The sequence below is a fragment of the Nycticebus coucang genome, chromosome 5 (assembly GCF_027406575.1).
Source record: "Nycticebus coucang isolate mNycCou1 chromosome 5, mNycCou1.pri, whole genome shotgun sequence".
In the NCBI taxonomy this organism is placed as follows: domain Eukaryota; kingdom Metazoa; phylum Chordata; class Mammalia; order Primates; family Lorisidae; genus Nycticebus; species Nycticebus coucang.
Window position 1 is genome coordinate 25,769,268 of NC_069784.1, and position 112,306 is coordinate 25,881,573.

General features: G+C 41.4%; 1 protein-coding gene across 1 annotated transcript; it reads right to left on the reverse strand.

Annotated features, from left to right (window-relative positions):
• Positions 1-1,006: 1,006 nt before the first annotated feature.
• Positions 1,007-94,201, reverse strand: ALG14 (ALG14 UDP-N-acetylglucosaminyltransferase subunit). Its single transcript, XM_053591439.1, has 4 exons — positions 93,873-94,201; positions 87,736-87,887; positions 60,106-60,237; positions 1,007-1,479 (listed from the first exon to the last, which is right to left on the reverse strand). Exons 1-4 carry the CDS (start codon positions 94,006-94,008, stop codon positions 1,249-1,251), a joined length of 651 nt encoding a protein of 216 aa, XP_053447414.1. The 5' UTR covers positions 94,009-94,201; the 3' UTR covers positions 1,007-1,248.
• Between the last annotated feature and the right edge of the window lie 18,105 nt (positions 94,202-112,306).

The window sequence follows — 112,306 nt, forward strand, 5'->3', positions numbered from 1 at the left end:
TGCTAGAAGAATACCTGGCATACAGCACGTACTATGCAAATGTTTAGTAAATACAGTGTATACGGAATACTTGGCACACAGCAAGCCTAAACATCTCAAGATAGTAGAGACAACTACAGCCATGACATTATGTAGTCATTACCAAAATATTTTTTTAATGTTTTGAGAATTTGGATTCCTGATAAGTACAGTCATGTTTTCATTACTATGACAGTGGTCACCTTTTAATTTATTTTAACAATTAAACAAGAAATTTTAAAAGATACTCTGGATTGAAGCCAACTACTCATAAAGCAAGACTGAAGGACAAAAAAAGATACTGATTTATGCTCAAGGTTCTGGAAGCTTGTGGAGTGCAAATTGTCATGAAGCCAATTTAATATAACTGCTTCCTTTATGCTGAAAAGAATCACTGGGGACATCATTGTTTCCATGCAGGAAAGAAAGCCTATTGTATTTAAACAAAAACTAAAATATAACTTTCTTTTCTCTCTCTCTCTTTTTTTTTTCTTTTGAGACAGCATCTCTGTCACCTTGGATTAAGTATAGTGGCATCATCCTAGCTCATAGCAACCTCACACTACTGGGCTCAAGAGATCCTCCTGCCTCGGTCTCTGTAGTAGCTGGGACTACACGCACTAGCTATCCCACCTGGCTAATTTTTTTCTGTTTTCGGTAGATACAGGATCTTACTCTTGCTCAGGGGTGTCAAGCAATCCTCTCCCTATGGCCTCCCACAGTGCTAGGATTACAGGCATGAACCACCACATCCGGCCACATATCTTTCTTCTTTTTCTTTTCTTTTTACAATGCAGAATACTGGAAGAAAAACAAAGCTATAGAACAGGAAATGTTACTAATCATATAAACTCTATATTTAGTCCTAGGAAAAAAATACTACAAAACAGCCACAAGACAACCTACAAGTAGTGACATGCTTTTTAAACATATTTTGCTTAAAGATACAAGTAGTTTTTGGTTACAAGGATGTACAGTAGTAATAACTGGGAGTGACATACACTTTTATCTAGAAATCTGGTGTACAGAGGCATAAACATTTAATGGTTACTATTTATTAATGTTTGTTTTGTAAGAGAAGCCTCGGTTTCTTCACTGAGTTATTTTGATTCCTTACCATCAATAATTCTTAAGACTTCCAGAAGCTTTTACAAAACACATGTAGGTTTTTCTTTCACTTATAGTAAATACTACTTTTGACTGCAAAATTCTAAAGTAAATTGACATTTGTCAAACAATTCGCCCGAGGTACACAGATTTGGGATACTTCTCCTTCAGAGTCGGCCACTGAACAATGAAGTAATCCGAGAGATGAAACAGAATCTTTCCGGACATGGATAAAGTTTCCACACGGCAGATGCTTTCAACGTAGACAATGATCACTTTCTTTATTCCTAGGATCCCAAGAAGAAGGGCAGATAGACAGATAGGAACACATGTTCCTGGTCCGTTACACAACACCTTAAAAAAAAAAAATGTTGAAAGTCAGATTAAAATACAGGATATTAATCTAAGCGAGGCATTTTGCATCAAGAATAATCTGACCTTTGAGGGGATTTGTTTATAATTCTGTCTTTTTTTGCCAAGAACAAGGATGCAACCAACAGTGTGTTTAATCCGTGCACTTAGGAGCAAGCTGGGGCTGGGCTGTCTTAGTTGCTTTGCTTACCCGTGGTATGAGTTGGGCCAAATCACTTAACTTCTACTTTCTAGCACTGTGTCTGGTGTTCAGTCAGCACTCTCGGACAGGCATGAGGTGCTTTTCCTACAGCTTGGGGATCTTGGATGTCGTACATATAAATAGAAAACTGATCAAATCAACTAAGGTTCACTCAGGGCTCTTTCGGGTACCAACTTACTCCTGATGTAGTAAAAAATGTCTTCAAGTGAATAATTAGGTAGAATATTTCTGTAGGATGTGGCATCATTTTAGGGGTTCAATCCAACAAAGGAAATTTTTCAGGAGAAGACTACCACATGGCTGAGATTTTTCTGCAAGAGAGTTTAATCTCTGCTTGACAGACAGGAGAGTTTTAATGCTTTTGAATTCAGCTAATTTTTACAGAAAGACAATGGTTAAAAACAATTTAGTTGACTAATCAATAAGAGAAATAGTGCTAGGGCATCACAGCTCACAGCAACCTCCAACTCCTAGGCTCAAGCGATTCTCCTGCCTGTGCCTCCCAAGTAGCTGGGACTACAGGTGCCTGCCACAACTCCTGGCTATTTTTTGGTTGCAGCTGTCATTGTTGTTTGGCAGGCCCAGGCTGGATTTGAACCTGCCAGTTCAGGTGTATGTGGCTGGCGCCTTAGCTGCTTGAGCCACAGACGCTGAGCCTGTTTTACGCATCTTAATCATAGCTCATATACTGACCGAATTCACAAAACCTAACAGAGCATTTCATTCCACAAACTGTTAAATAAGAGGCTTGTGGCTGTCTACGCGTCCCTATTTGGCATGACCTTATCAGCCCAGAGTCCACAAAGCTGAGCAGATACCAGATAACCTTACAGATGGAAGTAGACTGAGACCAAATGACTTTCCCTTTCAGTACCAGGACTCTATAATTTTATGATTCTAATTTGCCTCTAGCTTTGTCTTAAGCCTAAATTACAAACTTGCTCTGAATTCTTTCAGGGTCTGGAATTCTAAAAATCCTATTAATACAAGGCATTATTGACATTTTGGACTCAGTAATTGTTAGCTGGGGGCCTGTGCTTGCATTGTTGCATTATCAAGTTTCCCTGGCCTCCACTCACAAGATTCCAGTAGTCAAGACAATCAAGAATGACTCCAGGCATTGCCAAACGTCTGTAGTTGACAACCACTGCATTAATGTAGTCTTTAATCCTGAGATAATTTGTGTTGCTTTTCTCCATCTTTTTTTGAATAATACAGAAAAAAGACAAAAACCATAGTTAAAAAAATAATGTAAGGATTGCTTGTTGGATCTCAAATGTCACAAAAATATTTTTGTATTTTTGCTCTTAAAAAAATGTACACATCCAGATGTATTCATTTCAACATCTGGTCAACCCTCTATTTACAAGCTATGTACACCCTGATAGAGATGTCTATATCAGAGGGGAAATAATTGGGCATTTGGTGGAAAATGTATCAACAACCTGCTATAGATGAGAAGTAGAGTCTATTAAGGTGAAAAGGGAAATTAAAGGTATTTTGTTTATCTCTGTTGTGTCCATATTTTGAGCCCCTTTGCTACAAAAGTCCCTAGTAAAATACAACCACAAAACCATAAATCAACCGTCAAGGAAAAAAAAATCAAACTAATCTTTAGGGAAACCTACACTAAGGAAAGCTACTTGTAATTGGGCATGGGTTTTAACTCTAAATTTTATAGTAGCCTAGACAAAAAAATTCTTTAAAACGTGGATTATGGAGCTTTCATTATCAAGGAAGCATATCAGAGAGACTTAGTCTAAGCACTGAAAAAAAACAGAATTCACCTAGACCAGAGGTTCTCAACCTTCCTAAGGTCTCCTAATGCCGTAACTCTTTAGTACAGTTCCTCATGTTGTGGTGATCCCCAACCATAAAATTATTTTCGTTGCTACTTCATAACTGTAATTATGCTAATGTTCAGTAATTTTGCTAATGTTATGAATCATAATGTAAATATCTGATATGCAGGATGTATTTTCATTGTTACAAAGGGGTCGTGACCCACAGGTTGAGAACCACTGACCTAGCCTATCTGAGTAAAGATGATGTCAACAATGTAATGGTTAGAGCCATCGCTTTAATTTTATAAAAAACATACATATTATTTATACTTCCATTATTCAAAATACAAACTCTTTTTTTTTTTATTTTAGACAGAGCCTCAGCCCTGGGTAGAGTGCTGTGGCATCACAGCTCACAGCAACCTCCAACTTCTGGGCTCAAGCGAGTCTCCTGCCTCCACCTCCCAAGTAGCTAGGACTACAGGTGCCCGCCACAACGCCTGGCTATTTTTTGGTTGCAGCTGTCATTGTTGTTTGGCGGGTCCAGGCTGGATTTGAACCCGCCAGCTCAGGTGTATGTGGCTGGTGCCTTAGCCACTTGAGCCACAGGCACTGAGCTGTATGCCTTCTTTTTAAATATTAATAATTTTTCAGTTCAGTTTGAAAATTACAGAGAAGCACAAAGAAGAAAGCAACCCTAATCTCACTAATCTGTTAATGTTTTGGTATATTCCCTTCTAATTTATGCCTTTACATATATTTATACTCTAATATATATTAATATATGCACATACATAATTGTAAGAAGCTGAACATATTATAAAGTTATTTTGTTATAAATTTTGTTTGTTTCAAAAATACTTCAAAAATTCATGATATTTAATGACTGCATATATTTTAAAACTATGGATATCTCATAATTCATTTAACATTCCCTTTAATGGTAATGGCTATTATTGGAAATCTAGGCTGACTCCTATTTTGTTTTACTAGTTTAAATCATACTGTTATGAACATCTTTGTATGTAAATCTTTTTATTTCATTTGCACTGAACTATGTCCCAGAGTTCACACAATGAGCTCTGAGTGACACAGTTAGAAGAAATAGCTTCAAGGATATAAAGATGTTGTAGAAAGTTTAATGAAGCAATCGTTATGGGGCAGGGGTACACCTGTGGCCTTTTGATTTGTTTTGTTCCTGGCTAGATGGTCCTCAAACTTTTTTTTTTTTTTTTTGTAGAGACAGAGTCTCACTGTACCGCCCTCGGGTAGAGTGCCGTGGTGTCACACGGCTCACAGCAACCTCTAACTCTTGGGCTTACACGATTCTCTTTCCTCAGCCTCCCGAACAGCTGGGACTACAGGCGCCCGCCACAACGCCCGGCTATTTTTTTTTTTTGGTTGCAGTTTGGCCGGGGCTGGGTTTGAACCCGCCACCCTCGGCATATGGGGCCAGCGCCTTACTCACTGAGCCACAGGCGCCGCCCGGTCCTCAAACTTTTTAAACAAGGGGCCAGTTCACTGTCCCCTCAGACTGTTGGAGGGCCGGACTATAGTTTAAAAAAAAAAAAAACTATGTACAAATTCCTATGCACACTGCACGTATCTTATTTTGAAGTAAAAAAACAAAACCTGAACAAATACGATCACACTGCCTCATGTGGCCCGCGGGCCACAGTTTGAGGACCCAGGAAGCAGTTGTGGTGGCAGGCACAGCCCTGCTCCCATGGGCCCTTACAGCAGTTAATAGGTCACTGACTTGGGCAGATGCCTCTGCCTGGATCTGACCAGAAGCTAGCAGCAGAGAAGCAAGGCTGGAGGAGAAGCTGTCCTGGTGGCAAAGGTGCCACCGGCGAGGTGCGGCGCCCAATGGTGCTAGTGGTGGCAGCAGCAGCACCCACTATCCAACAGTGGTAGTGGCAGTGTCCCTGGAAATAACTCTGTGGCCATGGAATTTTGGCCGTGGCTCTAGTTGCTCGGCTCCCATTTTGTCTCTCTGCGCAGTGTAAGCCTGCTTCATTAGTATTCCTGGTCATTCTGATAGTTCTTAATAGCCTTTCACTAAATTCTTTTTCTTTTTTAATCAGCCAGAGTGGATTTCTATGGTTTGCTACTAAGAGCCCTAACTAATAGGGGAGGAATGAAGGTTTCTGAAAGCAGCAAGTGCAGGGCCAGAGGAGGAATACTCTGCTTCAGAACCGTCACAGGACTCCTCAGGCGGGGAGAAGCACTGGACCTCAGGAAGCAGACAGGGTGAGACGTGGGTGAGGACTGCACACCAAAAAGAGACTGGGGCCAGGTATGGTGGCTCATGCCCATAATTCCATAATCCTAGCTCTTAGGGAGGCTGAGGTGGGAGGACTGCTTGAGGCCAGGAATTCAAAACCAGCTTGAGCAACATAGTGAGACTCCCATCTCTACAAAAAATTAAAACACACAACACACACACAGACTGGATGAGTGTTCCAGGGTATGGAACGGATAAGCAAAACTATAGTCCTCATTCAACAAAGGAGAAAGGCAAGAGCGGTGGGCTGAAAGCCTCAGAAAACTGGGCTTGGCGCCTATAGCTCAAGTGGCTAGGGTGCCAGCCACATACTTGGGAGCTGGTGGGTTCGAATTCAGCCCAGGTCCGCCAAACAACAATGGCAACTACAACCAAAAAAAAAAAAAAAAAAAATAGCTGGGTATCGTGGCGGGCACCTGTAGTCCTAGCTACTTGGGAGGCTGAGGCAAGAGATTTGCTTAAGCCCAAGAGTTTGGAGGTTGCTGTGAGCTGTGATGCCATGGGAATCTACCCAGGACCACAGCTTGAGACTCTATCTTAAAAAAAAAAAAAAAAAAAAAAAGAAAGCCTCAGAAAACTGGAGAAGCATTGGAAATAATCGAGGAAGTAAAGAAGAGAACGCAGGTGCAGTGCGTGTGGCGTAGAGCGTGGAGAGGCTATAGGCAGGGGAGCGGCCGGCCGGGGGTGAAGCAGTACTGGGTGTCAGCACCAGTGAGTGGACAGCGGGAAGGAAAGGGTGTGTAACAGAGGGGAAGGACATATCCGCTTGGCTCACATGATGGTACATTGTATTTCTTCTTTTTAATGAATATTTGAACACTGAAATAGTAACAATTACACAGAAATACCTAAATATCAAGACTAAAATAATCAGATAAATCCTCAACACTTGGATCACCAACAAGTTATGAACCTTGAGGTCTCTTAAAATTCTGTTGCTAATGCAGAATTTTCCTAGTGGCCATCCCTGTGTACACAGCATTGTGGGGTCTGTTTTTATGCTGATGTAGCCACTTCCATTCCATGTTTCTGCACAGGCACTATTTGCTCCACTGAATGAATATGTCACAGTCCTAGTAGCCACTTTTCTGTTTCTCTCTTTTTTAAAACTGTATTTTAGTTTTTTACTCATTGCTATACTAATGAGGATCCCACTTCTATTTGCCCAGGCACGGCTGTCATCCTACTTTAAATCACCTGAGAGGGTAACTGCGTTATCACTTGTTTGTATCTGGGCTAATGCTCTAATGTTTCTTTTTTTTTGGTTTGTTTGTTTTGTTTTTGGCTGGGGCCGGGTTCAAACCCACCACCTCCGGTATATGGGGCCAGCGCCCTACTCCTTTGAGCCACAGGGGCCTCCCTCTAATATTTTAAAGATACTGAATTTATTGCTGACTCCTCAAATATTAAGTTACTTGCATTTTGCTTGGTGACAACCATCCCCCCAAAAACTGTTCCCAGCTTTGTCAAATAAATAACTGAGAAGAACCATAAACTTTGGTCCTGTAAGTTCTTGCCCGGTTGGTAAGTTCCCTGTACTGACCCCTGGTCACTGATGTCAGTGTGGCCAGGATATTCCTGCTCATCATGCATGCACATAATCCACCAAGAGGCTGAATGACATGGTGGTTACGGGCCATGACTCTGCAATCATGAACCTGGGTTGGCTGCTTAATAGCAGTGTCGTCTGGGACAACTTACTTATCTGTTTCATACCTCAGTTTCCCCCATTCATGGATTCATTCATCCAAGAAATATTTTATTGAGCAAAGGAAATATGCCGGGTAATGTTCTAGGCATTAGGGTGTATCAGTCAACAAAAGTCTCTACCCTTATAAAGTTTATATTCCAGTGGGCAGAAAGAAAGTAAGAGATACATAGTCATGTGTCGCTTAATAACAGGGATACTTTCTAAGAATTGCATCATTAGGTGATTTCATTGTATGAACATCTAAGCGTCCTCACACAAACCTAGATGGTCATCCTATTACATGCTTGGACTATGCAATAGCAATATTGCTCCTGGGCTACAAACCTGTGCAGTATGTTATTGTACTGAATTCTAGAGGCATTTATAACACAATGGTTAAGTATCTGTGTATGTAAACACATTTGAACATAGAAAGGTGCTCAGCGCTTGTAGTTCAGTGGGTAGGGCGCCGGCCACATACACTGAGGCTGGTGGGTTCGAGCCTGGCCAAGACCTGCTAAACAACAATGACAACTGCAACCAAAAAATAGCCGGGCGTTGTGGTGGGCGCTTGTAGTCCCAGCTACTCGGAAGGCTGAGGTGAGAGAATCTCTTAAGCCCAAGAGTTTGAGGTTGCTGTAAGCTGTGACGCCACAGCACACTGCTGAGGGTGACAAAGTGAGACTCTGTCTCAAAAAAAAAAAAAAGAAAAAAAAGAACATAGAAAGGTACAGTAAAAAAAAAAAAAAGATACAAAAGAAAAGAGATACAAAAAGACACCTGCATGGGGCATCAGTTACCATGAAAGGAGCTTCAGGTCAGGTGAATCCCTGAGTGAGTGAATGTGAAGACCTAGGACATTACTATATACTACTGTGGGCTTTATCAGCACTGCACACTTAGGCTATACTCAAGTTATAAAAAGGTTTCTCTTGGCTGGGTGTGGTGGCTCCTGTAATCCTAGCACTCTGGGAGGTCAATGTGGGAGGATCCTTTGAGTTTAGGAGTTCGCGACCAGCCCGACCAAGTATGAGACCTCATCTATACCAAAAATAGAAAAATTAGGTGAAGGGCACCTGTAGTCCCAGTTACTTGGGAGGCTGAGGCAGGAGGATCCCTTGAACCCAGGAGTTTGAGGTTGCTTTGAGCTAGGCTGACACCATGGCACTCTAGCCTGGGCAACAGAGCAAGACTTTGTCTCAAAAAAAGAAAATAAGTTTTCTTTCCTCAGTAATAAACAATCTTAGTTTATTGTAACTTTTTCACTTTACAATTTTTTATATATTTTTTAACTTTAAAAATTATTTGTAGGATTGGCGCCTGTAGCTCAAGCAGCTAAGGTGCTAGCCACATACACCAGAGCTGACAGGTTTGAACCTCCCCCAGGTTGCCAAACAACAATGACGGCTGCAACCAAAAAATAGCCAGGTGTTGTGGAGGGCACCTGTAATTCCAGCTACTTAGGAGGCTGAGGCAAGAGAGTCGCTTAAGCCCAGGAGTTGGAGGTTGCTGTGAGCTGTGATGCCATGACACTCTACCCAGGGTGACAGCTTGAGGCTCTGTCTCAAAAATAAAATAAAATAAAATAAAATAAAAATTATTTGTAATAATACTTAGCTTAAAGCATAAACACACTGCAAAGCTGAACAAAAATATTTTCTTCCTTTATATCCTCTATAAGGTTTTTTTCTGTTTAAAAATCGTATCTATCTTTTAAAACTTTTTGTTTAAAACTAATACACACACATCAAGTTCATGACTATCACTGCCTTCTACCTCCACATCTTGTCCCACTGGAAGGTCTTCGGGGGCAGTCACACATATGAAGTTGTTGCCTATGATACCAATGCCTTCTTTTGGAACAACTCATAAAGGACTTGCCTTGTTTTATACACACACACACACACACACACACACACACACATATATTTATTGTTGGGGATTCATTGAGGGTACGAGAAACCAGGTCACACTGATTGCATTTGTTAGGTAAAGTCCCCCTAGGACTTGCCTTGTTTTAAAGTTGACATTTTTGTAAGTAGAAAGAGTATATTCTAAAATACTAATAAAAATATAGTGCAGGTAAATATATAACCACAAACACTTATCACCACCATGTACTATGTGCTGTACTTACATATGACTGGTTTACCAGTTCTACCTTAGGACAACTACAACATCACTAGGCAATCACAATTTTTAGCTCCTTTATAACCATATGAGACTACTGTTATGTATATGGTCTGCTGTTGACTAAAAGGTCTTTATGCAGTGCTGGCTGTAGTTAAGAATATAAAATATAAGGGAGGATGAGGAAACAGAGTGATATGGAGGACAAAGAAGATCTTTTCCAAGAAGATGATTTGTGAGCAATTATTTGCCGAAGTGGTACAGCATTTTGGGTAGGATCAGAAATTAATTAGAGCAAGAGGCAGCAAAGAGGATGTTCTAAATTTTGCAGACTGTGAATTCCTGAGGGCCAAGGAGAGGATGTGGGGAGTTGGTGAGGAATGGGAGCTTGAGACAGATGACAGGTATACAGAAATGTTCTGTCTACATGAAACTCTTATCTCAAGGGTTTGGACTTCTTTTAACCTTCTTTTTTTTGCAGTTTTTTGGCCAGGGCTGGGTTTGAACCCGCCACCTCTGGCATATGGGGCTGGCGCCCTACCCTTTGAGCCACAGGCGCCGCCAGGGTTTGGACTTCTTGTGGAATAACGTAAATAAAGATGTGAGGCAGGATGGGGTTGGTCCTGCTGGTTCTTAGAGGGAGTATAATAGGTTCTAAGGTAGCCTCTTGGGAGTCTGTAGTGGCAAAATGGAGAATGTTAGGGATGGGGAATGATAATCCAACCAGAAGCAAACACAATGCAGGGCAGACAGTATCTACTGTGGAGATTAAATAAGATAACACACGCAAAGCATTTAACACAGTGATCAACAAGTGGTAGTTATTACTGCTATCCATCTCAGAGTAAAGTAGTAGCATGCTCATAGTATCTTTCAAACTCTGAGAGTACTGTGTGGAACAAAGGCCACGCAGAGATAGAGACTCCGTGTGCTGCGTCAATCTTGTCCTCAGGGCCTGCCACTCTGACACAGGAATAGCATTAACCTAGCATGACTTATCCTACCCTTCAGAGAATACCTGATAAACTGTAACCTCATCATCAGCTTTTGTTTCTTTACCTTCCAATCATATTATTTTCCCTGCCCCATCTATTCCAAATAACACTTAAAAGAAAGAAAGACAGAAAGAGCCTAATTAGCAAGAGTGGTATTTTCTGGATTTCCACAGATAGTGGATGACTAAAGCATTCCTGAGCTTCTCTGTTCTGGATCTGCAGCGCTTGTAGTATATTTCTGAGCCTATGGCCAAATGGTCTGGAAGGTCTGTAGTCTTAATATGGTGAACAAAACTAAGCCTATCTATTTCAAAACAAAATTCAACTATTTTGCCCTTGTATAGGAAACTAGACTTCCCAACCTATGCAGGCTGGCTGTAGTTAAGAATATAAAATATAAGGGAGGATGAGGAAACAGAGTGATATGGAGTGCTGGCTGTAGTTAAGAATTGACTTTTGGGTTTGGGCTGAGCTGCAGGGGTGGCAGCTAGGTAAGTGGCCAGACATTCAGACCCCAGGCTCCAGTGTCCCTTGCCCAACTGTGGTTTGATGCATGTCAGTATAACCTCCTGCAGATCCAAGGCTCTACAGCCTGGACACTCCATACATGTTGATGGCTGCTTCCCGACTATAAGTGCAGGAAAGGCAAAAGAGCTCTGTGGTTGCCAGTATCCACACCAGGTTGGTATTTCATTTCCTTGCCCCAATATTCCGTCATTAGGAATAAATACACAAATGAAATAAAAACATAAAAGAAAATTGTGTTGGAATGGTCAGGCCACACCTGCTTAGCACCATCACTGAGCAGCATTGTCAGCTGATGAACAGCCAACTGAACATTGTTTTCCCAACCTTCCTGGCTGTTGCTACTACAGTCAGCTGAGGAAACTGAATTTTTTAGTTTTCCTGTTCTCTAGACCAAATCGTCAAGGTGACCATTTCCTGCCTTCTTGATCTTTTTTTGTTTTCATTGTATTTTAAACCCTCTAAAATGTTTTCATGGAGATCTTTGAACCCTACTAATCCAGTACTTTCCCCCCCACATCCTGTATTAAGTAGCTATCACAGAAGCACAGATAGAGCTTGATGTGGCCTCAGGGAATCATTTAGTTCATTCCATCCCTTCAGCCTAGGAGGAAGGGACAGAAACTGACATTCACTGGGCAGCTACCACTTGTTAGGCATAGACTTTCAGTGAGGCATATTGCATAACTGCCTGATGTAAACTTTTTTTAAATTTTTGTTTTCAATTTCAGCTGGCTTTCACTCTTCTTTTTTTGAAGTTTTTTTTTACTTATTTTCTTTCTTTTTTTTTTTTCTGTTCTTCCTTCAGCGATTCTCTTGCCCTTTGCCTCCCAAGTAGCTGGGATTACAGGTGCCTGGCCATAACGCCCGGCTTTTTTTTTTTTTTTTTGGTAGAGACAGGGTTTCACTCTGGCTCACTCCTGCTCATATTGGTCTCGAACCTCCAAGCTCAGGAAATCCACCCGCCTCGGCCTCTCACAGCGCTGGGACTACAGGCGTGAGACACCACGCCCGGCCTGATTTAAACTTTTAATAGCAACACCTGGGAGGTAGGTGTTGCTATCCTCATTTTTCAGACAAGGAGACTAAAACACAGAGAAATTAAGTGCCCTACACAAGGTCATAGAGCTAAGTTAGTGACCTAGTTGAAACTCAAACCTAAGTTTTGAAGACCAGACCAGGGTTCTCCGCTTCACCACACTGGCCCTGGCTTGGGCCTGCTAACGAAAGCCAGTGTAAATCAGAAGTGGGCTTAAGGCAAACAGCTCCCGGGGAGATTATGACACAGGGAATTTGTTATTATTCTTTTTTATCTCAAGTTAATGTAAGGGTACAAACAACTGGGCTATAATATTTGAATGTTAGGTAGTCCCTCTTGCGGTTGTGTCCTGCACCCGAGGTGTGCCCTAGACCTTTGTATAGTGCCCCTTACGTGGGAGCGCACCAATCCCTTCCCCTTCTTCCTTCTCTCTCTCCCCTCCCCTAGGTACTTTAATTAAAGTTAATTGTTATTAAACTTTTTTTTTTTTTTGCTACATAAACACATCATCCAATTCATTGTGATCAGGGCTCTACCTGATCGGAGGGTGGGGTCCAGAGTTAGGGGTGAGCTGGGTGGGGGAGCAAACTCTGGGAGAAATTCCCAGGTCTTGGGGATATGTGAGCTAAGCCTTCCGCATAAGCTGAGGGGCAGTCTTATCTGGGATTCATAGCATTTGATGCTGAAGTTCAAGGGGGTTGGCTCTGGTCACAGTTTTAGAAGGGAGGTTCTCAGCTCTGAAGTTGTAATCTGCTCTTCTTATTCATGGCCTTGTTCAGGTACTACAGCTATAGTACTCAAGGCTGATCATAGATGGAAAACAAAGCCTTTCTATTTTGGGCTCCTGTAAACAGACTGCAGCCTGCATTTCTGTGCTGAAAGCTCCTGTCCATATGGGATGGCAGAGTGATGGTGTCAAGTACAGAAGAGGCTGGACCCACATTACTGCTTAAGTGGCTGAGAGCAGATGCATCTTGGGATATGAACTTCCTTACTGCCCCATAGCAGCCCAGCCTTCTTCCTGAAGCTTTGGGAAGTCATCAGCAGTTGCCATACATGCACAGTGCTTCCTGGCAGGCTTAGATGGCTCTCATTCAACAGGAGTTTCACACCACTCAGAGACTGGCACTGGGGTGCCAGAGGGGAAGTGGGCGCTTTTCATCGAGCCTGCAAGGTGGTGCGGGTAGCCCGCTGGGTCGAGGAGTTAGGAACAGGCCCCTGTTTCCAGTCAAGACTCGATCGGATATAAGACGGGCGCGCAAGATGGTGGTCCAGGAGATTCTAAAGGCCGGCTACGCCTCTTTCTTGTTATTAAACTTTTATAGCTTTGGCTCAGCGCCTGTAGCACAGTGGTTATGGCGTTGGCCACATACATGGAGGCTGGTGGGTTGGAACCCAGCCTGGGCCAGCTAAGCAATATTGACAAGAGCAACAAAAGAGTAATTGGGTGTTGTGGTGAGTGCCTGTAGTCCCAGCTACTTGGGAGGCTGAGGCAAGAGAATTGCTTAAGCCCAAGAGTTTGAGGTTGCTGTGAGTTGTGACACCATGACACTCTACCTAGGGGGTGACATAGTGAGATTATGTCTCAAAAAAAAAAAAAAAGGGCAGCGCCTGTGGCTCAGTGAGTAGGACGCTGGCCCCATGTACCGAGGGTGGCGGGTTCAAATCTGGCCCAGGCAAAACTGCAACAAAAAAATAGCTGGGCGTTGTGGTGGGCACCTATAGTCCCAGCTACCCGGGAGGCTGAGGCAAGAGAATCTCCCAAGCCTGAGAGCTGGAGGTTGCTGTGAGCTGTGACGCCACAGCACTCTACCAAGGGCGACAGAGTGAGACTCTATCTAAAAAAACAAAATAAAACAAAAAAAAAACTTCTATAGTTTTAATAGAGGAATCAGTGGCACTGTAATATACTATTGACTGAGATGAGTTAAGAAAACTTTTTAGCAGATAAAACTGGTGAAATGGTTAGTATTTTCAAAATAAAAGGGAGCATCCTTTCTAAACAGGAAGAACTGGTGTGAATTCAAAGTATTATAATTATATAATTCCTAACTTTGATCAAGGTATTCTCTTAAGTAAAGTAGATAATCAGTATTTTCTTTGTGAGCCTTCACTAATTTTTGTACATGTACCTATGGATTAAATTTCTATCATGCTGAATTGAAAACTGGTCAGTAGTATTCCCTATTTTATGTGTAGACTATTTTTGTAGTATTAAAAAAGCTTAAGGATTTTTACAGAGAATCATCTGATTCCTTAATTTTGAGTCAAAATATATATAGGAATTTTTTTTTTTTGAGACAGAGTCGTTTCATGTCACCCTTGGTAGAGTGCGGTGGCATCACAGTTCACAGCAACCTCAAACTCTTGGGCTTAAGTGATTCTCTTGCCTCAGACTCCCAAGTAGCTGGAACTACAGGTACCTGCCACAATGCCTGGCTATTTTTTTTTTTTTTTTGTAGAGACAGAGTCTCACTTTGTCACCCTCAGTCGAGTGCCGTGGCATCACAGCTCACAGCAACCTCCAGCTCTTGGGCTTAGGTGATTCTCTTGCCTCAGCCTCCCCAGTAGCTGGGACCACAGGCATCCGCCACAACGCCCAGCTATTTTTTGTTGCAGTTTTGGCCAGGGCCGAGTTTGAACCCGCCGCCCTTGGTATATGGGGTCGGCGCCCTACTCACTGAGCCATAGGTGCTGCTATTTTTTGATGTAGTTGTCATTGTTGTTTAGCAGGCCTGGACTGGGTTCGAACCTGCCAGTCCTGGTGTTATGTGGCCAGCTCCCTGACCACATAGCTACGGGCACTGAGCCAGGAATATTGTATATGAGATTCTGGTCATATGTGTGTGTGTGAGAGAGAGAGATACAAAGATAGACACACATATATTTAAAGACGGTGAAACAGGTGGTGCATGGCGGCTCATGCCTGTAATCTAGCACTGTGGGAGGCTGAGGCAGGTGGATAGCTTGAGCTCACAAGTTCAAGAACAGCCTGAGCAAAACTGAGACCCTGGTCTCTACTAAAAACAGTAAATCTGAGGCAAGAGGATCGCTTGAGCCCAAGAGTTTGAGGTTGCTGTAAGCTATGATGCCACAGCACTTTACCCAGGGTGACAGCTTGAGACTCTGTCTTAAAAAAAAAAAAAAAAAGACAATGAGACAGAGGCAAGAAGACAGAATTTTAGATGCATTAAGTACCTGTACTCTTGGTGTGATTAAAGAACATGCTATTGTGGAGCCAAGTACGGATAACACACCTTGTATAAGCTGTCAAGGTCCTCCAAAGAACATGTGTGCTTCACTCGCTGCATTCTGGTGTTTAAGGTTGTTGTCCTTTAACTGTCTATTCCATATTTTCCCAAATCCTAGCAATGGTGCACCTGACCCCAATGACACTGCCTGTCAAAATCTGGAGTGTTTTTGAGGTTTTCTTTTTTTTTTTTTTTTTGTAGAGACAGAGTCTCACTGTACCGCCCTCGGGTAGAGTGCCGTGGCGTCACACGGCTCACAGCAACCTCCAACTCCTGGGCTTAAGCGATTCTCTTGCCTCAGCCTCCGGAGTAGCTGGGACTACAGGCGCCCGCCACAACGCCCGGCTATTTTTTGGTTGCAGTTTGGCCGGGGCTGGGTTTGAACCCGCCACCCTTGGCATATGGGGCCGGCGCCCTACTCACTGAGCCACAGGCGCCGCCCTTTTTGAGGTTTTCTTATTGACTTCAAGCTTACCTGAGTTATGTTAAGAATGTGTGGCTGCACTAATGATTCTCTTTTACAACAGACTCAAAAGACAGGAGCATTGGTAGGATCTGAGGGAAGCAAGGGATTTATCCCAGTTCTATTTAGAGAGGACCCTGCTGAAACTACCAAGTAGAGAAGTGATATGCCAGTGCTTCTCAGGCCTCCTCCATATCAAATTCACCCAGGAGTACTTATCAAAAATGTAGATTCTTTTTTTTTCGTAGATTTTTTAAAAATCAGAATCCCTGGGTCTAGGGCCCAGGAATAAGAATTTCAAAGATGCTCACAGATGGCTCTGGTGCACACTAGAGCTTGGAAACCTTTGCTCTACACTATGGGAAAGTGGCTGGCAATCTTCAGGGTTGTCACCCCTGTTTACTACAAAAGAGGTTGAGTGTGCTAAGGGGGAAAGCAGTGAGAAGAGATGTGGGTACTGGTGATCCGCCAAAAGCCATTCTCTTGTCCTGCTCAAAACCACTTTAGGGGCAAGCAGCATAGCTGAACTCATCTGGAGAGGCTTCTCAGTGAGCCTGAGGTTCCCAGTAGCAGAGAACTGCCAGATATGAGGGAACTCAGCCACAATGCCCCTCCATCTATGGGTTAGACTTAGAGTCATCTCCTAGAAAGCATCCCTGAGGAGTCTTATCTGAAGGACTAGATGTTAGCTCCCTAATTATCTATTAATGCTTTAATAAGCATTAGTTAACAGCATCGTGATAATATCCATAGCCTTGAGGGTGGGAGGACAAAAAGACATTAATATAGAGGTGGCAGGTGGCAAAGCACCTTATCCCCTGCCACCCAAAGTCATCTTGGCTGCCAAGGTGTCCCATCTCATCCCTGCTAAAAGAGCCCATGGGGTGGTTTGCTGCACATCCTTCTTATTATTGCCTGGGTCTTCCAGGAGGTGAGAGCTGGATAAGCAGGGACTCATTGCAGGAGCTTAGTCTGTCAGTAGCACCACAGTGAAGCCTTTCCCAAAGTAGTTTTTCTTTTCTTTTCTCTTTTGAGACAGGGCCTTGCTCTGTTGTCTGGGCTGGAGTGTAGTGGCATCATCATAGCTCACTGCAACCTCAAACCCTAGGCTCAAGCAATCCTCCTGCCTCAGCCTCCCAAGTAGCTGGGATTACAGGCTCACACCACCATGCCTGGCTAATTTTTTCTATTTTGGTAGAGATGGGGTTTCCCTGTTGCTCAGGCTGGTCTCGAACTCCTGATCTGAAGGGATCCTTTAATCTCAGCCCCTGAGAGTGCTGGGATTATAGGCCTGAGGTATATTTTCTTTTTTTTGAGACAGAGTCTCACTTTGTGGCCCTTGGTAGAGTGCACTGGCGTCATAGCTCACAGCAACCTCTAATTCTTGGGCTCAAGCAATTCTCTTGCCTCAGCCTCCCAGGTAGCTGGGACATATAGGTGTCCACCAAAATGCCTTGCTATTTTTAGAGACAAGGTCTCGCTCTGACTCAGTCTGGTCTCAAACCTGTGAACTCAGGCAATCTACCCGCTTTGGCCTCCTGGAATGCTGGGATTATAGGCATTAGCCACTATGCCTGGCCTGGCCTGAGCTGTCTTGTCCAGCCCCAAAGTAGTCTTAAGGGGACAGGCAGCAGGCTTTAATCCAGCAGTTAATCTGGGAAACATCCTGCCTGACCAAAAGCCAAATTTTGTCAAAGAAGAGATTCTTAGCCACTATGGTAAGAACACTACACTTCTAGGTTTTCTAATCCAGATATGGAGCCTCCTATTTCTTTTTTTTAAGATGTAATTTATTTTATTATTATTATTATTATTATTATTTTTTGCAGTTTTTTGCCGGGGCTGAGTTTGAACCCACCACCTCCGGCATATGGGACCAGCGCCTTACCCCTTTGAGCCACAGGAGCCACCCCCTCCTATTTTTGAAACAATAGCAGTTGCCTAATTCAAGCAAGATGGGGCATTTGAGGTATTGAAAATCCAGGGAAAAGACAGTGGTGAGAGCATGGACTCTGCAGTCACACTGCCTGGGACTGAATTCTGGCTCTACCATTTCCTACCTGTGTGTCCGTGGGTGGATGATCTCACCTCTCTGTACCTCAGTTTCCTCATGTGTAAAATGGGGATCTGAGCAGTGCTTCCCTCATGGGTTACAAAGTGGATTAAGTGAAGTACGGTCTGCTAAGCAGTCAGATTCCACATCTATTGTTGTCATTATACTGAGTTTCTCTGCCTATGGCTGCCTCACAACAAATACCCAAAGACAGGTCTGGGAGCTGAAAGGGAGGAAAATCTTTGTGGCATCTGTATGGATGATGTTCTTTCAAGATCGACAGCAGCTCTTTTGACTAAATGATAGTCTTAGCCCCTCACCCCACACCCCAACCTGCTGAGGGCACTGGGCTGCAGTCCAGGCACTCTCTCTTGGGGCAGCAGGTTCTCAGGTTCTCGTGAAGAACCTTTTAAGGGAAAAAGACGTGGGCATGGCAGGAGAATAACCACTATTTTGTGCAGTTCAACCAACAAGGCAAACAACATAACCAAGTTATTTACTACAGCACTTCTCAGGATAAGATTTAAAATAAAATTGAAGAATGCAGACAGTCCATTCGAGGGTGTGAAATGGAATTATCTTAGCTAGGATTGAATCACACTTCCTGAGTCTGACAGAGCGTTTCCAGGGAGAGGAGGCGCCACGCAGCCTTCTCCGCCACTCGGCTATTGTTGCCTAGGCCTCCCACCTCCACTGGCCAGCTAACCCCATTCAGCCTTTCCTGCCGGCCCACCATGAGGGAGTCTTTGAAATAGGCTGGGTCTGAAAGCAGAACCAGGCTCTCTTTGGGGAAAAGTGTTGGCAATGGGACGGTATAGAAAAGAGCAGGGACAAGGCACTCACGCATGTGACAGACACTAACTATAAATCTGATGTTAATTACAAGCAAATGTGTTACGATCCATGTTGTAATGCTAGTAATGACTACCAGCCCATCACTCTGTGTTGTCTCATCTCCATGGCTTTACTAAGAAATTCATTCAGGCTCAGTGTCTGTAGCTCTATAGCCTCTGTATGAGGCTAAGGTGTCAGCCACATACACCAGAGCTGGCAGGGTCGAATCCAGCCGGGGCCTGCCAAACAACAATGACAACTACAGCGAAAAAATAGCCGGGTGTTATGGAGAGAGCCTGTAGTCCCAGCTACTTGGGAGGCTGAGGCAAAAGAATCGCTTAAGCCCAGGAGTTTGAGGTTGCTGTGAGCTGTGATGCCACAGCACCCTACCCAGGGCAACAGCTTGAGGCTCTGTCTTCAAAAAAAAAAAAAAAAGAAATTCATTCATGAATTCAATCATTACACACTGAGCAGAAGGGCAGCACTATGTGATGGTTACAGAAGCTGTCATGTCAGCTATCTGAGTTTGAAACCTGTCTCTGCCACTTAGCCATCAGACTTTGGGCCAGCCAATTTTTATCTTATGCCCTAGTGTTTCATTCACAAAATGTAGATAAACTAACTCATAGGGTTGCTGTGAGGACTGAATATTTTTCTTGGCACTGGAGTTTGGGAAGATGAGCATGCCATCAGGGAGTTTACAATCTAGAAATGTGACATTGCCTTCAGCCCCGATCTCATGCTTTGCACAAAAGCAACACACAACAAAGTCTCACGAGAAGCCTGAAGAAATTGCTCATTCACTGTTGGTTGTCCAGAAATGCTGGCTACTTCAACATCACAAAGTACCTCAGAAAAACAGTAGTTTTATACAATGACTCTACAAATAGGTACAAAAACTCTCACTGTTTTATGTAATCACCTATAACACTTGCAGTGTATGTCACGGCCTTTTTAAAAAACTTTTTTATTTCTTATTTATTTTTTTCCTTTCTTTTTTTATTAAATCATAAATGCATAGATAAAGTATACATTAATGCATGTAATCGGGTATAATGTGCTAATTTCATATAGAATTAGGAGCATTTACATCACACTGGTTAATATAAACCTCATTTCCTTTACTTAATTATTGTGTTAAGACATTTATACTCTATACTTAATAAATCTGACAAGTACCCTTGCATTATGCACCATAGGTGTGATCCCACCATTCACCCTCCCTTGAGCTGACCTCCCCCCTCCTTTAAACTGGGCCATAGTTGTGTTGTGATCTAGTCTTCATATGAAAGTGTGAGTGATTGTAAATTGGTTTCATAATAGTACTGAGTACAACGGATATTTTCATATGTCATTGTTGATAATGCCCAATAATGCTCTGCTGTGAGGGGCAGAGAGTGCTAAGTCCATTTAATCAATAAATACACAGATTAAAAGAGGTAAAAAAAGAAAACGTGGACTGTTACAAAGCCATAAAACCTTTCTCCTTTACTTCCTTTTCCACCCTCTAAGAAAGAGTATTCACCAATCTTTTCTTGCTGTTTTTAGGCCTTGTTTTAAAATCTAAAAGTTTTTGAAACATCTTATAAAAACAGACTATAAGTAGAGAGGCCATTAGAAGGATCAAATTCCCTCCCTTCCAGGCAATTTGGGGCAAAAGAAGAACGCAATTTTTAAAAACCTAAAGAAAACAAAGACATGGCCCACACTATAACAAATCTCTAGCTAAGTATCCAATTAAGTAGTTTAGTTAGATCTGGTTTTTGGAAAACTCTGAAGTGAGGGTTCATGTGCTTTATGTAAATGGTTAGAAGTAATTATGCATTAAGCAGGAGAATCCACATCATCCTGGCATTCTTGAAAGCAAGTGGGCCCCCAAATGTAACCTGCCCTGGGATTCCCTCTCCAGCTCCCTCCTGGGGGACTGGTCCAGCTCCTCTTACTGGCCAAATCCATGTTTCCTTTGGCTCCAACTATCTTCTCAGGCTGGATTCCTCCTGGTTACCCTCTAGTCTTGCTGAGAAGGGGCTCTGGCAGCACTGTCATTTAGCATCTTACTATTTTAACTAAATTTAGGAAATAGTCCTTTCTTCTGACATATTTCTCTCTCTTCCTCTTCTCATCCAAACCCTGCCAATTCTACTCCAAAATCCTCTCAAATCTGTGCTTTGCTCTTGATCTCCCTGCCCCTACCTGGTGTGGGGCATCTCCCCCCCATCTGGTTCACGGAGCGTCCCTAGCCTCAGCCCCTCCTGTCCATTTCACTCTCCACAGCGCTAGTATGTGACTTCTCCCTGCCACACAAATCTGGCCATCTGCAAAAGTTACTTCCTGCTTTCAAAATAAAGTCCAAATACCCCAGATTAAAGTTCTTTTCCAAAACTCACTATCTATCCTATTGTACTTCTTTATTGTTGTTTCAAGGCTCACCTAAATGACTTTCTATGGTAGTAGAGAAACTATGTAAGTATTGTGCCAGCTAGTCTAACAACAAATGTGAGAAATCGAGAAATGTTTTTCCCAAGTAATAATACCTATTTGTAGCCATGTATTACACTTTGGTGACCATTCAGGTACAACCAGTTGTGCAGTGCTAAGGCAGACTTAATTGTTCCAAATGCTTTCTTTGTCCAAATTAATAAGTTTTGTAATACATAAACCAGGATTAGCAAAGATTTGGCCAGTGTGAATAAATTCAACCTATGGTTACTGGAAATTAAAAACTTTAGGAACAGCAGCTTCACTTTTTAAAGAAGGGGGAAATGACCAAATTCAGCAGCCAGAAAGAGAAGGAGAAGAGAGGGCAACAAAAATACATCATGCCGTACCGAGGACCAATTCCACCTCTGGTAGTCCTGATCAAAACTGGCCGTTAACACAGTCACATTCTTTATAAATAGTGTCTCATTTCATTTTAGTCTCCACAACCACAACAGGGGATAGCTATGATCATTCACATTTAACAGGTGAGAAAACTAGTAATATTTATGCTGTTTACTATAGTGATTACTCGTTAAGTATAATGCTCAGAGTTATGGGGGAATACTCAACGTTCTGTTTCTCAGAGGAAAGGGAGTTTCCAGGTCCCAGCAGGGAAAAGTAAGATCTCTTCTTTTCAGCCTCACTCTATTCTTCCCTAGGGACAAAGTGTGGCCTGCTTGATTGATGAGTTTAGGTGAACAGATTAAGGATGCTCAGCTCAGCAAGCCCCCGTGGGTTTTTTCACTCTTTATTTTTAGCTCATCTATTGCCCGTGTGTGACCATCCTCCCAGAAGGTCCTCAAACTTTTTAAACAGGGGGCCAGTTCACTGTCCCTCAGACTGTTGGAGGGCCAGACTATAGTTTAAAAAAAAAAAAAATTATGAACAAATTCCTATGCACACTGCACATATCTTATTTTGAAGTAAAAAAACAAAACGGGAACAAACACAATCACACCATCGGGTGTGGCCCGCGGGCCGTAGTTTGAGAACCCCTGAAATTTATTACCACCCTGACTGTGCTGACCAGAACAGCACAGAGGCAACCCTGCAGTCTGAGGAGAGAAGTAGCAGAAAGCCCATGGTGGCTGCATATATACGCTGCATCCTCCACTCTGGCTGCTTTTATCAGTTGATAAAGCTAACAATAATAATAATTTGATTTCTATGTCTTTTTTCTCAACTGGTTATGAATATAAGCAAGGTAGACAGAGGCTATTAATAGGTGGCTCCCTAAATGCCAAACATAAAGCACAAGTATAGGTATTCAATAAATATTTGTTAAATGAAGACATTAATTTGTCCAAGGTGACATAGGTAATAAGCAAGAGATGTTCTAGTTCTAGGCTTCAGTCCATGCTTCAATATGGCTTCCAGGAAATTGGAAGTGCTGGTTGGTGAAGGCACTGCCTACCTTACAAATGTATGTCTGCTTAAGAATGTTGATACTCTACTTTTCTATAACAGCATGAGTGATGTTTTTTTTTTTTTGTTTTTTTTTTGCAGTTTCTGGCTGGGGCTGGGTTTGAGTAGGCCGGCGTCCTACTCCTTTGAGCCACAGGCTCTGCCCAGCATGAGTGATAAGTTTAGTGTGTCTGCCTGTTGTCAGCTACATCATGGACCAACACTGACTGAGCCCTGCAGGTACACCAGGGGGGACAGGGAAGGTCTGGAGAAGCAGTGGAGTGGTCCCACAGCAGCATGTGCCAGACAGGGAGGAGAAAGGCAGGCAGCCAGGCATGAGGCTGGTTGACCACTAAAGGGGCGAGCAAGAGACTGGGGATCAAGAAAGGGACTTGAGGGCTGGGAAGAAGGCAGGGGAATGAGGGTGAACATAAAAATCCCAGGAGAACAAAAGCTGCAGAGAAGAATATGTCCATACAACAAATATAAAGGGGAGAGAGACAGATCAATGAACAGGAGTAAATCATACGCTACAAAAACAGCCACAAACTGATTTTCCATTTCATGTCAAAATGATGAAAAGTGAGAGCTGGCCTATGTGCCAGTAGCCTTCAGAAACTCAGACATAAAACACCCTGGTTGAAAACAGTTTGGGGAGCCAGAAGCTGACAAGATTCCTCCTGCAGGCAAAAGTGAAATTAAAGTAATGATAGCATCTACTACCCTTTCCCACCCCAGTCACAAAGGAGGGGGACGCAGTTTGGCTGGCAACCATGTATGAGCTCAGCAGGACCCTGTTCCTACTGAGCTAATCCAGTTGCTTTTTATGAGTGTCTGGTAGAAGTCAGGATTGTGTGTTCACAAACACCACATAAAAACAGCGTCATCTTTGCCTTCCACACAGTGTTTTCACTCTGTTTAAAGGCTGGGGGCTTAGTCTTTTTTTCCTCCTCACTAGGGTAGCACACAAAGAATTCTCTGACACACTGCACCCACTGCAGATGAAAGCGCTTAAGTGCGAGTGAAAGCAACAATGCTTGCAGTGACATTTACTAGCTGAAAACAGTGAAATCAGAGCGTTCCAGTCATAGAGATTAAATGTCAGCCTTTAAACATTTAGCTGAGTATTAACTATGGAAGTTTTTAAAATTTAGGGTTCAATTTTGTACTACAAACAGCACTTAAGACATTTTAAAGAAGGACTTTTTAAAGCAATGAAACAACTGATCCATAGGTTGAATAAGAATAGAAATGTTCAATTGAAAGGGAATGAACTCCAGGGTAGTTACTGAGTTTAGCTGGTACCAGAGAGGGCGCCCTGTCTTTCACCAGCCCAGACTAATAAGAGAGGGTGATGTTCTGCACACTTCACATTGGGAAGATACAAGCCAAAATCTACTTTTCTTTTTTTTTTTTTTTTGGATTTTGGCCGGGGCTGGGTTTGAACTCGCCACCTCCGGTATATGGGGCCGGTGCCCTACTCCTTTGAGCCACAGGCGCTGCCCAGTTCCAAGGCTTTTACATTATTGTTTTAGAATCAATGCATTTTAATGGACCAAAAAATTAGAGGGGAAAACAGATCACTTTTTTAAAGAGTATTTTTCATGAATAAATTTATTTATAACCAAAACTGGCTATAATTTCCAAATATAACCTCCATTTTTGTGACTAAATCATAAAATCTCAGAATTTAACAATATCAGCATTCCTTTCTTTTAAAACCGGCTGTCAGTACCTTATCTATTATGCTTACTATGAGGTGTTGGACAGATACAAAGCTAATGATGATGAATAACATTTCAAGCTTTGTTTTAAATACCTTATAAGCATTGTATTTATTTATTTAGAGATAAAATCTCACTTTGTCACCCTTGGTAGAGTGCATGGCATCACAGCTCACAGCAACCTCCAGCTCTTGGGCTTAGGCGATTCTCTTGCCTCAGGCTCCCCAGTAGCAGGGACTACAGGCACCTGCCACAATGCCCAGCTATTTTTTTGTTGCAGTTTGGCCGGGGCTGGGTTTGAACCCGCCACCCTTGGTATGTGGGGCCGGTGCCCTACCCACTGAGCCACAGACACTGCGGGATAAGCATTGTATTTAATTCTCAGTATCTTTGTGAGACAGTTGCTATAAGAAAACTGAGGCTTCAAGAGATTAAGGACTTTACCCCAAACCACAGGGGTACTGTATTATATGGGATTCAAACTCTGGCCATTGACTCCAAAGCCTGGGTAAACTTCTACTCAAGGGACTCTCGGTATAGCAGACACTACATGATGTGAACAAATAAAGTTTAACTCAAGAAATGTCACAAGGCTGGGTGAACTGGCTCACGCCTGTAATCCCAACACTCTGGGAGGCCAAGGTGGGTGGAATACTTGAGCTCACGAGTTTGAGCAAGAGCAGGACCCTGTCTCTACTAAAAATAGAAAAACTGGCCCAGGCATCATCATGGGCACCTGTAGTCTAAGCTACCTGAGAGGCTGAGGCAGAAGGATAACTTGAGCCCAAAAGTTTGAGGCTGCTGTGAACTGTATGATGCCATAGCACTCTAGTCTGGGCAACAGAGGGAGACTGTCTCAAAAAAGAAAAAAAAAAAAAAAAAAAGAAAAGAAAAGAAAAAGAAATACCACAACAAGAATATTAACAGAAACACTGAGTAATTCAGGTCTCGGGAAGACTTCACAGAGGAAAGGACATTTGAGTTGATGCATGAGGAAGAATCTTTACAGGGGAAAAAGCAACAGTTACTCTAGTAACCAGTGTTTAGAGGGCCTGGAATGTCCAGGGAATGTTTAGAGTTCAGTGTGTATTTCAAAGGGGAGAGCCTAGAAGCAGGAAAACAAAGCTGTGATAACAGCCCAAATGAAGAGTAAAAGGAAGGCTGGAGCAGGGTAATGGAGGAGGCCAGAGTCAAGAAGGGTTTCCAAGCCAGAAGCAAAATTACCTACTGGACACAGGTGGTGAGGCAGATGAACTCATAGCTTTTTTAGACTATGGCAAAACAGATTGAGAGTCAGGGTAGGGAATGGAAGATGATACCTTGGTTCACTTTTAGTTTGAAATACATGAGGAACATCTAGGCATCCTCTCTGTTGCATTCACTAACAAACATAGAATGTCTCTTGTAGTAGGCATTAAGGAAATTAATAGAGAAACAAAACTGCTCTCCTGTATCTCACATACTGGCTCAAGTCATGGTCTGGTTTTCCATGAGTGGCAACATATAGGGGAACTCAGAGGGGCACTTGTACTAGTAGACAGGTGCCAGGGATACTGACATTCTGCAATTCTTGGGACTAATACAATGAAGTACAGTCCTACATCCATCTTGATTTTTTTTCTTTCTTTTTATTTTTAGTGAAGAATGTATTAATTTTATTGAGGTAATCATTATACAATGTACATATATAGCAAACCATCACACTGTACACCTTGAACAAATACAATTTTTATTTCTTACATATTTTAAAAGAAAAAAAGAAAAAAGAAATGTCATTGAAAGAGAATGGCTTCACTTTTTTTACTACAAAACCATTTTCTTTCTTCCAGCAAGAAGGTCTCTCCTCTAATGTAAGATCACTTCCTCTGCTTGCCCCCGACTCTCATCCCCTACTGCCTTCTTAGGAAGTTTATATAATTGACTATCTTTCTCTTCCATTTTTATTCCCAATCTACCCTACTCTACTGGAGCCTTTCTGAAATTCTCTCTTGATCTTATTTCTTCCTGCAGATTTTGCCTCATTTCTCAACTTTCCTTTACAACAAAATTTCTCAGAAGAATGTATACATACACTGTCTCCCTTTCCTTATCTCCCACCTACTCTTCAACTCATTCAATCTAGATTTTCTTTTTCTTTATTAGAGACAGAGTCTCATCTATTGCCTGAGGTAAAAGTGCAGTGGCGTCATCATAGCTCACTACACCCTCAAACTCCTGGGGCTCTAGTGATCCTCCTGCTTCAGCCTCTTGAGTAGCTGGGACTACCAGCCGATGTCACCCAGCTCAGCTAATTTTTCTATTGTTTTGTAGAGATGGGGGGCGGGGGTGTCTCTGTGTTGCCCAGGCTGGTCTTAAACTCCTGGCCTTAAGTAATCCTCATTTCTCAGCCTCCCAGAGTGCTAGGATTACAGGTATGAGCCACCACACCAGGCCCCACCTTAACTTTCAAATGTCCTGTTGGACATCCACATGGGTGATAATCCATTTATAGTTATGTAAGCCTAAAACCTGATTCTGTTTTACACAGAAAGACGAAAATGTTTTTTACAAGGCCGGGCACAGTGGCTCATACCTATAATCCTAGTACTCTGGGAGGCCAAAGCATGTGGATCAATTGAGCTCAGGAGTTCAAGACCAGGCTGAACAAGAGTGAGACCCCATCTCTAAAAATAGCCAGACATAGTGGAGGGCACCTGTAGTCTCAGCTACCAGGGAGGCTGAGATAAGAGGATCATGTAAGCCCAAGAGTTTGAGGTTGCTGTGAGCTATGATGCCACCGCACTCTACCAAGGGTGACAAAGTGAGACTCTGTCTCAAAAAAAAAAAAAAATTTTTTTTTTGTTTGCATGTTTTATATGTGTACATACACTGAATTGTCCCAAATAGAACCTCCATGGAAATGGAGGAAGATTGTACTTTGTTTTGTCTGGAACTTTATGTTCATTGTTTAAGAAAATTATACTATGGGCAGCAAAACTGCTCAGTTTTTGTGTCATCAATACAATGCACCTAGATCAGTCTGAACTGCAGCTGTCCTCGGCATGGAGAGTCTACATTTCAGAATCTATCTGCTTGATTACGTCTCTGATATGGTCATGCCTGGATATTTACATATTGCAAAACCTGTTATTTGGCTACAAATTACTTTCCTTTTATTTTTCCTTTTTATTATAATTAGGGATTTTTTTATTGCATTTTTGGAATTATGAACATAGGTTACATTAACTATGAATTTCATTTTAGGATAGAGAAGGATGTGTTGCAAAAAGGACACATTAAGTTTAAGAACCACTAAGGAGAGGCTGATGTGTGTATATATATGTGCGGAATTGAATACAGGGAACTGTGGAAACACTTCAGAGAGATAGAAAGTACTAGAGAAGGAGGAAAAGAGGTGACTATCCATGGGAGAAGTGGGACAACCCACGGAGGATATTTGAAGGTGCTGGCTGATACCTCGTGTTAGAATAACTCCAGCATTGGAGGGCTTAGAACCTGCCTCCAGTGATGCCCATTCGTTTTGGTATGGTTTTAATCTGTATCCGTGTCTTTTCTATGCTCTTCCTGTATCTCCTCTACCAAGGACCCTGTTCTGGAAGACACCAATGAGCAGAACATGACGAATCTCTAATTTTTGTAGTATCTCTTCTATAATCTGAAAACTGAGTTTCTCTGGAATACTTTCTGGTTGATCTTTTCTTTTTTAAGCTAAATCTCCTCACTTCCTCCAACTGTTTCTCATATAACTTGGTTTCATATTTCCTAACAATCTGGGTCATTTTCTTCTGAACAAGCTCCAATTTGTCAATGGCCCTTTAAAATTGTGGTGCCCAGAACCGAAATGTGGTTTCCAGAGCTGAAATACATAACTTTATTTTCTGATATCCCCCAAAGGGAAAAATGTAATCCCATAGCACAGACAATGAGGTCAGGATGGGGGGGATGAGAGGAGAAGGCTGAGAGCCTGTCTTCAGTACTGGATCATCAGTCCTGAAAATTTCCTTTTTTGTCTAACCATGTTCTACTTGAATTTTTAATACTTATAATTAGACTCTGATCTCTAAGAGGCTTTTTCCTTATTTGTTGTTTTGAGGATTAAGTGAAAAAAATATGGGTCTGGCTAACAAATACTAACAATTATTTTTATTTGCTGATAGCTACCGTCTACCAGCATCCTGTAGTCATTTACTGTCTGAAGATATTTTTCTCTTAACAGACTATACCCTGTCCATGTCCCAAGTCAATCTAACCAAGATTGGCAGGACACTACCCTTTCCAGGGACTTGGTCTATAAAATGGAATTAATATTTCTGCCTTATGCTTGACTCTGGTATGTGTATGGAAAACTCCTGCATTCCTGTGTGTCTAGAGAACCTCAGCTTTAGCCCCCAAATGCAAAATTCCACCAAGGCTCCTGATTTTTCATCCCATTTTGGTCTGAGACTGAAATCCTGTAGTAATTTGACTGACTCTTGCCAACATGTTGTCCACCAGGGTTAAAACAGTACCATTCACCTTCTCATTATAGATGCTCAAAGCCCCTTAAATCACAGCATTAGCATCCACTGGTTTGAACCTTAGAAATGATAGCAGACCTCTTAAGGATGCCACTCTGGCATGCATACTAGCTTGCTATCTACCTTGAAGGCAATGACTTCAACAAGTAGGAGACAGGTTAACCATGGAAGTCTAAGCACTTTATGCTAGCTGCTCAAGTTCCAACATGGAGCTAAACAGATCAGTTCCACGGTAAACTATACGACAGTAGCAATAGGTGTCTTTTTTGTTAGCTGATATATCCCTCACCCTTAGAATAGTGCCTACCACATAACAGGTGCTCAAGAAACATTCACAGAATGAATTAATGAAATGACCTGGTATGCTAGATAGACATCTATCTTTGTTTTGCCCCCTATTCCTTTCTTCTGAGGATTGTCTTGTCTCTATTCCATGTTATTCTGGTGGAGCTGCCAGTCTTGAGACTGAACAAGCTGGCAAAATGGCGTCATGAGTCTGGGAGCTCATGTGTATGCTATAGCTCCTAGATTCCCTATAGTAAACAGGCATCTGTATTTCTTTCTACTTCTAAAGAATTTGAGGCATAAGACCAGGGGCTTTGATGAATGGTACATTCTGTGAACTCATTCAGAGTCTAAACTTTATGTAAATGTCTACCACAAAATCTAAGCCAACAGGATAAAATGAACCCCTGGTGAAAATATGCTTATGTTTCTATTATTGACTTTCGTAACTAATCAGATACAAGTATCAGAAATTATCTTAATCAAATAAGTTTGAGATGAAACTTTTCAAATTTCTTTCCTTTTTTTTTTTTCCTGCATCACCCACTTCACAAACTTTTTCAAATTTCTGATAGATGAAATACATTTTTTTTTTTTTTTTTTTTTTTGCAGTTTTTGGCTGGGGCTGGGTTTGAACTTGCCACCCCAGGCATATGGGGCTGGCACCCTACTCCTTGAGCCACAGGTGCTGCCTGATGAAATATAATTTTAATAAAGTTAGTTTTAGAACGATAATGCTATTTAGGGCTTCTTGGGAAAAATTTAACCTGTGGAATACAAAAAAAAACCCCTATATATTGGATTAAAGCCATCCAATAAATGGGAGGCAGGAAAGCTGTGAGTATATAAGGCTTTTTAAAAGTGGTGGTAAATTACATATAACATAGAATTTACCCTTGTAACTACTTTTTTTTTTTTTTTGAGATGAAGTCTCAAGCTGTCCCCCTGGGTAGAGTGCCACAGCAGCATAGCTCACAGCAACCTCCAATTCTTGGGCTCAAGTGATCCTTTTGCCTCAGATTTCCTGTTATTAGTAGAGAGGGGGGTCTCACTCTTGCTCAGGCTGGTCTTAAACTTGTGAGCTCAAGCAATCCACCTGCCTCAGCCTCCCAGAGTGCTAGTATTATAGTCGTGAGCCACTAAGCCTGGCCTCTTGTAACTACTGCTTATCCACGCAATTCAGTGGTGTCAAGTACATTTACAGTGCTGTGCAACCACACCATTAGCCATTTCCAGAATCTTATTATTACAAACAGATACTCTGTATCCATTAAACAACTCCTATTTCCCCCTTTCTCTAGTCCCTGGTAACCCCTATGCTACTTTCCATCACTGTGAATTTGTTTATTCTGAGTAAATAAATAAGGAGAATAATATGATATTTGTCCTTTAGTGTCTGCCTTATTTCATTTAGCATGGTGTTTTCAAGGTTCATCCAGGTTGTAGCATGTATCAGAATTTTGTTTTTTGCGGCTGAACAATATTCCACTGTGTGTATATACTGTACATTTTGTTTCCCCACTCATCTGTTGATGGAGGGCAGTTGTTTCCACCTTTTGGCTATGTGAATAATGCTGCTATGAACACTGGTAAATCCCTGTTTTCAATTCTTTTGTGTATATTCCTAGCAGTGAAATCACTGGACCATATGGTTGTTCTATATTTAACTTTTTGAGAATCTGCATATGGTTTTAAAAGATGACTTGTAAGGTATAAGTTTATTAATTTAGAAAGGATATACTATAAAAATTGCTATTCCTCACTTGATATTTCACTAATCGTAATAGCAGGTAGAACAGAGAAAGTATCATTTCCTTTTAGTGAAAGAGGGAGAAATTTCCAAGTAATGACAGATTCCCAAGAAAAAAGTCAAAATAACTGTGCTCTCCTAAAATGGGTTCTGACTAGTTATCAGGATTTTGACAAACATGAAATATAGTCTTCTTTATAAAACTCAAAGTTTCATTCAGAAATAAAGAATGAATCCCATCATCTGATCATACAATTGTGGTCTCTGTATATTTGTATGGCCAAATAATTGATGAGTATTCATCAAAACTGTAAATGTCATGAAAGATAAGGAAAGACTAAGGAACCATCACAGACTGGAGAAGATGAAACAGACCTAACAACTAAATGCAATATGGATTCTGGATTTAATGTGAAACAGAAAAAGAGCAACCGTGGAAACACTAGTAAAATCTGAATCAAGTCTGTAATTTAGTTAAACAGTTTTGTGCCACTCTTACTATCTCAGTTTTGATAACTGTACTATGAGTATATAAAATGTTAACATTAGTGTGGAAGCTGGGTACAGTATGCAGAATTCTTTACTATTTTGCAGCTTTATTGTACATTTAAAATGATGTCAAAATAAAAAGTTAAAAACAACTATAGTTTCTAAACTTTGGTCAGGTGTGCAGTGGCCTATACCTATAATCCCAGCCATTTGACAGACTGAGGTGAAAGGATCATTTGAGTCCAAGAATTTGAGACCAGCCTGGGCAATCTAGAGACACTTCATCTCTGTAGGAAAAAAAAAAAAAAATCACCTGTAGTCTTAGCAACCCAGGAGGCTGAGGCAGGAGGAAAGGTTGAGCCCAGGAGTTAGAGGTTGCAGTGAGCTGTTATGAACTCCAGCTGTGATCATGCCACTGTACTTCAACTGGGTGACAGTGAGACCCTATCTCTTAAACGACAACAATAAAAAACCTTAACGGACATGTGAAACTATTAACTCAAATAATTAGAAATAGCAATGATAAATCTGAAGTTATAAGATTGATCTTTCAATGCACTTCCAACATCCATAGAAGAATAGATATGAGACTGTTTATAGTTAGAGCCCCTAATAATTCTCTCCCGCACCCTCAAATGCCACATTGGCCCTGTACTTCTTCTGTTAGATCCATCCTCCCAAAACTTTCAACTTTATCTTCTCTAACAGACTTTGCATAGGAAGGCTTCTCACATTTATGTCATCTCAAACAATTATTCTCTTTAACTACTGTCCAATCAGTGTTTACAGTCCAGACTGTGTTCTGAATTTTGATAGTACATCTAGTAGACACACCCCACTTTCAAATGCAGCTGAAGTTTGACTTGTTTGCCTAAGTCAGAAACAGAACTCAGCCTAGACTCGTCCTCAATTATCCCCCCTTTCTATTCTCAAGGAGTATCTTGGTCTATACCAGCGGTTCTCAACCTGTGGGTCGTGCCCCATAGAAACTGTATTAAAGGGCCGTAGCATTAGGAAGGTTGAGAACCACTGGTCTGTATTGTAGTATAAAATCCAATATATTCTATTTAGTAAGTGTAAAGGTGAAATTCTGCCATCTTTATCATTGATGACAACAGAGATTGCAGAAATTGGTTGTACATGAATTCAGGACATTTTTAATAGTGCAAATGCTGCTTTTTTGAAATAGGGTCTCACTATGTCACCCTCAGTAGAGTGCCAAGCATCACAGCTCACAGCAACTTCAAACTCTTGGGCTTAAGCGATTCTCTTGCCTCAGCCTTCCAAGTAGCTGGGACTATAGGATCCTGCCACAACGCCTGGCTATTTTTTGGTTGCAGTTGTCATTGTTGTTTTAGCTGTTGAACCTGCCACTCTCGGTGTATGTGGCCAGTGCCCTAACCACTGTGCTATGGGCGCTGAGCCTAAATGCTGCTCTTTTTATTTTGTATTAAAAGAGAAAGAAGGGCGGCGCCTGTGGCTCAGTGAGTAGGGTGCCGGCCCCATATACCGAGGGTGGCAGGTTCATACCCAGCCCCGGCCAAACTGCAACAAAAAAGTAGCCAGGCGTTGTGGCAGGGGCCTGTAGTCCCAGTTGCTCGGGAGGCTGAGGCAAGAGAATCACGTAAGCCCAAGAGCTGGAGGTTGCTGTGAGCTGTGTGATGCCACAGCACTCTACTGAGGGCAGTAAAGTGAGACTCTGTCTCTACAAAAAAGAAAAAAAAAAAACAAATAAGCAAAAAAATAAAAGAGAAAGAAATAAGAAGCTACTATATACTGATATTTCTATTAGACATGTGACTATTCATTTGTGTATTATGGATTTAGAAAATACCACAAAGATGAGTTAGTCATTCCTAAATTTCACACAAAAAAAGTTCTTGACTGGAAAGGAGAAAAATATCATAATAACATTCCATATTTAGTAAAAAGTTCTACAAATTTGGAAGATAAAATTCCAATTCCAACAGAGCCTAGCAGAAATAAAAACAAGTAAAATTCTTCATCATATAAACAAAGATATTGAATAAAGTCAGAAGGAATTGTTCTGACCAGAAACTTAGAATACTCTATGCTCATCTGGTCATACTATGATCAGAAAAGTCAACTCAGAAAAGAACGAGGAAGTGGGGTGTATCTAGATCATTAAGCCTAGAAACCTGAAGATCCCAATTACTTGTGTGTGTGCCCCCCAATCCATATTTGAAACTCTGTATCTCCAAGGTGATGGTGTCAGGAGGTGGAGCCTTCAGGAGGTGAGTAGGTCATAAGGGCAGAACCTTCATGAATAGGATTAGTGCCTTATAAAAGAGACCCCAGAAAGTTCCCACGACTCTCCTCCCATATGAGGTTAGAGTGAGAAGACAATCATCTACGAACCAGAAAGCAAGCCTTCACCAGATACCAAATTGGCTGACACCTTAATCTTGGACTTTCCAGATTTCTGTAGTTTATGAACACCCACATTATAGTCTGAAGAAACTAAGATACTCCTATATAGAATAGGAGTAAGATTCACTATTCCTTATGATTGAAATCCAAAAAATAAATTTAAGTGATAAGTGTTTTAATCTGCATTTTAATATCTAAAATTGATGGAAAGTAAAAATAAAACATTCAACCAATTTAATTTAATTATCATTTCATTATATGACCTTCCATGTAAACATGATTTTTTTTTTTTTGAGACAGAGTCTGACTTTGCTGCCATTGGTAGAGTGCTGTGCATCATAGCTCACAGCAACCTGAAACTCTTGAGCTCCAGTGATCCTCTTGTCTCAGTTTTTTATTTTTAGTCAAAACAGGGTCTAACTCTTGCTCAGGCTAGTCTCAAACTCTTGAGCTCAAGTGATCCACCAGCCTCGGCCTCCCAGAGTGCTGGGATTACGGGTGTGAGCCACCTCACCTGGCCTGTAAACATGATTTGGATATTTTGGTGAATGTCATAGTTACCTGAAATCTCTAGTTTAGGGAAATAATGCCATCCAATTTGGTCAGAGTGAAGTTGGAACTAAACTTTTGGGTTTTTTTCTTTTTGAGATAGAGTCTCACTCTAGGCTAGAGTACCATGGCTTTAGCCTAGCTCACAGCAATCTCCAACTCATGGGTTCAAGTGATCCTCTGGCCTCAGCCTCCTCATTAACTGGGACTACAGGTGTCCCCATGATGCCCAGCTAAATTTTTTTGTATTTTTAGTAGAGACAGGATCTCACTCTTGCTCAGGCTGACCTTAAAACTACTGAACTTGAACAATCCTCCCACTGTGGCCTCCCAGAGTGCTAGGATGACAGGCATGAGCCACGGTGCCCAGCCTAAACTTTCTTGAACAATTTTATAGTTCATTTGTTTTATCAGAGCAAGTTATTATAGGGAAGCCCAGTAAGATTTGGGTGTTTATTAAGCCATAATTCATTCTCCACATTTGCTACTGAGAAACACAGACACCAAGTTTGGTCAAACAGTGTATCCCTTTATGTCAGTGATCTATGCTCCGTGGTCAGGGAATCCCGTTCCCAGCAGCCTTGCTTTGGTGGAATTTCCTAGCACATCACTTTGGAATCAGGGAATCAAAGACTCTCAAAGCTGGAAAGAACCTAAAAGATCTAAACTGATATCACAGGAAAAAGTATAATCTGATGAGATTGTCAAGCCTTTCTTGTATTTGCTCTACTGATGAAACAACAAACAAAAAACAATTCAGAAGACCTTTCCCTCTCATCACAAGTATTAGAGTTTATCTAAGAATTAAATATAAAACTTATTAAATTTATTCCAGGGTAGGGTAATATAGGCTGTATTTTGACTTGGCCAAAAGCTATTGTTTATCCACAATTATCCTAACCCTTCAACTCTTTTGATGGAAGTTTCCTACTCTTTATAATAAAAATACAGTAACCAGAACCTGGATATTTACAGTGCTTTGCCAACAACTAAAACATACAACCCCCCAAATCTGCACTGGTTCAGCAGACAAAAGAAGTCAGACAATTACTTCAGAGTCTCAAAACTAATTTATTATTCTAGTGGATTAGAATCCAACTTGGATATTTTACTGTTCTCAGGTCCCAAGCGAGATAAAATGATTCTGCATATATTTTTAGTCATGGGTTATTTTTATTTAACTAGGATTGCTTTTAAATTATTTTTCCATAACTCTTCCCCGCCCCCCAACAAACCTTCCAAATTTATGATTCCCTATCTGAATTATACAATTCCATCATGAAGTAATGGTCTATAGTTTACCCTTTACCTAGCTTTATCATTTTGTGCTTAGAATCACTCTGAAAAATACAAGTTGGCTGATTACTCCCCAGAGAGTATGGGAGTCTGGCCTTTCACGACAGTTTTGTTCACTGTTTGTCTGTGAAACAGGCTTCCTCTTCTGGGACTTATCTGTTACTGATTTAAAAGCTGACGTAAAGGGCCAATTTGATCTAGGCTTTTTTGAAGTGCCTTTGCTGCTCTTGACTTCTAGAACTATTCTGTTATTCGTGGTGAAGCCTTACACCATATACTTTTACCATGTAGTTTGTGAAGTCTGGGATAACGAGATAATGGCTCAATAAACTGTTCTCACCTCCTAAAAGAGGGCCTGGGATTTAAGAATCATTCTGATGTTTCCATCTGGAACATTTAGGCAGGTCATCAGTTCCTGATCCACATCACCCCTCCTCAGGCTTAGACTTGAGGCCATTCCTGTGTCCTTGACTACGAACTCATCTGAGCGCAAATGCCATGTGTTATAGTCGTCTCCATTTTCCATGGTGCTAGCTCAGGTCTAAGAGTAGTTACTCAATGCAAAATAACAAATTTGTAAATAATTTATTTTTTTACTCATTTACAGATAATTACAATTATTTGCAGATCAATTTACAAATTATTTTTTTATTTGCAAATAGCAAAAAGTTTGTAAAATAGCAACAAATTCAGGAATAAATAACTCCAAAAGACAGCTTTGACATCCAGGGTTTATGAATTTAGAGAGATGACTTCAGAAAAAAATTCTGGATTAATGGTTCCTGGCCATCTTAAAAAAAGAAAAAGTTATTCAATAAGAAACAGCATTTTCTTTAAGAATTAAGTGAGCATTTTGTTGAATGGCAATAGAGGAAAATCTCAGTTCATAAGGCTTGGCTACATTTCCCAACACTTTTCAATCCAAAGGGAGCTTTACACCGTTTTAAATTTGCCATGGCACTCAGAGAAAAGGAATCCTCACTCTTTGATAACAAAGAGGGCAGAGCACACCCGCTAGTTGTGGGGAGGGAGTCAAAGTAATATCAGTAATCTAGGAGGCAGCTCAAGGGTCGCCTAAACTCCATTCACCTTTCAGTGGGATCCAGAGAGGACCACAGGATGTTAGCTGAGGAGATATTTAACTAAGAGAAGGAACACAGTCTGGTGCTCTGGGGGGATGTGGGACCAGGTGCTGTTCCTTTCCCTTGGGTTTAACTGGCACCTTCCAATTCCTTACCATTCAGCTGCTAATCAAAGGCCACTCTAAGCACTGACACATAGCTAAGCTCCCTAGGGGATAATAATAAAGCCAGAAGACTTTGGCTCTTAAAGTGCTCAAAATCTAATTTGGGGAGAGAGAAAATTAACAGAAGTTAAATGACCAGATATCAATTAAATAAGCTGTAAGTTCAAGAGGAAGTCATGGGAGGGAAAGATCTGAACAGAGCAATGATAGAGACAAAGCCTCAGAAGAAGCCCCAAGAAGACCAGAAACTGAACTGGGGAACTACGGTTGTTTGCGAATCTGATACATGTTGCTGAGTCCTTGAGAATGGCAGTTGCAGAAAAATATCCTTGAATGGTGGCCCAGCAGGAGAGAGCTGGAATTCATTGGTAAATCCTGACACACTGCTTTGGGAAAGGCTAGAGTCTGTGATGAAAACATAAGAGGGCCAAAAAAGAAAGAGCAGAGAAGCAAACAATCCTTGGTTGTTTTCATGCCTGAAGGGGCTCACTGTGGCATGAAAATCAACATGAAAACCATCAGAATACCACATCATCCAAACTGAGTACTGTGCAGACATTCCTTGGTCTCAGTTTCAAAAAAATTTATTAACTCTTTGTTATGCTATTTAGTTTTGGAAGAACTTAACCCAATGAGAAAGGTGTAGGTATGGGAAGACCCAGGAACTTATCACGGAGGTTCCTTCTACACATATGTTCACACAAGACTGTGAAGTATTAATAGATATTATGGTCCCTGTTCTACAGACAAGGAAAAAGAAGTTTATGGAGATTACACAGCTCACCTAATCTTGCCCAAATAATAGAACGGCAAACCTAGATTTTGAACCCTTGTATGCACTGGTGCCAAAACCCATTTCTTCTCTTCCACGTAAAGAGTCTACACGTGGCCGGGCACAGTGGTTCATGCCTGTAATCCTAGCACTCTGGGAGGCTGAGATGGGTAGACTGCTTGAGCTCGGGAGTTTGAGACCAGCCTGAGCAAGAGTTAAGACCTTGACTCTACTAAAAATAGAAAAACTAGCCAGGCATTATGGCAGGTACCTGTAGTCCCAGCTACTCAGGAGACCAAGGCAGGAGGATCTCTTGAGCCCAAGAGTTTGAGGTTGCTGTAAGCTACGATAACGCCACAGCATTCTACCCACGGTAATAGGGTGAGGCTTTGTCTCAAAAAGAAATATTTAAAAAAGAGTCTACACTTGATTACCCTCAGAGAAGACAGAAATCTATGAAATCTTATTTGTAGTATGGTCTAAAGCTGAGCCTGGAGTTGGGAGTGAGATGAAATGGTTTGCTACTGGTTTGCTAAGACTCTGGACGAGGTATTCCTCTCTAATGATTTTATTATCTAAACTTTTTTTTTTTTTTTTGTAGAGACAGAGTCTCACTTTATGGCCCTCAGTAGAGTGCCGTGGCCTCACACAGCTCACAGCAACCTCCAACTCCTGGGCTTAAGCGATTCTCTTGCCTCAGCCTCCCGAGTAGCTGGGACTACAGGCGCCCGCCACAGTGCCTGGCTATTATTATCTAAACTTTAAAAAGAGGACATGGAGTAAATTCTTGTGAAGGCATCCTCTGTATAAGTTTATGATTCTAAGTGTATAAATAGGTTCTCCATCAGGGAATGAACTAATCTGATTGTTCTAATAAAAAGAGGAAGGGGACTATGAGGACACACACTAATTCTTATATCTAGAAATCTACCAAGATATAAATAATCCAATAAGTAGTAACTACTGTCACAATGCCAACGGGCACCACCAGAACTGTAAAGAAGGGTTCAGTTACAGCAAAGTCTGTCTTGTAACTGTGTACAGTAAACCCACTGCCTTCACTTACACGGCATACATTTAGTTCCCCCAAACATCTATCAGACCCCCCAAGACATCTCTTACTGCTTCTACTGCCCACTAAGGTCCTCAGAAAAAGGCTGGGAGGATGGACACAAACACAGGTCAGTCAGGGAACCTACAAAAATGAAAGGTAAGATAAGTGGTAAGAGACCACAGAGAGAGAGGGCCCCAGACAAGGCAGTCACGACTCAGTGCTGGCTGGTACATCCACCCTGCAGTTACCAGCCCTTTTCCAAAAGGAGCCAGAAACATGGATTTTTGGGAGTAGTGTGAAGTATCTTAACCATAGAGATGGTTACACAAGAGGTTAAGGTTGCTGTAAGGTATGACGATGCCATAGCATTTGACCAACTATGACCAACTATGTGACTTAGATAAGACATCTGCGCACCAACATCCAAGGATTATCGGTCTGCTTCAGAATTGGCTGATAAAAAGGAGAAGGTGGGAAGCCTGACTGAGTTCTTAAGTCTCAGAAATAAAAAGGGACTCACTAAAGAGGGTAAAGGAAAGGCGTGGAGAGAGACCTTGTCCAATTCCCATTTAAATCAAGTTCATCAGTAGTCCCTAAGCTCTTACGTGTCTAGTTCCCACAATGCTTAGAATTTTATTCTTTCTGCAGTCACTAGTAAGAAAGCCCTTAAAACAAAGGAGTTGTGCTAGGGAAAAATAAAAGGGAACATTTGTGACAATTAAGTTTATTTCCCAGTAGACCCAAGGGCAGAATTCCTGCACACCAGCTGACTGAGGCAGCTGGAAAGGAGTTGGGGGAAACAGGCCCACCCCTAGGGTAGAGTGCCATGACAGGATCTTAGGTGTGCCCGGAAAAATTTTAAAGGTCATTAATTAAATTATATTCCTCTTTTTATCTATCTTCTCTTTTTTTTCAACATAATTTATGTGTGCTGTGCAAGTTTAACTATAGGGGGGCAACCAAGCTCTGGAATGCCACCTGGGGTGTAAAGGAATGACAGGTGCTCCCAAAGTAAACCACGAGGAACCCCACGACCACTCTGACATCTAAATCGCCATTGTAATTCATGCAAATTATTTTTTGAGATCTACAATATCTAAATGTGATGAGGTGCAAGAGCCCCAGGGAATGTGAGTCATGGCGGAGGGTAGCTTAGTGTTTCCAATGGCACGGATTCCCCTTCCCAGCAGAGGGAGTGGCTTATTTCAAAGCCAGTGGAGCACGCAACCAGGCTTCTCCTACTGGAGCTTCTTATACGCATTATTCCCAGTTGACAGGGAGGAGAAACTAAGCTCAGACAAGCTAACTGATCAGCTTCATGTCACCACATTTAATTACTGACAAAGCTGGGAGTAAAAGCCAAAGCTCCTGATTCCCAGGATGGCTTTTTTGTCTCCTGAACCACAACTGAGGTATAATGGATGGCAATCAGAGGAAAAAGTAGTTTGGAGATTATGAGAAAAAATATAAGCAAATACTCTGGGTGAATTCTCAATGAAACCTCTCTAACAAAGATGGGAACTCCTTTTCTATGACCTGAAGACTAAGTTTGCCTTATATAAGCCTCTCCCAGTTCCCATTTAGAAAGCAGGGAAATTCACACCCTGTCTGCCCAACCTCTACACCAGCGGTTCTCAACTTGTTGCAACCCACAGGAACTGTATTAGGGGCCGCGGCATTAGAAGGTTGAGAACCACCGCTCACACCATCCGATTTGGCTTTCCCACAACGGTGACCAGAGTGAAAGTTTTTTCTCCCTGTATGACATCTCAGAGATGAATCATGGCTCCTTGAAAAAACTGAAACAGGAAAGTTGGCTTAGGAATAATTAAACAGCAACAGACCAAGTCTAGGCACTGTCTCTACTAACAAGACTTATCTACAAAATATTGCTTTGTGTAAGCAAATCTTTGGCAAAATAGCATCTAGAGCTTTAACAATGTGGACACAACTGAGTTGACCATACAACATCTGTCTTTAGAGAAAAACGATTATTTAGCCCGGCAAACCTGTTTTTCACAAACTGTCAGCTGTAAATATATTTTAAAGATCGCTTGTATCAAAGATTTGTATATGTGGCTTAAATGTGAATTCAGGAAGACCAAAAATGCAAAATGGTATTTTGTTAACAAATGGAATTTGCTGTCCTTTGCAATTTTACAGCTGATTCCACTGGAGGATTTTATTCTTTATGGCAGAATATGGAAATTCTGACATCGTAAACATATGAAACTTATAAATCTAGTATTCAAATTTCTTAAAATGAATGATTAGTTATAACATGTTCTTTCTATAATTCAAAGTTCTTATCAGTAGGGAACTTCTTGCTGTTTTTAAGAGTGTGTAACACCAGTTCAAGCTTTCTAATCTGTTTCTAATTGGATCTTTTTCACCTCTCTAAACAATAATGCTAACACATCTTTTTCTGTAAGCCACAACAATGTTTGAATTTTGTAAGCTGTTACTTATCCACGTTTCTGATTATAAGGTCGTTTTGAAGAACATTTTTATAATTATTTGCTCATGTCTCTTAGGGAAAAGCAGTTAACCCTATTGACTGTATGAAAAAGGCTCCATGAAAAGTGAGAAGCAGGCTGGGCACAGGGCTCACACCCATAATCCTAGTACTCTGTGAGGCCACGGCTGGTGGATTGTTCAAGACCAGCCTGAGCAAGAGACCCCGTCTCTAAAAGTAGCGGGGGGTTGGGCAGGTACCTGTAGTTCCAGCTACTTGGAAGGCTGAGGTAAGAGGATCACTTGAGCCCAAGACTTTGAGGTTGCTGTGAGCTATAACGTCATAGCACTCTACTAAGGGTGACAAAGTGAAATTCTTTCTTTCTTTTTTTTTTTTAAAGTGAGAAACAGCTTGGCTTACGTCTTCTATAAAATGCTGTTCTGGTGTAAGTAGCATCTCAAATCACATACTAAAATAGAATAGGGGGAAAAATGTATAACTGCTACTTGGTTAACTTTCGCTCCCTGAATTAGTCCCTAGAATTCATCTGAGGATTGTTTTGATAACATGTTTCTCAAGTGCTAAATATTCCCTTTATCCAGGCAGCCAAAAGAAAATGACAAAAATTTATCACTCACCTTAACCAGAATACAGTTGCTTTATTTTTTCCAGCCCACCTAAAAGCTGGAAGCAGTCATCATTAAGAGCTTTTCAAAATTTCAATAGCTTTAGGGGGACGAGTTGAATTCCGCTGCATGTACGTTGCACAGTGGCAGAGTCTGGGCTTTCATGCACCCACTCACCAAGTTCTAATGGCTTCTCAGACTCTGTCTTCCTGTTGCCTCCTAAGCCAGCTTCTCTCTTTCAATATTTATTTAACTCCTACATTCCCCAAGTACTTTAACAGGTGCTTAGATCACCATGGTAAATAATATACCTCACCTTTGCTCAAGGAGTTTAGTTTGTACTTAAATTTCCAAAACTTCCCATGATACTTCCATACCAACTCCAGTTATAAAACTTCTGCATGTTTAATGATCCCACTTTGTCTGGACTGTAGCAGCCTTTCCCAAGTTCTCCCATTACATATTCAATTATTTGTGCTCCCTTATGTTCTTTTTTTTCCCTCAGAATAATGGGAGATTAAAAAAAATTCCAAACAAAAACATCATTTTATTGATTTTTTCTTTCTTTTTTTTTTTTTAGAGTCTCACTCTGTTGCCCCAGACTAGTAGGCTGTGGTGGCAGCCTAGCTCACAGCAACTTCAACCTCCTGGGCTCAAGCGATTCTCCTCCTACCTCAGCCTCCCAAGTAGCTGGGAGGCATCCACTATAGTGCATGGCTAAGTTTTTCTATTTTTAGTAGACATAGGGTCATGCTCTTGCTCAGGCTGGTCTTGAACTCCTGAACTCAAGGGATCCTCCTACCTTGGCCTCCCAGAGTGCTAAGATTACAGGCTTAAGTCACTGTGTTTGGCCCGCTTTACTGATTTTCAAATGCTATAAATATAGAGCTACTGTTTGAGAAGAACCTTTAAAATACACATGGAAAGCCTTTAAAGCTGTGACTGGTTCTAGCATTTACTTATACATTTAAGGTCAGTTCAAAGATTTCTTTTCACTCTACCCTCCTCTGTTCTCACCAGCCACCAGGGCCTCCTCCTACCACTCTTGTCTACTACGCCAGGTTGTTCCGAGCTCACTGCCTCTGACTAGATCAGTCCCCTCTTTGAAAACAGGTTTGTTTCCATCACACTTATCCTCTCACAATAAATTCCTTTTCCTTCAACTTTCATTTTCACTGTAGCCACTCTATCATACTTGGGAAAACACTGGCTTTCACCTTGAAAGTCAGAGGCCCCAGCAGGTCCAGATCTAATATGTGCCTGTGATGGGCTGGAACAGTGACAATTCAGAAAGTGACGCAGGCAAAGTGAAATAAGAATTGCAGGCAAAGCCACGCTGGCTTTTGCAGAGAGGAAAAATGCAATGTTTGCCAAGTGGAAAAAGGATCAACTTAGAAAGAAAAATCATTTTCAAGCTTCTGAGAGTCCCCGAAAATGCAAAAGAATAAAAACAACTCAAAGCATTTTAATGAATAACACACAGCCTAATTTTGACACAGATTTTGTTCTGAGTTCATTTAAAATGTGAAACAGGAGCCGTAACATTTAAATTAATTATCTCATTTATGGATAGAAGACACTATAGGTTGTCACTCAGCCAATGTGTCAGTGGCTCAGCTGGTAATTTCACCATGCAGCTGGGAGAAGCAGTTTGTCAGTCATAAGAAACCAGATATTTGGAGGATTTTCACATCAAATGACTTCTCCCGGTACACTTCAACCATCATCAGACTTGCTAAATGCACATACAATGCAGAGCTGGCTCTTCTATATCTTTGTGAAAGTTGATAAATTTATGGTGCATAAATGGAAAGGGTAAAAAGGGGGAAAGAGTTAACACTGGCGTTCATTACTTTAATACATTATGGAGGACTGGACCACAGAGGAACTCAAACTAAGAAGCCTAAACAAAGGGCTTTCAAGCATGATTTCATTAATCTTGAAAACATGAAGCAACAGAAAAGTTTAGTTTAAATGTTTCTTATTTGAGGTAGCTTGAAAAACCTATTCTCCCTTAACTTCATTTATATACTGATACACATCTTGGAACGGGTGACCTTTTCTTTGTCTAGCTAAGTCCCTTTGAACTTGTTACAAAGGTTTTTTTTTTTTTTTTGGTACCAAAAAATACAATACCAGATGGTCATATTACAAAGTTCCTGTAAGGGTTCTGGCATATTAAAAAGAAGTTAATTGCCTCTTCTTAATATTTCAAACACATGTTAATTAGTAGGCCAATAAAAATTTTATATACTACACAAACAGTGATAATCTTGGTGCCACCTACTTTATGGCTTGACACAGAAAATACCTAATTAAGAAAAAAATCACTGTACCCTATTTATGGACAATAACTTACTATCCATGTTATCAACATTCTATTGTTATGAACTTAAGACATTTCACAGTTCAAACTGGGTATGGAACGTGGAAAAAAATGATTAAGTAAAATAATGGCCTTCTTTCATACAATGCATGAGTGAGTATAGATGTAAAAAATACATCTAAATTTGTCATGGTGAATTATATCAGCTTCAGCTTCAGGCAAAGAGGTTGATAGTAGGCTAAAATGATCCATTTTTTTCCAATTTGTTATACATGGATAATCCAAAATTTATTTTTTACTTGATTAAAAATTAAATTAGGTTTCATTTCTGAACACAGAGCTCTTTTCTTAAGTATTTCATTTAACAATGGCCAGGTTGGAATGAAGCCAGTAATCAAACACTGCAGACTTTGGAAACCTTCCTGGTTTTTCAGACTCTTAGTAAAGCCTGAGAAGAGTACCAGTTTAGGGAGTAGGTGTCTTTGTTTTATGATGACTCACATCACCCGGTGTGAGTTCATTCATTTATTTTTAAGTCATTCCACAAATATGTGGAAGCTGTTGTAAAAAAGGACCATGGAAAACACAAAAACTTGGCCTTTACCCTCGAGAGCTTTATAGATCTGTCTCCCCCTGCTTCTCCAACATAAGCAGTTCTCTGACTTGAATGATCAGCAATCTTTCAATTTAAGCTATCTCTTCCTCTCCCTGAAGAAAACTGATTTTTCTTCAGGAGTATATTTCTAAGAGAATAACAGAATGGCCTACTTATTCAAAGAAAGACTCAAAGATTAATACTTTTAGAAAAAGCTAAAGAAGATACAGTAGTGAAGAAATCTTTGGGCCTCGAGATACAATACAGTAGACTCACGTGGAGTTTTAAAATTTATTTTAATGTGAGATTAATGTATAATATCGCATTAGGGGAAGAGGAACACAGAAGAGGTTGTGAAGGGCTGAAATCAATGGGATTATTTGTTTATTTATTTCAGGTTAACATGAGGGTACAACCAGATTGCAATATTTGAACTTGTTAGTAGAGTTCATCTTGTAGTTGTGTATCAATGGGACTATTTCAACATGGCTTTAGAAGGGCTAACAAAGTGTTCCATGACTCTTCCAGCAGAACTCAACATCATCACTGCCTAACAGGATCTAACAGACAGTTACAGAACATTCCATACAGTAACATCAGAAAACAATTGTTTCTAAGTGCCCATGGAATATTCACTAAGGTAGACCATATTCCAGATCATAAAACAAACCTAAAGATATTTAAAAATAGAGTCTGTTCGCTGACCATAATGAGATTTGAATCAATAACAGAAAAATAATAGGAAAAATCTCCCAATACTTGGAAATTGAACAAAATACTCTAAATAATTCATGGGTCAAATTAAGTCTTAAAGGATACAAAAAAAAAATACTTAGCACTGAATGAAAAGGAAAATACAACACATCAGGGTTTGAAGAATGAAGTAAAGCAGTGCTGAGAGGGAAATTTTTAGCACTAAATGCTTATAATTAAAAAAGAGGAACGATCTCAAATCAGTAATCTAATTTCTTACCCTAAGAAACTAGAGAAAGAAGAGCAAAATAAAGCCAAGGCAACCAAAAGGAAGGAAATAGTAATAAAAGCAGAGAAAAAAATCAATAAAACAAAAAGCTGAGATTCAAAAAATCTACAAAATTGATTTCACTAAAAAAGACAAATATAAAAAAAGACACATATTGCCAATAACAGGAATGAAACAGAAGATAAAACTATGGATCCTAAAACTATGGAAAAGGATAATAAAGGCATACTACAAACAACCACACATAAATTTCACAATTTAGATCAAACAATTTCTTGAAAACCACAAATTGCCCAAATTCATCCAACGTAAGACAGATAATCTGAATAATTCTATGATTATTAAAGAAATCTAACCCATAACTAAAAAGCTTCTGAAAAAGAAGTCTCCAGGACCAGATGGTTTCACTAGAGAATTTTACCAACAATTTAAAGGTGAATTAAGATCAATTCTCAACGATCTTTTCCAGAAAGTAAAGAGGCAACACTTCTCAACTCATTTTATGAGGCCAGTATTAACTCAATATCAAAACCAGACAAAGACTAAAGACTGCCTGAAAAAGAAAGCTAAAGACCAATATTCCTCATGAACACTGTCATAAAAATCTTCAACAAATTACTTGCAAATAAAATCTATCAACATATAAGAAGAACTATATGCCACAACTGGGAGGGATTTATTCCAAGAATGCAAGGCTGTTTCAATACCTGAAAATCAATCTTTGTAATGTACCATGTCCACATACTAAAGAAGAAAAATAACACAATTGTATCAACTGATGCAAGAAAAGCATTTGACAAAATCCAACACTCTTTCATAATTATAAAGAACAAAACAAAACAAAACACCCAGCTAATTAGAAATATCGGGTGCTATGGCTGATGTTATATGTCAACCTGACAGGTAATGGTGTGCCCAGACATTTGGTCAAATATTAAACTGGGTGTGTCAGTGAAGATGTTTCTGGATTAGATTAGCATCTGAATCCATGAATTGAGTAAAGCAGATTTCCCTCCTCATGGCGATGGAACTCACCCAATCAATTAAAGATCTAAATAGGACAAAAAAAGCTTATCAAGAAGGAAATTCCTCTACCTGACTAGTTGATTTGGGACTTCAGTCTCTTCCTGCCTTTGCACTCAAACTGAAAATGGGCTTTTTTTGAGTCTCAAGAATGCCAGCTTTTGGACTGGAACTTACACCATCAGCTTTCCTGAGTCTCCAGCTTGTTAAAAATAAATCTTGGGACTTGTCAGCATCCATAATTGTGAGAGTCAATTCTTTGTAACAAAAGCACTCTCTCTCTCCCCCTATCTACATACAGATATCTAAATACAGATACAAGTTGCTAAATATCTAGATATCTGTATCTGTGTTCTACTGGTTCTGTTTCTGGAGAGAACGCTAATGAATACAGAGGTGAAATCTCCTAACTGGACAAAGAACACTTACAGAGAAGCTACAGATAACATCATACTTAGTAGTTAAAGAAAGTGCTTTTTGGGAAGCGCCTGTGGCTCAAAGGAGTAAGGTGCCAGTCCCATATACCAGAGGTGGCAGGTTCAAACCCAGCCCCGGTCAAAAACTGCAAAAAAAAAAAAAAAAAAAAAAAAAAGCAGAAAGTGCTTTTTCCCTAAAATTAGCAACATGGCAAAGCTGTCTGCTCTCAACATTCTTATTTAGCACATTACTAGAAGTCCTAGCTAATGCAATAAGGCAAGAAAAGGAAACAAACTATATACTGGTTGGAAAGGAAGAAATAAGGTCCTATTTACAGAGGACAGGATTATCTATGTAGAAAATCCCTGTGATTCTATTTTAAGAGCTCTCAGATTTAGTATGTACACTTATGTATACACACATAAGTGCCAAAAAACGGAGTAAGTTCTGTAATCTAGTTAACAGTATTTTACTACTATCAATTCTCTGATTTTGACACCATAGTACCCTACTTTTAAATAAGATGTCACCATTAGGGGAAACTGGGTAAAGGGAACATGGGACTCTGTATATTTTTGCAAGTTTTCAGAATATATATTTCAAAAGTTTAAAATGATTTTAAAAAAAGACATGGCTGGGTGTAGGGTAATCACATGTAATCACAGTTATTTAGGAGGCTTAGGCAAGAGGATCTCTTGAACCCAGGAGTTTGAAGCAGCAATGAGCTATGACTCTGCCACTGCACTTCAGCCTGGAAAACAGAGTGAGGTTCCATCTCAAAAAAAAAAAAAAAAACAAAGGAAGATGTGTTTAAATGCTTTTTAAGAGAATCTTGAATCCCAAAACAAGCTAAAAGTACTCCAAGTAGGCTGCAAAGAACTATTTCTGATTTAAATAGGTCTTCCTTTTTCAACTGAATTATTGTGTATTCCACGTCTATCTGTTGCTTCTTGAGGACATACACTATACTTTATTTGTCCTTTCTAGTGCTTGACGCATTACAGATGTATTTTTAAAATATTACTTAACATTTTAATTGAGCAAATTAGCTAATCTTGGCAGCATTTAATACATTTCTAAAGAGAACAAGAGTTATGCTACATTAATGATATGACCTTGTCTACTTAGATCTCTCTGATTTGAGTTTCTCATCAATTAAAAGGAGGTAAAGACCATACTGTATCATAGGATTGCTGAAAGAATTAAGAGTTAATGTATGTGAAGTACTCAGAATAATAACTGATGCATAGTAAAAGTTCAATAAATACTATTTTTCTAAAAGACTTAAAAACATGACTTTTAGGTGAATCCATCCACATGAATCAAAATGATAATCAATAAAATGTTTAAGTGGTCATTCCCTTTAACTTATAACTGGATTTCAATTTTTAAAAGTCTGTACGTGGCTGGGCATGGTGGCTCACGCCTGTAATCCTAGCACTCTGGGAGGCCAAAGTGGGTGGATTGCCTGAGCTCACAGGTTTGAGACCAGCCTGAGCTAGAGTGAGATCTCTAAAATATAGCTGAGCTTTGTGGCAGGTGCCTGTAGTCCGAGATACTTGGGAGGCTGAAGCAAAAGGATTGCTTGAGCCCAAGAGTTTGAGGTTGCTGTGAGCTATGACACCACAACACTCTATTGAGGATGTCAAAGTGAGACTCCGTTTCCAAAATAAAAATAAAAATAAAAGCCTATATGTGGGGATTATAGAGAAAAGAAGTTGAATATGCCATCTTACAGTACCTATACATTTAGCCTTGTAAAAGTGACTATCTTCTGCATTGAGGTCTTAATTTCATTAATTTCCAAATATATAAACTATGTAAAGTGCCAGTTAAAAGTCTAAAGATTTCAATATTATGTTCCTTATTTGATTCTTGCTAAAATGGCTTTCACTCTTCTTAAAATGACCTTTTCCTATTTTCTAACTGGTTTACCACCCTTATTCACCTTTGCTTACATTTAAATGGCACCTCCACCCTGAAGCCTGACCCAACTCCCACAGAGACTCTACCACACTATAACCACTCAGCTGTGGGCAAGACTGCTGTTCATTGTGTTTACTTTTATACCCCTAGTACACAGTATAAATCCTGCCACAGGGTAGGGTCCTTTTTTTAAGGAACAAACCACTTACTTTCTCTTCTAATACTCCTTTATCAATTTTTCACTTATCACTCTTAAGGCACTTGGCCTACTGGATTATACAGTCACAGCTCAGAGATCCTGCAGGTTCAGTTCCAAATCACCGCAACAAAGCAAATATTGCAATGATGTGAGTCATATGAACCTTCTGGTTTCCCAATGCATATAAAAGTTATGTTTGTACTCTGCTACAGTCTATGAAGCATGCAATAGTGTTAGATCTCAAAAACAAAGTATACACCTTAATTTTAAAATCCTTTATTGTTAAAAATGCTAATAATTAGCTTGGCACCTGTAGCATAGTGGTTATGATACCAGCCACATACACTGAGGCTGGTGGGTTCGAACCCACCCTGGGCCAGCTAAACAATGACATCTGCAACAAAAAATAGCTGGGTGTTATGGCGGGCGCCTTTAGTCCCAGCTCCTTGGGAGGCTGAGGCAAGAGAATCGCTTAAGCCCAACAGTTTGAGGTTGCTATGAGCTGTGACTCCATGGCACTCTACTGAGGGTGACATAGTGAGACTCTGTCTCAAAAAAAAACAAAAACAAACAAAAAAACCTTTGCTGAATCCACTGACTCTTCCTTTAACAACAAATTTCTCTGTAGCATGCAATGCTGTTTCATAGCATTTTACCCATAATGGACATAATGGAACTGCTTTCAAAATTGGAGTCAATCTTCTCAAAGTCTGCCAATGCTTCATTATTAAATGTATGCAATATTCTAAATCCTTTGTTGCCATTTCAACAACGTTCATGAGCATCTTCACCAGGAGTAGATTCCATCTCAAGAAACCCCTTTCTTTGCTCAGATGAGTTACTTCTCATCTGTTCAAGTTTTATCATGAGTTTGCAGCAATTCAGTCACATCTTCAGGCTCCATTTCTAATTTTACTTCTCTTACTATTATGATCATTTCTGCAATTACTTCCTCCACTGAAGTTTTGATCCCCTCAAAGTCATCCATGAGGGCTCAAATCAACTTCTCCCAAACTCCTCCTGTTTTCTGACCTCCTCACATGAACTGTGAATGGAATCTAGATTGGTGAATCCCTTCCAGAAGGTTTTCAATTCACTTTTCCCAGATGTATCAGAGCAATTTTTATTCATGGCAGTTATAACCTTACACAATATTTTTCTTTCTTTCTTTTCTTTCTTTCTCTCTCTCTCTCTCCCCACCCCCTCCCCTTTTTTGGCAGAGTCTCACTCTGTTGCCCAGGCTAGAGTGCCTTGGCATCAGCCTAGCTCACAATAACCTCAAACTCTTGGGTTCACGTCATCCTCCTGCCTTACCCTCTGGAGTAGCTGGGACTACAGGCACCTGCTATGACACCAGCTAATTTTTCTATTTTTAGTAGAGATGGAGTCTTGCTCTTGCTCAGACTGATCTCAAACTCCTGAGCTCAAGGGATCCTTTGCCTTGGCCTCCCAGAGTAGGCTATAATTACAGGTGAGAGCCGCTGTACCCAGCTACAAAATATATTTCTTAAATAATAAGACTTGAAAGTCAAAATTATTCCTTGATCCATGGGCTACGGAATGGATGTTGCATTAGCAGTCATATAAACAACATTAATCTCCTTGAGTGATCAGGTTCAATGTTTTGAAAGGAATCTTAATTTATGAGCAGCAGGTTTCAACAGTAAGCTTAAAACACTCAATAAACCATGCTGTAAACAGATGTGATGTCACCCAGGCTTTGTTGTTCTATTTGTAGAACACAGGTAGAGGTGATTTAACATAATTCTTGGCTTGGCGCCTATAGCTCAAGCGGCTAAGGTGACAGCCACATACACCGAGCTGGCGGGTTAGAATTCAGCCCAGGCCTGCCAAACAATGACAACTATAACCAAAAAATAGCCGGGTGTTGTGGCAGGCGCCTGTAGTCCCAGCTACTTGGGAGGCTAAGGCAAGAGGATCACTTAAGCCCAAGAGTTTGAGGTTGCTGTGAGCTGTGACGCCGCAGCACTCTACCCAGGGCGATAGCTTGAGATTCTGTCTCAAAAAAAAAAAAAAAAAACCAACAAAACACATGATTCTTAAGGGCTCTTAGATTTTCAGAATGGTAAATGAGCACTGGCTTCAACTTACAGTCACCTGGTACATTAGCCTCTAACAAGAGAGTCTTTTGAAACTTTGAAGCCTTAGGCATTGACTTCTTTACTCTAGCTATTGGCAGTCCAGGATGGCATCTTCTTCTAATGTAAAACGATTTCATCTACATGGAAAATCTGCTGTTCAGTATAGCCACCCTTATTAATGATAGCAACTAGATCTTCTGGGTAACTTGCTGCAGTTTCTCCATTAGAACTTGCTGCTTCACCTTGAACTTTTTTGGCGTAGAGATGGCTTCTTTCCTGAAGCCACATGACCAACTTTCACTAGATTCAAACTTTCCCTTTGCAGCTTCTTCATCTCTCTCAGCCTTCAAGAACTGAAAGGAGTTAGGGCCTTGCTCTGGATTAGGCTTTGGTTTGGGAATGTGATAGCTGGTCTGATCTTCCATCCAAATCATTCAAACTTTCTCTGCATCAGATGGCTGTTTCACTTTCTTATCATTTGTGTGTTCATTGCAGTAGCACTTTTAATTCCTTCAAGAACTTTTCTGTTGCATTCACAAGTTGGCTATTTGATGCAAAAAGCCTAGCTTTTGGCCTGTCTCAGTTTCCAATACATCTTCCTCACTCAGCTTACTCATCTGATTTAAAGTGAGAGAGGTACAATTCTTCCTTTCAGTTGAACACTGAAAAGTGGCCATTATAGGGTTATCAATTAGCCTAATTTCAATATTGTTGTTTCTTGGGGAATAGGGAAGCCCAAGGAAAGGGAGAGAGAGAAAAGCAGGTCAGTGGAGCAGTCAGAACACACATTTATCAATTAAACTCACCATTCTATATGAGTGTGGTTAGTGGTGTCCTGAAATAATTACAATGGTAACATCAAAGATTGCTCATCAAAGATCACCATCAATCTTAATGATGGGCTGGGCATGGTGGCTCACGCCTGTAATCCTAGCACTCTGGGAGGCTGACGCAGGAGGGTCTCTTGAACCCAGGAATTTGCAGTTGCAATGAGCTAAGATCATGCCACTGCACTCTAGCTGGGATGTCAGAGCAAGAGACTGTCACAAAAAAAATAAATAAATAAAAAAGAGAGAGAGAAAGAGTTAATGATAAAAAGTTCCAAGTATTGCAAGAATTACCAAAATGCGATAGAGACAGAACTGAACACATGCTCTGGAAAAAGAGCATTGATAGACTTGTTTCATGCAGGGTTGCCACAACCTCCATTTGTAAAAAACTCACCATCTGCAATGTTCAATAAAGCAAAGTACAATAAAACAATGTATGCCTATAATTATCTTCCCACATACCTCCTCTAATAACAGTGTGAGCTCTTCAAGGGTATGGCCCATAGCTCACTCATGTTTATGCTGAGTAATCAGCACAGTGACCGGAACATTCATCAATGGATACATGCTGAGGCTGCCATGAACCAGGCACTGTTCTACAGGAAAAATGAATAAGACAATCACAGTTTCTGTGGAAAGACAATAAATAAATTAAAAAATAAGGTGATTTTGAAATTGAGATTAATACTATACTACAAAGTAAATACAGCATGACAAGGTGACAGAGGATAAGGAGTGAGCTGGTGGAAATGCTAGTAGTCAGGGTAGGCCTCACAGAGGAAGTGACATTTGAGCCCAGACAATAAGGAGCTGGTCATGCTTAGATCAAGAGCAAAGAGGTCCAAGCACAAGACAAGCACGTGCAAAGGCTCTGAGATAGGAATCAGCTAGAAGTCTTAGAACAAACACACAAGCAAAGGCAAGTGGGGGCTGGAGGCAGAGGAGGAGAAGAGGTGAGAGAAGCACGTCAGGGCTGGAGTGTGCAGGCTACACAGAAAAGTTTAGACTTTATTCTAAGAGCATAGAAAGCTTCTGGAGTAACAGAATCTTATTTACATTAAAAAAAATCACTTTGATTGTTAAGTGGTAAAGAAATTAAAGGGGGCTATGAATTTCCTTCCATAGGCAGGCAAGTGAGGACATTATGTGACTGGAAGTGGGAAAGTTAAGAGGGCATGGTGGCAGTGACAATGGATAGAAGTAGACAGATTGGGACATAAATTTTGAAGATATGGTTGGTCGGACTTGCTATTAAATAAAGAAAGTTGGATATGACAGAAAGGAATCAAGGATGTCTCCTGGGTATCTGACATGAGCAAATTTACCAAGATGGGGAAGAACAAGAAATATACCATCTTGGACCAAATAAGTATCAGGTGCCTATTGGATATCACTTTAACAGTTACCACTCTGAAGATGACAGACTCACCTATAAATCAAACACAAAGGAGCATTCTAAATCTGACTAACTCTGTTTACTGTTGGGTTACACAAAGACAAACACAATTTAATAAGTGATTGAAATGACCAAAGATGTCTCAGTTCATTTCACAAAACACATCATTTTTGGCTGCCACTGGTCTCTCTAATCCAGATTATTAACATAAGTATGATGAATTGTAAGTCAGAAATTTTAAACAAATGCTGTTAACTGAATTCAAGTGCTTTCTGCTCTTGTCCATGCTTCATAAACTGTGGGTGGTTAGGGTGTCAAGAAAGAGGTCAGCAGTGTCTCACCAAGTCGCCTTCACTCCTAGTCAGTTAAATGCTGTACACAGGCTACTGAAAGCCAAATGCTTCGATGCTTTCTGCAATGATACACATTTTAATCTATTTTTATATTCTGTGTAATTCATTTTTTTAAGAGTTCATTTTTTTATTTTTAAATTGTTTTTTATTAAATCATAACTTTGTACACAGATGCATTTATGGGGTTCAGGGTACTGCTTCAATAGTGTGTAATTCATATTTATTGAAATAATTTATACACAGTAAAATTCATCCTTTTTAGTGCATAGATATTAGCTTTAACAATCACTTACAGTGGAGTAACCATCACTACAGTCAAGACACAGAACAGTTTTTCACCAAATAAGTTCATTCAAGTCCTTATTTCATAGTCACCTCCCCACCTTCAGACTCTGGCAAACACAGACTGATTTTTTTTGTTCTCATTATCTTTTAAAACTTAAGTATCGTCTTGGGAATTTATGACTTTTGTACACAGATGCCTGGCAAAGCCCTATATGAATAAAGCTTTCTTGAAAAATATGATGTGTAAAATATTAGAACCTCTCAAAAAGTATTTAATGACCTTGTAGAAGAAGAAATCACCCACTGTGATCATTAAGGACTAGATACAGGCCTCCAAAACAGGGTTTGTAACTTTTCTTGAAGAAAGGCTTTTCATCTAATTGGCTTGGACAAAACAAGTATAACTTTAAATATACACTCAGTAAAGAGATTTATACACGTTTTTTTCCTCAAAATAAACTGAGGTTTTTAGGTCACCATCTTACCTAAAATGTTAATTAAGGCATAAAACAGGCTGGGCGAGGTAGCTCATGCCTGTAATCCCAGCACTTGGGAGGCTGAGGTGGGTGGATTGCCTGAGCTTACAGGTTCAAGACCAGCCTGAGCCAGAGCAAGACCCCCATCTCTAAAAACTTGCTGGGTGTTGTGGCAGGTGCTTTTAGCCCCAGCTCGTTGGAAGGCTGAGACAAGAGGAAAACTTGAACCCAAGAGTTTGACGTTTCTGTGAGCTATAATGCTGTAGCACTCTACCAAGGGTGACCAAGTGAGACTCCATCTCAAAAAAAAAAAAAGGACATAAAATAGCACATAGGGTTTTTATTTATTTTTATTTATTATTATTATTATTATGATTTTGAGACAGAGTCTCACTAAGTCGCCCTCAGTAGAGTGCCAGGGTGTCACAGCTCACAGCAACCTCAAACTCGTGGGCTTAAGCAATTCTCTTGACTCAGCCTTCCAAGTAACTGGGACTGCAGGCACCCAGCTTCTTTTTTGTTGTAATTGCCATTGTTTATAGCAGGCTCGGGCCGCGTTCAAACCCGCCAGCCCTGGTGAATGTGGCTGGCGCCCTAACCACTGAGCTACAGGCGCCAAGCCACACAATGGTTTTTACATAGGATTTTCTATAGTAGGAGATGGATAAATTTAAATTCAATTAATTTTCCAAGTTAATTTCATTTGCAGAATTATACCAGTCCCTCTAATTTTTTTATTATCCACTTCACTTTTTTTTTTTTTTTTAGATTTTATTTATTTTTTATTTATTTATGTGTGTGTGTGTGTGTGTGTGTGTGTGTGTGTGGTTTTTGGCTGGGGCTGGGTTTGAACCCGCCACCTCCGGCATATGGGACTGGTGCCCTTGCCCTTTGAGCCACAGGCGCCGTATCCACTTCACATTTTAAAAATATTTTATTGGCTGGGCACAGTGGCTCATGCCTGTAATCCTAGCATTCTGGGAGGTCGAGGTGGCTGCTGCCTGAGTTAATCACGAATTTAAGACCAGCCTGAGCAAAAGTGAGACCCCTTTTCTAAAAATAGCCGGGTGTTGTGGCAGGCACCTGTAGTCTCAGCTACTTGGGAGGCTGAGGCAAGGGAATTGTTTAAGCCTAAGAATTTAAGGTTGCTCTGAGCTGTGATGCCATAGCACTCTCCTGAGGGCAACAAAGTGAGAATCTTTCTTAAAAAAAAAAAAAAATAGCTGAGCATTGTGGCAGGTGCCTGTAGTCCCAGCTACTTGGGAGGCTGAGGCAAGAGGATTGCTGGAGACAAAGAGTTTGAGGTTGCTGTGAGCGATGACCCCATAGCACTCTACTGAGGAGGACAAAGTGAGACTCTGTCCCCCCCACCCCTGCCAAAAAATTTTACTGGATATCCTAAGTACGCTGATTTGATCTTTAAATTTACTATGAAAATTACTTGCTGGGATATGTTTTCATTTTACACATCTATTATTTAGAAGCAATGATATTTAATGTGCCAAAAAGTAATTTACAAATTGATTCTTTTTTTTTTTTTTTGTGGTTTTTGGCCGGGGCTAGGTTTGAACCCGCCACCTCCGGCATATGGGACTGGTGCCCTACTCCTTGAGCCACAGGCGCCGCCCCTACTAATTGATTCTTAATTGTTGTGAATGAATGAACACATCTTCCAAAGTGTGTGCCAGAAAAGGTAGCACACACTTTAGCAGTAAGGCCTTGGGCTTTGCAATCAGAAAAATCTGGATTCAAATTCCAGCTCTATTACTTAATGATTGTGTACCAGGAGTCCTCAAACTTTTTAAACCGGGGGCCAGTTCACTGTCCCTCAGACCGTTGGAGGGCCAGACTATAGTTTAAAAAAAAAAAAACTATGAACAAATTCTTATGCACACTGCACATATCTTATTTTGAAGTAAAAAAAACAAAACGGGAACAAATACAATCACACCGTTGCATGTGGCCCACTGGCTGTAGTTTGAGGACCCCTGAACTGTAAACTCTGAGGAAGTAACTCATATCTTATGGCCACAGTTCTCTTACTCCTTAATTGTGAAGAGCTGTACTACCCATCTCATACAGCATGAATACAAAGTGGTTATACCAAGTCTGGCACATACGTGTAAGTGCTCAATTAATGTTGGCTATTGGGTTACAGATGGTTGAGGACAATTAATGACAATTATGGTTATGGGGGGGGAAGCAGAAAGAGGGAAGGAGGGAGGGGGGTGGGGCCTTGGTGTGTGTCACACTTTATGGGGGCAAGACATGATTGCAAGAGGGACTTTACCTAACAATTGCAATCAGTGTAACCTGGCTTATTGTACCCTCAATGAATCCCCAACAATAAAAAAAAAAAAAAGAAAAAAAAAAAGGTTACAGATGGAATTCCCATTTAAAAATCATTAAAATGCTCTATTATTCAGCAATCATTCTGGAACAACACGGAAAATGTCGTTATTTATATTTTATAAAGGAGTTTTTTTTTTTGTTGTTGCAGTTTGGCCGGGGCTGGGTTTGAACCCGCCACGCTCAGCATATGGGGCCGGCGCCCTACTCACTAAGCCACAGGCACCACCCCATATTTTATAGATGATAAAGTGAAGGTCAGAGATAGGTGAACTCAGGTGCACACAGTTAAAGAGAAGCAGAATAGGGCGCAGCTGTTCAGACAACGCTGGTAAGTTAAGGTCTGATGCTGCCATGCTTTCTAAGGTGGCATTTTCTTCCACATTTAAAAAAAATTAAAAAAAAAAATAGTGTTGGCTCAGCACCTGTGGCTCAAGCGGCTAAGGCACCAGCCACATACACCTGAGCTGGTGGGTTCGAATCCAGCCCAGTCCCGCCAAAAAACAGTTACGGCTGCAACCAAAAAATACCAGGCATTGTGGTGGGCACCTGTAGTCCCAGCTACTTGGGAAGCAGAGGAAGGAGAATCACTTGAGCCCAGGAGTCAGAGGTTGCTGTGAGCTATGATGCCATGGCATTCTACCCAGGGCGACAGCTTGAGGCTCTGTCTCAAAAAACAACAACAAAAAGAAATAGTGCTTGGGTGGCGCCTGTGGCTCAAAGGAGTAGGGTACCGGCCCCATATGCTGGAGGTGGTGGGTTCAAACACAGCCCTGGCCAAAAACTGCAAAAAAAAAAAAAAAAAAAAAAAAGAAATAGTGCTTTGTGACAAAAGTCACAAAAAAGCCAAGGATGATATCTTAGTTTATATCACTTGCTATAACAAAATACCATACACTGGTGGCTTATAAACAACAGATACTTATTTCTCACAGTGATGGAGCTGGAGAAGTCCAAGATCAAGGCATCAGACAACGCAGTCCCTGATAAGTGCCTACTTCCCCACACACAGTTCTTCTCACTGTAACCTCACTTGGTGGAAGGGGTGAGGGAACTTTGTGGGGTCTCTTTTATAAGGGCACTGATCTCATCCAGGAGGGTTCTGCCCTCACGACCTGATCACTTCCTGAAGTCCCCACCTCCTAATACTATCATTGTGGGGGTTAGGATTTCAACATATGAATTTGAGGAGACACACAGTCCATTGAATAGAGGAGAGATCTGCAAAAAATGTCTTTTAACCTTTAAGTTTCCTCTCTGTGAAAGGGGATTTCATTAAGTGAGAGCTCATTTGGTGAAGCCAACCTTATCAAAGTAGTTGATCAGATAACATTTAGGTTGGAAATAATTTTTTTAAACTAATTCACTTTAAAATGGAAATAAATACCTTACCTCTTTACTCACCTTTCTCCTCTTATTCCTTAAAAACATCATCTTTTTTTCCCCTTCTACTTTTTACTAACCAAGTTTACTGAGCAAATTTATGGAGCTCAGAAAACGTTAAACTAAGTTAGAAGGAAATGAGAGGCTATCATCTAGTTCAAACCTTTCATTTTCAGATGAAGAATGAGGCCAAGAAGGGAACTGACTAAAAAAAAAAGAAAGCCCAAATGGGCCTGGAATCAACTGCCCTATGTCTCACGAGGTGTACTACTGTCAGGGCATCAATACTCAGGCCAGGTGGTCACCAGAGTATCCACAGCAGACACCAGCCATCAATCACATCATCATTTCCTTTTTAGCCTTAATACCCTGGAATCCTAATATCATTGCACTCAAACTAGCTGTTGCCAAAGTGGCCATGTCTCTTTAATAATTCAGTAAATGTGAACCTAAAATTCATAGTCTAAAATGCTAACACCAATTTTTTCCCTTATCTTTGTCTTTTAAGTTTAGGAAGTAAATTAATTAAATCTTTCAGGGCAGTAATGATCTTTTAGGGAGATTTGAGTTCTAGGCACTCAAAATGTGGTGGAAATTTTGGTCTAAATTTTTAAAAGAAATATAAGCAAAATTAATCTATGATGACAGAAATCAGAACAGTGATTGCTTGGAGCGAGGGGCTGACTAGGAAGGAGCAAGTGATGAAATGTTCTGTATCTTGACGGGGATGTGGTCAAATTATACACTTACTATCTGTGCATTGCACTGTGTGCAAATTATATCTTTTAAAATCAATCTAAGCTACTCATGTAGAAAATTCATATTTTAAAATTCCTATCCAAAAGAAGGACCTGACCTGCAACCCAGTTGATGAAAGACTATGAACAAATGGATGAGTATCTTTCAAAACCACTGCAGCTAAATGCATTTCTGTTCAGCTATTCATAAGAATAACATACATCAGGCGAGAACTCATGTATTCAGAAAGGAAGTAAGGTTTCTTTTCAGGCTATGCCAGTTAATGAATTCTGTCTTCAATAGGAATGAGAGCATTATTTAAGAACTGTGTATACTACTGTGATAACATATCCACTGACCTTTATTGACCACTTGGAGTTTAGTAATAGAACTTTATCCTAAAGACTATGAGAGAGCTTAAGACTTTTATAGATAAGGAAGGTAAGGCTGAACACAGAGTGCACTAATTAAGTTTTCATTTGTCTATTTTCTATATTACTTTCCTATAAAAACATGAGTATATATGACATTCCATACCACCACATACCATATTTGATAGCAGAGTCTTGACAAAAACAAAAACAACTATTAAAAAGGAGTAAAGAATTGGCTCTTCTTTGGCTGATAAGCACACGTCAGCTAGGTACATAAACTGGTTTAAGATACTGCTCTGTTAGTGGTTATTACCATGAGATAAGGAGAAAAGGGGAAATTTCAAGTTTAAATTATAGCTAGAAAAGGCGGGAAAATCTCTCAGTTCTTTCAGCAAAGTGACTTTAAAATGATAAATTTTAGCATATATTAATTAAGGTTTAGTATCCTAGCTGGCATACTGATAAATGGCAGCTGTTTAAAAAAACAAAACACAGTACTCTATTGCTAGTGAAAGGTCCACAGGAGGGTTACTTTCCTGCGTCTAGTGAAGGCCTTACATACCACATCTGGCTTCAACCGGAGAGTAAGGGGAAAGGAGACCAACATGGAGCGCAAGGTGGTGAACACCGCCGAGAGCCAGGACTGCCGAACCTCGCGGCTTCTTGGAATTCGGTGAATGTAGTATTCAGTAGTCTAAAAGAAAATGGAATCCAAATTATCGGGTCACTGATGCCAAGGTTAAATTTGCAGAAATAGGAGATGCTTTCTTGTTTATTTCCAGTTTTCATTCTAATCACTTTTCTTTTCTTTTTTTTTTTTTTTTTTGAGACAGAGTCTCAAGCTGTCTCTACCCTGGGTAGAGTGCTATGGCATCACAGCTCACAGCAACCTCCAACTCCTGGGCTCAAGAGATTCTCCTGCCTCCGCCTCCCAAGTAGCTGGGACTATAGGCACCCACCACAACGCCTGGCTATTCTAACCACTTTTCAATTAGAGTCATAAAGCCTATTTCATGTGTTGTATTAATGTAACAAGCACACCACTGGGTTGTGACAGAAAAGTTCCTAAATATGATTCAAAAGCACTGTTAAAGCCAGTTGAGATAAGAAGTTGGGGAAATTTTTCTATAAAATAGCTTTTAGGCAAAGATCTTAACATGTTTTGTGCAAAGAGCTTTTACAAATTGACATACAAAACAAATTACCTCGTAACAAGATGGGCAAAGAAGATAGATAATTCCAAACAGAAATACAAATAACAAACACACGAAAAGATGGCTAGCAAACACAAAAAGAAAACAATCATTTTTCAACTACATGATTAGTAATAATTGCGGATACTCAGCATTATTGAGGTTACTAGGGAAACAGAAATACACATTCTCTGGGCAAGTATAATGTGCAACTTTTTAGGAGGGCAATCTAGAAACATCCTTAATATTTTAAATGTGTCTACCTTTGATCTAGCAGTTCTGCTTCTGGAAATATATCTTAGATTTACAGACATGTTGGTTTTACATGTATTTTGCTTTTGCTTCTTCTCCCTCAGGGTAACTATAATTTGACATTAGTTCTCTCCATAAAGTTCCGTATTTGTCTGAGTGATTGCTCATTTATCTTTACTCTTTTCCAGATCGTTGACGAGGTTAGTTTGAAAGCCTTGTCTTTAAGCTCTGAGATTCTTTCTTTTGTTTGGTTCAGCCCATGTTGAAGCTTTCTGCCGTATTATGAAATTCCTTAAATCACTTTTTTTTTTTTGAGACAGAGTATCACTATGTCACCCTCAGTAGAATGCAGTGATGTCACAGCTCACAGCAACCTCAAACTCTTGGGGTTACGCGATTCTCTTGCCTAGCCCTCCCAAGTGGCTGGGACTACAGGCATCTGCTATAACATCCAGCTATTTTGTTGTTGTTGTTGCAGTTGTCATTGTTGGTTAGCTAGCCCGGGCCAGGTTCGAACCTGCCACCTTCAGCGTATGTGGCTGGCGCCATAACCACTGTGCTATGGGTGCCGAGCTTAAATCACTCTTTTCATTTCCTTAAAGTTCTATTATATCCTTTCTTATGTTATCTAGTTCTTTAGCCATCTTTTTCTTTTTTTCTTGAGATTCAACTGTATTTTTTATTAATATTGCTTTAAGTCAATGTATTATCTTTTTTCTTAATAAATTCAGGTCTGATTTCTTTTTTTTTGAGACAGAGTCTCATTTTGTCACCCTCTGTAGAGTGCTTTAATATCACAGCTCACAGCAACCTCAAACTCTTGGACTTAAGCAATTCTCTTGCCTCAGCCTTTCAAGTAGCTGGGACTATAGGTGCCTGCCACAACACCTGGCTGTTTTTAAAAAATATTTTATGGTTGTAGTTGTCATTGTTGTTTGGTGACCCAGGCTGGATTTGGACCTGCCAGCTCCAGTGTATGTGGCTGGCACCTTAGCCCCTGAGCTACAGGCGCCGAGCCAGATGTGATTATTTTTTAAATTTAATTTTTATAAAATCATAACTGTATACATTTATGGGGTACAATGTGATCTGATATACAATGTGAATGCTTAAATCAAACTGATTAACATAACCATCACCTCACTTATTTTTTGTGGTAAGACATGTATAATGTACTCTTAGTTGATTTGAAATGTACCCTTACATTGTGCACATTAGGCGAGATCCCACCAAATGCCCTCTCTCCTCCTTCCACCTGCCCTCCCATCTCCCCTTTTCTCCCCTCCCCTCCGGACTATATTTGTGTTTTATCATTCATATGAATGTGTGATTATATATTGGTTTCATAACAGTATTGATTACATTGGATACTTTTTTCCTATTCTTGAGATACTTTACTAAGAGGAATATGTTCCAATTCCATCCAGGAAACATAAAAGATATAAAGTCTCCATCTTCTTTTTATGGCTACATACTATTCCATGGTATACATATACCACAATTTGTTAATCAATTAATGGGTTGATGGGCAATTGGGCTACTTTCATGACTTGACAATTGGGAACTGGGCTGCAATAAACATTCTGGTGCAAATGTCTGTGTTGTAAAATGATTTTTTTTTTTTTTGTAAAATGATTTTTGTTCAACTGGGTAGATACCTAGTAATAGAACTGCAGGATCAAATGGTAGGCCAGCTTTTAGTTCCTTAAGAATTCTCCATACTTCTTTCCAAAAAGGCTATATTAGTTTGCTATCCCACCAGCAATGTACAAGTGTTCCCTTCTGTCATGACCTTTTCCTTTATTTAATTGATGTCCTGAAATATTTTTTGACTTCCTTTTGTTGCTTCTCTCTTTAATACTATTGATTATTCTATTGATCTTATTTGCCATCCATATTCTGAATTCCATTCCCAACGTTTTGACAATTTCCTTTTGGTTGGAGATCCACTGTGATCCTTTGGGAGTGTTGAATTGGTGTTTATTTATTTATTTTTTTAGACAGAGTTTATGTTGCCCTCAGTAGAGTGCCATGGTGTCACAGCTCACAGCAACCTCAAAATCTTGGGCTTAAGTGATTCTCTTGCTCCACTCAAGTAGCTGGGACTACAGGTGCCCGCCACAATGCCCAGCCATTGTTGCTGTTGTCATTGTTTTTGCAGGCCTGCGCTGGGTTCCAACCTGCCAGCCCTGGTGTACGTGGCTGGTGCCCTAGCTGCTGAGCTATAGGTGCTGAGCCTGTTTTCTTCCCTCATTACCAGAGTTCTGCTGGTTTCTTCTTACCCGAATCCTCTTCTCTCAGCTCAGGACTGATAGATATGCAGTGCATCTATTTTCCTTTGCTGGGAACTCTCCTCCTGGGTAAGAAGAAATCAATAGATGGCACTTTTGTGTCCTACTGTAGAAGACTGACCTAGTAGGAGAGGGCTGGGTGTACTGAGAACCTGTAATACAGCTGTTGTGCTTTGTCCCATTCCTTTGTGATTGTCAAAGTTTAAGCTGGTGCTAGATGACTTTTGTGTAGAATAGTGGGTTTTTTCCTCGGCCACCACTGGAAGCTCGGTTGGAGGCTGAGCAAGACCCTCTCCACAGAGGTTGGTGTTGCAGGGGATTGTTATACTCTACTCTGCCAGGGTCTCCCGTGGTGGTGATGGTGGCAGCAGGTGAGATAATCTAGGCAGTAGTTGGGGATGTTCATGCTATGGGTCCAAGGGGGTTCAAGTGCAATGGCAGCTTGAGGCTGGCAGACCCTGGGGAATGTTGGACCATGGGTAAGTTCCTACCAGGAGGCTAGTGGAAGCCTTGGGGATGGAGCCTAAGGGCCTAGAGGTAGCTCTGGAACTTTGGGGGTAGAGCCTTGGGGCGCAGGGACAGTGCTGGAGTTAAAGCCTAGACCTCTTTCTGTGAAACTGACCCTTTACAAGGAGCTCAGGGAACTTCTCTCAGCTCTTGTAGGTCTTCTCTCCAGGAAATAGAACCATAAGAGAAGAGTGTCCTAAGGCTTTGAAGTATGTCCCCAAAGGGTAAGGGAGCCTTCTGCTAGTTAGAGCAAGAAGGATCCCATTATGCACCTAATACTGCTTGAAAAATTCTCTGCCCCAGTGTTTTTGTATTATACCTGCTATGCAGCCATGCAGTTGAGTCGACAGGAATCTGGGGTCATCTTGATGGGGATAAGGGCCATCAATTAGCTATGCTGGACACACAGAAAGAAGTTGGGTGCTAGGTTGTTTGATGTCTTAAGTCACCTAATGGACACAAACCATGGCAAATCCTAAGAAAGTTTTTATTATTTTACATAGTTTAAGAAAATAAAATACATAGGCTCAGCACCCGTAGCACAGTGGTTACAGCGCCAGCCACGTACACCGAGGCTGGCAGTTCGAAACCGGCCTGGGTCAGCTAAAACAATAATAACATCTGTAACAAAAAAACAGCCAGGCGCTGTGTTGGGTGTCTGTAGTCCCAGCTACTTGGGGGGCTAAGGCAAGAGGATCACTTAAGTCCAAGAGTTAGAGGTTGCTGTGACTCCACAGAGCTCTACCGAGGGCAACATAGTGAGACTCTGTCCAAAAAAAAAAAAAAAAGAATTCAAGAGTAGCTTGAAAAACACCAAGACTCCATCTCTAAAAATAGCCAGGTGTTGTGGAGGGCACCTGTAGTCCCAGCTACTCGGGAGGCTGAGGCAAGAGGATCCCTTGAGCCTAAGAGTTTAAGATTGCTTTGAGCTTTGATGACACCAGGACATTCTACCAAGGTTGACAGAGTGAGACACTGTCTCAAAACAAAAACAAAAACAAAGAGGTCAATGAGGAAAAATTATCAAAAGAAGGCTTGCATTTTGGTCTTAATAAAATCCTTTGAAGACAAAGGAATGGGACAGAGCTTCAGAGAGGTACAATTCTATGACCTTTGGCCAGGAATTCCTTGGAGACTGTGGCAGCTGGAGAAACCCAAATGAACGCATTCATGTAGATGTATTGTTTTTATTAGTCTGTACCTTTGCCTTGGGGAACTGTTCCTGGCCCAGCTTTATACTCCATAACGAGATATGGGACACAGAAGATGTGCTGACTGCCATTTTACACCTCCCCACTCCCAGACCCCCAGTTATTTGGTTCAGGAAGGTGGCCACATGACCGAAGCAAGGTTGGTCTCTTCTTGGATTGATACAGAGATCCTGAGAAAGTAGTTCTCCCTTTGAGGCACACTTTGGGCTGCTCATCTAACTTTCAATTCTTTTTACTGGGGCTGAGAAATAAATACAGCAGTTCCTTGAATAACATCATTTCCTTCAATGTTGTGTCATTATAACATTGATCAGAAAAAAAATGATTTCCAACTGAGTCCACCACCATTGCATGATCTCCCCAAGTCTGTTAGGGTTTTCTCTGAGTCCTCTGGTTTCTTCCCACATCCCAAAGCTGTGCACATTAGGTGAAGTGGCATGTCCACGTGGTTCAATGTGAGTGAGCGTGGGTGTGAGCGTGCCCTGTGCCAGGGTGGGTGCCTGCCCTGTGCCCTGACTTGCCAGGATAGGCTCTACCCACCCATGATCCTGAACTGGAATAAATCAGTAAATCATTCTCTCACTTGTTTTTATTATTCCTTCTTAAATGTATGTATAGCTCACATTTCAATGTTTAATATTGGAAGTGTTTGGTCTTTAGTTTTGTGATGTTTTTGTGACCAGAAATACGCCCCAGGAAATTAATTATTGTTTGTATTAATTAGCCTATGGTAAAATTGGTTTCACTGCAAACAGTTTCACTTAAAGTCACAGTTCCCAAGAGCCTATGGATTAAGTTAATTGAGGATTTACTGTATTTTTGTTTCTCTATCTACTAGTCTTTTGTACAATACCTCAGAACTGAAGTATCCTATTTACCACCAAAACATGCTACTCCCTCTGTTATTCCCAAGCTACAAATCAATAATGAATAGTAGGATCTACCACAGATTTCCTGATAGATATGAAGACACATGTTGGGGTTGTTGGAAACGGGTTAAGACGCTGCCTTCATGTTTCCTTTTAAACGCTCTACACACATCCCGTAGCTGTCCACTTGCTCCAGATGTCCCTGCTACTCTCGTGGTTCAAGTCAGCACCATCTCTTACCATGACTACTACAACAGCCCCTTAACTAGTCTCTTTGCTTCTCCTCTTGCTCCCCCACGTCTTATTCTCTTCAGAATCAGAGTACGTTGGATACTTTTTCTTCCATTCTTGAGATACTTTACAATGTTTCAGCTCCATTCATGTAAACACGAAAGAGGTAAAGTCTCCATCTTTCTTTAAGGCTGCATAATATTCCATGGTGTACATATACCACAATTTATTAATCCATTCGTGGATCGATGGGCACTTGGGCTTTTTCCATGACTTAGGGGGGAGAGGGAGGAGAGGGAGGGGGGAGGTGGGCAGAGGGAGGGTGATTGGTGGATTACACCTGCGGTGCATCTTACAAGGGTACATGTGAAACTTGGTAAATGTAGAATATAAATGTCTTAACACAATAACTAAGAAAATGCCAGGAAGGCTATGTTAACCCGTGTGATGAAAATGCGTCAAACGGTCTATAAAACCAGTGTATGGTGCCCCATGATCGCATTAATGTACACAGCTATGATTTAATAATAAAAAAAGAGTAACAAAATAAAGTAGAGAAATAGTTATTTTTAAGCTTCTAGTTTGTCTGAAATACATGAAACACTGAGTTAAATACTAATAGTATATGACAACTTCTAACTTTCAAAGTCTGTTCCAGAATTACATCACTGCTAAAAACCACAAACATATCTAGCTTTAAATTTGTAAAAACTAAATGGAAGTTTATAGTGATTTAGATGGAAATAATTCCACCCAAGAAGCCAGATGGCATCATAAACCACAACAGAGCAGACCAAGTGGTCTCTGAAGTCATTCTTTCAGTTACCACACACTGAAATGTACAATGCATTTATTATTTAATGAAGGCCACATTATTGAAGAATCTTGGAAATAAGACAAAACTAAAATCGTAAAATTTCATTCAACCTAAAATGGTTTCAGCTTTCTTTCATAAGTTACAAAAATGCAATATATATATATTTATAAATATATATATTTAAAATGTATGTTATATGGTTCAACCAATCATCGTGAAACCAATATGACCATACTTACAAAAAAAGGTTTTTATATCCATGTCCTTCAAGTTCCTGATAGGTTTCAATCCACGGTGTTGATGAAGTGCTATGAAATGGCATGTGAGTGAGGGAGCTGTGATTCTAATGGGCCCTGCTGATAACCAGCTCCATTATCTTGGGCAAATCAACCTCTCTGGACCTCAGTCTCCCAGTGAGAAACAGGGTGGCCTGGCTGAGACTGGGGATCCTCAACTAGTCACTGGGATCCCACAATTGGCCATCGAATCTCACTTGGGATTTTGGCCCAAAAGATTTTTAAAGCCTTTTATAAGGAACATTTGTTGTCTTCTTTCCAGCCTTTCTTGACCCCTTCTTTTAACAATACTCAAATTTTCCTTTGGGTAATTGATTCTTCTCATGTTCTCAGCCAGATGGGTTTGGTAGTATTTACCCCCTTTCTCCTTTGCCTCTAACCTTAGCTGGTTCCAACTAGGCCTGGAATGGCTTAAGCAACATGGAATAATCCTCACTCCTGGCCAGAGAAATTGGCTGGAAGATGGCAGTATAACTCACTGGGAGATCATGAGACAGGAGATGAGGTTTTATCCCTCTCCCATATGCTGTAAGAGAACTACTTCTTCCTCAGTCTCTGATACAAAGAAATGAAGACAGGAGGTGATACAAAGAAATGAAGCCAGGGGGCGCTACAAGTTTTTGCTACCTGATGAGAGAGCTTACACCTGCTGGAGGTAGTGCTGCGGGGCTGCCATGGCAGAAGATAGAGCAGAAGGACACCTACTATCATTAGTGACTCAGCTGGACTGAGTCCTGACAGAAACAAGACTGAATTTTCCTGTTTCTTAAGTTGACAAATTCCCTTTATTGTTCAAACTAGTTTTGAGTTTAGGTATATGTCACCTGTAATTGAAACACCTTTCCTATGACTTTAAAATGGTACGAATTTAAGATGGCTTTCCTGTCTTATAAAAAAAAAAAAAATACAGGTTGTCCATAAAGTTCGTGTGCAGTATAATAAATACACAGTATGATTTAAAATAATAAACCATTAAAATCACGTATGAAACAACTGCTTACAATACTTGATTTCAGAGCTGCACTCTTCATTATAAACATGATTCATTTGCTCATTTATTCATTCAACAACCAATAAGCACCCTGCAGGTGACAGGAACTGTGCTAGGAACACAAGGGTTAATAAGACACTCACAAGGAACTCATAACAGTCTGGTAGGACAGCACATGAAAACTGGTAATTACAATCCAAGAGATACATGTAATGTCAGCACCAAGAAAGAAGTGTTTGATAAGCTAAGGTAAGTGAGGCTTCATGGAAGAGACAACTGATTTGACTTGTAAGGGATATGAAATTTTCCAAGTACAGCCAAGGGTGGTGGGTGGGGAAGGGGTGGATGAAGAATCTTCTAGGCAGAGGAAGTAGCAGTTTAGAGCACAGAAGCATAAAATAGCCTGAAATATTTGGGAAACTGTATTTTGGTATGTAAGAAACAGGCAGAGAGCAGCAGAAAATGGTGCTTCAAAGCCACGCTAAGGTATTAGCACTTGCATCTAAAGGCAATGAGGAGCCATTGATGGATGTTTAAAAAGGCGAGTCATGGGACCATATCTGCTTTTAGGAAACACCACTCTGGCACTCATGAGAATGGACAGGAGAGGTGGGGAATGACAGAGAAGGGCAACATTTGGGAGACCACAGCAGAATGTTGGTGAGGCCTAATAAACAGTTGCAGAACCCAGGTGGAGAAATGGGGAGGATGAACAATGGGGAGGAGGGATCTAGGAGGCTGGAGAGCTTGGGGGTAATTCTCAGGTTTCCAGCTGCAGTGAATGGTGTTGTAACGCCCTAGGGAGAGAATGCAAGATGGGACGTTGAGGGCATTTTACTACTCACTGTGGTCTGGTCTGGGGCATAATTTTGTGAGTCAGTAAAATAATGAGATACATCAATGTTAGAAAACATACATGGGTGCTTTTAGGTTGAAATGAAGCAGACAGGAATTTGTACCTGGAACTCAGGGAATGGGTTGACCTGGCAGGTAGGTCAAGGGGGAATCTATGAGGACAGTGTTCAGAAATGTGGATGCAAGGCTGCAGACACTGGCCTGGAGTGGCAGCCTCGCTTATCTTTGACAAGTCAGACTTGAAAGCCAGGTATGGGATCATGGTGGCTGATTAAGGATCCCTGGTCTCAGCCAGGCCTCCCTCAGCGGTAGACTGAGGTCCAGAGAGGCTGATTCACCCAAGGTGGTGAGGCTGGCTATCAGCAGGACCCAGTCTGGAACAACTGCTCCCTCACTAGAATGCCATTTCCTGGTACTTCATCAGCACCATGAAGTAAGTGCCTAGCAGGTAATTGTGGGACAAGCAAACATCTCTTAGCACCTTTTCCCCCTTTCACTTCCTTACCATGCTTGGCTCCTTCATCAGTCCTGACTGAAACTGGAAATACATTGTCAGTCACAGCCTTATCTCCTGCAGGACACAGAATTCCGTTGTGCCTGCGTGACTGACTACCAGGCTCCAGAATGCTCTCCTGAGGCCTGCAAGGAACCAAACAGCCTCCATGTCCTGATTTTATAACAACAAAAGGAAAGTGTTTATATTGTAACATAAGCATCAATTTTTAAAAAGTGCTATTTGTTTTTAAATCCCAATATTCATTATTAAGATGTGACTGATTTGCTTTAAAATGGAGAAACAACAGCACTATCTCGTAAAATGTGCTGCTCTGATATTGTAAGCATCCCATACAAATGTACATGGCACAGGGAAATGTACTGGCTGATCTAGGGAAGGATGAAATAGCTGTACTATGTTATTCATAGTTATTTTAATTCTGTCCATTTACAATCTGATTCAAAGAAGGTTTAACCGTGCTCGCTTCGGCAGCACATATACTCAAAGAAGGTTTAACCTAACTGGCCTTAGGTCTAGCAATATATGCAGGGATAATTAAGATTTGGGGAGGAATTTAAGAAATTGAGCTATTTTAAATTCTCTAGAGGCCAGGAGCAGTGGCTCAAGCCTGTAACCTAGCACTCTGGAAGGCTGAGGTGGGTGGGTTGCTTGAGATCAGGAGTTCGAGACAAGCCTGAGCAAGAGCAAGATCCTGTCTCTAACTAAAAATAGAAAATCTAGCCAGGCATTGTGGCTATTCAAGGTTACTGTGACGTAGGCTGATAACACGGCACTCTAGCCCTGCAACAGAGCGAGACTTTGTCTTAAAAACAAAAAACAAACAAACAAAAAAACACTTCTAGAAACATTTATAGACCTACCTGGTAGTCTATCTGGTAAGCTTCTATTCACTGAAACAACCACATCTGAATCTTTATTTGCAAAAAATTACACATATTTTGCTCATGTAGACTGTCCTTTCAAATTAGAGTTATTTTTACCTTTACCTATTACTGAATACAGTTAAGACCTGCTACAAGAAGGAAAAGTACACATATACATTGGTCCTACTTAAAAATATAACTATTTTAAGCAGTTATTTATAATCTATACTGTACAAACCAAAACAAAATCCTGCAAATCCAATCATATAATTTACAAACACATCTTTTAGAATTGTGTAGTAATGTGGCAGACAGACAACAAATCCATTAAATTTCTTAGACTCAGCAAGTTGTACAATCTTTCACTGTGTGAAGTTAGCGCCCCACCTTGTGGAAAACAGCAGGTGGTATTAAGTGGAAGACGGTGGTGTTCAAGTTAGAGGTACTAGTTCACAAATCTTGCAACATCTACACTGCCACTAGTTCTTACACAAACCAAAACTGTAACTCCCCCAAATTCAAACCAACAGAATCCCACTTACTTACAGTAAGAGCAAAACTATTGTGCTTCCAAAATAAAAACATACTAGCCTCACAATACTGGTGTTTGTGGTATGTGTTTGGGTTACTTTTTTTTTTTTCGAGACACAGTCTCAGTTTGTCACCCTTGGTAGAGTGCCATGGTATCACCATAGCTCACAGCAATCTCAAACTCTTGGCTCAACTGATCCTCTTGCCTCAGCCTCCTGAGTAGCTGAGACTATAGGTGCCCGGCACAACACCCAGCTATTTTTAGAGATTGCTCAGGCTGGTCTTGAACTCCTGAGCTCAAGCAATCCACCTCTATTGGCCTCTCAAAGTGTTAGCATTACAGGCATGAGCCACCGTGTCCAGCCTGGGTTATTTCTTTAGAAAAATAAATGTTTCATATCAGTAGGTTATTACTTCTACTGGGGCTTTTATTTCTTCTTAGCTTTGTTTTCTAAAAAATAGCTGTTTTCTAATTGTACCTTCAAAGATTACAGAAAAATATTTGAGGACAAAAACAAAAGTCAACTCTTACCCATACAACCTTAAAAACATTAGACCCTTAAATTCTTTCTGCAAATGAAAATACTGAAGATGATCTCAGGTTTCTAAAACCGAAATAATTTCTTGTCTTGCAATTTAACAAACTCTTTCCCTATCTCTTATTATGATTCTTGTCAAAACACATCCTCCGTTTGTCTTAACATGTCCTGCACTTCCCAACTTCAATTTTTCCCAGGCTATTCTCCCCCTTCATATCTCCCTATTCTTTTGGAGAAGGCCCCACCCTACCCCAATACTCTGCCCCACAAAGATCTCTTCTTACTCTGCATTCATCATCCTTTGCTTTTTTTTTAAAACCAAAGTTATATTTGAGATACATATATTAGAGAACATAAGTATATTCGCACACAAGGTTTTAAAGTTCCTATGGTCCTCAGTGTGGTCAAACCTCTGAGGTTACTCATTTACTATATTTCTTTTTTGGCACCACCTCTTCTGGAGTTCTCTGCCCCCAAGCTCACTCCTGACTGGCTGCTCTCTAGACCTGCTTACGAGGTCTTCACTCTGAAACTCCCTCCACTGTCATCTTGAGAATTCTCTTTGCTTCTCTTCTGAGTAGGGCCCAGGCCCCCGGAACTGGGTCTTCCTTCTCGGGTCCCTCTTTTGGCAGAGCACATCCTCTCGGAAAGGGTATCTGGGAATCAGTTTGAGACCGTGCTCCACTGTTGCTCTGAATGCCATGTGGACCCCCAATGTGACTCTTTTTCTCGTTCTTTCTAGGCCTTTTTGGTATCGGATCTTTATCCTAGTCCTGGAATTGTAGATCACATATTTTGAGCTGGGGATAGTCCTTTCAGTCTGGAGGTCATGTCCTTGTAGCTTTGGAAATTTTCCTTGGGTCATCACTTTGTTTTGAACCTTCCCCCTGTTGCCTTGTTCTTTCTGGATAGTGGACTTCCAATGTCCATTTTGATAGTTTAATTTTCTTATTTTTCTGCATTGGTTTTTACCTTTTTCTTATGCTTTATGCTTTTTATCTTTTAAGTTCTTCCATTTGCTCTCTTATCTTTTATTGATTTTTTTCATTCTAACAATCAAAATTTTAATAGCCCAGAGCCTTTCTTGTTCTGAGTTTAAATTAAAAGATCTCATTGCTTTTTAAAGGACACAATGCCCCCTCATTTCTCTGAAAATAATTGACTTCTTTTAAGGCCCCACTTCTGCCACTCTCTTCTCTGCATTTCCCTTTTCTCTAATTTCTTTTTCTAAAGTTCCTTTCACCAAGTGTTATTAATAGTTCTGGCTTCTCTCATTTTAGAGCCGTTCCTCACATGTCTGATAATCTGTGGATACTGGTTCAAACCCCTGGTTCCCAAGAGGGAGATCTGGAGATACTGTGGGGTTAGTGACCAGTGGTGGGGGTAGAAAAAGAGCAACTGGCCCCTACTGAGGACAGGGATGCAGCTGACCATCCCACAACACACAGGACACTCTCCCACAGCAAAGATTTAGCAGGTCCAAAATGTCAATAGTGACAAGGTTGACAGGCCTTGGTTCATGCTAAAGAATTGAGGGATTAAAAAGCAGCTTGGAAGCTCTGTGTGCTGGGTGGGGCTTGTCAACGGAAGGGTAAAAGATAGTCAGGACCTGACCTAAGTGCTAGGATCTATAGCTCTGTTCTCTTGGGCAAAGCCGTTTCTTTAAAGCTAATCTTCCATTTCCTGCCTGAAGGACAGAAATGTAGCACTCTGGGAACTGATCCAAAATGAGGAACTAGGTGGCAGGACAGGGGAGGTATTCATTCTTCTGAAGCTCCCTGTTTTCAGGGCAGTATTTCACCCCAATCCTCAATCTGGCTTGGTGATTAAAAGCCAAAACATATTCAGTTCCACTTCTCCAGGAGTTAAACCTCTGGTTTTCCACTTGCATAGGACAGAGAGACTAGGGGTCTAACTGCTCCATAAGCAAACTTTAATCAAACGGCCTGTTTTCAGCCCCATGCTACACCCCAGGCTTCAGAAGTTCCTAAAGCTGTTATCATCTTTTACTCACTAGCACTGTCCAGTGACGATTTTAGTAACTAAGTCTTCAGGTTTCCAGTATTTAAGCTCTTTCCTCTCTGACCACACCAACAACTTCTTGAGGCAAAGAGGCGCTTCCTTTCCTTACTTGTATTTCTTATAAAATGCATACAATTTTTGCACACAGAAACTGCTCAATCAATATCTATTCTTGGTTTCAAGAAGGATTTTACTTTAGAGAAGGCAAACCTTCTAGTGAGCTGTCCTACCCATCTCAAAGAAGAGCATCTGAAACCAGTATGTCAGCACTGCAGCCTCAGCAAGGTGTATGCTCAACAGTCTTTAAATACGAACATTCTCCAGATGGAAAGACTAGTCTAAACCCATACAAAGCCTTTTCGAATTCTTAAGAAAGGAAAATCATGCTGAGTATGGTGGCTTACATCTGTAATCCTAGCACTCTGGGAGGCTGAAGTGGGAGGATCACTTGAGCTCAGGAGTTCAAAACCAGCTAGAGCGAGAGTGGTTAGCGGGTGTAGCGCCAGGTGCCTGTAGTTCTAGCTACTTGGGAGGCTGAGGCAGGACTGCTAGCACCCAGGAGTTTCAGGTTGCTGTGAGCTTGGCTGACCCATGGTACTGTAGCCTGGGCAATGAATGGAGCAAGACTACCTCAAAAAAAAAAGGGGGGTGGGGGGAGAAATCATCTGTAGCAATAATATATGATGTTCTCCAAAAGAGAAATAGAGACAACTTCTCCCCATTTAGCCCACGCCAGATTAGCCTGTAATATGCATTAGAAATCCCTCTATCCCTGTTCCAAAGCTCAGCCCTCTACTGCCTCTCTGACCAGCAGGGCAGTCAATGTTCAGCAGTGCACTGCCACCTGGTGGCAGCATGAGGGGATGACACTGACACGGACTAGGGAAGCTGCAGAGAAAGAACAAAAGAAGTCCTTAGACACATGGAGGGACTTCTCCAGGACCATTTCTGAAGCCTGAAGGACCGTTTTGAGGGGGGGAAAGGAAGAAGGAGAGGGAGGGCCAAGGTAAAAAGAAGAGAAACAAGAAGGAAAGAGGGAGGAGAGACAAGAGAGAGGTTGGGGGAAGAGAAGAGAGCAAGAGATTTCGAAAACAAGTGTGCAGGACTTAGGAAATGGTTTTGAATCAATGCAAGGAGGGCCTGGGAAGTCCCTTTAAATTCCAGGGGTTTTCCAGGTTCTTCCAGCAAAGGGAGAGGCTGCTGATTCATTTAGAGGGTATGAAACATTTTAAAGACACTTGGTGACAGGGAGGCGCCACTTCTAGACTTCCTAGGGTCAGTGATGGTACCTGTGTTCTCAAGGTGGTTCAGACTAAAAGCTTTGACATCATGTGTGGCTCCTCTCTTAATTTCACATCCCATATCCAATGTATTGGTAAATTCTGTCAACTCTACTTTCAAACAAATACCTGATGTTAGAGAGGGACGATACCTCTAAATGGCTTTTGGACATTGGCTTTTGGCTCCAAATACGCTTTTTCATATTAAGTAAACCAATGAAAATGTTGGAATAATGGGTTATTTGTGCAAAGCATTGTTTCAGGAAGCTAAAGGTGAGCAGCAACAGATACGGATATGAATGTGCTGCAGAGACAAAGACTAGCATCCAAAGTAACAGTAGCTTATGTTGAGTTTGAAGTAATAGGCCATTCAGTATCGCCGGTTTCAATACATTATTGAAAAATATGAATAGAGAGCATAGGTTTTATATAATGACCAGAAAAACAAGTTTGGAATATCTATTACATTAGTTTCTAACTTATACATTTATACACTATGTGTATTTCAAAACAGGAATTCAGTTGACAGTCTGACAGAATGCCATGGTGAGAAAGGGTTGGCATGGTCTTTAATGTCAGCAAGTAATTTAACTTCAGCTTCTTTGTTTTTTTAACTTTTTTCCTAATCAAAGAGACATCCACATTTATTGTAGAAAATTCAGAAATTTATAAAAATGCTTGAAGAATGAATATAAATACAGAAATGTTTAACATGAGATTTAGTGAGAAACTGAAAACAGTAAGGAAATGGCATATTAATGCTATATAGTTTACAATCATTTATAAGCACAAAAAAACCTGAATGTACCAACATGGAAATGAAAAAAATAAAAGTTGTAGACAACATATAGGATGTGATTTATAAGCTAGCCATACCTAGCTCCCTCTAAAAAATTCCTCAACACTATCCACATGGTTACAAGTACATGCATACATATAATTCATTATACTTGGTTATATGTGCATAAGTAACCGGAGGGGAAACAAGCACTGGCGCCCTGATTTCAGCGTTCTACAACTCATCCATGTAACAAGAACTCTTGTACCCCTAATATTTTGAAATAAAAGATATATATATATAAGCACTGGCAGAATATAATTCAAGCTGATAAAGTGGTTACTTCTACAGAGTAGAACTGGGGTGCTGACAGGGAACTTCTAATTTTTACTTCATATACTTCTTTATTGTCCAAAGTTTTTAAGTTAAGAAAAAATGAAAATAAAATTTGGAAAGAGTAAGAGTAAAAGAAACAAAAAAATAATGCCTCACAATCCTGCTGCAGTTAATTATGGGGTATACTCAATAGAGACTTGTTGAAATGCCCACTAAACAAGTGTCTTGTACAGAATTGACATCCATTTAATATTTTTTAAATGACTGGAACAAATAACCCTTCATGGAAAACATTATAAGCCGAATTATAGAGTAGTGGGAAATTAAGTAACCTGAAAGTAAAGACTGGCTCTAATTTTTAATCCTTGTATCAGTTTCAACTTCTATTGTTGTTTTATATGTGAAAATAGTCTACTCAGTAATATTTAAAAGCAGTTTAAATATGTTTTATTCAAGTGTCATTTTTTCTTTACTGATGGAATCTAAAAAGGCCAAATCATATTCTAACAGAAGTTACAAGGAGTAAAAGTTAGTTGTCAGGGGAGGCAGTTAAGAGACAAGGGTCAGAACAAATAAAAGGATGAAGTAAAATCCACAGGACAATGCAACTAGCCTCACTCCTTCCATGTCTTGCAGAGGGGATGTCCCCGCTGAAACACAACCTAACAAGGAGACTATTGCTCTCAAAGAAGAAAGCTCTGGTTTCAGTTTACCTTCATTTACCCCATTTACCTTCATACAGCTGTGGTAACTGGTGCTCTTTGGAAAGGTTACTATCCAATTTTTGCTGTAAGATATTACTTGACTACTCTTTGCTTTAGAACTAATCCCAGTGGAAATTACTTTTTCTTTAGAAGTCTTTTCAAGATTTTTTCATGTAAGTAATTTCACAGCCAAATATTCCTTTCTTTCTTTTTTTGGCTCTGCTCTCTGCCCTTCACCTTTCTCATCTCAATGTCTCATAAAAAGAGAAAAGCTACTCAGAGAAACACAGGCCACCCTGCAGAATTAAAAAGTATACCAAAAGTAATTATTTCTTGGTGCCTGTGGCTCAGTGGGAACGGCACTGGCCCCATATACGGAGGGTGGCAGGTTCAAACCTGGCCCCAGCCAAACTGCAACCAAAAAAAAATAGCCGGGCATTGTGGCGGGTGCCTGTAGTCCCAGCCACTTGGGAAGTTGAAGCAAGAGAATCGCCTAAGCCTAGGAGTTAGAGGTTGTTGTGAGCTGTAACGCCACAGCACTCTACTAAGGACGACAAAGTGAAACTCTGCCTCAAAAAAAAAAAACACAAACACACACACACACAAAAGTAATTATTTTTTACTCATATATTTATAAATAAGGTGAATTATGTACCTAAAACATTAAATACCATGAAAATACACTTAATGAAACAAATAAGTAATTTGAAATAGTTTCTGCCACAAAGATAAGCCACTTCTAGCATTCAATTAATAAAATTAGTTTAAAAGTTAGTTTAAAATCTTCTGTATAGGTAAATATCAACATTTAAATTTTTTCCTATGAACTAGCAAAAATATTTAGAAATCTAGTGAAAAATTCTGTATCAGAAAAAGTTATAAACCAAATGACAGAAAATTCCTATGTTACTTGTGTAACTCTAAGTGATTAATAATTTTAATTTGTTTTCTCTTGACTTGTGATTTCTGGGAAGGTCTTTTTTGTGTTTTGGGAAGAGCAAGCCTGTGTAGAAAATGTGGGTTTTGGCTTCTCACCAGGACCGTGTATGAATCGATGCACTTTTATCACTGAAGGGTTTGGAGCATTATGGATGACATCCTCTGCCCAAGCACAAAGTACAGCTGCTGTTGATGCTTTAAAATGGCACAGACCTTCTGATTCACTTAAGAAATCAGAAAAAATTAAATTATAGAGAAATAGTTTAAGGCCTATAACCATAGGAGTATTATCTATAGCTAAGACAGTGCAGCTGGTACAGTAACATCAGGGGAAAAAAAGTTGAAAGAGGAAAATTAGGAGAGGAAGAGATGCTATTTACACAAATGGTACAAAATAGGCATCCATACAGAGGGTGTATCCAAACTCTGACTTTAATTAGAAAATGAATTTGATTTGGGTTCTCAAAGAATAGCAACATAAACTAATTTGAGGCCAGGCATAGTGGCCTATAAGCCTTGCACTCCGGAAGGTAAAGGCAGGAGGACTGCCTGAGCTCAGGCGTTTGGGAGCAGCCTGGGCAACAGTCAGACTCTGTCTCAAGAAAAAAAAAAAGGAAGAAAGAAAGAAAGGAAGGAGGGAAGGAAGGGAAGGAAGGAAGGGAAAGACCAATTAACTTGAAAACTCTTCTTCTATAAACAGATTAAAATGCTGTTAGAACTACAAGAAAATATTATTTTATCTGAACTGGGAAGAAGGAAAGAGAAATCCCTACTTGGCAAAAACAAGAAGAAAATGAAAAGGGAGAAGGCAGCCTGTAGCACTTCAGTTTGAGGAAGAAGATACAGCGGGGCCAGAGATCTAGGGGCAGGGGTTGCAGTGTCCCCGAAGGTGCAGGAAGAGAAGCCTAAACAGAGGAACAGACAGCTGACACTTCCACAGCTGCGGAAAAAGTTAAAAGGCTGTAGGGCCTAGTTCTTAGTCCTTTTCTATGTTTTATTGATCAATCTCTGGGTACTATCACCAAGTTTCTTATTTTAAGTATTAAAACACAGATGACTCCAAAATTTATATTCCAGACTAGACCTCTCCCCTGAACTTCAGACACATAGATCCAACTGTATTTTCCGCATCTTCACTTGCATGTTTATATAGACACCACATTTCACCTTCCTGCTTCCCCCATAACCTTCCCCACAAGAGTACGTGACAACTTCAGTCTTCTAATGGCTCAGGCCAAAAGCCTGGTCACCTTCCATTCCTCTTATTTCTCTCAGACTCCACAACTTATCTGCCAGCAAATACTATTAGCTCTACCTTCAAACTATACGCAGACTAGTCCCTGTCATATCCACTGTTGCCATCCTGGTTGAGACACACTGCTGTCTCTGTGGATCACTGCAATAGCCTTGAAACTCTCTGAGCTTTGCCCTTCTCTGCTTCTGTTTATTAAGCTGCCAAAGCCATCCTGTCAGATCATGCCTCTCTTCTATCTAAAATCTCCCAGTGGCTCCCCATTTCACTCACTGAAAAAACTCAAAGCCTGGGCGGCGCCTGTGGCTCAGTGAGTAGGGCGCCGGCCCCATATACCGAGGGTGGCGGGTTCAAACCCGGCCCCGGCCAAACTGCAACCAAAAAATAGCCGGGCGTTGTGGCGGGCGCCTGTAGTCCCAGCTACTCGGGAGGCTGAGGCAGGAGAATCGCCTAAGCCCAGGAGTTGGAGGTTGCTGTGAGCCGTATGACGCCACGGCACTCTACCCGAGGCAATAAAGTGAAACTCTGTCTCTACAAAAACAAAAAACTCAAAGCCTAACAAAGGACCACAAGGTCTTAAAAGACCCGATCTCTCTGACCTCATGTTCTACATGATTGCTTGGGCCTCCCCCACTGTGGCTGCCCTGACCCCTCACTTATATCACATGCTTGTATCACAAGCCCAGCCCCACCTCAGGGACTTCTTTGCAGTTGTTGCTTCCCCTCCAAGAATTTTCTTCCCTCAGATGGCTTCATACCCCACTTCTCTCAGGTCTTTGTTCAAATGCCACTTTTCCTGGTCGTTCTACCTAAAATTCATCTACATATGATCTTCCCAAATTCCCTGTTTATTCTCTTGCCTTTTGTTTTATTCTACTTAACAAGATTTCACTAACATATAATTTTTCTTTTTTTGCAGTTTTTTTGGCTGGGGCCAGGTTTGAACCTGCCACCCATGGTATATGGGGCTGGCACCCTACTCCTTTGAGCCACAGGCACCGCCCAGTAACACATAATTTTTACTCAGTGATCTTGTTTATGGATGGGGCGTGATGGCTCATGCCTATAATCCCAGCACTGTGGGAGGCCAAGATGGGTGGATCCCCTGAGTGCACCAGTTAGAGACCAGCCTGAGCCAAAGGGAGATCTCATTTCTAAAAATAGCCAGGCTGGTGGGCACCTGTAGTCCCAGCTGCTGGGGAGGCTGAGGCAAGAGAATCCCTTGAGCCCAAGAGTTTGAGGTTGCTGTGAGCTATGACGCCATAGCACTCTACCAGGGGCCACAAAGTGAGACAATGTCTTAAAACAAAAAAAATAAATGTAAAGAATTCATCACTATGGACATTCCATGAAGGAACTCATAAAAGACATACTTCAAAAGAAAGACATTGAATCCAAAGGAAGGGGTGGGATACAGTAAGTAAGGGCAAGCACAGAAAATGTTAAGTAGGCCAGGTGTAGAGGCTTACTTCTATAATCCTAGCACTTTGGGAAGCTGAGAAGGGAGGATCACTTGAGGCCAGGAGTTTGAGAACAGCCTGAGCAACACAGTGAGACTCCATCTCTATAAAAAAGAAAAATTAGCAGAGTGTAGTGACACAAATCTATAGTCCTAGCTACTTGGGAGCTTCTGGCATTCTTATGGTTTCATGCCTTACATTTAAGTCTTTTATCTATCTTGAATTAACTTATGTGAGTGGTGAGATACAGACCCTGTTTCATTCTTCTGCATGTGGCTATCCAATTCTCCCAGCACCAATCATTGAATAGGGCTTCTTTTCCTCAGTGTATATTGTTGCCTGCTTTGTCAAAGATCAGTTGGCTATCTGAGGATGGTTTTATATCTGGGTTCTCTGTTCTATTTCACTGGTCTATGTTTCCATTTTGTGCCAATACTATGCTGTTCCTCATTAGGTGAGTTCATATTTATGTTTTGCTCTTTCAAAACTATAGGATAATTACAAGTAATCCACCAACCTCCTTCCTGCCCAAAATAAGAGCTGGGGAGTAGGTGGGCAGCAGAAAAATTGGACTGGAAAGGGCTAAGAAGATTAAAGATGAGGCCCCAATCCCTCCTGGCTTGTAAAGTCTCAGTTGAGAAGTCTGCATTTAGCCTGATGGGTTTCCCTTTGTAAGTTATTTGATGTTTTCACCCATGGCTCAAAGGAGTTCTATGATTCTGATGACAGTGTCTTGACGTGTCTTAGTGACTGCCTCTTTGCAATGAATTTCCCTGGTGTTTGTTGAGTATCTTATACCTGGATGCCTAAATTTCTATCAAGATCAGGCTAGGTTTTCCTGAGTTATGCCCTCAAATAGGTTTTCCGGCTCTTGTGTATTTTCTTCTTCACTCTCAGGAATACCTATGATTCTTACATTTGGATATTTTATATAATCCTGTATTTCTTGTAGGCTTTGCTCATTCCTCTTAATTCTTTTTGCTTTATTTCTAATTGAAAAGAGTTGTCGGGCAGTGCCTGTGGCTCAGTGAGTAGGGCGCCGGCCCCATATGCCGAGGGTGGAGGGTTCAAACCCAGCCCCGGCCAAACTGCAACAAAAAAATAGCCGGGCGTTGTGGCGGGCGCCTGTAGTCCCAGCTGCTCGGGAGGCTGAGGCAAGAGAATTGCGTAAGCCCAAGAGTTAAGAGGTTGCTGTGAGCCGTGTGACACCATGGCACTCTACCCGAGGACGGTACAGTGAGACTCTGTCTCTACAAAAAAAAAAAAAAAAAAAAAGAAAAGAGTTGTCTTCAAGCTCTGTCTGCCTGGTCTAGCCTATTGTTAAAACTTTCCACTGGGTTCAGTATTTCCTTAAATAAGTTTTTCACTTCTAGAAGTCTGTTTGTTTTACGGTTTTGGCTGGGGCTGGGTTTGAACCCACCACCCCTGGTATATGGGGCCAGCGCCCTACTCCTTGAGCCACAGGCACTGCCCTGTCTGTTTTAAATATGTCAATGTCTTTGGTGAATTTTTTATTCATTACCTGGATTGTTTTTCTGGTTTCTTTGAGTTGGCTTTCCATTTTCTCTTGGATTTCATTGAGCATCCTTATACCCTGTATGTATTCTATATACATCCATATGTAGAATTCTTTATCTGTGATTTCAATATTTTCATTTGGTTAGTATCCATTACTGGAGAGCTGGTATCCATTACTAGAGAGCTGGTCCCATTACTGTTCCCTTTTGAGGATATCCTTTTGCTCTGCTATTTCATACTTCTGGAATTCTTTTGCTGATTCCCTCTCATCTGGGGCAGTTGTTCTTATTTTTGGATTTCCTTTTGTTATAAGGAATGCTTATAAGGTAGTGTCTGTAGCATATGTTGGGTAACAACTTTTGGCTTTGCTTGTGGGTGCTTTGGTGGTGATCTAGGTTCTGAATGGATGCCTTGGTTATAGATTTCCTTAGTGTGGTGGTCTTCTCAATTGCTAGTTGTTTATAGACTATAGCAGTGATGAGCTATGTGTGTGGATAGATTCCCCGTCTCTCTTTGATGAGGGAGGATGGAGGTCTTTGAAATCCTTTTTCTTTCCCTAGCCCTGTGGTCTTCTTAACAGTGTGAATTATATTGGCACAACCAGTTTAATCCCTCAGACACAATGTAGTACTTGTGTGTAAGAATCAATCACACCCTATATGACTGAGTCAGTAAATGCTGTAAGCGGCTGTGCAAATCGACCTCCCTGTGAATAGGTGGCACCTGGAATAAGCTGGGACATTATTTTGGTACCTGTGACCAGCTATAGGAGAGGCACTCAAATTCCCCAGATGGTGGGTAAAGCCCTGCAACATCCAGATGGATCCTTACTCTCCACCACAGCAGGGTTGAGGAGTAAGGCTGGGAAAGGTTGTGTTGGGTGAGCTTGCCCTCTAGTTCCACAGAAACTGATAACGTAACTGTTTCAGTGGGGGTCAAAGGTCTGCTCCTAGCTTCTTGGGAAAGCTGCCAGGGAGGGGCTGAAGTGGTCCCATCCATCCAGAAAGTCTGCTTATGGAGGCAGGGCCATCTTAGATTAACAATCTGCTGTCAGGAGTGGGTTTTGCTCTTTTCCCGTCCCCCCGCTACAGTCTCCCTCCAGCATCTGCCAGCAGGCAGGAGCTCAAACTAGCTGAGCTTCTGCACGATGGCACTGTCAGCATGAAGCTTCTCTGTCCAGGATCCTTCCCTGGGCTGAGGGAATGGCCTTCCTATGGGGGCAGGGGTACACCACATAGTGCTGCAGCTGGGACTCCCACTCTGTCCAGGATCCTTCCCTGGGCTGAGGGAATGGCCTTCCTATGGGGGCAGGGGTACACCACATAGTGCTGCAGCTGGGACTCCCACTCTGTCCAGGATCCTTCCCTGGGCTGAGGGAATGGCCTTCCTATGGGGGCAGGGGTACACCACATAGTGCTGCAGCTAGGACTCCCACTCTGTCCAGGATCCTACCCTGGGCTGAGGGAATGGCCTTCCTATGGGAGCAGGGGTACACCACATAGTGCTGCAGCTGGAACTGAGCTCTTTTCAGTTTTGCCCATGCAGACTCCCTCACTTCCCAAGATTAATTCATAAATCTTCCTTCTGTGCTTAGGGGTTAGGGACTCTGACCTGCAGCCCTGTTCCTTGGTCCCCAAAGATCAATCCCTGTCCATGCCTGTTGGGTGATAAATCAGGTTTGATGCCCCTCTGCTCTGAGGCATGTCCTGCTCTGATGGAGCAGCCAGGCAAACAGCATCAGGGAGGGCCAGTGAGCAGAAAGCTCATAGTCTGAGCACCCTTAGTCCTCTGCAGGTCCAGGAGGAAGCCCTGGTGGGGTATATGCACCAATGGGGGGCAAGCAGCAGCTCCTGAGAGCCTTTGGTTCAATCATCTATCTCAGCAGCTGTGGGCAGGGGAGGGGAAGAGGAGGAAAAGAATCTTGATGAAGGAAAGCTAGCACTTTGGTCATCTCTGTCCTTCTCTCTGGAAGATAGCCTGCTCAGAATGTCTAGGCTCTAGGGTCATGCAGATGCCCCAGGACCCACCGCCCCTTTGTGATTCCACAGTCTGGGCCAGAGTTGGGAAAGTCCGTGTGGGAACGAGCAAGACAAAAAATGATGGGCTGAATCCCCCGTGGAGGACAAAGGCACACGGTGGGTGGAGAAGCAATATGGTGCCTGCCATGTTGGCTCGGGTCTGTGGTGACTGAAGTATCTGAAGTGGGCTGGAAAACTGGTGCTTTGTTCTCAAGAAGCTCTCACTTCATGCTTCATTGGCACCAGCAGCTTTTGGGCTCAGGAGGGTAAAAAGGCTCTCCAGAAGCTCAGGGGCCCACTGACTGGTAGAAATGTGGGAGAAGGAGAAAAAACTGTCCCACTTCCCTTTTCACTGAGCTCCAAGCTTGTAGGGGAAAGTTGTCCTCTGCTGATACCTTGCTCCTTCTGGTTCTGCTGCACTACTTTCCATGGAATCTTTTGTAGGTTCTGGCACTTTTTCCTTGGAATTATACCAAATCTATGATTGTTCTTTCTTTTTCATCTAAAACATTCCTTTTTTCTGAGATGATCTGGCAGCTGGTATCACTGGTCAGCAATTTTATCTCTTCCAGGTCCCCAAATCATTGGCTCTCTTATCAATGTAAATCAAACCCAATTGTGATACACAGGACATAATAATCTTCCAAATGTTTTAGTAAACTATGAAATAATTCAGCAGATAAACAATATATATGACGACAGATCCAGAGAAATATATTTGATACATATGCTAAACTAAAATTAGAGACTTCAATTTGGATGCAACTTGTAAAAGAATAGGCACACTGGGCGGCACCTGTACCTCGGCAGGCAGGGCGCTGGCCACATTCACTGGAGCTGGCAGGTTCGAATTCAACGACGACAACTATAACCAAAAAATAGCCGGGTGTTGCGGTGGGTGCTTGTTATCCCAACTACTTGAGAGGCTGAGGTAATGATACCACTTAAGCCCAAGAGCTGGAGGTTGCTGTTAGCTATGATGCCATGGCACTCTACCCAGGGCAACATAGTGAGACTCTGTCTCCAAGGAAAAAAAACCTTTAATGACACATTGAGAAAAAATAGGCTTTTTTTTTTTTTTTTAAATAATAGGCACACTAATAATTGGGTAAAACCAAAGATATCTGTTTCTAAATGACACATATATGGAGGGACTCTGGTTGAACTATTTACACCTCTGAGCCTCAAAGTTCTCATTTGTAAAATAAGGATCGTATTATCTGTCTCACGATTATTGAAAGGAACAATTCCTGGATATGCAATAGTCTCTACTATTTTTTTCCTTTTACACCTGCTGAAAGAAAAATATTTATTTTGCTTTATATGCCTAATAGGCTTTCAATGTAAATAAGTCTAATACCAAGTTGAAAAGTGTCCCTCCAAAACACATGTCTACCCGGAACCAGTGAGTGTGACCTTATTGGAAATAGGATCTTTGCAGATGTAATCAAGTTAAGATGAGGTCCTATTGAATTAGACTGAGCCCTAAATCCTACGATTGGTGTTCCTCATGAGAAAGACACGTGAAGACAAAGATATAGAAAAGTTCTATGTGATGATGGAGGCAGAGGGGGCAAGTTACATGTAAGCCAAGGAATGCCGAGCACTGCCACTAGAGGCCAGGAAGAGGCAGGGAATGATTCTTCCTGTGATACTTTGATTTTAGATTTCTATCCTTCAGAACTATGAAATAATACATTTATATTGTTTAAGCCCCCCAGTTCATGGCATTTTGCAACCTTGGAAAACTAATACAGTATTGATTCCTAAAGCAGAAATGGAAATATTTTGGCTTATCCTCCATATAGAAAAAAGGTACCATACATTTTGCTATGGCTGAATGATATCAAGCAGATTCACATTCTAATCTTGTTTGCCATAGATTTTCCAAGAATACATTTTAGGGGCGGCGCCTGTGGCTCAGTCAGTAAGGCGCCGGCCCCATATGCCGAGGGTGGTGGGTTCAAACCCCGCCCCGGCCAAACTGCAACCAAAAAATAGCCGGGCGTTGTGGCGGGCACCTGTAGTCCCAGCTGCTCGGGAGGCTGAGGCAAGAGAATTGCTTAAGCCCATGAGTTGGAGGTTGCCGTGAGCTGTGTGAGGCCACGACACTCTACCGAGGACCACAAAGTGAGACTCTGTCTCTACAAAAAAAAAAAAAAAAAAAAAAAAAAGAATACATTTTAGTGGTGTGTAGTTATGACTCATGTTTACAAGTGACTGAAACTCACCTCAAATAAGCTTAAAAAATGGGTAAGGCCAAGCTAGGCTTAAATAGGCTTAAAAAATGGGTAAGGCCAGGATTACAAGGCTAACGCTTGTAATCCTAGCATTATGTGAAGCCAAGGTGGGTGTGTTGCCTGAGCTCAGGAATTTGAGACCAGCCTGAACCAGAGTGAGACCCCATCTTTAAAAATAGCTGAGCATTGTGGTGGGTGCCTGTAGTCCCAGCTACTTGGGAGGCTGAGGCAAGAGGATCACTTGAGCCCAAGAGCTTGAGGTTACTGTGAGCTGTGATGCCACAGCACTCTACCAAGGGTGACACAGTGAGACTCTGTCTCAAATAAAAAAAAAAAAATGTGTGTGTATGTGGTAGAGGTGGAAACAAGGTGAGGGGGGGAGGGATTATGTTAGTGGATCCTGATTTCCAAGGAAGAGAAGAACCACCAAGGCAGGATCTGTCCTGATGCAACAGAGCCTCTAGAGCAGCAGTTTTCAACCTGTGGGTCACGACCCACAGGAACTGTATTAAAGGCTCGTGGCACTAAGAAGGTTGAGAACCACTGCTCTAGAGCCACTGAAGGCATGGCTCCCCTGGTTTCTATCTTTTTCCTCTATATTAACTTCACTCTTCTATCTATAGCAGGAGTCCTCAAACTTTTTAAACAGGGGGCCAATTCACTATCCCTCAGACCGCTGGAGGGCAGGACTATAGTTTTAAAAAAAAAAAAAACTATGAAGAAATTCCTATGCACACTGCACATATCTTATTTTGAAGTAAAAAAAAAGAAAAAACGAGAACAAAATACAATCACATCGCCTCATGTGGCTCGCAGGCCGCAGTTTGAGGTCCCCTGATCTATAGATTATGGTTATCTAACAGGTAAAAATATGACTGCCTGCAACTCCTGGGTTTTACCTTTTTTAGAATTTACCTCCGAAGAGAGAATGACTACATTATTGGGGTCTCTAAGTCCAAAAAACCCAGGAAAAGATTCGGATTGGCCTGAGCAGGGTCAGCTAGCTGTCCATTCCTTTTTTTTTTAATTTAGCTATTTACTCTTGAACTCCCCATTGCAGCCTTGCGGCTGTGCAGTCCCCAGAGATAGGGATAATAGGCAGTCTACACAAGGAACGGCTCCAGTTTCCTTCCTTAATAAAGAAGTAGTTTTACTTTAAAAAAAAAAAAAAAACTCCAAATTCTAACTAAAATGCTAAAAATGAAGTGAGCAACCAAGGAAAGAGAAGTAATTTTAAAGGCAGATACAAAGATATTTTGGAAAGTAAGACTCAGTTGTAGATAAATCAAACTATCAATAAATGCAATACATTGACAGCTTTCTTAAAAAGACAATAAGCATGTGAACTGGATGCTTTATGTATAAAAGTTAAATATTGATAAAATTATTTTTACATTGGAATTCAATGAAAAACTCATTGAATTTTTACAGTTGGAATTCAATGAAAAACTATTTTCTATTTAAAAGAATAAAGTAAGATATGAAAAATTAAGCAACTACTTTTTAATTAGAAGAATTAATTTATAGGAATTCTTATCTTTTGGTAGTAAAAGACATATAACCAGCAAACGTTTGACTGCCTATTGTGGGCAGGGCACTGAAGTGCCATGAGATTATTTCCAGAGACAACTAAACTCAATGTACAATTTGTTTCTTTCTTAGAAATAGAAATGATTACTTACCGCGTTACTAGGGTTTCTCTCAGCTTGATATAGTTCAAAACCATTTATTTTATTGGTACTCATTTTATCAGTGTCAGCAATGACGTAATGTCGAGGTGAGTAGGCACTGGACAAGTACTCAAGTAGCCTCAGGATCTCCGTGGTGTGCCCACCTAGAAAAAAAATCACAAGTCCTAAGATTAAGAAATTCACCATGGGGGTGGTACCTGTGGCTCAGTGAGTAGGGCGCCAGTCCCATATACGGAGGGCTGTGCCTTGTGGCGGGCTCCTGTGGTTCCAGCTACTCAGGAGGCTGAGGCAAGACAATCGTCTAAGCCCAGGAGTTGGAGGTTGCTGTGAGCTGTGCCATCACAGCACTCTACCAAGGGCGACAAAGTGAGACTCTGTCTCTATAAAAAGAAAAAGAAAGAAATTCACAATGGACATATCCATGTGAACGTGTTATATAGATGTCATAATTTTAGGGAAGGGAGGACCACTGTGATTGAATACTTCTCAAAAGACACAAGGAACATCTGGAAACAACAATCTATCCCCTTGTATAGATACTACTTTTATAACAGGGATATGATAATAAATCTATAAAAACAAAATCAGTAGTAGTAGAGGGTCCTGAGGAAGGTACAAAGAACTATAAGACACAGCTCCTGTTATTAAGAATGGTGGGAAAGGGGTAACACACATACATAAGAGGATAAAAGACAGCAAGAAAAACGAAAATGTGGAGGGGAGGGGAGGTGCCCATAGCTTGTGGTTAGGGTGCCGGCCACATACACTGGGGCTGGTGGGTTCGAACCCAGCCCAGGCTGGCTAAACAACAATGACAACAACAATAAAAAAAATAACCAGGCGTTGTAGTAGGCACCTGGTTATTTCCTGCTACTTGGGAAGCTGAGGCAAGAGAATCGCTTAAGCCCAAGAGTTTGAGGTTGCTGTGAACTGTAACACCACAGCACTCCTCCGAGGGCAACATAAGACTGTCTCAAAAAAAAAAAATGTGGGGGAAAGGCAAATGGTTATGAAAAATCAATGCCCTAAGAGTAGGGAAGATCCCTGGTGAAGGCTGAGATGCCATGAAAAGTGAAGATAACAGACAAGAGCAGGGAGGCCCCTAGGTGGAGTGAGGATTGTTAGGGCATGAGATGACAAAATCCAAGACATTTTTTCAAGGGATGGTGGAAATACTAGGAAGAAATGTTAGGGTGGGCTTGAAGGACTCAGTGGTGCCGTGACACCATTTTGGGCTTTTGGGCTTTCAGCCTCCATTTTTAGAAAACCTGAAAGTTCCTAGTTTCATTTCTCAGTAAACCACACCCCTCCCTATCTCCGGAGTGCATCCACCCAGGCCGTTAAGATTGGTGGGACCAAAAAAAAAAGATTGGCGGGACCCAATCAGCTTTAAACTCTAGTATAGGCACAAGAAATAACCAATCCAAGGGCCACACTTTGCTTCCCAAACTCCTCACCCCATTTCCCCCTCATAAAACCCCCTCAAGCCCTGAGCACGGGGCTTTCAGGTCCCAGCTGTGTCTGGGAGTCCCCACAACCCAGGCTCAAGCTTGAATAAACGCCCTCGTGTGATTGCATCGTGTTTGGCTCTCTCGTATGGTCATTGGGAACCAAATCTTGGGTGTAACAGGCTGGGCACCCACAGCTCAGTATTAGGGCCCCGGTCACATGCACTGGGGCTGGTGGGTTAGAACCTCCCCTGGGTCTGCTAAACAAAAAAACAATAGGCAGGCGTTGTGGTGGGCGCCTGCTACTAAGCAGTCCCAGTACTAAGGAGGCTGTGGCAAGAGAATCACTTGAGCCCAAGAGTTTGAGGTTGCTGTGAGCTATGACCCTACAGCACTCTACTGAGGGTGACATAGTAAGACTGTCTCAATTAAAAAAAGAAAAAAAGAAATGTTAGGGTTAAGTAAGGTCAGAGAAGTAGGATGAGAAATGGGTAGCCAGTCACTGAAGATTTCTGTGTGGAGAAGCGAGGTAGGAGTGAGCAATGATTAGCAGGGCTTGGGTCTCCCTAACAAAGACTTCTTGGTCCTCACTGTAACCACAGCACCTAACAGAGGTCTCAGCACACTGTAGGTCCTCAAATATTTCCCAGCTTCCCCAAATAAATCTGTGTATGGCTTTTAAAGTCATATAATCTCCAAAATTTTAATGCTTTGATTTCAAAAGCACAAATTTAAAAACTCAGCTATGTTTACTGAGGTTTCTTCCTCAAGCTTACAATCAAACTCCTTACCGAAGAGCCATTTATCATACCCATTTCAGTTTCATTTCACAAGCTCTTTGCTTCAGTTAGGTTCACATACATTGTCCACACTCTTCCTTTTCCTTGGCCCTTCCTTTACCTTTGATCATATTGTGTCCCCTACCTATAAAGCCTCCCCTAGCTCACCTTCCTTATTGTAAGAAAGAGCTTTTTAATAGTGATCCATGAATACACAGAAAGACAATCAAACAAGTTAAGGATGTCTTTCCCCTAAACACACACACACACACACACACACACACACTTTATAGTAGAATGGGAAGGATTTCTTTCTATATTCCTGAAGGAATTATACATATAAAGAAATCCAGCAGGGCGGCGCCTGTGGCTCAGCGGGTAGGGCGCTGGCCCCATATGCCGAGGGTGGCGGGTTCAAACCCAGCCCCGGCCAAACTGCAACAAACAAACAAAAAAAAAGAAATCTAGCATAGATTTACAGGAATTAAAAATCATATGTTTTCTTTGTAACTTGTCACCCATTTTCTTAACTGGGGCCTACAATTTACACAACTGATTTATACTCATTTCAGCATTTTTAGTTTTAGCCTTTAACAAATGTGGTGGTTTGCAAAATAAGGACTTATTTTTATAGCTGGAGCAATTAAGAATAAAACCTAATATCCAGGACATTTTCTACTACAATTAAAATTTCATTATATGTACTTTAGCAATCTTTTTCTTTCTTTTTTTTTTTTTTTCAAAAAGGGAGTTAAGTGAAAGTTGTTAAAATCAAAATAGATTCACTTGTTTCAAACCTTGACAAAAATGGAACCAGGGAGGACATGAAGGAGTGTTCTCATGCATGTACGATCGCCTAGCAACAAGAAATACCAAAAAAGATTATACCAAAACCATGATCTTGCACAAAGACCCCTGCAACTTTACACAAAAAACTTCTGCAAGAACATCTGCCCAGCAACTAACTGTCCAATCCTGGACTGACATAACCCTTGTTATTGATCCTTGTAGCCAAGGCTAATTGTTTCAAAACTTATGTAACCCTCCTCAATTTACCTTTAAAAACTCTTATCTTCCCTTGCCTCCCTGAATATACCCATAGCTTACTCTTTTGAGAGTATTTCACGATGCAGTGCTCACTCTTGAATAAAATATTCTCTTTGGCGAATCTGTTTTTGGTTGACAATACATCCACGGAAAATTTAATCTTGTTACTGAATAAAGTCATTAAAATGATGGACTTTGTCTTCCATTTTATTCTTTTATTAAGATCTATTGGGGGGGAATAAAATTTTCTCAGTTCTACTTTAAAACATATCCAGGTGGTGGTGCCTGTAGCTAAAGTGGCTAAGGCACCAGCCACATACACTGGAGCTGGTGGGTTCGAATCTGGCCTGGGCCTGCCAAACAATGACAACTACAACCAAAAAATGGCTGGGCATTGTGGCAGGCGCCTGTAATCCCAGCTACTCGGGAGGCTGAGGCAAGAGAATTGCTTAAGCCCAGGAGTTTGAGGTTGCTGTGAGCTGTGACGCCACAGCACTCTACCCAGGGCAATAGCTTGAGGCTCTGTCTCAAAAACAAAAACAAAAATAAAAACATATCCAGGCCAGGCACGGTAGCTCATGCCCGTAATCAAATCAGCCTGGGAGGCTGATTTGGGTGGATTGCCTGAGCTCATAGGTTTGAGACCAGACTGAGCAAGAGCAAGATCCCTGTCTCTTAAAAACATAGCCAGGCATTGTGGTGGGCACCTGTAGTCCCAGCTACTCCGGGACTGAGGCAAGAGAACCGCTTGAGCACAAAGTGAGACTTTATCTCTTTAAAAAAGAAACAAAAGCAAAAACTTATCCAGCCCCTAGTCACTTCTCATCACCTCCTTTTCTACCACCCTGCTCCAAGCCAATCGCATAAGGATCATGGGCATAACTACCTGGTCTGTTCCCTTCCCCTTCAGTCTATCTCAACACAGCATCCAGTGTGATCCTTTTAGAAAGAGTTGTTCAAATTATTTACCTCTGATTATAACCTCCAATGGCTTTATGTCACATGAGTAATACAATGCTTCATGTGATCTATCCCCCAACTGTACTCCTCTTCGGCTTTATCTCTTGCTTTCTCCTCCTTAGTCTGTTCCGGCCATCCTGGCTCCTTGCTGTTGGATATCTGCCACTCCCATCCCAGGGAGGTGTCTTTAAAATGCAATCCCCTTACCCACATCATAGTATTTAACACCGTATAATTTACTATGCAGTCTATATAGGTATATATTTTTTACTCTCCCCCACCCCTGCCCCACTAGAAGGCAAGCATCATGAAGGGAAGAACTTTTTTTTTTTTTGAGACAGAGTCTCACTATGTCGCCCTCAGTAGAGGTGCCAGCCTTGGTGTATGTGGCTGGCACCCTAACCACTGTGCTACCCGCTGAGCCTGGCAAGAACTTTTGTTCATTTTGTTACTGTTGTACCCGCACTGCCTAGAAAACAGTAGACCCTCCTCTTGTTGAATGAATGAATGACAGACAATTTGATATTAAATCTAAAAATTTTCTAAGGAAATCATATTGTGTTTCAAAGAAAATGAGTAGTTTTGATAGATCGTCTTTGAACACAAGTGGTTGACTTAATGGGTATGGAACCTAAAGATTGGATGTTGCTTTGTCCTCAAGATAAGACTAAAAATGACTTCTTCCTCTTCCAAATTTTGGGCATGAACTATTAAACCAGTGTTTTTCAACCTTTTTATCTCATGGCAAACTTAGTTAAACTTCCATGGCACATTTACATTATGTTGATTAAAAAAAAAAAGCAGCCAAGGTGCCAGCCACACACACCTGAGCTGGCGGGTTCGAATCTACCCTGGGCCCCCCAAACAACAATGCTGGCTGCAACAAAAAATAGCCAGGCATTGTGGCAGCGCCTGTAGTCCCAGCCACTTAGTCCCAGCTACTTGGGAGGCGGAGGCAGGAGAATCACTTGAGCCCAGGAGTTGGAGGTTGCTGTGAGCTGTGATGTCACCGCACTCTACCCAGGGCAAAAGCATGAGGCTCTATCTCAAAAAAAAAAAAAAAAATAATAATAATAGTTGGGTGGCACCTGTAGCTCAGAGGGTAGGGCGCTGGCATACACCGAGGCTGGCGGGTTCCAACCTGGCCCCGGCCAGCTAAAACAACAAGGACAACTACAACAACAAAAAAATAGCCGGGCATTGTGGCAGGTGCCTGTAGTACCAGCTACTTGGGAGGCTGAGGCAAGAGAATCGCTTAAACCCAAGAGTCTGAGGTTGCTGTGAGCTGTGAAACCACAGTACTCTACCGAGGGCGACATAGTGAGACTCTGTCTAAAAAAAAAAAAAAACAAGAAAAGAAAAATATGCGCTACAGGCCAAGCGTGGTGGCCAGCACTCTGGGAGACCGAGGCGGGCAGATTGCCTAAGTTCACGGGTTCGAGACCAGCCCGAGCTAGAGCGAAACCCCCGTCTGTAAAAATAGCCGGGCGTTGTGGCGGGCTCCTGTAGTCCCAGCTACTCGGGAAGCTGAGGCAAGAGAATCGCTTGAGCCCAGGAGTCTGGGGTTGCTGTAAGCTATGACGCCACAGGACTCTACGGGGACGATAAAGTGAGACTGTCTCAAAAAAAAAAAAATAAAAATAAAAGAAAAGGAAAAATACACGCTACAGAGCGGCTTAATTACAGACAATGGTGAGTTAAAAGATGCCTGGGCTGCGTCAGCAAACCAGCATTTTGCCCTAGCTGGGCTGACCGGTTCCGTCAACGCAGAAAAACTACGAATCTCATCTGGCAACGCGGCAAGCAGCGCTAAGGAGACCAGAGAAGAGCGGCGCGGTGCACTCTGGGGTTTGTAGTGACCGCCGAGCCCGACTGTCACCTCCTCGATACTTACCCGACCCAGCTACCACCAAGAGACTGACAGACTGCCGGGAAGAAACGTCCTGGGTACGAAGCACCATCCATAATCGCAGGACTAGAACCACCGCCACAGCCCCTGCTCCTGCAGCTAGCATGAGGACATACACCATTTGAGGAGATGGCGCATGCGTGCTGTTCCCTGGAACTTGCAGCGGACGAGCGGTCAAAGTTCACCACCACATGCGCCGGAAGACTCGAACACGGAGGGGCACCTCATGGTGGGCGGGGCTTACCCGGCTGGGCGCGGTTAGGAGCGGAGGGCGGAGCCCGGGCTTCGCGGCAACAGATGGGTGCTCTGCAATGTGTGACACTGCTGCCGCCGCAGCTGAAATTCGGGAAGTTAAGCCCTGGAGGAGTTTGATTTCCGCCCAGTGACGAAGACACTCCCCCTGAGCGCCCTTAAAGGCCCCGAAGCTCCCCATTAGGAGGTGTTCCAGTTCTTTCAACTTTGTGAATTCCTCCTGATGCTAATAGCATACGTCACTCTTTTTCTTTCTTTTAATGCGAAGGGAAATGTTTCTGTTGCACAGACATCACTCAGTGTTTGCCAGTAAAAAGTATCCTTGTGGAAAAAACTGAACGTAAGGCCCTCAAACAAAAACTCCCTCTTTCATGTTTTTTAACTTTTCTAGGCCTTTTCACAACTCCCAACAGTATGACCAGAGCAGTTGCAGGGATCAATTTATGCCATGCTCCTGAGGAACGTGGAAGCTCAGAGGCTCAAGGCAGAGGGGTAGAGAAGGCTACGGCTAACGTTCAGTTAATTTTACCCTAGCTCATCCTCATCTTGTTCATGTCTTCAGCCAAGACGATGATCTGCCAAAATGTTCTCTTATCCCGATTTTACCTGTTTTTTTGTTTGTTTGTTTGTTTGTTTTGAGACAAAGTCTCGCCCAGGCTGGAGTGCAGTGGCAGGATCACAGCTCACTGCAACCCTCAAACTCCTGAACTCAAGCAGTCCTCCTGCTTCAGCCTCCCACATGGCTGGAATTATAGCATAAGCCACCACATATGGCCCAATTTTGCTTACTATTGTGTTTAATTAATCCACATTATAGTAATGTAAAAACACTAAGATTAAAGAAGCCCCTTCACTCCAAATGTAATTTGTCTTAGGTCCATTATAGGCCTGTAAGTTATATAGAACAGGTATACAGATGAGTAAACAGATTCAGAAAGGTGCAACCGCTTGCCCAAGAGGAACAGTGTAAGTTATAGAATTACAAACCAGAAATCCTAACTCCTGCTGCGTGGGAGTACTACATCTTGTATTCCTTCACTAAATTCAACTTGCCTGATTATCATTCTTACCTGGAGCCTAGAATGTGGTTTTTTTTGGGGGGGGGGGGGCGGGAAGGTTTGCAGTTTTGAGCCTGGGCTGGGTTTGAACCCACCACCTCTGGCATATGGGGCCGGCGCCCTACTCCTTTGAGCCACAGGCGCCGCCCACCTAGACTGTGTTTTTAAAAGTGCAGACTCTGTGGGTCCACTAGAGAGCTACTGAATCAGAATCTCCAGGGAAAGCACCTGGAATCTGCTCATCTAACCAGTGTTGTCAATTCCGACCAGGTCACAGATTTGGGAGATTTTACATCATTTCCTGGCTCATAGGTCTCACACCACCTTCCAAATTCAGTCTTCCATTAAATCCTTTTAATTCCACATTCTCACACTTAGTCCACAAGTGGATATTATTTCCCTCTTTACAAATAAAGAAGTAGATTTCATAAAAAATTAATTTGCCAGCTCGGGGTTGATAGCTCAGCAGTTAGGGAGCTGGCCATGTACACAGGGCTGGTGGGTTTGAACTAGCCTTAAGCCCAAGAGTTTCAGGTTGCTGTGAGCTATGATGGCACAGCACTCTACAGAGGGCAACGAAGTGAGACTCTGTCTCAAAAAAAAAAAATTAATTCACCTAAGGTTCCTTAGCTAGTAAGTGGTGGAGAAGCTTACTAGTTTTGGACTTAGTAGTCACTGTTTCTCAAATTTGGATGGAATCAGAATCCTCTAGGCTTACAGATGCATAGTTGGAAATCCAGAGCTATGCCCCCTGGTTTAGTATGAAAAATGGCTCAAAAATGTTATGAAAGATACCATTTTCAGGGTGGTGCCTGTGGCTCAAAGGAGTAGGGTAAGGGTCCCATATACCAGAGGTGGTGGGTTCAAACCCGGCCCCAGGCAAAAACTACAAAAAAAAAAATATATATATATATATCATTTTCTTTTATCTGCCCATTCCTAGCAATGGCTTCACCCTAAGAATTTTTCTTCTCTGATGGAATCAGATGTACCTGCCCAAATAGACCTGTCCTGCCCAGGTTAGGCTAGCCTGTCCAGGAAGAACTAACCCACCCAGGAAGAATCAAGTGTCCCCTCCCAGGGACATACACTTGATGGATCAATCCTTATCTCCCTAGCCCTTTAAATCCCCCCTCCACCATTACCTACATGTGGATTTCTTCCTGGTTGAAGAGTCTACTTCACCTGCAACCAGGTAGAATAAAGCCATTTTAATTGTACAAACCCGGCCTCCAGCTTCCTTTCATCTGGCGCCTTGAAATAGTCTTTTATCTTTGGCTCAGTAACCTTTCACCCTCATACTTACAAAGAGACATCAATGGAGCTGGGCTCAGTGGCTCATGCCTGTTATTCTAGCACTCTGGGAACCCAAGGTAGGTGGATTGCGTGAGCTCACAGGTTCAAGACTAGCCTAAGCCAGACCGAGACCTTGTCTCTAAAAAATAGCAGGGCATTGTGGCGGGTGCTTATAGTCCCAGCTACTTGAAGGCTGAGGCAAGAGAATCGCTTGAGCCCAAGAGTTTGAGGTTGCTGTGAGCTATGATGCCATGACACTCTACCAAAGACACCAAAGTGAGACTCTGTCTCAAAAAAGAAAAAAAAAGCAAGATATCAATGGTTCCAGAAATTACCATCCACACAGGGCAATCTTCAGAGCCTAAAATGAGGTATCTGTCATTGGGTCTTTTTAAAGGCAAGGAAACCTTTTCCAGAGCTCCTCATAGCTGACTTTCTTTCACTCTTTTTAGCCATTTTTATATCATGTATAAAAGGAAAGATGCTCATGTATAAAAGGAAAGAGACCCCAAAACTGGTGCTGGCAGGAGTGGAGGATGGCAGAAAAATTCACCTGTAGAATATGGTCATTGTTTGTAGGGTGAATACTGAACAAGATGGGCATCCTCTTGGGGAGGAGGAAATTGAGGGAGGGAGGTTGGTAGGCAAATTATAGCATCTGGATTCTTGTGAAGATGATGTGTCTGAAAATGGCTTTGAACTGACACATGCAGAGCAAATGTTGGAGATAGGATATTTAATAATTATTTGGCTCCAGGTCCCAAGCTCCATATTAGGGAAGATTTGATACATACTTTAAAGTACACCCTTACATTTCCCGTGACGCCATCTCCTCACTATTGTAATTACCTGTATCTTCAGGAAAAATCAGTTTGACTACTCTTGGCATATAGCTGGAAAGAATAGAAACAACCAAGCCTTTAGGGCCTGCCAAAAGAATCAGAGACTCAAAGAAGATGGAGCAGCAAACATTGTTTGGAGTTATTGGTTGAGTTATTTTGAATTGAGGCACTGGTCAAAGTGTTTAGTTCTCTTGTCAAGGAAGTTGAGGACTGCAGGGAGCAACTAGGAAGCAAGGAGGAACAGAAACCAAGTTAAGAATTATTGAACAAAAATGTTCATGGGGTAAGCTAAGTCTTGGCCTGTATAGGTAACTGAGAGGTCAAGAAGTCAAGAAACTGTAGTAGATTAATCAGGAAAGTGAAGGCTGAGTGAGAAAAAACAACAACTAAAATTTCTCTTGAGAAGGTGAGTTGCACTGACAATTCAGATAACAAATTGATGGAACTAAGTTATAGTACTGCAAAAAAAGCATGAAAAAGATATTAAAGTTGGCAAATGAATGATGATATAGGGTCCATAACCACGCTAAGTCTGTCTTGGAGTGTGAGTTTTATTATTTTCTTAGATCTATTTCCTAAAGTTTCTATGGAAGTTATCTACTATGTGTATTTTTAAAAGTTTTTTGAAAGTTCGGGTTATTTTGCACTATTCTGTAGGATTGTACATGCTAATGTAGTCAACACTGAATGAGCATCTGCTATGTGCTAGACGCTATGCTAACCCTTGGACTAGGGAGGTAACAGTGGAGGTAGAAGAGGACAGATTTGAGATATACAGCAGAACTTCTGTAAGTTGACCACCCAAGGGACTCTAACTGGCCAACATACAGAGGTGATCAAATGAAGAACCAGGCCTACTGTACTGATACATACCTGTGGTACCTGTCCAGTCTACGAGAATTAGGTCAACTCGAGGAGGTGGTCAATGTAGGGAGGGAGGTGGTTAACTATGGAGCTTCCACTGTTTATAGGTGAAGTTAATAAAAGTTGTTGATGGAAAAAAGGAGGACTCAAGATGACTCCTAGATTTCAGGCTTTAAAACTGGCTATTCTGTGTTATTTACTAAGAATCAACTGACTGGGCTCTGCGCACGTAGCTCAGTGGTTATAGCGCTGGCCACATGCACTGAGGCTGGTGGGTTAGAACCTGGCCTGGGCCAGCTAAGCAATAATGACAACTGCAACAACAACAACAACAAAAATAGCTGGGCATTGTGGTAGGTGCCTGTAGTCCCAGCTACTTGGGAGACTGAGGCAAGAGAACCATTTAAGCCCCCCAAAAGTTTGAGGTCGCTATGAGCTATGATGCCAGAGCATTCTACCGAGGGCAACGTACTGAAACTCTGTCTCAAAAAAAAAAAAAGAATTGACAGACTGCAGGAGAGACAAGCTTTTTTTGAGTAGTGGGGGTGGGGTGGGAATGAAGTGTTCTGATTTGAACTTAGTTTGAATAGCCTGTTAGACATCCAAGTGGTTATGTCAAATAGACAATGTTATGCACAGATCTGAGGCTTGGGTCAGATCTAGAGGTATAAATTTAGCCCTGGGACTGGGTGAGATCCCCTAGGGAGAGAGTGTAGGTAAGTCCTGTCCAATAGAACTTTCAACAATTATGAAAATGTTTTATATTTATGTTGTACACTATCCACATGTGTCTACTGAGCACAAATGCAGTGAGGTTTGTAGAATTTGTGATGAGTAGATGAGAGCTTGGAGACCAGAGGTACAGTGTGGGTTTGTAGAATTTGTAGAATTTGTGTTGAGTAGATGAGAGCGTGGAGACCAGGGGTACAGTGTGGGTTTGTAGAATTTGTAGAATTTGTGTTGAGTAGATGAGGTGTGGAGACCATGGGTACAGTGTGGGAGACTTGAACAGGGTTTGAAATAATCACTGAGGAGTGAGTGGCACACTCACCAGGCCTACTGCAGAATTTCTGGCAGATTAGAATACCGTTTGAAGCTTGTGATAATAAATATAGTGAGAAACCAATCAGCATAATTTTATGTATTTTCTCTCCACAGGAAAAGGCAAACAGTTGGTATTAGAGATTGAATGTATCCCCCCAAAAAATCATGTGCTGGGAACTTAATCTCCAAGGCAATTATGTTGGGAGCTAGAGCCTAATAGGAGGTGTTTAGGTCATGAGCGCTCCACCCTCCTGAACAGGTTAGTGCTGATTTTAAACGGGCTTGGGGCTGGGAGTTCCATCACTTGCTCTCTCTCGTGCACGCTCGCTTGCCTTTCTGCCTTCCCCCGGGGGATGATACGGTAAGAAGGCCCTCATCAGATGCTGGCCCTTAGATTTTGGACTTCCCAGCTTCCAGAACCATGAGAACTAAATTTCTGTTCATTATAAATTACCCAGTCTCAGGTATGCTGTTAGAACCACACTAAACAGGCTAAGACAGTTGGCTATAATCAGAGTGAGAGTTTTGACAGTGAATGCAAAGGAGAGAAGGTGCTTTTCCAGGGAGTGAAGTCTGTGGAATTTTGTGTAGACACAGCAGAAAGTGAAGACATGACAGTGGAGGTGGGAGAGTGGATGGATAGTGGAAGGGTAGTAAGATCAGTGGATTGGAGACATCAAGGAGATTGAAAAATTCTGACGAAAGAACTAGAGTAAGTGAACTATAGAGATAAGAGCTACTGGTCAGAAAATAGAACCCTTGAAGTCAATACTGTAGTATGTTATTACCGGAGGTGGTATTTAGGATATGACTGTGAAAGTAGATGAAAAAGATCACTGGATGCTGAAGTCACTGAGGGGTGGACGGGAGGATAATAATGAGCTAGGGGCTCAGGTCTTCAAAGGCCAAGAGGTGGGGAAATAACAGGAATCAAAAAGAGCATTGGGCTTGGCGCCCATAGCTCAGTGAGTAGGGCGCTGGCCATATTTACCCAGGCTGGCCCATTTAAGCCCGCCCTGGGCCTGCTAAACAACAATGACAACTGCAACCCAAAAATAGCTTGGTGTTGTGGTGAATTCCTGTAGTCCCAGCTACTTGGGAGGCTGAGGCAAGAGAATCGTTTAAGCCCAACAGTTTGAGATTGCTGTGAGCTGTGATGCTTCAGCACTCTACCAAGGGCAAAATAGTAAAACTCTGTCTAAAAAAAAAAAAAAAAGAGCATTGGAAGGTGGGTGCAGTGGCTCATGCCTGTAATCAATCCTAGTATTATGGGAGGCTGAGCCAGGAGGACTGCTTGAGACCAGGAGTTCAAAACTAGTCTGAAAAAGAGCAAAACCTTATCTCTACAAAACAAATAAAAAAATTAGCTGGGTGTGGTGGTGCACACCTATAGTCTCAACTACTCAGGAGACTGAGGCAGGAAGATTATTTGAGCTCTAGGAGTTTGAAGTTGCAGTAAGCTGTGATGATGCCATTGCACTCTAACTTGGGTGACAGAACATGACTCTATCTCAAAATATATATACATACATATAAAAGAGCACTAGATATGAGCTAATTATCTTCCATTTGTCCCTCCATTTCCATTCTCTGTGCTTCTCCACTATTCAGTACCATGTCAGCTGAAGCTGATGGACTAAGGAATAGGTTTCTTTCTTTTTTTTTTTTTTTTTTGTAGAGACAGAGTCTCACTTTATGGCCCTCGGTAGAGTGCCGGGGCCTCACACAGCTCACAGCAACCTCCAACTCCTGGGCTTAAGTGATTCTCCTGCCTCAGCCTCCTGAGTAGCTGGGACTACAGGTGCCGGCCACAATGCCTGGCTATTTTTTGGTTGCAGTTTGCCGGGGCTGGGTTTGAACCCATCACCCTCTGTATATGGGGTCGGCGCCCTACTGACTGAGCCACAGGTGCCGCCCAGGAATAGGTTTCTTGCCCTCTAGTTCTGGTTGGGTTTGGCCAATGGGAATCTTCAGCTGAAGATCTGATGGAGGGAAGGCTGTGGCCCTGAACTGAAGGCCTTTCTTCTTTTCAACGTAGCCTAATCTATACAGCTCTCTCCTTTTGCGTCCTAGCCTTCCCTTTCCTTGCTCCTTCAGGCTTAGGGGTGGTAGCAGCTTCACGTCTACTAGCCCTGGGTTCCTGCACCATCCCTTGTGCTTTTCCTATCTCATCCACACCTTTGTAAATGCTCTGTTTATTAAATAATCCTCAAATTAACCTAGTCCAAGTATGCCATCTGTGTCCTATTGGGGACACTGATTAATGCAGGGTGGTACAACTATATGACGAAAAGTTCAAAGCAGGAGAGATAGCTTGGAAGCATCAGTAGGCAGTACGGGAGACGAATGGCTTCTGTTTGAGAGACAGTGGGGAAGCATTGGAGAGTAAAGAAAGCTTCAGCTTAAGCAGAGGAGTGGAGAAGCCATTCAAGGAGAGGTTTCAGGTTTCACGCCTGAAATTCTAGCCCTCTGGGAGACCGAGGTGGGACGATCCGTTGAGCTCAGGAGTTCAAGACCAGCCTCATCAAGAGTGAGACCCTGCCTCTACTAAAAACAAGAGAAAAATTATTTGTGTGTTGTGACAAGCACCTGTAGGCTCAGCTGCTTAGAAGGTCGAGGTGGGAGGATCAATTGAGTCCAGGAGTTTGAGGTTGCTGTGAGTTAGACTGAGGCCATGGCACTCTAGCTGGAGGCAAAGAACGAGATTCTGTCTCAAAACAATTAAAAAAAAAAATCTAGATATAAGGCCAGGCACAGTGGCTCATGCCTGTAATCCTAGCACTCTGGGAGACCAAGGTGGGTGGATTGCCTGAGATCACAGATTCAAGACCAGCCTGAGTGAAAGTGAGATCTTGTCTTTCTTTTTTATTATTTTTTTTTTGAGACAGAGTTTCACTATGTTGCCCTCGGTAGAGTGCCGTAGCGTCACAGCTCACAGCAACCTCCAACTCTTGGGCTTAAGCGATTCTCTTGCCTCAGCCTCCCAAGTAGCTGGGACTACAGGTGCCCACCACAACACCCGGCTATTTTTTGGTTGCAGTTGTTATTGTTGTTTAGAAGGCCCGGGCTGGGCTCAAGCCCTGGTGTATGTGGCTGGGCCCTACTTATTGAGCTGCAGGCGCCGAGCTGAGATCTCGTCTTTAAAAATAGCCAGATGTCGTGGTGGGCACCTGTAGTCCTAGGTATTTGGGAGACTGAGGCAAAAGGAATTGCTTGAGCCCAAGAGCTTGAGGTTGCTGTGAGTTAGGCTGATGCCACGGCACTCTAGCCCAGGCAACAAAAGAATTAGACTTTGTCTCAAAAATAATACAACAAATACCCCCAAAGCAAATTTCATATTGGGGAAGCTTCTACGTTACCATGTTGGGAGGTTCAAAGAATGAGGTGAAAGGCCATGAAGGGTGGTGAGGAATGAGGGCTGGGTTAGATTTGGGGATTTAAGCCACACTATGAAGATAAGAATAATGGATGATCTGGGTATCTTCTCAGGATTGAAGTAAATGGGAAGTAGTCAGACTCTCGATTAATTTTAGTTTAGTTCTACCAACATCTATTCTGTGCTGTACACCAGTCTAGGTGTAAGGTAATAACAGTTAACACCCAAGCAGTGACTTAACAATGAGCCTGACTGTGTGAACTTCACGCCTCTTGACAGAGCCTCCTGGAGACAATCCACCCAACCTCTTCCTATTGGGGCTGCATGGGGAGTGTGGGCTGCTGGGGATCCTGGCAGCTCGGCCCCTTCCCACCAGATTTCAACCATCTTCAGTCCTAATAGGGGTAGAAATGTATAGATAAAGAAGAATGAAGCCTTTCTGTAACCACCAGGGAGACAGCTTTGGTCAGCATCGTGCTTGTGCATGACAAGGTAGGATTAAGTTGGAATGGAGTTGTTAGTCTGGGCCAGGGACACAGCTGGGACTATGTGACCACCAAGATTGGTTATTTGTTAATATATGCCTTACTATCAAAGATCTTTTGAAAGATTGGGCAGAATGCATAATATAAATCCTCCCAGCATAGCCCAAACAATCTTAGTTATAATTAAGACTTTTTCCCCCTTTTAAATACACTAATACATGTTTAAGTCATAACCTTTTCCTTGATAGAGCCTCTACCTCCTAGGACTCGTTGAATGCTAACCCTTGAAGGCTAAGGCAGCTATTTAATCCTTAAATTAATCAGCTTTCATGTGCTTGCCATATGCCAGGCACTTAGAACATGGATTAATTAATTTAATTCTCACAACAACCCCATAAAACAGACACTATTATAATCCACATGTTACAAATGAGAATATTAAGATGCAGAGAGATCACATCATTTGCTGTGGGTCACAAAGCCAGGAATTGATGGAGTCAGGATGCCATCCTAGTCAGAATGACTCTATATCCCAGTTTTATCTTTTTATTGTTAAAACTACTTACTCTTTATTTATACTGGCTACTGTGTTACATATATATATATATTTTTTTATTTTTTATTTTTTTGAGACAGAGTCACTATGTCGCCCTTGGTAGAGTGCAGTGGTGTCACAGCTCACAGCAACCTCAAACTCTTGGGCTTAAGTGAGTCTCTTGCATTAGCCTCCTAACTAGCTGGGACTATAGGCACCCACCACAACGCAAGACTATTTTTTTGGTTGTAGTTGTTGTTGTTTAGCAGTCTGGGGCCGGGTTCTAACCCACCAGCCCTACTGTGTGTGGCTGGTACCACTGAGCAACGGGCGCTGAGCCCTACTGTGCTACATATTAAAGCAAGATAGAAATATTATTTACTATTTCTAATTTTTCTATAAAATTAAATAGAAAAGAAAACTTTTTTTTTTTTTTTTGAGACAGAGTCTCAAGCTGTTGCCCTGGGTAGAGTGGTGTGGGGTCACAGCTCTGTGAGCGACCTCAAACTCTTGGACTCAAGCAATTTTCTCTTGCCTCAGCCTCCCAAGTAGCTGGGACTACAGGCGCCCACCACAATGCCCAGCTATTTTTTTTTGTTGCAGTTGTCATTGTTGTTTTGGCTGCTCCCGGCTGGGATCGAACCTGCCAGCCTCAGTGCATGTGGCTGGAGCCCTACCCACTGAGCTACAGGTGCTGCCTGAAAGAAAAACATTTTTAAAAAATGAATTTTTAACATTCCAGTCAAGAACTGCTTTTACCATTTCTATTTTTTCTCCTAGCAAATTCAAAAAGGATACTGTGTATATATGTGTGAGTATAAATAAATAAATATATTTATAATCTTGATTCAAGACTTAAGGTGAATTTACAGTGAAATTACTGACACCATTTTATTCTCCCTTATTTTTACTTTGTCTGTTATCCAAGATATATTTTTGAAGATATGTTAATAGGGCAGTGCCTGTGGCTTAGTGGGCAGGGCACTAGCCCCATATACTGAGGGTGGCAGGTCCAAACCTGGCCCCCGCCAAACCGCAACAAAATAATAGCCGGACGTTGTGCCGGGCGCCTGTAGTCCCAGCTATTCGGGAGGCTGAGGCAAGAGAATCGCTTAAGCCCAGGAGTTGGAGGTTGCTGTGAGCTGTGACGTTACGGCACTCTACCAACGGCAATAAAATGAGACTATGTCTCAAAAAAAAAAAAGATATGTTTATAAATCCTTCGTCCTAGCCTTGTACACCGCAAACGCCTTATCAGTTCCAAATTTAACAAGACACTGAAACCTTATTAAAAATTTATTCCCAGACTATCATGGGAAATATCATACTACCTTATACTGGATTTTTATTTTATTTTAGAGACAGAGTCTCACTATGTTGCCCTTGGTAGAATGCCATGGCGTCACAGCTCACATCAACCTCAAACTCTTGGGCTTAAGAGATTCTCTTGCCTTGGCCTCCCGAGTAGCTGGGACTACAGGCGCCTGACACAGGCCCTGCTATTTTTTGGGTGCAGTTGTCATTGTTGTTTAGCAGGCCTGGCCTGTACTTGAACCCGCCAGCTTCGGTGTATGTGTCTGGCACCCTACTCACTGAGCTATTATACTGCTGAGCCATTCATTATACTGGATTTCTAAACAACCTAGTAGGTCTGGGCTGGATGTGGTGACTCACACCTGTAATCCTAGCACTTTGAGAGGCTGAGATGGGAGGAGGATCACTTGAGCTTAGGAGTTTGAGGCTGCAGTGAGTTGGGATCATGACACTCCCTCTAGCATGGGCAACAGAGCAAGACCTTGTCTCAATAATAATAAATAATGTGGGTGGCGCCTGTAGCTCAAGTGGCTAAGGTACCAACCTCATACACCAGAGCTGGTGGGTTCAAATCGCACCCCGGCCTACCAAACAATGACAACTAGAACCAAAAAATAGTGGGGTGTTGTGGCGGGCGCCTGTAGTCCCAGCTACTTGGGAAGTTGAGGCAAGAGAATTGCTTGAGCCCAAGAGTTTGAGGTTGCTGTGAGCTGTGACATGACAGCACTCTACCCAGGGTGATAGCTTGAGGCTCTGTCTCAAAAAAAATGATAATGATAATGATGATGTCTGTTGTCAAATTCTTGTACTCAAGCAATAAGCAATCTTCCAGCTTCCTTCTCTCCAAGTGCTGGGATTACAGGTACCAGCAACAGTGGTAGGCCATTATTCTCTTTATTAATGATAACCACAACAATAGCAGTTTCTTTAATTTACAGTTACTGTATTTTCCATTTTGACTTATAAATAAAATACAAAATGATTTTATTTCTTCACTAACCACTGCTGATCTTTGAAATCCATTGAATTAATTTTCTCCTCAGCCCAATCGTCCCTTCCCCCAAAGTCTCAGCCTCTTTCTCCATTGAAGTTTTCTTTTCTCCTTCCATATGTACACTACTTTTATTTCTATATCTTTCTCAAATTCTTTTCTGTTGACACAGAGCTTTTTTTTTTGAGACAGAGTCTCACTATGTTACCCTCCGTAGAGTGCTATGGCGTCATAGCTCACAGCAACCTCGTATTCTTGGGCTTAAGAGAGTCTCTTGCCTCAGCCTCCCAAATAACTGGGATTACAGAAAGCCTGGCTTTTTTTTTTTTTTTTTTTTTTGTAGTTGTTATTCTGCAGGCCCAGGCTGGGTTCTAACCCACTGTCCCCAGTATATGTGGCTGGCGCCCTAGCTGCTGAGCTACAGGTGTCAAGTCAGATATACAGAGCTTTTTGCACTTGATAGAAATGTGCAAATTATGCCCTCATAATTCTTTAACTTCATTATTCCTTAACTTTATATGAAGAAAAAGCTTGGCAAACCTCCTGTGAAATTCATATGTATAATAATACATGCTGTTTACCATTTAGTAAGCATGTATGTACTTTCTCAACTACCTCTCAGAACCATCCTTTGAACCTAAGTCCCATTTTTATCCCCATTTAATAGGAGGAAATGGAAGCTTTACCATGCTAAATTAACACTGCTGGCGCTTGGAGTTGACTTCCTGCGGATGTACTGTGGCCATCTAGTGGTTGCAGGAATATAGTGACCTTACTTAGGGAAGATACCGAAGGCTGAACACATTTTACAGTAGGAACAAGGGGAGTAAAAAAATGAAATTTATAGATGTGCTGCTTAAAGGTTAATGTTATTTTCTTTTGTTAGTTAAGTGTAAATAATCAATGAATATACTTTACAATAATAGATAGCTCCTGCTGTGTGCCCTTTAACCTGTTTCTTTTCAGTATCTCCATAACTTTTTTATTAAAACTATCCTGTTCATCTTTCTTCAACATTAGGTGCCCTATTCGTTGTGAATCCCTTCTCGATCTGTTACAAAACAGGGTTGTTAACTTAATGACAGACTTTTTTGATATGAATCTTAAGTGACTCAGCTATTTCCCAATTCCCTTCACACCTGTACTGCAGCAGGCTCTTTGCTGATCATATTTGTTTGGCATAAGTTAAAAGATAACCTAAATGGAAAATCTGGTAAATAAATATAAATATCAAATAGAAATAGAAGCATTCATAGACTTGTGTCTTTGGATAAGTAAATGTTATTATTGTACGCAAAATTTCTTAACTTAAAATTTTAGGAGCGTCACTAAAAAAAAAAGAAAAGAAAAGATAACGTAAATGAACTTGAGAAAGCCTTAACACTTTGCAATACTTGATTAGTATTTCCCTAGGAAACACTAGGACTTAAATTAACTGTGGAATAGTCGATTTAAGTTAACTGGAATAACTGTGACTTAAATTAGGCATTTAGAATAATCTCTACTTTTTCCTTTCTGAAAAGATGCTATAATCTACACAAAACTTTTTGCGATCATTTCCCTCATCTTTCCAGAATATTGAGCCACTCTCACTGTATCTTTTTGTTTATTCACTTGTTATAGCAGTAATTGGACCTCACTGTGTCTTTATCCTTGGCCTCTAAAGCAAGTTTCAAGTCTCTCTCATTAAAAAATAAAAGAAAATCAATAAAACCCTTCTTCAATAAGTCAGCTTAGCATAACTCCTTTAGACTACCAGACACCTAGCCATGTTAAAATGATACTCTACTCTTTTAACCACATCATTTATCCTTAGCCAGCATGCTCCACTCCCAGTCTATTTTTATGTAGTTGGACTATGTCATGGAATTGAAACCTTCTGCTGAGCACAGAGCAAAGTTACATTTCAGATGCTGAGAGATGGTTATCTTGAACATGCAGCCAGGCAGCCTATCCTTGGTGGACTATATGGAGGTTCCTGTCAGCATATGGAGGAACTATTCACCTAGCCCATGGCACAGAAATCAGGTACTCACACAGGCCTTCTCCTTGAATGACAGTGTCCTGGATACCTGTGTAATATTCTGACCCAAACAGTGTCTGACAGCTTAGAAAAAAAGCTGCTAAAACTTGCTAATAAAGAGGGCATATTAGGTTTGCCCTATGTTGGCCGAACTTCCCTGCCGGCCACCACTAGGTGGCTCTCCAGTGATCTTTCTAAAAGGGCTGACAAATCACCCCAGGGGACCTTCCAGATTTAGGCCTCAGAAGGTGAACATTCCGATTACTCCTGATGCCTCCTTCCATCCTTGCATTTCTTTCTTCCAAACCTCTCATTGTCTCCCCTCCTTCAGAAATTTTCAACCACTTCCCACCAAACGTTTCGTGAACTTCTGATTTATCCTTCCATATTCCAATGCCTCAGACTTCATTTGAGGGGTACTCAGTAATTGGGGTTCCAGAGGATAATGGGCTTAAGTCCCATGAATAAGGCTGAAGATGAATCTTCCAAATAGTCCTACCAACATCAGCTGTGTCACCTAGATTGCAAGCACACATTGGAATAAGGCGCATTCAGAGACAACATATCTGATCCTTTCTCCTTGAAATGATATCTCTTAAAGGAATTTTTGCCTTATATCAGAACAGGAGATTCCTGGTTTTATGCCACTTTGAAAAAACAGTACCAACTTTGATTAGAATTTGCTGGCTCTGTAGCTCTTCTTTGGGAGTTGGGATGGAAGGGGGGGTTACATTTTCAGTTTAGTCTACAAAGATGCTAAAGTCTGTAAGTTTTACAACTGCTGAGTCATACCCTCTTATCCATTCAAATTTTGTGATTTGTTGACCATTTCCCACCCTCTCCCCCCGAGGATACTTGGATATTCTAATGTTTGGGGTTTTGCCCAAACTCTAGCTGTGGCTAATGTATTTTCTGGTGCTTCTTCATTACTACACCCAGTTTAGATTTCCTGGGAGCAAGCCAACTGTCTCATGCAGAAGTGGCATCACTAAGAGTGGAAATGGAAGCGCTGTCTCTGGAGGCACCCGGATCTTATTACTCTAGGATTCAACCATCACGTCCAAGAGCAATTCTGAACTGATGCCCAACATTGATACTGAGTTATCCTGAAACTTTACTGAATTCGCTTATCAAAGCTAAAAACTTTTTGGTAGAGTCATTAGGGTTTTCTGGATATAAGATCGTATTATTAGTGAACAAAGATAATTTGACTTTTTTTTTTTTTTTTTTCCAATTTGGGTGCTTTTTATTTTTTCCTCTTGCCTAATTGCTCAGGTGAAGACTTCCAGTATTGCTGAATAAGAGTGTTTGAAGTGGCCATCCTTGTCTTATTCTAGTTTTATTCTAGTTTTGAGTAAGGAACAAAGGCATTTAGGGGGAATGCTTTCAACTTGTACCAGTCAAGTATGGTGTTGGCTGTGGCTTTGTCATTTATGTCCTTTATTATTTTGAGGCATATTCCTTCTATGTCTAGTTTGTTGAGCATTTTGAAACTAAATTTTAGTCTACGGCCATACCACCCTGAATGTGCTCGATCTCGTCTGAAACTGAATTTTACTGAATGGAAAGGCAGTCTTCTTAAAAACGACTAGGTTATACTTGCTATCTTTTTTTTGCTGTCTTATTTTAATTTGTTCATTTTCACTGAAATCTAGCTTCTGCCATCATTATTCCCCATTCACCCTGGATTTTCAAGTCTGAAGAACATTTCCTTCTTTATCTTTCTTGTCTGCTCTTCGGCATCTGAGAAAGATCCTTTTTGAATATTTTTTCTTCCATTGACTTACCTTCATTATTCCATTTTCTTCCGATTCTTCTCCCACTGTTATTGTTCTATCTTTTTTTCTGTGACTCTTTTATTGATTGATTGATTGATTTTTTTTGAATTCTTTTTTTTGTTGTTAAATCATAACTGTGTACATTAGTGCAATCAAGGGGTACAATGTGCGGGTTTCATATACAATCTGAAATATTCTCATCAAACTGTTCGATGTAGCCTTCATGGCATTTTCTTAGTTACTGTATGTAGGCATTTGTATTCTTCATTTAGTAAGTTTCGCCTCATTCTAAGATGCACCGTAGATGTGGCCCCACCCATTACCCTTCCTCCACCAAAACCTCCTGCTTATTGTTCTATCTTAATATTTTTCTTGAGTCTTTCCTTTTCTATCTACTTTCCTTAAAATTAAAAAAACCAACCTTTTATTTATAAAATAAAATATTGGAAAAATAAAATGTACATTTGGGGACCCACCAACTACATTTAGCCATATGAGGTCTGACAATTAAGTTCATGAACTCATCCTAGAAAAAGTGCTGCATACCTCATTGCTGAGTATCACTGCAGTCACCTTTGAAGTATTCCCCTTGGGAAGCTATGCACCAACGGCAGTTCCTAGTTCATCCTTCAAAGCAAGCTTGGAACTCTTTCCGGAATGGCTATCAGAACTGTCATCATATGTAGGCATTCCCCTTGGTGTCCTGAATGTCATCAAAGTGTCTTCCTGTCAATATTTCCTTTATCTTTGGGTAAGGAACAAAGGCATTGGGGGCCACATCAGGTGAGCAGGGAGGGTGTTCCAACACAGTTGTTTACTGGCTAAAAACTCCCTCACAGTGCTGGGTGAGCTGGTGCATTGTCACGATGCAAGAGCCACATCTTTCTCATGCCAAGATTTTCAGTTAATATTTTCCTCACTGTTTCTCTATCAGTGTTTACTTGGTCTGCTGTGCTTCTCACAGTCAGCCAATGATTCTGACGCACAGTTCGATGAACTTTTGCAATGTTTTAGTCAGTTCTTCTTGTTACTGGCTGCCATGACCTCTATTTTAATCCAGTTGTACACTGCCATTTCCTTCATGGCTTATCCCCATAAACTGGGATTAACATGTCCCTGATTTCACTTCCACTCTTTCCAAGTTTAACAAGAAATTTACAAATGTTTGCTCACTTCTCTAACTTAAGCTCTGACATTCTCGTGACAGCACATAAATGCACACTACAACACTAATGCACACCACTCAGCAAGACACCGCAACACATCGACGTGGGCACAACCGTGAGACACTGATAGGCCAAGGTTCTGAAACCTTACTGAGCTGTTTGTAGAATGTTGCCAATGTTAAGTGCATGGCAGCAAGTTTTCAAACTTAATTGTCAAATCTCTTATGTTTTTTCTCAGACCCTCGTTTGCTTTTCTTCTAAGATACAAACTTCTCATTTAATCTCTTTTGGTCTTGGTATTTCTAAGGATTCTTAGCTTTGGGTATCTTTTGTTCTCACTTTTTCTGGCAGACTAATGGTTGTCATTCTAAATCTCATTTTCCTCTTCTTGCCGATCACATGCTTACTCAGTTGGAGAATACGTGTCTTATCTTCCCTTGCAGCTAAGTGTGGTTTTGTGGTTAAGTTCTTGCCAGTTCAATATAGCTGGAAGCAAAGAATACAACTATTGTCATACCTTTTTAAAGGAAGATGGCTTCTGTGTACAGCCATGCATTCCAGCCTGGGCAATATAGCGAGACCCCGCCTCTTAAAAAAAATAAAGGAAGATGGCTTGCCTAGGACTCTGTTTCTCTATCATGGACATGTGTATGATAGTCTTGACCATGAAGAGGAGGAAGACATCCTGGAGGAGGGTGTAATTGATCAAGGCTTGGCTGCTCACTCCTTGCAAAACCAATAATAAGGATGAGGTGTAGTGAAAGAAAAATTACTTTATCCCAGAGCTAGCAGTGGGGATGCCTCAAGGAAACCATTTTGAAGTCTTGGGCTGAAGTCTGTTTAAAAGAGGATTTGATATGAAGGGCATTGGGGAGTGGCAAGGAGGTTCTGGTCAGCTGACTTGTCTTGGTGATTATCTTGAGTTATTGTTCCACCTGTTGGATGGTCTCGTGCTCTTTCAATTATAGATTAACTGTGCCCTTGAGATAATCATCTCTTTGTGGGTGTCTGGATTGCTTTAAGACTCAGTCTCTGGAACTTCTTCCTTTTTTTTTTAAGTCTCTGGAGCATCTAAACAAGCACATAATTTGATAGGGAAACTTGTGCAAGTGAGTGCCTGGTGGAGAAAAGGAGGATAAAGGTCAGGATTTCCTCATTAAGAACATAGCAAGAAAGGGGGAGTAAAATTTCAAAATGGGGCCCTGAAAAACAGGGCTCTGGTTCAAGGGCAGAAAACTGATTAAAGATGGGAAGAACCTGAGTCCTGAATGACCTAGCGGGAGAGAGCTGCCCTGCCAGTCTAGGCCCACTGGTATGTGAGAGGGAAAGAAATAACTATTTTCTTCATGTCAAATAATTCTGAGATCTCTTTATTATAGAAATTTAGCCTTTACT

Coding starts and splice junctions, on each gene's coding strand:
- ALG14 (XM_053591439.1), bottom strand. CDS start 94,008: ATGGTGTATGTCCTCATGCTAGCTGCAGGAGCAGGGGCTGTGGCGGTG. Junction 60,238..87,735: donor AGAGAAACCCTAGTAACGCG/GTAAGTAATCAT, acceptor ATTTTCTTTTAG/ACTACTGAATACTACATTCA. Junction 1,480..60,105: donor TCCGGTTGAAGCCAGATGTG/GTATGTAAGGCC, acceptor TTTTTTTTTAAG/GTGTTGTGTAACGGACCAGG.